The sequence below is a fragment of the Enhydra lutris genome, unplaced genomic scaffold (assembly GCF_002288905.1).
Source record: "Enhydra lutris kenyoni isolate GAN:26980312 unplaced genomic scaffold, ASM228890v2 scaffoldscaffold22, whole genome shotgun sequence".
Lineage (NCBI taxonomy): Eukaryota > Metazoa > Chordata > Mammalia > Carnivora > Mustelidae > Enhydra > Enhydra lutris.
Window position 1 is genome coordinate 16,749,887 of NW_019154106.1, and position 144,179 is coordinate 16,894,065.

A 144,179-nucleotide genomic window follows, 5' to 3' on the forward strand; every position below is an offset into this window, starting at 1 on the left:
CCCAGCCCTGCATTGCCATGCTACAGAAAGGCATCCAGGATCAAAAGCCTAAGTAAGTCGGTCTCAATATATAAGACCTAGTTTCTTTCTTTTTTTTTTTTTAAGATTTATTTATTTATTTATTTGAGAGAGAGAGAGAGAGAGAGAGAGAGAGCGCACATGAGTGGGGGGAGAGGCAGAGAGAGAGAATATTCAAGCAGACTCCCAGCTGAGTGCAGGGCCTGATGCAACCTTGATCTTACTACCCATGAGATCATGACCTGAGCCAAAACCAAGAGTTGGAAGCTTAACCAACTGAGCCACCCAAGTGCCCCAAGACCTAGTTTCTTTCTTTTTTTTTTTTTTTAAGATTTTTATTTATTTATTCTAGAGACAGAGATCACAAGCAGGCAGAGAGGTAAACAGAAGGGGCGGGGGGAAGCAGGCTCCCTGACAAGCAGAGAGCCCAATGCGGGGCTCCATCCCAGGACCCTGGGATCATGACCTGAGCAAAAGGCAGAGGCTTTAACCCACTGAGCCACCCAGGCGCCCCCGCAACCTAGTTTCTAATTCTTGTCCTACAGATGACTACTTGGGGCATTATGCAAGGTATTTAACCCTTCAATTTCATGTATTCATTACATCATGGGGAAGAAGGATCCTTTACTCCCCAGAACTACCTAGAAGCCTGATTAAGCATAAATAAAGACTCTTTATATAATGTTTAAATAAATGGATTTGGAGAATGAAATTACTGCTTCTCTTCTACTATTCTAAATTTTTACTCTGTCTTTCCAAAACAAAATGACCTAATAGAAAGCCTCACTAATGGATCTAGTTTAAGGAAATGTTCAGCTGAGGAGAAGAATCTAAATGATACTAGAGGGAGAAGGAAAGAAGTAAAAGAAACTTTACTTTCAATTTCATTTTCTTGAAATTATAAAAGCATGGAGATGATAGCAATCTTTTTAGGTCATCTAGCTTAATCCTTTTCTACATTAGAAGATCAACATGTTATTGAATTTTAAAACAGCACTAGAATACAGAATTCCTTTATCTTAAAATAGCAAGGATTTACATATCTCTGTGGTTCCTTCTTATCAGTGGATACACAGGTTTGTACTGGGGTTCCACTTTACCAAAATATTTCATTTCATATGCTTTTTCACATATATATGAAGTCTTCTTGGGAATTATTTAGTAATATAATAGTCTATTCATCTACTTCAATTTGCTTCTGGATTATTGCCAGTTTTTTCTTAAAGATAATGTGGCTATAAACATTTTTATACAAACAATTTCTTTTCTTTTTGAGTTACTTCCTTAGGATATATGGATATATTCCCAGAAGTAAGGCTTTAGGATCAAAAGATATTCTCAGTTTTGTTTTTTTTTTTAAGATTTTGTTTATTTATTTGACAGACAGAGATCACAAGTAGATGGAGAGGCAGGCAGAGAGAGAGAGGGGGAAGCAGGATCTCTGCTGAGCAGAGAACCCGATGCGGGGATCCATCCCAGGACCCTGAGATCATGACCTGAGCCGAAGGCAGAGGCTTAACCCACTGAGCCACCCAGGCGCCCAAGATGTTCTCAGTTTTATAACTCTTGTTATTCATTGCCAAATTGCTCTCCAGAAAGACGGTACCACCTTCAAAAAATAAAGACTGATTCCTTCACTGACATCTCAATATAACACCTTAATTTTAAACTAACTCAAAAGGGTCTTAATTTGCAAAGCTTAAATTATTGGTGAACCTGAATATTTAGTTAGGTTATCTTTCCTCTTATACAACTTTTTAAAATTTAATTGTAAAAGCAACACATGAATGTAATAGAATACAGAAGGGTATGAACCTCACAAACTTAGTATCAAATGGAGGAAGCCAGGCGCGAAAGACTGCATACTGTATGATTTATATACATCTCAAAAATAGATGCCAAAATGTATATCCACGTAATTTCTTACAAACTATGTAGCTAACAATGTGAAAAGCTTATTAGTTGATAATTGGGAGGACTGTGGAAGGAATAAATTTAGATTCACACCTCCTACCTATGGGTACAATGAATTCTAGTTGAATTAAGATGTTAAAATACTTTTATATCCAGGAGAAAATCAAGTGTACTTGTCCCTGAGATAATTTTATGACATAAACCAATAGCAGTATTTGAGAGCAGATGGATGTGTAGATAGAATTTGTTTTTTAAGTTTTCGTAGGATAAATAGCAAAGATAAAAGAGGAGTGACAAGATAGAGAAAAATCATGATGAATATAACAAAAAGTTAATATATGACATGTAAAGGAAATAAATGGTACAAATTTGTACTAAGTCCCTTCAGGATAAGTGACCAAAGGAAATTATTTAAGAGCTTCTTTATGTGCACTATTCTTTTTAAAATTGAAAAATTAGGGACGCCTGGGTGGCTCAGTTGGTTAAGCGGCTGCCTTCGGCTTGGGTCATGATCCCAGGGTCCTGGGATCGAGTCCCACATCAGGCTGCTTGCTCGGCAGGGAGCCTGCTTCTCCCTCAGCCTCTGCCTGCCTCTCTGTCTGCCTTTGCTCGCTCGCTCTCTCTCCCTCTGTCTCTGACAAATAAATAAATAAAATCTTTAAAAAATATAAAATAAAATAAAATAAAATAAAATTGAAAAATTAGAGACAATCTGCATGCCTATCAATAAGGCAATGGTTAATGAATTAATAGATAAAATAAATATTCTATAACAGACATTCCTATGCAGCCATTAAAAAATGAGTTACATTCATTAACAGGAAAAGATGTACATAGTTTTAAAAGTGAAAAAACAAGTTAGAATACAGTGTGATTACATTTCTGTAACGTGTTATGAACATTTGCGGGTATACGTATGATCACACACAGAAAAAGTTCTGGAAGGATGTATAACAATCTGTTAACAGTGAATACTCTGGGAAATTGAATTAAGAGAGTGCTTACAAGTAAGGAAGGCTTACTGTTTCCTTCATACACTTCTGTATCCTATTACATGCATGTGTTGCTTTTACAATAGAGCTGTGAGTAGTTGTTCATTAATCCTCATTTGTAGCATAAGAGCCCACTGTTGCATATACCATGACTTACTTATCAATTTTCTTATTGACTGCATTTTTTAAGTTTCCAGTTTGGGCCTAATATGAATGGTGTCACTCTGAGTGTTCTGGTATGAGTATTTATTAAACATATGTCTGCATTCAGTTGGTTCTGTGCCTGCGAGTAAATGACTGAGTCATAGGGTATGAATATGTTCAGTTTTAGTATAGACTGCCAAACAGTTTTCCAAAATATATCCATTTACACTCCCACAAGCATAAGTAAAAACTTTAACCATTTATAATTTGCTGTCCTATAGTCATCTTAAAAAAATACGTTCAGGTCTTAATATCCAATACTATAAGAAGTAACAGTGGTTTGGTGCGCCTGGCTGGCTCAGTCAGGACAGCATGTAATTCTTGATCTTGGGGTTGTAAGCTCAAGCCTCACATTAGGCAGAGAGCTAAAAATTTAAATAAATAAATAAATAAATAACAGTGGTCCTAGGAGGCATCTTTGTTTTGTTCTTGTCTTCAAGAAACATAAACCTAATTTTTCTCATAGTTTTAAATAAATACTTTGACAGAGGTTAGTAATACTCTATTTTTAGTTGTTTGGGAGTTTATCAAGGTTAGAAACTTCAAAAAAATCACATAATTAATTTTGAGTCTTAATATCTATTAATATGCTCTTAAGGATCATATACAGTAATTATATTTAATAAATATTTTAGAAATTAAATTAGTATTGCATTTCTGGGTTAGTCATATGTCACACTATTTGCTAGAAATTTACAGACCATTCACACTTTTGTTCATATCTTAAAATAGTTTACAGTATCCTCTTTCAGGATTATTTTTGCCAAGTTTGAGGATCAATCAACACACTATTGCCCCTTTAATTGAACCGAAAAAAATAATGTTAGCTAATATTTATGGAGCTCTTTCTATGTGCCAGGAACGGTTCTATGAGTTTTATTCATTTAATATTCATAATAGTCTTGGGGCACCTGGGTGGCTCAGGTGCTTAAAGCATCCAACTCTAGATTTTGGCTCAGGTGATGATCTCAGGGTCATGAGATTGAGCCCCGAGTTGGCTCTGCACTGGGCGTGGAGCCTGTTTAAGATTCTCTCTCTCTCTCTCCCTCTATCCCTCCACTGCCTTTCTCTCGCTCCCTCTCTAAAAAACAAAACAAAACAAAAAAACCTTCAGAAGTCTTACTACTATTCAATTTGCAAACTGGGAAACTAATAAAAAATAAAAATATAACAAAACAAAAACAAATTAGAAAACTGAGCATAGAGAGGACAAATAATTTGCCCACGTTGACATAACTATTAAGAAATATCAAATCATTAAAACAATTTTGAACAAGAACAACAAAATTGGAGGACTTCTTCTACCTGATTTCTCAAGACTTGTGATTAAGACTGTGGTATTAGCATAAAGATAAGTATATATACTGAAGAAATAGAAAAGCAAATCTAGAAATATGTACACACAAATATGGCCAATTCAGTTTCAACAAAGAAGACAAGGTAATTCAATAGAAAAAAAGATAAATAATCTTTTAAATAAATAGTAATGGAACAAGTGGATATTTATAGGCAAAAAACAAATAAATAAAAAAGAAGGGGAAAAAAAAAGATCCTTAACCCGTATCTCATATCATTTAAAAAAAAAAAAAATCAACTCAAGGGCCATAGACCTAAATGTAAGAATAGAACTAACTTGTAAGAGACAACACAGGAGATAATCTTTAATCTTAGTGATCGTGGCTTAGGCAAAAAATGTCCTAAATAAGGCATAAAATGTATAAAGTTATTAAAGAAAAAAATTATAAATTTGACTTTATCAAAATTAAAAATGTGTCCTTTCAAAAGACACAAATGCAAGGTACAGCCTGGGAGAAAATAACTGGAAATCATATATATAACAAAAAACAGGGACGCCTGGGTGGCTCAGTTGGTTGAGCGGCTGCCTTCGGCTCAGGTCATGATCCTAGCGTCCTGGGATCGAGTCCCACATCGGGCTCCTTGCTTGGCGGGGAGCCTGCTTCTCCCTCTGCCTCTGCCTGCCATTCTGTCTGCCTGTGCTCGCTCGCTCTCTCTCCCTCTCTGACAAATAAATAAAAAATCTAAAAAAAAAAAAAAAAAAACATACCCAGGGGCACCTGGGTGGCTCAGTGGGTTAAGCTTCTGCCTTCAGCTCAGGTCATGGTCCCAGGGACATGGGATCGAGCCCCGCATCGGGCTCTCTGCTCAGCAGGGAGCCTGCTTCCACCTCTCTCTCTCTGCCTGCCTCTCTGCCTACTTGTGATCTCTCTCTCTGTCAAATACATAAATAAAATCTTTAAAAATATATATATCCAGAATATATAATGAAATCTTACATTTCAATATCAACAAGAAAACTACTAATAAATAAATGGGTTGAGGCAGCACCTAAATGGCTGAGTTGGTTAAGCAGCAGCCATCAGCTCAGGTCATGATCCCAGGGTCCTGGGATCAAGCCCCACATCAGGCTCCCTGCTCAAAAGGGAGACTGCTTCTCCCTCTCCTATTCCCCCTGCTCATGCTCTCTCTCTGTGTCAAATAAATTTTAAAAATCTTTTTTTAAAAAAATGAGTAAAAGATTTGAACAGATACATCATCATACACACGACAAAAAAAAAAAAAAACATGAAAAGACACTCAACATCATTAATCACTAGGGAAATTCTTTTTTTTTTTAATTTTTATTTTTACTTGAAGGGCTTTTTTAAAGTTTTTATTTTAATTGCACATAGTTAAATACAGTGTTATTTTAGTTTCAGGTGTACAATATAGTAATTCAACACTCCCATATTTCACCCTGTGCTCGTTACAACAAGTGAAACCCTTAATCCCATCATCTGTTTAACCCAACTGCCTATCCATCTCTTCTCAGGTTAACAGTTTGTTCTCTATAGTTAAGAGTCTGTTTCTTGATTTGTTTCTCTCTCTCTCTTATTTTTTCCTTCTGTTGTTTGTTTTGATTCTTGAATTCCCCATAGGAGTGAAATCTTATGGTATTTTTCTTTCTCTGACTGACTTGTTTTGGTTAATGTTATACTCTCTAGCCCCATCCATGTCATCACAAATGTCAAGATTTCATTCTTCTTTATGGCTGAATAATATTCCGTGTGTGTGTGTGTATATACATACCACATCTTTTTTTTTTTTTTTTTTTTTAACGTAGGCTCCACATACAGCATGGGGCTTGAACACATGACCCTGAGATCTAGAGTCACATGCTCTACTGACTAAGCCGGCCAGGTGTCCCAATAACATGGCTTTTTTATTCATTCATCAATCAATGGACAGTTGGGCTGCTTCCGTATCTTGGCTATTGTAAATAATGCTGCTATAAATGTGGCAGAGGATGTGGAATTCTATTTTTAAAAGTGGGGTATCCACTATACACCAACTAGAATGGTTAAGATATAGAGCAATTATAATTCTCACCCATTGATGGGACATAAAAGTGGTTCAGTTACTATGAAAAACACTTTGGCAGTTTCTTATAAATTTAAGGATACATTTACTACACAACCCAGTCATTCTACTCCTTTGGTATTTATCCAAGAAAAATGAAAACTTAAGTCCATACAAAGATTTGTACGCAAATGTTTATAACAGATTTATTCATAATAGCCCAAAACTGGAAACAATCCAAATGTCTCTCAACTGGTAAATGAATAAATAAATTGTGGAACATTCATATAATATAATAATATCCAATAATAGAAACAGATTATTCCAGAAATATGCATATGCAACAATATGGATAAATCTTGAAAGTATTATGATAAGTGAAAGAAGCTAAACACTAAAGACTTCATAATGTATGATTTCATTTAGCACATCAGTAGCTGCCAGGGAGTTAGGGGACAGGTTTGGCTGCATAGGAATATATATTAGTCAGAGTTCACCAGAGAAACAGAACAAATAAGATATATGTGTATATATATATATATATATGTATAGGTGGGGAGGGGAAGAGATTTGAGAGGAAGAGATTTCGAAAGACAGAGATTTATTATGAGAAGATCCAGGAAAGCCAGTGGTATGGTTTCAGTCCAAGCCTGAAAGGTTGAGAACCAGGAGCACTGATGGTGCCAGTCCAAGGGCAGCAGAAGACTGAAGTGCTAGCTTATCAGTCAGGCTGAAAAGTTCCCAGATCTTTAAGTTCTGCTTCTGTTTTCTTAACAATTCTGTCTTCAATCCATTTCTCTCCTCTCCCATTTTAAGCATTCAGGAAGAATCAGGCCACTGCTTCAACACTTTGCTTAGAACTGTCTTCAGCCAAATAGCCAATCATCACTCACAAGTGCTACCTTCTACAAAACACTAGAACATGAACACACAATTCGGCCAAAGTCTTGGCCATTTTTCTTTTTAAAGTAGATTCCACGCCCAGTGTGGAGCCCAATGCAGGGCTTGAACTCACAACCCTGAGATCAAGACCTGAGCTGAGATCAAGAGCCAGACACTTGGGAAGCCTGGGTGGCTCAGTCAGTTAAGTGTCTGCCTTCAGCTCAGGTCATGATCCCAAGGTCCTGGAATGGAGCCCCGCATTGGGCTCCCTGCTCAGTGGGGAGTCTGCTGCTCTCTCTCCCCTACTCCCCTGCATGTGCAAGCAAGCTTGCATGCACTCTCGCTCTCTCTCTCTCTCTCAAAAACAAAAAATAAAAAAAAAAAAAAATAAAAGCCAGATACTTAACCGACTGAGCCACTCAGGCACCCCAATTCTTGGCCACTTTTAAAAGGGATCACCTTGCCTCCAGTTTCCAATAATATATTTCTCATTTTCATCTGAGACTTCATCAGAATTGCCTTTTACCACTCATATTTCTGTCAATATTTCCTATTTACTATCCAACATTCTCCACATGACCATGCATTCTCTAAGAAGATGGAGGCTTTCTCTCCATGTCTCTTTTCTTTCTGGATACTCACCACAACTGCCTTTACCAGTTCCTTCAGAGCGATACTGGTTTTCCCTAGCACGTATCTCAAAACTCTTCCAGTCTATACCCACTACCCAGTTGCAAACTTGCTTCCACATCATTAGGTGTTTGTTATAGCAGCACCTGACTCCTTGGTACCAATTCTGTCTTAATCAGCTTAAGCTACTTTAAAAAACATCATAGAGGGACACCTGGGTGGCTCAGCCAGTTAAACGTCTGCATTCAGCTCTAGTCATGATCCCAGGGTTTTAGGATCAAGTCTTGCATTGAGCTCCTTGCTCAGTGGGGAGTCTGCTTCTCCCTTTGTCTGCTGCTCTAATTTTATTGCCTAATATAGTAAAATAGTTTCTTCCTTTTATTTACTAAAAAATTCTTTGTATCTTGCCTATGATAAATATTTGCAAACTATATTTTTAATTCCCAAATATTCCCATTTAGTCCTTTTCCTAAACATTATTCCTAAACATTTATCAAAAAGAGATACTAATCATTCTTTCTTCATAGGTTAGTTAATTTAGTTAAGACAAATAAGATAATATACATGAATGTACTTTACAAACAATAAAGTACTACACAAGTATCAGCTGTTTATGTTTTGGTGAGAGTCTGATCCATTTTCTTAGAAGATTTGTTTATTTATTTGAGGGAGAGAGAGAGCCTGCACAAGTAGGGGGTGGGGCAGAGCAAGAGAATCACAAGCAGACTCCCTCCCAAGCATGGAGCAGTACATAGGGCTTGACCTCATGACCCATGAGATCATGACCTGAGCAGAAACCAAGAGACAGTCACTTAACCAACTGAGACCCAGATGTCCCTAGTCAAATCCATTTAAATGTACCATAAGACCTCTTTAGTTTAGGCCCATGCTTCATTTACTTATTCACTCATTCAAACTTTTTTTTTTTTTTTAGATTTTATTTATTTATTTTTCAGAGAGAGCGAGAGAGTGCACAAGCAGGGGGAGAAGCAGACTCCCCGCTGAGCAAGCAGCCCGATGTGGGGCTCGATCCCAGGACCCTGGGATTATGACCTGAGCTGAAGGCAGACCTTTAATCAGCTGAGCCTCCCAAGCGCCCCTACTACAAAGTTAGAGCAATCAAAACTGTGTGGTACTGGCACAGAGACAGAGGGGAAAAGAGAAAAAAAAAAAAAAAAGACCAATGGAATAGAATACAGAGCCAGAAATAAGCCACCAAGCATATGGGTCAAATGATTTTTGACAAGGTTGCCAACACTAAGACTAGGAAAAAGGACAGTCTTTTCAACAAATGGTGCTAGGAAAACTGGAAATCCACATGTAAAAGAATGAATCTGGACCCTTGCTTCAAACCATATACAAAAATTTTAACTCAAAATGGATCAAAGACCTAAATATAAAAGCTAAAACTATAAAATTCTTAGGATTAATTAAAAAAAAGGTATAAATCTTTGTAACCTTGGTTTAGGTAACAATTTCATGTAACACCTAAAGCATAAGCAATGAAAGGGAAAAAATAGATAAACTAGACTTTATAAAAATTTTAAATTTTTGTGTTCCAAAAGACACTATCAAGAAAGTAAAAAGACAACCCACAAAATGGGAGAAAATATTTGTAAATCATATATATGATAAGAGTCTAGTACCCAGAATATATAAAGAACTGTTACAATTCAGTAGTAAAATGACAACCCAATTAAAAATAGGCAATTCAGGGGCATCTGGGTGGCTTAGTCAGGTAAGCTTCTTCCTTTGCCTCAGGTCATGAACCTGGGGTCTTAGGATCAAGCCCCATATCAGACTCCCTGCTCAACGGAGAGTCTGTTTCTCCCTCTCCCTCCCCCTACTCATTGTCTGTCTCTCTCTCTGTCTCTCTCTCAAATAAATAAATAAAATTTTTTAAAAGGCAATTCATACAGACATTTCCCCAAAGAAGGTAAAGCAATGGCCAACAAACACATGCACAGATGCTAAATGTTGTTAGTAATCAGAGAAATCCAAACCAAAACCTCAGTGAAATTCTACTTCACAGGGTGCCTGTGTGGCTCAGTCAGTTGAGCATCCAACTCTTGGTTTTGGCTCAGGTCACACTCTTGGAGTCACGGGATCAAGCCCCGTGTAGGGCTCTGCACTCAGCTCAGAGTCCGCTTGAGATTCTTTTCCTCTTCTTCTGCCCCTTCCCTTGCACACATGTGTGCACACACTCTCTCTCTCTCTCAAATAAATAAATAAAATCTAAAAAAAAAAAAAAAAAAAGGAAGAAAGAAATACCACTCCAATCTGGTAGGATGACGATAATCAAAAAAGAAATGATATAGAGAAAATGGAATCTTCATACGTTACTGGTGGGTAAAATGGAGCAGAAGCTTTGGAAAACAGTTTGGCAGTTCTTCAAAAAGTTAAACACAAAGACCCAGCAACTCACTCCTATTATTCACCTTATAAAAGGGTGTTCATACAAATACTTCTACACAGCTGTTCATAGTGGTATCAGTCCCAATAGCCAAAAAGTAGAAATAATGCAAATGTCCATTAAGTGATGAATGAATAAACAAAATGGGGTTTCTACATACAATCAAATATTATTCCGCCATTAAAAGGAATCAAGTAGTGATACATATGACAGCATGGACGAACCATGAAAACATGCAAAGTGAAAGAAGCCAGACACGAAAGACTACTTACTGTATAATTCTCTTTATATGAAGTGTTCAGAATAGACAAATCAATAGACATAGACAGTAGATCAGGGCTTACCAGAAGATGGGGGAAATGGGGAAACAGGGAAATAAAGAGTGACTGCTAATTGCTATGGGGTTTCTTTTTTGAGATAATGAAAATGTTCTGCAATTAGACCGTGGTGGTAGTTGCACAATCTTGTGAACAGACTGAAAAACATTAAATTTGTATACTTTAAAAGTGTGAATTTTATGGTATGGCAATTATGTCTCAATAAAAGAAGACATGGCTTCGTAAAAACAATGAGTTGAAGACAAGAGCAGATAAGAAATGTTAAGAAAACTTTAGAAGATGAAAACTAGGGAAGCAAGTAATAACTATTGTAAGAGACTAAATGAAGCTAAAAATTAACTGGCTGTGTTAAGGAAAGGTGACAAGAAGCAGGCCTACCCTCTTAGAGAATACCAGAAAAGTTTAGGAACTGTAGGTACAAGTACCTATGAAGGCATGAATGTAAATATAGGTAAAAACCGAAGGTTAGTGTGATGGATTGAATGTCTGTATCCCCCAAATACATTTGTTGAAATTCTGATCCACAGCTGTGGCTGTAGTTGGAGTAAGGAAGTAATTAAGGTAAAAGGAGGTGGGAAAGGGAGGACCCTGATCCAATAAGATTATGAAGAAGCAACAGTAAATGGCTCCCCTCCACACGCATGTATACACTGTAGTACATAGCAACAAGTACATAGCAAAAAGAGTCATCACTAGAAACTAAACCCTGCTGGACCTTAATCTTAGATTTTGCAGCCTGCATGACCATGAGAAAATAAATATCTATTATTTAAGTCATGTAGCTCGTGATCTTTTGTTGTGCCATCCCAAGCTAACTAATATAGTTGGGTGAAAATTGTACATAAGAACCAGTTATATCCCACTCAGCGGGAGGCCTGCTTCTCCCTCTCCCTCTCCCACTTCCCCTGCTTTTGTTCCTTCTCTGTCAAATAAATAAGTAAAATCTTAAAAAAAAAAAAGAACCAGTTGTATTTCTACATCCTATCCCCAACCTTGTGTAGCAAAGTTACTACCGTTCTTCCACCCAGATATAACATTAAAGGTTTATTCTCTGTTAAGAGGCTGAATCATTAGGACTTTGAACATAGAAACACCAAGAACAGTTGAAAGTAGAGGGGCCCTACTAAAAACAGAATGATTACATTAAAGTCTACATCCTGATCTGTAAGACCCTCCCCTCCTTAGCACCTGAATAGAAATCCAAAAAGCTCAAAATCTCAAGGAAGTTTTCTTACATGAAAAACACATCAAAAATAACAAATAAGGGGTGCCTGGGTGGCGCAGTCCGGTTAGGCATCTGACTCTTTGTTTTGCCTCAGATGGTGACGTCAGGATCATGCGATCAAGCCCTACAGTCAGGCTCTGTGCTTGGCTTGGGATTTTCTCTCCCTTTCCCTCCACCCCTCTTGCTCATGCTCTCTCTCTAAAATAAATAAATACATCTTTTAAAAAAAATCACAAATAAAAAAAGAAACTCAGGAGAAGAAAAATGCAGGAGACACAGACACAAGCAAAACAAAATAAAAAATAAATAAATGCCACAATAGAAAGACAAGATAAAATCTTGTATTCGTGAATTCAGAAAATAAAAAGTAAGTAAAGAAATTTAAAATATAATAATAGACATTTTTGGAATTCAACAAGATTAGAAAGGCCGAAAATATTCACAGAAAGTACAAACAAGGAAAAAATGGAAAAGAAGAGAGAATGATAGGAAAATTAGAGCATGAATCCATAAGGTCCAATGCCTGAGTAACAACAGTTCCAGAGACAGACATGAGAAAATATCAAACACATAATTCAACAAAACTTCTCAGCCCCTGAGGCTAATAGTACATTATATGTTAATAAAAAAAATTTTTTTAAACAAAACAAAAAACTTCTCAGAACTGAAAGATATGAATTTCCACACTGAAAAGGTCTCAAGACAGTGAATAAGGAAAGATCTGTACCAGTAGACATCTTTATGAAATATCACAAATCAAAATATCATTAAATTTCTCAACAGTAATAGAAAAAGCTAGAAAGAGAGAAATGCTTTAAAAATTCTAAGGAGGGGCACCTGGGTGGCTCAGTGGGTTAAGCCTCTGCCATCGGCCCAGGTAATGACCCTAAGATCGAGCCCCCGCATCAGGCTCTCTGCTCCGCGGGGAGCCTGCTTCCTCCTCTCTCTCTCTGCCTGCCTCTCTGCCTACTTGTGATCTCTCTGTCAAATAAATAAATTAAATCTTTTTTTAAAATTCTAAGGAAAAATTATCTCCAACATAGAATTTTATACTCACACAAACTATCCATCAAATATAAGGGTAGTATAAAAACAGTTTCAGATCCCCCAAATGTTATTTTGCCTGTACCCTTTCTCAGAAAACTACTGGAGGATGCCACCTAACAAAATGAAGGAGCATTTAAGGAAAAGGAAAACAAAGGCTTCAGGAAATATGGAACATAACTTGAGAGGGACAAATAATATATATAATATGGATAAAGGATTTAGAGAGCAACCAGGCCAGATTGGAGTAAGAGGACTCCTACTTAGGTGAAGGAGTGCTCCAGGAGAGTTCTCTTGAAGAAAATAAACTGAAACTTAGAGAATACCTGATGTGTCTGCATAAACTGAGAGAAGACTGACATATTGGTTGGACTTTAGGGATAAATTAAAGACAAATTTATAGAAAACCAACCAAAAAAAAAAAAAAAAAAAAAACAAGGCAATTATTAACTCCAGGAAAAGGGGGGAAAAAAACTATGTAAAAAGGGGAAATGTAATCATAGTATACACTAAATGACATATATATATATATATATATATATATGCCATTTCCATAGTCATAATAAGTGCTGAATATTGACCAAAAATCATAATTTTATTAGAAGGCTAGGAGAAAGGGGAGTTTTAGGGGATATAAAAGCACTGAACCCATTACAGAAAGTTATTAGATCATATCTAAAACTGAAAAATCAAAAAGAGGAGCTTAAGCATGCTATTTAAAAATATACAGGAGGGGCACCTGGGTGGCTTAGTGGGTTAAAGCCTCTGCCTTCGGCTCAGGTCATGATCCCAGGGTCCTGGGATCGAGCCCCGCACCAGGCTTTCTGCTCAACGGGGAGCCTGCTTCTCCTTCTCCCTCTGCCTGCCTCTCTGCCTACTTGTGATCTCTGTCTGTCAAATAAGTAAATAAAATCTTAAAAAAAAAAAAAAAATATATATATATATATATATATACACACACATACACACACGGGGAAAAAAGCAAAAGAAACGGTGAAAAAAACTAAAAGTATTCTCTTCTGAGGAATGGGGCTCAGAGGTGAGAAGTTTGTGAGGTATGGTACTGCTGTGTTTTGTTAAAACTCTTTAGATCTATTTTACCAATAAAATTTTGTAGCTAATTAAAAAAAAACCATTAAGTTAAAAAAAAAATGTGCTCCTTAGATCTGCCCTCTCCTTGCCCATTATTTGTAACATACTGTTCTCCTAACATTTTTATCCTAGTTTTTTTCATTTGTTTCATCTACTTATTACTTTCCAATGCATTTTTATTTTTTCTTTCACCAATTTCCATAGCCAACTTTGTTCCTGTTAATGTGTTGTGTTGCTTCTTTTTTTCTCCAATAGATTATGTGCCCTTACTTCAAATGTCCTAATGCTGCCAGATTTCTTGTATTTGTACCTTCCTTCTTTCCCACTGCAACAAACTTTCTTTGCTCTCCGAAGTCTTTTACTTCTGTTTCTCTAACTCTAAGGACAAAACGCTGAAAACCTGACTTCAAAGGCAAAGAAGAGGTGGTCAGGTAAAGAATATCAACTCTATTTCTAAGCTTAATTCTTCATCTTCCTTACTTTCCAAATCTGTTGTTTAAATACATTTATTCATTGTGGAGTCAGATTTTTTTTTTCCCTTTTCTTTTTATTGAGATATAAGTGACATGTAACATAATAGTTTTAGGTATACAGCATAATGATTTGGTGTTTGTATATATTATGAAATAATCACTACAATAATTTTAGTTAACATACATCACCACACATAATTACAAATTTTCTTTCTTGTGATGACAACTTTTAAGCTCTTTCAGCAACTTTTAAATATACAATACAGTATTATTAACTACAGTCACCATGTTGTACATTACATCCCCAGGACTGACTTATTGTGTAACTGGAAGCATGTACCTTTTTCCCACCCTCACCATTTCATTCACGTTCTTCCCCCTCAGTTAAAAATAAGCTGAACCCAGTTTATTTTTAGATTCCACATATCAGGGGTGCCTGGGTGGCTCAGTTGTTAAGTGTCTGCCTTCAGTCTAGGTATAATCCCAGGGTCCTGGGATTGAGCTCTGCATCGGCCTCCCTGCTTAGCGGGAAGCCTGCTTCTCCCTCTCCCACTCCCCTTGCTTGTGTTCCCTCTCCAGTGGTGTCTCTCTCTGTCAAAAAAAAAAAAAAAAAAATCTTTAAAAAAAAGAGATTCCACATATTAGTGAGTTCATATAGTATTTGTCTTTCTCTGCCTTATTTTAGCATAATGTCCTCAAGGTCCAACCATGCTGTTGCAAATGACAGAATTTCCTTCCTTTTTATTGCTGAATAATCCTCGGAAAGTCATTTTAAGACCATCTTAATGATCTCAAGACCACTCCCACCCTGACTGGGAATTTCTGTAATTGTGAAAAATGTTACCTATAAATTGCCTTCAAATACACTAAAATGTTTGCCTATACTAATTAAAATAATGAGATTTTTATTATATTTTATAAATATATAATTAAATATTTATCCATAGTTGAAGATCAATAAATTTTTTTTACGACTCAAGTATTTTCAAAGATCTCAGAACAGTTTATTGATTAGGTATAATACCAATTATGCCTGATGGATAAATGTGGCTCCGTTTCCCACCTCCAAAATAACCTTGCATCTCTGCCCTTGATCCCCGCTTCTGAAAACAGATGCAGTAAATCATCCTTTCCTTCTCCTGGATCTTCCCTCTCTCCTTCTTTAATGGCTCCCTTTCCTTCAACCTATACACATATTCAAGTCTCTCCATCTAAAAAATTTAAAACAACAAACTCTACTCTTGCTATCAACCCCTCTCCTTTCCCTTTCCCAGTCAACCAGACTTCGGAGGGAGGGGAGGAATGCTGAGGCTACCCATTGTCTCAACTCCTTCACCCTTCCCATTTACTCCGCCATCCAGGAAAATCTGGCATCCTGTCACACTACTCCAGTGAAACTTCTCACCTAATGCCACTAACAACCTCCTTTGCAGCTCTTATCTTGTTTGACCTCTCTGAGGCAACTGATACCACTGAACACTCCCTCCATATTGAAACTCTCTCCACCCCCAGTTTCTGCAGCACCACCTTTTCCTTGTTCTCCCAAATCTTTTACCAATCACTCCCAGTCTCAGAAGATCAATATCTTTATTTATTGTAAAACTAGCTCTCTGGAGACAAGATTCAGGTTCCTACAATGGGTCTCTAAGTCCCAATCAAAAAAAAAAAAAAAATTGGCAGCGAAGTTACCACCAACACCCAGCAACCAACACAATTATAAAGAACTAAAACCCTATCGTTATATGAGTTCACTAAAGTATAGAAATGGACTATTCTGATTAGTTGGAAATGTTTACAAAGAGGGAGGTTATATAAGATAAATGACAAGAGACATGGAGCTAAGAGAAAAAAAAAAAAGAATGAGTAGAGAACAGGGATGGGAATGAAATACCTCTGCACTCTAATTTGGAAAGGTAGAGATAGGGGAGAAAAAGTTAAAACTTTTTCTCCAGGACATCCATGATTCTCCTATGAATAAGGGTAATTAGCTACCAAAAATACACCTCACTCATAGCGGGAGAGACATCTCCACTGTAAATACTAAGTATGCCAGATTATTGTTTGCATCCCCCAAAATCTGTGTTCCTATTCTTCTTGCACATGATTGTCTGGCTGAACTTTAATTCCTAGGCTCCTTTGCAATTAGCAGGGGCCTTATATTAATTTCTCATCTAGGAAATGTGAGCACAAGGTGTGTTTCTAACTTCTGCCTTACTTGCTTAAGAGGCGTTTATCCTGGAGCCCCTCCTCCCCTTAGCCTTTCTGTTGGCTGGAAATGGCTATAACTAAGGCATCCTAGGAAATCTTGTGTCTCCAATCTTATGAAAATACCAACAACAGAAGAAGAGATGTCAGTGATAACTTTGTTGTTAAAAAGTATAAATTCTTGGGGCGCCTGGGTGGCTCAGTGGTTGAGTGACTGCCTTTAGCTCAGGTCATGATCCTGGAGTCCCAGGATCAAGTCCCACATCTGGCTCCCTGCTCAACAGGGAGTCTGCTTCTCCCTCTGACCCCCACACCCTCCTCATGCTCTCTCTCTCTCTCGCAAATAAATAAAATCTTAAATATATATATGTGTGTGTTTGTGTATATATATACACATATATTTACATATATATATAAATTCCTGGGGTGCCTGGGTGGCATAGTTGCTTAAGCACCTGACTCTTAGTTTTGGCTCAGGTCTGATCTCAGAGTCATGGGATCAAACCCCACATCAGGATCCACTCTCAGCACAGAGTCTGCTTTCTCTCTCCCTCTCCCTCTCCCTCTGCCCCTCCCCCCATCTCCACTTTCCCTCTGCTTCTCTCTCTCAAATAAGTAAATAAATAAATACTTTAAAAAGATATAAATTCCTTTTTGGTGTCCCTTTTCTAAACATAACAATCAAAGCTGTTTTTATTACTCAGCTGAGTTTAAGAACTTTCCACTTAGAGAACCTGATGTCAGGTCCTTCAACAATAATTATTTTCTCTTAATTACTAGGAAATGTGATAAGAAAAAGTTCACAAGGTGAGAAAAATCAACCACTTCTTTTCCTTGTAAGTGTATGTCTCCTTTAGAAATATGAAATCACAAGCAAATATTTGCTGGAAAGGCAAAGGTCAAAACAGTCTGTATGTCCAGACACAGCAACAAAGATTAGCAAGACTCCATAGGCTATTCATAGGCATAACCTTGATGAGAAAAAAGGCAGGACCATTGTCCCTGAAGACCTAACCTATTTCCTTCTACTTAGAGATTGACAATGCTGTACCAAGCCAACCTTTGAAGACAAGGCAGAAGACCTACTATACATGTAGGACTTTGTAAGTCAATCATGCATCTAAATATCAGCTTTGGTGGCCTATAGACTATCAAAAAAAGACCACTTTAGATCTCATTAACTGTTTTAGGATACTTGATATATATTAATTAATTCATCCTCTTAGCCCCCTGTGAGGTAGGTTTTATCAACTCCATTTGTTGGGGAAATTTGATCAAGGAGAATAATAATAGTATTTTTCTATTTACAAAATACCTTCCTTATAAAGAGCTCCACATGTTTATCTTCTCAATCTTCTAACATTCCTGTGAGGTAGGTGGTAATATTACTTTTTCCTTTCTCATAGGGAAAATGCTATGTCCCAAGGAGCTTGATGACTTACGCACATGGTAGCCTGTATTTTATCCACTAACTAGAACATACTGCTTGGGATTGACACTAGACCATGGATTCAAGTTTGAACTGCACATAATTCAAAAGTGTCAAGCTTCTAGTTTTCTCTATAGCCATCTTTCAACACATCACATTCCAAAAAGGATTCGGGTCATGCTTGTTGTTTAAGCTCATGTGTATGCTGTTTATAAAGCTTATTATCATTTCTCTAAATTGAATTATTTAAGGTTTGTCTAAATGCCCGAAAGCTAAATTATTTTTTGTTTACTGTCTGTGCACTAGCATTGTAAATGATGTCATCAGGAATGTACAAAACTCTTAGACAAAGCTGCAGGGCCATTAAAAGCAACCTACTTTGGGAAAAGTGCATTTCTTCTTCTTCCTTTTTTTTTTTTTTTTTGAAGTAGGCATCACACAAAAAAGATGACTCATTAAGCCCAAAAGAGTTGACTCCACCATGTGAGGGCTTCTTATGCAGCCCTCTACAAAGAGACCTGAGTGGCAGCATGAGGCCTCCTCTTCTGTGCATTTTCCTCCAGGCAGAATGTGCATTTGTGTGGCTACATACACAATTATAATCTCCCCTGAAAGGCAATTCCTTCCATATGACAGGCTGAACAGTGGCCTGAGTGCTAGCCTCATGTTGCCTGTGCAGTTAACATGCTGAAATTCCAGACACATTTAATCTCTCCTTTCTGAGAAACTAAGATGGGACAGAAGAAGGGAAGCTGGAAAAAACTCCACACAGAGAGAAAGGAGGCCAGCCCAAGCGCCCAAACTCACTTTCTCATGGGCTGAGCTTCTTTGTGTGTTGTCTACTTACGTGTCAATTTGCAGGACTTTGGGGCATGAGAACCATGGAGCCGAGTGGTTCTGGCAGTCTCTCCATTTGACAAGCAAAGCCAAAGACATGTGGCCTTTGGTACATTTCACATTCAAAAGTGTTATTGTTTCAAACATGCCTATTTTAAAATACGTAATTTTCCCATTTAGCACGCGTTGTGTGTAAGTTGGTCACAGGAGGAGTTCTGCCACCCGATTAAAAAAAAAAAGGCAATAGCCTCAGTGCAGCCCTGTCCCTGCCAGATACCTCTGTTTACTGGGGGCCAGTGGGGCTATCCCAGGTGAGAGAAGTCTGAATTTAACAAACACCTGATATGAAGACCTGGGCACAAACAGATTTCTGTCTGAGATTACAGAAACTGAAGCTTGTGTTTTATCACAATTACCTGTAATCTCAGGGCCAGATAATAGTATTAACAAGACCTTGAGCTACACAATAGGACAGCTGGAAAAAGGCTCTTACTCTCCAAAGAATAGTGCTTTTAAAAAGCTAATTCAATGAAGAAAAAGAAAGAGCTCTGAAAGTGCCTTCTCAAACAATATTTACTTTTACTGGGTTCCTGCTAATCAAACAAAACTTAGTCAAAAGCTTTTATGAAAAATACATTTGATGATTTCAGCAGTAATTGCTTTGTTCAAAGAAAGGTGCTTAAGAGAAAACATAGCTAATGGGATCAGTAATTTGGTAAGTTCAGATGTGTTTGGGAAAATCCCTCCTCTCTTTGATAAATCATTAAAATTCTGCTCAGATAAATGTGTTTTGACTTGAAATTCCAATCATAGAATGAGCTATTTCCTAAGGCCCCTGGGGAAGTGGTACAAGGGCAATCCCAACTCAGAGAACCCAGAGATTAGTTTGCAAGGGTAATTCCAGTCTTAATCAAAGCATATTACCCTGTCCAACTATAGGACAGGATCTCCTGGAGATGCCCCAAAAGTGTACAAAATGTCCTTCCTTCTTAAAACACCACTTTTTAAAAATGGGTTAAATCTTATTGTTATGTAACCAAAAAAATTGAAACTATGGCATCAAGCAGGAAACTATCCTTAGGTATAATTAGAGTTTAAAATCAGAAGAATCCAGGGCAGATTTTAATCAGTGTTCCTCTTTTTTTTTCCCCATCCATGGAAGGAGGGGAAAAAAAAGTCTATCGTCTCTCCATAGCAGGAATTCAGTAATTATTTGTTGAAGTGGATTTTTCTCTCCCTTTCTAAGAAAAAAAATTATTCTGCTACTTAAAGCAGACCATTCATTTAACAACTGAGCACTTAATTTGAGCCAAACAGTGTGCTGGATTTTGGAAATACTGAGAGAATAGACCTGCCTTTGTGGCTTACTTTCTAGTAAGAAACAGACAGTAACGAAGGATACGAATAGATAAACAAGATAACTGTGATAAGTGCTAAGAAGGATATGAACAGGAAGACGACTAGCAATAAGCTAATGGATCATTAGTCTCTTCTGATCTACTATTATTATTTTTTAAAACTTTACCGACTCAGCCTCCTAACATTACTCACTTAGCAAACATGGTATTTGTGTGGATAAAAGTGAAGTCCAACTTTTGGACAGCAGTTGGAGGAAAAATTCTAATATTGCTTAAATACATAAAGGATGAAGTCATAAATCTACAGAACCATTTTAAAACTCTAGAATAATACAGAAATCATCTACAACTTAGTTACCTTGAAGAAATGGGAGTGGGTGAGGGTACAGAACAACATGCCGTAGAATTCACTTGCCCTCTTTTTTTCCCCAGTGAAAATATCACTTGCTCTTTTTCCCCCCCAATGAAAGTATATTTATTACATCTATTAAGTAGCTTACAGAATCCTTGGAAAGGTAGAGGAAACAGAGCCTAGGCTGAACTTCCAGGAACAACGCCCAAAGGCACATCCCAGAACTGGGCTGCCTAGGAAACTGCTGCCCTGCCATGCTGAGAAGCTGCCAGCCAAGCAGGGAAAGCACCAAGACTGCGGCACGCATCCGATTCACCTGCTCTATAATGACACTGCCTACACGGTCACTTTGTGTTACTGTCATTTGTGAATATATCCCATCTCCTCTGCGTGGCTTTAAGTTTCCCAGGGGAGACACTTTATATTCATGTCTGGCTATATAGAGGGTATTTAGGAAAGAAAGAACAATTCAGAAGAAAGGAAAAGAACGAGAAGTGGTGGAAGAAGAAATGCTCTTGTAAATATGCTCATTACTATTTTAAAGTGACCAGTTTTATATATTATAAACCTAGTTTCCAAAGATTCAGGAAATCAGTGTAACATCTATAATGTTTTATTTCATTTCTTTTCTGCAACAAACCAAGCACTTTAAAGTCCTAAGGGTATTTCTGCTAACTTATGGTAAATAGCAATGTTTCCTAGCATACGGTTGGGTTTGGAAGTTTCACTAATTATATTCAAACAAAAATAAGTTTTCTCATCGGGATTCATCCAAAAACAAATAAATAAATAGATAAATGATCTTAAAAGTGTCTGGCAGTAAGAGAAGTAAATATCATATGGTTTGATATCAGCAAATACAAAAAATAAGATTAGTAACACTTAAAAGTCGTCTTCATAGAAAAAGTCCTATGTCAGAAGCTCTGCCAAGGCTTGAAGAAATGATATTAACCTCAAGGCTGGAAGGGACTTTATCAGTGATTGTTGGATGTTGTTTTAGTCCAGTGACTCTGAGAAGCAGACACCAAGACAGGATCAGACATGCAAGAGATATATTTGGGGGGAAATCCCATGGGGCAACGGTTGGGGTGGGGGTAGCGGCAGGAGGCTGCGATTGCTGATAGACCACAATGCAGGGTTGACCCTTTAGAGAGAGAGAGAAAGAGAGAGAATTTAGACAGCAATGCAATGGGAGTCCTCAAGCCAAAGTCACCATCACAAGAATCAGTCATGTATCTTATAGAAGGGGGTCTGTCCTACTCAGCCATTGGCTGGAAGCAGGCTGTGGGAAGTGTGACCTCCGTGTGAACAAGGTGTTAGATTCAGAGCTGGAGTTGAACGTTAATTACCCTCCCTCCTATCCCCACAGCAGGACATCTGAGGGACACATTTTGATGGCTGCCACAGATGCATTATATACTTTTTTAAAAAGTTCTCCCTCTCCTTCTGTGCTCTTTCTCAAATAAATAAGTATCTTTAAGAAATGGGGAGGGGAAGGGAGCCTGGGGGGCTCAGTCATTAAGCCTTTGTTCAGCTCAGGTCATGATCTGTTCAGGGTCCAGGGATCCATCAGCCCTGGCATCAGGCTCTCTGCTCAACAGGAGTCTGCTTCTCCCTCTCACTCTCCCTCTGTGTTCTCTCTCTCTCTCTCAAATAAACAAACAAAATCTTTTAAAAAAAATTTAAAAGTATAGTTATAAAATTAATATTTATTGAGCACCTACCCCAGGTGCTCTAAAAGATACCTAACTCATCTTTGTACTCTCCTTTCACAATGTAGACACAATGCAGCTGTCAAGCATTGCTCTAAAAGTTTACATGTAGAATAAGTACTATTATTATCCACATTTTGTCCATAAGGAAACTAAAGCACAGAGAGGTTAAGTAACTTCTTCAAAATCACACAGCTACCCAAACTACATAGAGTACTGTCAATAAAACTCTCCCAAATGGTTTATTTTTGTAAGTTATGTTCTTCATTGCCTGCCACTGCAAGAGGAGTCCAGTAGCAAGAGGGAACTGGAATTTTACTATTCTCTGATCCATCCATCTTAGGATGCCCCCTCCTGGCAGAAATGTTAAATTAAGCCTTTGGACTCCCTTGAACTTTCTCCTGGATCCATGCATAGGTCTATGCGATAGGGAGCCTCAATTTTGGAGTTGCTCAAGGTATTGACAGCATGGAGTTTTACAGTATGGACTCTGTGGCGTCAGATTGCTGCATTAGAATTCTGCCTTCCTGATTACTAACTACTTTTTAAATATCTTTATGCTGCTGTTTCCTCATCTGTCAAATGGAGGTAACAGTTAAAATGGTTGGGGCGCCTTGGTGGCTCAGAAGGTTTTGCATCTAACTCTTGGTTTTGGCTCTAGTCATGATCTTGGTGTCATGGGATTGAGCCCAGCATCAGGCTTCCTGCTCAGCGGGAAGCCTGCTTCTCCCTCTCTCACTCCCCCTTCTTGTGTTCCCTCTCTTGCTGTCTCTCTCTGTCAAATAAATAAATAAAAATCTAAAAAAAAAATGTTACCATCATGTGCATTAATATATGTAAAACACTTAAAATGTTACCTGGTGGGGCGCCTGGGTGGCTCAGTGGGTTGAGCCTCTGCCTTCGGCTCAGGTCATGATCTCAGGGTCCTGGGATCGAGCCCCGCATTGGGCTCTCTGCTCAGCAGTGAGCCTGCTTCCCCCTCTCTCTGCCTGCCTCTCTGCCTACTTGTGATCTCTCTCTCTCTCTCTCTCTCTCTCTGTCAAATAAATAAATAAAATCTTTTAAAAAAAAATGTTACCTGGTACATAGTAAGAGCTTAATTCTTTTTTTTTTTTTTTTAGTGCCTAAATAAGTCTTAATTGTTACTGTTAGCTGCTCACATTTGGGGTACCTGTACCCTAAAATTAGATTATTCACATTTGATTTAACATATCTTTCTGTGTTAAGTGTGTCATTGTAAAAGGAAGGTATACAATGATAAGTAAAATACAATTCCTGTTCTCAGGAAACTTACTTGCAACTAATGAACAGTGTAAGAGCTCCATTTCTAATAAGGAAGCAAGGATCACTGCCCTTTGTGGGTAAATAAGCATTCCGGTCTGTCTATTTGTATCTTCTTGGTAGAGAGGGCAAAACAGGCTATGGTTTTGAATCCTGGCGTTGCTACACATCATCACCTATGTGACTTCGTACAAATTAATTAGCCTTTCTAAGCTTAATTTCCTTATTTGTAAAATGAGATGATATTAATAACTACCAAATGAGACTAACGATACCTACTTTGTGTAGCAGTTGTGAAGAACAAATCAGATAAGGCACAGTGCTAAGCATATATAAAATGCTTAAAAATTACAGCTTAAAAAAACTATCCAATTTACTGTAATTCCTCAAAGAGTGTAGCCTCCAAAGGAGAAAGACCATCTCTGATTTCCTAAAGTTATCTATTATGTCAACCTAATACCAAACTTAGTGAGAATAAGCAGTTTCCATGGAAACAGAAGAGGTAACTTGGAGCCTGAGTGAAAGCATGCACCTCACCAAATTAGGTGGAGTCAAAAATAAACCTCACACCCTCGTGCTTATACTCAGGTCAGCACGTAGGTGGTGTGTTTTGCAAACCTGGGACCAGAACAGGCTGCCCTTCGGCTCTAGAGAGCTTTCCACACCCAACCAGATACATAAACACACCTCAGCCTCTGGCAGAAGCTTCCAATAAGTAGATTTCATAAGGCTGGAAATCTTTCAAGGGTTCAATACTTATTTCATCTCCTTACCAGACTCTCCTCTCCCTATTCAGCCCTCGGCATTGACACAATTTCTATCATTACATTCTGATGACTGCAGGCATGAACATCACTGAGCTGACTCTGTAATGATGATCTGAAGATCCTAAGCCATTTCAGAGTATGATTACAGGTTCCTAATCCACAAAGTCGGGGGGCGGGGGGGGGGGTGGATCTGTTTACCCAATTGACAAAAGATTGTTTTCTTTACTAATAGTCAAAAAGTCAAATATAAGGCCTGGCTAGCAGACAGAAAGGGAAATCTATAGATATTCATCGAATAGATATTCCTATAATTTCTACCATAATACTAAAAAGAGGTCTTCTGACACACATACTAAGGGGGTACTTAGCTTTGGCTTTTCTGTTTCTGTTCCTGCAATTTTCTTTCCTCTATATGTATTTTCTTCTCTAGGCCTACACATGCAAGTGACTTTGTAATTTATAAAAGAAAAAAAAAGAAAAGATAAATCCTCTGAGGTGTTTAAATTTTGAAAACCAGGAAATATTTTCTTAAATTAATCTATAAAGAGTGGTTTTCAATGGTCCTTAGATTGAGGGTGAATACTTCAAAACAGCATCCCTGTAAAAATGACCAAACTGTAATGGATAGGGGTTGTTCTCAGCCAAAGACAAATGCATTTCCGCAGAGTTGTATGAGTTGATGAACCATGAGGAAGCCAGTGAGTAGTATGACCCTGTTTAGGGCACCATGACTGTCCAGATGCTGAATGGGACAAGGGCTTAAGAGACTTAAATGTGCAACAGAACCTGAAGAAGCACTTGCCCAGAGCTCAGATGTTAGGTGGATAGGTGGACATTGAAGCTTTTTGAATCAACTTGAGACTCCTATTTTCTTTGTAGATTCATGATCAGCATTGCCACTGAATTAGTCTTCCTTAAAAAGCCACTACGGAGGGACCACCAACTTCTATTACCAAAGCAGTAGTGTATTAAACATGCCAAGACTCTGAGGTACATTACTTAAACAACAAACACCCAAGAGACTGAACAATGGACTAGAATTTTCAAATATTTTATAGATTCACTGAGTAATGGAGTAAATAAAATCTTTTGCAAAGGTTGTTTGCTAGACATTGCTATTATTCATCTGATATGAAGTTATCTGTGATATAACTATGCCCTTTTGACTAATTAATGGATGTAGTCAATTAATCTCTCTCTACATATACATATGAGCACATATATATATACCCACATACATGTATATGCATATATGTGTGTATATATATATATCCACATATAGATCTCCACATATGTGTGTGTGTGTGTATATGTGGGTGTATATATATATATATCTTACCACATATATAGCTTTATTACTACATATATATATACCTCTTTCCATAGATATAGATTTAGAAAACCAAATAGCCCTTAAACTTGGTAAAAAGATGCTCAGTTGCACAAAAGAAATGTACTTTAAATCTAGCATGGGACTAATTGCCACTTAATAGGTTGAAATCACTCAAAAATTTGACATATTTTGTTGAAAAGACTATGGGGAGACACATTCTTACATTGCTGGTGGCAATGTAAAATGGTACAACCTCTACGGAGGGCAATTTGGTAATATCCAACAATATTTAAAAATGCATATTCCCCTGACCTACCAATTCTACTTTCTCAAATTTGTCTTTGCAGATATACTAGTAAAGGAATGAAATTGCATGTTATTCAGTGGGGTATTTTTAGTGATAGCAAAAGGCTAAAAATAACCTGTCTACCAATAGAGAATTGGTTAAATTATTTAAATACTATGTAGCTAAAAAAATTTTTTTAAAGAAGGAAGCTTTCTAAGACTGACATCTCACTCTAAGATCTATTAAATGAGAAAAGTGTGCACTATACTCTCCCTTATGTACATAATAAATGAATCTGGAAGGATACACAGGAAACCAGTAATAGTGGTTACTTCTGTAGTGCTAAGGGTGGAGAAAAACTGGCAGATGAGGGAAGGGAGGGGGAGGAGATTTCACCATAAACTTCTCTATATTTTTAATCCAATTTCCGTAGTACCCATTAAAAAATTTAAACTAGAATTGTTTTTCATTTTAAAAAAATGTTATAGTGGATCCAAACTATTAAATGTCATTCAGTGATAAAAAGAAATGGGCTATCAAGCCAGGAAAAGACATGGAGGGCCTGAAATGCATACTGCTAAGTAAACAAGCCAGTCTGAAAAGGCTACATCCTATATGACTCCAACTGTATGACATTCTGGAAAAGTAAAACTTCACAGACAGTAAAAAGGATCAGTGGATGCCAAGGGTTAGGGGGCAGGAGGAAGGATGAATGGGTAGAGCGCAGAGGATTTTTAGGGCAGTGAAGCTACTCTGCATGATACTATAATGGCAGGTACATGACATGGAGAATTCAAAACCCATAGAATTGTACAACACAAAGAGTGATCCCTAATGTAAAGCATGGACTTTGTTAATAACAATGTATCAATATTGATTCATCAGTTGTAAGAAATGTACTACCTTAATGGCAGGTGTTAATCATAGGGGAAACTGAGTGAGCGGTAGAGAGTAGATGGGAACAGCTCTATGATAGCTGCTCGATCTTATGTAAACTTAAAATTCCTCTAAAAAAATAAAGTCTGTGATTGTTTTTAAATGTATGTGCATAGTTGTACGTATATATATATATACACACACATATACATCCTCTCTTCACCCAGCAAAGGCCTTACACATCGAAGGTGCTCAATAAAGTACTACAGCTACTGCCTCAATGGTCAAGAACTCAAGCTCTGGAATGGGCAGGTTAGCTCCTGATTCCAGCTCTACCATTTTCTAGCTGTGTGGCCTTATTCATCCAAGTCACCTCTTCAGCCTCGGCTTCTCCGTCTTCAAAATGGACGAAAAACACATTATTTCCTCCTAGGGCTGTTGTGACGATCAATTTTTAAAGTGCACATAAAATGCTTGGCATTGTGCCTAATATAAAAGAAATGCTCAAACATGTTAGTGGCCGCTGTAAGGGGAAATGATGGTTCACAGAATGACTGATTTGGCACTTCGGGTTCCAAGGTTACTCCACCACCAGCATGATCTATAATATTCCAAAAGGGCCCCCAAATTCTCAGCTCCAACCTATCCCACTTCGAACACAATCCACATTGCCTGAGCCCGTACACCTCAGACGCCCTTTGACCCCCAACGCTGTTTTCCCCCAAGCTCGGCTTTGCACTTCTAGGCCCCGGAATGCCCGCCCCCCCTACCCCGCCCTTCCTGGCCCCTCCCTATTCCCCCTGAACCCCCGTTCCCACTCAGCCCCCTCCCCTCCTCCTCCCCAGACCCGGGCCTAATCGTCGGCACTTCTTTCCTTCTGCGAAACTGAAGGAACTCCTACCCAAATACTCGTAGTCCGGTAGGGCTAGGCGCTCGGGACTCAGCATCCTTGGACCAGGGTAGCTTCCACGCTCTAGCACTCGGGCTTCCGGAACCCAGGTCGCCGGCTCTCTTCCGTTGCCACGGCAACCACGCGGCGGGAGGAGGCCGGAGGTGGAGGGGGGTGTCACGCAAACAGTCTCCGTATCGCAACCCCAAGCTGGCCACACCGGTTCCGGCAGCTGTCGCTTCACGGCGGTTGAGGTTTCTGAGGACTGCCATTCTTGAGGAGTTGGTTTTAGAGGAATTTGAGGTGGAGCATTCTTTGGAATCTCTCACATTTCCCGGTGTCGAAAAATTACTGCGAGCCCTCCGCAGGCGCAATTTCTGAAGTTCATAACTACGATTCCTACTTTGTACAGCTGTTACCCTAACTCACAATAATAGCTCCCACCCTTAAATTCCCATAAACATTTAATGTCCCATGACCTATTTTTATCTCTTTATTATTTACTGTCTGAAATTGCTACCAAGTGCTTTTCACAGGCGTGTGTTTTGGCTGCTCTGTGAGGTCAGGGATGTGTCCTTTCTGCCCATGTCCAGGCTGGACATGCAGAAGGTGGTTATTAAATCCTCTACGAGTTCACTGACATTTCCTCTCAAATTCCTCTTTATCTTTAGTCCCTCCTTCTACCCCTATCCCTTACTATTTGATACCCTTCCCAAGTGTCTTTCTTTTTTCCCAACAAGACACTTCACTTCTTGAAGGGATGGGGAACACAAGCGAGGGCACTATTGGATTTTTTTTTTTTTTTCATATGCCTCATTGCTCACTTCTCTTTTAAGAAGGCAGGGTATTAATTGGTTTTTAACTTCCCAGATCTCCAGATTATTCTTTTTGTTTCTCCTCACTCCCCACAACAGGTTAGTGATCTGTAGTTCCTGTTACAGTTGAAACCTACTAGAAAAAGCCACTCTATCCTCTCTTGTTAAGTTAGTTTCCACAAAGTGAGATTTTTGTGAAAAGAACAAGAAAGAAGGAGGAAAAACAGGAAGGAAAAAAAGAAAGAAATGAAGGAAGGAAGAAAAGGAAAATCATGCTATCAGAGGAATGACTGTGAAACCAGTGGACCACCTACACTGGGAAGAAAGGGAAAGAGGAGCTTCTTCGCTTTGTGTCCATGATCTATTCTTAGTCTTCTCCGGTAGGAGCTTCTAACCTCCTAATTCTCCCTTTGCCTTAAAATTGTATATGTCTTATTTCTAGGCTCCCATGAGTCACTCTGAGTTTGGATGTGGTAAGGATAAAGGGACAGAGCCAAACTAGAAGCAGCATTTATCTTGAGGTAATGAATTTAATAATTTGATATTTAATGTCAAGTCCTGCAAATTGGATAAAAATATTTGCTTTCTCCCCCCGTTCTTCCTCCACTCTTGCCTCCCGCACCATCCCATTGCTGCCCTTGCCCCCGCCCCAGTGCTGCTTGAGGGTGTGGAAGTTTCATAACTTTCACACCCGTGGCTTATTACTATATTATTAATAAAATAATGGGATAGTAATTATTAAGGACTACAATTTCATTTTATTTCCAAGCAACCTGAAGCTATTTGCAGATCATTATATTTGTCCTCATAAAAACTTTCTAAGGCACTTCCTTTTTTTAAGCAGGGTAACTGAGGAACAGGTCAGGAAAATGACTTGTCTAGCATCATCCAGCCAATTGGTGGGTGAACTAGAACTGGATCTCAACTATCCCAGCCTCCAGGCTAGTGGTCTGACCACTAAACCACACAGCCTCTTTTTTTAGGATTTGTTGGCTTGGTTTTTATTTATTTATTTTTACTTTTGTTCCGCCCTGACAGCAACTAGAAGCTCCCAGATAAAAGAAGAGAATTTCAAGTCCAGGCTGGACATTTGACATCCTCTTATTTGTGGGGCATTATCCTGGGACTTGGAGGGTGCTGCTGCTGGGATCTGTGTGGTGGAGCTGGGAACCAGCCCCAAGAATATAGCTTTGTTTGGGCATTAACCCATTTGCGGTTATAATAATGATAAGTTTCAGCACCAGTGGCGCCCGACTGTTAATGACTCAAAGAAAGCTAAATAAGAACAAGATGTCATCTCTGGAGCAATTTGTAGCTTTTTCCTACAGCTCCATCCCTTCCATAAAAATCCTAAGGACCCATATATTTAAAGTCAGTCTTCCACTCTTAATGTCTTCAACAGTCTATTGAAGAAGAAAAGGGTAGGAAGTTGCTAGACTAAGGCTTCAAGAAAATTTGAGGTTGCACAGAAATAACAGGTAGCCTTACTGGGGTTAGAATTACTGACTGCTTGCATTTTTCTTCTTTATACTTTTACATATTCTCAAAATTTTCTATAATAAGTATGTATTAAAACTTGAAAACAAACAATAAATGACATGAAAGTCTTTATTTTTTTTTAAGATTTTTTGTTTGTTTGTTTATTCATTTGAGAGAGATACAGAGACAGAGAGAGCACAAGTAGTGGGAAAGGAAGAGGAAGAGGGAAAAAAAGACTCTCCGCTGAGCTGGGAGCCCGACGTGGGGCTCAATCCCAGGACCTGGAGATCATGACCCGAGCCAAAGGCAGATGCTCAACCACCTGAGCCACCCAGGCGCCCCTTGAAAGTCTTTAAAAAATACATATTTTTAAGTAGGCTCCATGGGCCCAGCCAGTATAGATCCCAACACAGGGTTTAAACTTATAATCCTGTGTTCAAGACCTGAGCTGAGATCAAGAGTTGGATGCTGTGGTGCCCGGGTGGCTCAGTTGGCTAAGCAGCTTCCTGCAGCTCAGGTCATGGCCCCAGGGTCCTGGGATAGAGTCCCATGTCCGGCTCACTGGTCAGCAGGAAGCCTGCTCCTCCTTCTCCCCTCCTTGTGCTCTCTCTCTCTCTATGAAGAAGTAAAATCTTAAAAAAAAAAAAAAAAAAAAAAAAAGAGTTGGATGCTTAACTGACAGAGTCACCCAGGGACTCCTCTTTAAAATATTTTTAAAGCAGAAGTGATGACCTTCCAGATAGTATTTGTTTTTCCCAAGAAGGAACAGCTACTTTTAGATTTCTCTTCTGCCACAGAGTACATGATAACAGATTTTCGCCACACCTCAGTGGCAGAGGAAACCTCTTTAGTGAAACATGGGTCTTAAGAAGAGTGGAAATAGGGGCGCCTAGGTGGCTCAGTGGGTTAAAGCCTCTGCCTTCGGCTCAGGTCATGATCACAGGGTTCTGGGATCGAGCCCCGCATCCAGCCCCGAATCAGGCTTTCTGCTAGGCAGGGAGCCCGCTTCCCTTCCTCTCTCTCTGCCTGCCTCTCTGCCTACTTGTGATCTCTGTCAGTCAAATAAGCAAATAAAATCTTAAAAAAAAAAAAGAGTAGAAATACACGAGCGATGTTAGAGACAGGTGTAATTGTGACCCCCTTGAATGTTAAGGAAAGAAAAAATTGTCAGCTTTCAATTTAGATAGGTTTTCAGATTCTCAAATTACTATAACATATTTCTGAAAATGTTTTCTAAGCAAATAATCATCCAGGTAAACAACTAAGTCGGAAGATAGCGCCACAATCCTGAATATAAACAATCCTGATATAAAATTGGTCAAAGCGTAGTGAAGGCGTGACATGTGAAAGTCATTACTACAACACAAGGAACAGAAACATCAAGCTCAAAGCAATCAGAAAAACACCCACAAGAGAGGATATGTGGAGACAGTAGTTTATTAGATTATAATTTCTAATTATAAGGAGAAAGTTAATAGACATTTCTAGCTTTGGAGAGGACCTATGAAGAGATTTTTAGGGAAGAAATTTCTCCCTGGAATTGAAAACTCCAGAAAAGCAAACATAAAGATACGAAATAGTTTTAAACTTCAAGGAAACAATAAGGAAAGAAAAAAATGCAGGCTGAATTATTGCTACAAAATAGGTTCAAGAAACTAGGACAAGCTTTTATCGACTCATCAAGCAGAAAAGATCCTAAGGGCAAAGTAGCTACTAAGAAATGCAGGTCATGAAATTCATGCTGAGCTCCTGGGCTCTTCTTAAAAGACTTATCTTCCATGAAAGCAAAGTAGAAACTAAGTGTGATGCCAGTGTATGGGATTAACATGTTTAAAGTAAAAAATGCTATTTACAGACAAGTCATTTTGAACTGCTACAAGCCAAAAATCCAGAGATCTGGGAGAATTTGCAAAGAAAAAAGAAAATGTTCACAAACTCTTAGACAGTTAAAAATAACTAAAGCATTACAAGAAAGTGGTTAGGAGGACATGGCTTAAATTGAACCAGAGCTCAAAGGTGATTATAGACTTGTACCTTCTTGTTATACTATATTTTCTAATGCTGTAGAAAGTGTTGGGAATTATACTTTCATATAGTTTGAAAGGGAAAAAGATTTTCTGATTCTTCTTGGTAGCCCACAAAAATTAGCTCTGCCTTCCTCTGTCCTCAAGTATGCACCTTGATAAACATTTATGTCATCAAAAAAATTCTTTGAACTCTCCTACTGGTTTGTGAGTTCCTTGAAGGCAGAGACAGTGTTCATTCTTCTTTAAATTTCTAGTGTCTAATAGAATAAAGGCCTGTTAAATAGATTTTTTTCCCCTCTAGATTAAAAGCCTAGAAAATGAAGGCCATCCAATCCATGGGATTTATGGTTGCCTCATAGGAACCAGTTCATGAAATAAATTCATTAAACCAAAAGGCCAGCAAAATGCGAGACTTAATTGAGAAGAGCATTAAAAATCAAATAGAGGGGTGCCTGGTTGGCTCAGTTGAAAGAACATGCGACTCTTGATCTTGGGGTCATGAGTTTGAGCCCCATGTTGGGTGGAGATTACTTAAATAAATAAACTTAAAAAAAAAAATCAAACAGAAAGCATTGGCATATCCTTCCTAGATCTAAATACTGTGTGTGAGAGATCACCATATATTAAGAAATGCCCAGGAAAAAAATCAACTAGCTCAAGAAAAGGCATACAGATTATGCTGCAACAGATTAGTTCAGGAGGATGAGAGGAAATATACTAGGAATCATTAAATAAACTTGGGATATGATTTAGAACTTCCCAAACTTTAGAATCTTAGGACTAAAAGCTTCAGTCTCTATGTCTATTCTTTTCCTTTGAGCCATCCCTAGATTGTTACAAGAGTGTATTGTTCTAAAACTCAAATCTGACCTCATTACTACCTTACTTTAAAAGCATTGCTGACTCACCATTACTAGGATGAAACAAAATTCCTAAACATGCAGACAATATACATCCCTTCACGATCTGATCCCAACCTACCTTTCCAGCCACCTTGCCATTCACTCTTCCCTACGTACTTAATACTCCAGCCATACTTTCCTACTCATTATCCCCAAACACACTGAACTCTTTCCCACCACCTTGCTTTGGTATAACTTCTTTCTGCCTAGAATGTACCTCTCCCACGTTTTCTGCCTAGTAAACTCTTACACATCCTATAAGACCTAAACTAAATGCCCTGACCCTGGGAAATCTTATCTAACTTCCTAAATAAAATAGGATAAAGGCCGTGAGGGAGAACAGGCAACTTTACGATGATAAGATGAGGTTTTGCTGAGGCTGGGATGCTGAGCTGAAACTAGCCTTGGAAGGGTCTGGGGAAACAGTATTTTAAGTTAAAAAAAAAGACAGCTCATGCAAAAATTGGAAGAAATGCTAGCATGTTGCAGAGCTTAAAGAAAGCCAGTGTGGCCAGAGCAGAATGAATAAGGGGAGAAGTGGTCAAAGTAGCAGGCAGATTCCAGGTCATGAAGGACCTCGAAGTCCACATGAGAAGCATGGATATTATTCCAAGTGCAATAGGAAATAATCAGAAGGTTTTAAGCCCAATAAAGACACGACCTGATTTATGTTTCTTAACAAGTCACTCTGGTTGCTGTACGTGTAGAGAATGAATTACAAAAGGGCAAGTGTGAAAACAAAGAGACCACTTGCGGGCTCCTGGGTGGCTCAGTTGGTTAAGCCACTGCCTTTGGCTCAGGTCATGATCCTGGAGTCCTGGGATTGAGTCCCGCATCGAGCTCCCAGCTCCATGGGGAGTCTGCTTCTCCCTCTGACCTACTCCCCTCTCATGCTCTCTCTCACTCTTTCTCTCTCTCTCAAATAAATAAATAAAATCTTCAAAAAAAAAAAAAAAGGAGAGAGAGACCACTTGCATAGTTGCTTGATTCATGTTTGTTATTAAATGTGTTTATTCATTGCTCCATTTGTGTATCCACCATTCTAAATTTATCTTTGCTGCTGAAATAAACAAGATATATTGAGATATTTGCTGCAAAGACTCTACTTATATATGCCAGATGTGTGACTATCAAGCTTTCAGGAGATAGAAATATGTGTAGAAAATCTTGCTTTCCAGGGTGTGCCCCAAATTAGGCCAGAGAACTGAATCAGCCATTGTACCCCAGCCCCTGATGTGAGAACCACTGCTGTACTGGAACATGAAAAGCAGTGGCACTAGAAATGGTGGTGTGAAGCATTTGTGATTAAAGAAAATGCCAATCAGACTCTTTCCTTATACTTTCATTTTTTCCCCCACTCCCCAGTAGTAGCCCCCTGGACTTAGATAACAGCATCCACTGCTAAAAGTTAATGATACTTTCCCATAAGTCCTCTGGACTCTTTCCTGGATCAGGGCCTTTGCAAATGCTGTTCCTTCTGCCTTCTGCCCCCACTCCCAGCCTGTGACTCTTGCTCAGCTTAGGTGTCAGTGCCTCAGACAGGCCTTCCTTGAGTCCCTAAATCTAAATCAAGTTTCTCCTTTCACAGATCTCAGTAATTTTCCTTGAATGTCCCTATCATTTATCACTTTAAATTCATTCGTGGGATCATTCTTTCAATGCCTCTGCATACCTGTATCTCCTTCCAACCCCAACCGTCAGACTGTAAGTTCCAGGAACCCAATATATCTGTTTACAACTGCCTCTACCTTGTCTGGAACATAATATGCCCTTGATAAATACTTACCAAGTGAACGAATACTGGAAATAGGCCTCCCTACGCAGAAGTGGCAGGTGTAGGACTTCTTTAGCTCCTTTAGCTGTGCTTTTTCTTGTTTTTCCTTCTACAGCTTTAAGAACTCTTTCCCTCCACTCATGCTGTGTTAACAAGAAGGTGATTCTGGAGAGTAGATGCAGCAATTCTTTGCAGACTCACATTAACCTTTTTTTTTTTTTAAAGATTTATTTATTTATGTGAGACTGAGAGAGCACAAGTGGGAGGGGCAGTGGAAGAGGGAAAGGAAATCTCAAGCAGACTTTGTGCTGAGCTTGGAGCCTGACATGGGGCTCCATCTCACAACCCTGAGGTCACGACCTGAACCAAAATCGAGAGTCAGATACTCAACTGTCTGAGCCACCCAGCCTCCCCTCATGTTCTTAATCTTTGAAAGCAGGGTCTCCCAACCTCAGCACTATTAAAATGTGGGGATGGATAATTCTTGGTTATATCATTCTTTGCGGGGAGGATGTCCTGCTCATGGGAGGTTGTTTCCCAGCGTCCCTGGAGTCTACCCGTTCATTGCCAATAGCACCCACTCCCAAAACCTCTCCTGGGATTGCCCCATGTCTGCGAAATCACTCCTGACTGAGAACCACTGTTTTAAAGTGTAAAACTTCAGGCCTTTTACTCTTTCAGATGGATTATATCTAGAAATTCAGGTTGCTGAATGATGCCTAGGTTATAAGAGAATTATTCCAATCCAGCTGGATCAAAATAGTGCCCATTTCTATCTGGTTTCTGTAGCACTCCCTGTGTTTCCTTTGAAAAGGCCATTAGTGATGGTCTAATTCAGGGCAATATTCTGATCTTGGAAACTCAGTTCCCTGGTCTGTCCTAGAAGGATGAAGGAAGGGGTGGTGTTTCTGAGGAAACTAATGCCTCTGGGACCCCTTTGGAATTGGCAAATTTTCTAGGGGCATGTCCCAAAGGACAATAAAAGGGAGACAAACAGCCCATTCTGGCATGCTTTTCAGGATCTCTCACTCCAAACAAGAAAGTCTGAGAGGCCTGGTAAAAATAAATATGGCTTAGCACTCCTGGCATAAGAGCAGTTTCTGACAGCCAAGACTTAACTCACCCTAGGGGGTGACCCAGGCAGGGACTATGCACGAAGTTCGTTTCTACCCATTGATATTCCCAATGACTCACAACAGCCAGGGATGGCTCTGTGCACCAGAACTGCACTGAACCACAGAGGAGGAGGCCTTGGGATGCACACACAAAATGCAGCCTCTTGAGCTTGAGTCAGACAGGGACAGCCAGCTTCCCCCTTTCTCCTCAATCCCAGAAAAACAACATAAATCATGCCTTCTGGAAGGAAACCTATCCTTCGCATACAGATGTTTATAAATTCTTAATCCCCTGACATTGAAAGTATGGTGACTGCGTGTCCTGGATTTTTTGGGACAAATGTATTCATTATACCACATGTCCTTAGTTTTCGTGTGGAAAAAAATGTGGTCTCCAGAATCGTAAGATCTTTCTCAACAGGTCAAAAAGCATAGACAGCATATATTGAAACCCTGAGACCAGCCAAGGCCACATCACAAACATTGTGGGGGGTGTGTGTGAGGGAAATGGGTGTTAGAATCAGCGTTTCTACTCTCCACTTCTTTCTCCTTGGATTTTAGGCTAATATGACCTAGGTCATCAAGGTCGACTGTCTTTCCTAGCAGTAGGATCCCGTAAAACTGACCTGACTCGACTGCCGCCTTCAGTCAGCAAGAAGAACTACACACAGAGAAAATGCCTCGGCATTAGTTACCGTGGTGATGCTGGTTCAACCACATTTCACCTGTGTAAAAATTTCAGGCCGAACAGTATAAAGAAGTACCAGCTAAAGGAGTTAACACTTCACTTGTTGTTGCTGCTGTTGCAAAGTTCACGTTAGCTTTGATCAAAGATGATGATTTGAAGGGAAAACCTTTGCAACATTGAAAACAAGCAAGGATGAAATGCCCACCTAGCCATTGGAGAAATCTCCTAATCTCCACTTTGCACGATACCACATTGCTTTTCCCTCGGCTGACATGGAGCATTTGGGTCTTCTGGACTCTATTTACTTGCAAGAGGAACGTGGTTTAATGAGACTGCGGAAGACCCAAAGCGTTGGCATACCAGCTTGGAGGGAAAACTGATAAGAAGATGCTAAGGAAGCTGGGGGCTTGGACAGAAGTAACAAGACAAGATTCAACCAAAAAAAAAAAAAAAAAACCCAGAATTAATTCATATTATTAATACACTCTGGAGAGAGCACGGGCCATGAAGCGAAGACAAGAGAGGAGTTTAAAACTTTCTGCAGTAAGGGGCAAGTTAAATGCTGCTGTAAGGCCCTACAGACGCAAGCCCAGAGGAGGCTCCAGTCTCTGGGAAAGTGCAAGTACAAGGAAAGACTTACTTCCTTACCCCCTTCCTTCCTTGCCAGGATCGGAAAGTCAAAGAAGGGGAAGAGGCTAACAACACTGATTTACAAAGACAGCGAGGAGGAACTATGTCTGGGTCAATTCTGGACGTCTGAGCTGGGGTGAGAGGACCCAGACAACCACCTCAGGAAATGAGTAAATGAAAAGGGGAGGTCGTGGAATTATTTAGCCCTAGAACAACGCTTCCTAGACCGGAGTGGGGGTGGAGCAAGACGAAAATCTCAGAAAAGGAATTTTGACAGTGAGAATGCTAGTTAAGATACAGCCCTCCAGGCCCCCTGATGTCCCTTGTTTGATGTTAATAAAGACCTAGGAGGATTATGCATTAGCAAGCCTTGCGTATTCTGAGACATCAATAAAGTCTGGACTTGGGGCTGGTAGGGGGGCCGGGGTCACGTCCAGGCGACTTGGGTCAGCCCGGGTGCTCCTCTCTGGCACAGAATAGAGTGAGAGGGATCGAGAGTTGCTGCTGGGATAATGTTTTAAGTCAGGGACATTTGAGCAGTAGTAGTGGGGACACGGAGGGGGGCTCTCTCGAAGACGAGGAATGTGGGGGCGGCCTGAAGAGGAGCCCGGCCAGCGCAGGAGGCGCTGGCGGGTGGGGGCCGGGGACCGGGGGGCGGGGGCCGAGGGCGGGAAGGGGCCGGCCCGGCGCTGGGGGCGGGACCAGGCGCGGTGGCGGTGGCGGGGGCTGCGGCGCGGGGGGCGGGGCGGCCTGGCCCGGGACACCCCCTCCCCGTCCCCTGGCGGGGCGGCTTCGGCTCCGGCAGCACTGGAGGCAGCAGCGGCCGGAGGGCGACTTGCGGGGCGCGCCCGCCCGCCGCGGACCGGGACGCTTCCCCCTCCGGGACCCTGTGCCGACTCCCTCCGCCGCGCTGTCCCGCGGGAGCCGGCGGGACCCCCGGCCGACAGGGAGCGCCGGCGGCGGCCGCGGCACCATGAGGCGGCCGTGGGGCGCGCTGCTGCTTGGCGCCCTGCTCTGCGCACACGGTAAGCGGCGCCGCCGTGCCCGCGCCTCCTGGCCCGCCGGGAAAGTTTGTCCGTGGGTCCGGCCGCTGCAGGACTCACCTCCCGCAAACCGGGCGGCGCGGGCTAGGGCCTGAGACCCCGCGCCCTCTCTCCAAGCAGCAGCCCTGAGCGTGCGTGCGGGGGAGAGGAGCAGGAGCTCCCCCAGCTCTTCCAGCCCGAGAGCGGCGGCCGTGGAGCCGCTCTGCGGCTCGGATCTGGGCCGGGCTCCGGGAAGATCCGAGGCTCCCGCTCGCCTTCCCTCGCTGCTCTTTGAAGAACTAGGGGCTGCTTCCCTTTCAGGTTAAGACAGAGTCTCTGCGTCCTTGGTGCGAATGAATGTGTGCGAAGAAAGGGAGGCGGGCAAGGATGGTCGCTAAACCATAAATTGTAAAAAGCCCTCTTTGCAGGGACCGGGGGTCTCGGGCGGATTTCGGAGCTGGGCTCCAGTAGAATCGGAATGCTTGGGTTCTGGGGATTCCTCTACTCGGGGAACAGTTAGTTCCTCGGTCTCCAGACCTTGCTCCCACCGAGGGTCTTTGGGTACTGCTTGCTCGCAGCATCTCCTCTTAGTGGTGTTTTGGGTTCCCTCTCCTGGCTGCGACCAATCAGCTTCCTGCCCTGGATCCTTCCCGGGGGGGAACCGGGTTGGAAAAGGGGCAGAGGAGGGACACAGGGGAAGAAACTGCTGGAAGTCTCCGGCAGAGCCGTCCTGGCCGGAGTAGTGGGGCGGGGGGCGGTTATCGCCGAACATCAGAAGGCAGGCTCCGGGTCCGCGCGGTGACCCTCGGGGGAGCTGGACGGATGGCAGCAGAACTGCTGCTTCATCTGCTCCTTATTAATAACTTGTTTAGTGCCCGGACGCAACTGCTGTGTGTGATTTGGGCTCCAGTGGAATCTAGTTCTCCGCAGCTGCCTAGCACCGAGGGTGTACCCCGTGATTTAGCAGCTCCCTCCAGTTTGTGCCCAAAGATCAAAGAACTTTGATCTTTGAACCCAACCCTATTCAGCTGGGGGAGATGCGAACCTTCTCATTTTCGCAGCCCCGATGAGGGGGTGGGGTTCGGAATGGAGGGGTCTCTCTAGACCCTGGTCCGGCTTGCACCGGGTCTTTCTTTAGCTTGCTCCGGGAGCTCGTGTGGAAGTTGTGCCGATTTCGGAACTTGCCTGGCAGGGCGTGGAGATGCCTGGACACTCGTTTTAAAGATTGGTTTACCTCCCAAATCCAAAACAGAGTTCTCGTGTCTGTTATTTAAACTACCCGTGGGTTTTAAACAACTTTTTCCATGCCCTCTCTAACGCCGACTGAGTTCTTCCTCTCCGCGTAGTAGCCGGGCCGAGCCACGTTCCTCCTCGCACTGTGCTCTCCCCCGCCCGGGCTCTCTCCTAGAAGGTTATTTGTAGCCTCTTTGGCGTGTCGGGACAGCGGCCCTACTGGGGTAGGAATGTAGCTGCTCTTCCCACCACATGGGCCCCTTAAAGGGACAGCTATGCTTTTTGGGGGGGTTTCCCCTTTCGGGCTGCAAGAGAAGGGGATGGAACTTTCCTCTCGGCCCCCTGGAGGAAGTTTTGAAAAAGATCAAGGGAAATGGCACGGCACTGGGAAAAAAGAAAAAAAGGGAAGGGAAAAAAAAAAAAAAGGCTAAAACGGATACCAACAAATCCAGAGAGGAGATTGTCGCCTTCTGCCCTAGGGAAAGGGGAGCTGGAAGGTTCTGGGCTGAGACTGTTCAAGAGAATTTTATTGCTCCAGAGCTGTCAAAAGTGCATACACTACATCTGCCCTGAGAATGGAGGTAGAAAATTGCGTATATTTAATGCTTCACAGAGAAAGGATGGGAGGGTTCTTGATAACTCTTTTGGGTTCTTTTTAAAGATAAAAATTTATTATTATTATTATTATTTATCCAAAGACAAGGACAAAAACTTTCATAGAAACTTCTGAGCACGGGAGACTTCCTATGCACATGTGTAAGGACACTTAGTGGCAGGAAGATCTAAACTTTGCCTAACTTGATACTGAACCATCCTTGGAGGTCTGGGGGAGGTAGAGGGTGGAGGAAGAAGACAGATTCATGGTTTACCAATGAGACCGAGCAGTTGCTCGACCAGAAATATCACCAAGAAGCTTCCTAATACTATGTTCCAGGGGCTCATGAAGAAGACAGTGTTTTATAGTATGGATGCAATACACTAAGGTTTGGGTGCCTGGGTGGCTCAGTGGGTTAAAGCCTCTGCCTTCGGCTCAGGTCATGATCCCAGGGTCCTGGGATGGAGTCCTACATCGGGCTCTCTGCTCAGCAGGGAGCCTGCTTCCCCCTCCCTCTGTCTCTGCCTGCCTCTCTGCCTACTTGTGATCTCTGTCAAATAAATAAATAAATAATCTTTTAAAATAAAATACATTAAGGTTTAAGGTGCTTACTTGGATGCTGCTAGTCCTATGGGCTTTTCCTAGAGCCTGTGTGTTTGGCCTGAACCTACATAACCCTCCAACCTTAAAAGTTTTGTTAAGAAACTTGATTGCTGGTGATAGCCCTGGCTGTCTTTCTCCTGAGGGTTGAGGTGAGGCCTCAGGCAGTATATCACGGTTGGAAGAGTAGAAACCATGTTTGTCTTGGAGCTCTCTTCCAGGTAAGCAAAAAGCTGAAAATTCTGCTCAGGTGCTTAGGTAGATAGAAGGCTATTTCTGAGGTGAGTGCAAAAACGTAGAGCTGAGAATGGTCTCCTTTCCATCTGATTGTTGTCATGGTGCTTGGTTGACCTTGTCCCTGATCTTGTTGGACTTGTGAAAGATGCTTGGCTTGTCACTGATTTTGGATTTCCTCTTCTGTCCCCTGTTGAATATCAGATAACATCTTTGGGACTGGCACAGGGTATTAAGAATGACAGGTGCAAGGGAACCAGTCTGGCTATGTCTGATACAGAACATGTTGGGTATGTCCATCTTCTGGGCCAGCAAAGAACATAGAAGGTCACAGAGGACAGAGTATTTTATAGGTCTTTGCTCACTCTTTCTACTGATTGGCTGCTACTCTTGATCCCTAAGAAGAGGAAAAATAGGAAGGATTGGCTATGTTGCTTCTCCTTTGAAGAGAAGATCAATACTACACACTTCCTGGATAGGGAATTTCAGGGACCACTTTAGGAATATTTGTCTTTTTTTTAATGATTGGGCACATCTCATAATTATGAGACAGTTCCATGCCCTTGGTTGAGTAAGTCTGTTAGAGCGTGTTCCCGCCACAATCTCTACATTCCTTGGTGAAGCCCAGCCACAAGTTTTGCCCACAGTTGCTTAGGCACGGGGCATCTGGACCCCAGATAGTGTCTGAATTAGCATCTCATCTTCAGCCAGAGAAGTCCTTCTCCCCTTCTCAGCATGGTGGGATTCCGCGTCCCAGGAAAGACTTCCCACTGACTGGTTGGCTGGCAGAGCCCGGGTTTGGCCCTATAAATAGCTCCAAAGAATGCCTGTGCTTATCACTCTCCATCTAGCTTAGAGCTGACAGGCTCAGGTTCTTTTTCCCAGATACACTCAGGAGCATTCCCTAAATTGGGCTCTGCACCCATTCATTTGTTCATTCATTCAGCAAACACACATTTGCCAAGCACTAATGTTAATCACCGCGTGCATAGCTCGGTGATTAAGCAGCAGAGGCATCCCGGGGTTTGAATCTTGACTTTGGTACTTCTTGGTGACCTTATGCAAAACACTCTCCCTGAACTTCAGAGTTCTTATACGTAAATGAGGGGAGAGCTGGGGTAGTAATAAATTATCACAGGAGACTATTGTAAAAATTAAATGAGATAATACCACTCAACACAGCCTACTCTGTTACTGCAGGCTTGGATAAATGTTAGCTGGTTTTTAGCATATTTGCATAAGTAGATTAGAGATGGTTCTTATCTTTGGACTATGGGAGCCAGGTAAACAGATCATTATACTGTAGTGTCGTGTGCTAAAATGGAAGGTCAGCCCTTCATTTCACCTGGTTTTTTGCTTTTCTCTTTTAAAGATCTTGCCCCTTCCTCCCACCCCACCTTGAAAACCTAATGAAACCTAAGCATAGTTCCCCTCCTGTGCATACTTCCAGAAAGGAGATCTGTGAAGCTCTCTCTACCATGGTCTAGGGAGCCCACGCCACCTTAGTTTTCCCGGGAGAGGTCCTAGGAGATGGGGTTTTCCTCTGGGAGCTTCCTTGTTAAAACTCTGGGATCAGGGATGAGGCCAGGCATCTCTCAGATTGCTGTGACCTGGGGTGAGAGGTGCTGGCTGAGGTCTCTTGGAGCTGGAACAGTTTAGAATTCCAAGCTCTTCCTCCCACTGGCCTGGGAAAGGAGTTAGGCCCCAGAGCTCATAAGGTAGTAATTGCCCCAATTTGGGGGCTGGGCCATTGCAGCACCGCCTTCCTTCATGACTACCGTCTTCAATCAGGAATCCTGTCAGTGTGCAGGGGTAATTGATGTGGGTCTCAAGCCCATGACTCGCCCCCACCCCCAACCCCCAGCTCCTCCACCCCAGAGTTTGACCCCTGTTGTCTCTTTGTTTCTTCCTTTTAAGTCGGTGCCAGTGATGTGATGTTTTTGGGGGCTGCGGAAAGTTGACCATAACCAAGAGCAGCCGGTAAGAAGAGCTGATTCACTGGCCTTCCTGGCGGTCTGTTGACTCCATTTTCTGTTCTGCATTTTTGATTTAGCAAGAAGCAAACATCTTAGGTGCCCTTGGGCACCTCTTTACGCCCTTCCAAGCAAACTTCATTCTTTCACCGCACTTAGGCATTCCTATAGCAAAGTGGACTGAGGGTAAGCGTCCCTAACACTCCTTCCCCTGCCCATTCGGGTCTGAGTGAGGCAGGGCAGGGCTCCGCCTGAGAGCCAACTGGGGAAAGCCTCGCTGGGACTTGCTGCAAGCCCTGACTTGGCCTAGAGGAGCTCCCCCCCTCACCTCTGCGCAGAGCCAAGGATTGGAGCAAAGCCGGAAACAAAAGACTGGGAGCAAACCTCCCATCTGGCTGGAAGGCAGCGACACAAAGGTGCTGCTGCATAATTTATCACCAGAGGTTTTCTGGAGCAGGGGGAGGCTCTGGGCTCAAGGCAGAGCTTTTTGGGGGGAGAGGAACCCTCCTCGTGTCTGGGTGTAGGCTCAGGCAAGTACTGAGTAGGATACGGGGAAGGACACCTGATCAGCGCGTGAAATAAAGCTTGGAGATCATAAGTGCCTCTCCTAGCCCAGCAGCTACATTTCAGGCCAGGCCTACAAGGCAGGGTTGGTGGGGGGCAGGGGGGAGGGAGGCCGTCCGAATGTTCCTTTGCTTGGCCCCAGCCTTGGGAGCCTGCCTACCACCCCCTTTTGGGCATGAATGAGGACAAGAGATAGTTTCTCTGTTGCGTCGACTACACCCTTCTGGTGACCAAATACAGGTGCGAGATTATAATATCCATGAGCCTAGCAAATAGGAAAGGGGGGTTCTGTCCTCCTCTTTCTACTCTCCCATTCCTCAGGCAGTTTAGACAAGAAGTTTCAACTACAGGTTCAGAGAGGGGGTAAAAGCAAATGGTTCTAAAATGCATCTCCCCGAAATGAGAATCTCTGCTCTTCTGGGAAGAATCAGGGGTAACCATTTTTTGCCTTGCAAACTGGGATATGTGGTCTAAATAATACAGAGGGACTCCTGGGGCAGTCAATAGTTTAAAATCTTAGGGCGCCTGGGTGGCTCAGTCCTTAAGCATCTACCTTTGGCTCACGTCATGATCCCAGGGTTCTGGGATTGAGCCCCACATCAGGCTCCCTGCTCAGCAGAGAGCCCACTTCTCCCTCTCCCACTCCCCCTGCTTGTGTTCCCTCTCTCGCTGTCTCCTTCCCCTCTTTATGTGAAATAAATAAATAAATTCCTTTTTTTTTTTTAATTTATTTGACAAACAGAGATCACAAGTAGGCAGAGAGGCAGGCAGAGAGAGAGAGAGAGAGAGGGAGAAGCAGGCTCCCTGCTGAGCAGAGAGCCCGATGCGGGGCTCGATCCCAGGATCCTGGGATCATGACGTGAGCCGAAGGCAGAGGCTTTAACCCTCTGAGCCACCGAGGCGCCCCAATAAATAAATTCTTTAAAAAATAAAAAAATAAAATAAAATCTTTTGCTGTCTCCCCATCACTGTGACATTTATGGTGCGTTACCACATTTCCCCCTCACAGTGTCCTGACAAGGTACATAATGTTAGGTTCCTGTCTTACAGATAGGAAACTAAGGCTCAGACACAGCTCGTGAGTAACTGGCCCAGGATTTGAACCCAGAGCCAAAGTTGTTAAGCCTTTAACCCATACAACCCGTTAGTATGGAATATTTTATATCCAAGCTATAACAAAAGAACTAGGTTGGAACTATCTATATTCTCTCTTAGATTGGCTTCCCCTCTCTGTTTTCAGTCTTCATCTTCTCATGGATTCTCAATGCATAAAGAATAACTTCTCCATGCTTTTGACGGAGGGAGGCTTTATTTATTTACTTAAAAGAGGTGGCAGAAGGAGAAGGAGAGACAGAAGCTTAAGCAGGATCCACACCTGGCGTGGAGCCTGACACCCAGCTCTATGTCACAACCCTGAGATCATGACCTAAGCTGAAATCGAGAGTCAGATGCCTCATCAACTGAGCCGCCCAGGCGCCCCAAAGGAGGCTTTAAAAGTCTCCCAGGGAGAGAGATGAGGTTTGCTGCTCTTGTGAAGCCATGTATTACCGTGTGGACCTTGTGTTTTGAGAGGTAGGGGGAGAGGAAAGCAGTATTTTGGGAGCAGCCCCTCACAGAGCACGGCCACATCCAAGCCATGTTGGATTTGTGAAATCTGTTGGCTGAGCTGCTAGGCAGGGTAAGTAGACTTTTGAGGACTTGGATGGAGACAGCCCAGTATCATAACTATGTTACTGGGTTGAGAGAGAGGACATATCTAGGTAAAGATGAAGGGATCAATAACTGTGTTATTAATCCTTACTGTGTACTTCATATGTATTATTTCATTTAACGTCCCAGCAAGCCTGTGAAGGAGGTCCTGTTATTGCCCCATTTGACAATAGAGGAAGCTAATCCAGTTCTGAATTGTTCTGTGATTTAGGTTCTGAGTGCTCTTTTCTATACTTGCCTCCTAGGAAGTGACTGATGATAAAGCAAAGATAAAGGATACTTATGAGCCTTGAGCTCCTCCGGAGAAAGGCATTGAGGAGGACTCTCGCCACAGTCCCCTTGTCCCCCTCTTCCTGTGGTCATTCATGCCACCAGCTTAACCCCTTGAGGGGGGCATTGCAGCTTGGCCCACAGAAGGATTTTTAGACACCTCGAGTCCTGAAATAGCGGGGCTTAATCATGGGGTGGCTGGATAAGACCGCTCTCGGTGAGTCAAATTCTATCATAGTAATAACAAGAGCTGTCGTTTACTGAGAGCCTAATATGTACCAAGCATTATGCTAAGTGCTGTTTATGAATTAACTAATTTAATTCTAATAATGTCCATGTGAGGTAGGGTATACGCTAATCCGGATTTTCCTGATGAGCAACTAAGGTATAAAGAGATTTAAATAACATGCCCAGGGGCAGATAGCCAGGAACTAGCTTAGTTTTGTTCCCATGCTCTTAGCATGAGGCTCCCCTGCTTGGAGGGCCCAGGATTTGAACCCAAGTAGGGCCTCCCCTACTTGGGAGGCTGACCATTGCAAACTTCTGTACCATGGTGAAGAGTGGCAAGAGAGGGACCAGTAATCATGTGTCTGAAGATGCCCTTTACTGAGGCATCCCACTGGGAAAAGACTTCACCCAGTCTTCTCACAGCAGGTGAGGCTGGCCTCTAGGGACTTAGGGACAGAAATAAGTAAAGGGGTGCCTGGGTGACTCAGTGGGTTAAAGCTTCTGCCTTCGGCTCAGGTTGTGATCCCAGGGTCCTGGGATCGAGCCCCACATCGGGCTCTCTGCTCGACAGGGAGCCTGCTTCCCTTCCTCTCTCTCTCTGCCTGCCTCTCTGCCTAGCTTGTGACCTGTCAAATAAATTAAATCTTAAAAAAAAAAAAAGTAGAATCATAACAGGTCCGTATCACAGCCTGCCAATCCAGTGGGCAAAAGGAGTTCTTCCAGGAGAAGAGAGTGATTTTGAACTGGGTAGGACCAGGACACCACCTGAAAAAGAAGATTCCTGTTTTCTTCAGTACAGATTAGGTAGGAAATAAGTACTTTTATTTCTGATATTCTGGGCCCCTCTTTTCCTTTGGCTCCAACTCACACAAGACCTTAGCTGAAGATCTCCTTCATTCCTTCATTTTACAAACTTGTATTGATTAATTACTACATACCAAGCATTGAGCCGTGCACTGTGACTACAAGGAGAAAACTCTGTCATACAGTTCCAACTGCCAGGAGGCTTGTGGTCTGGGAACAGTGATCCCACAGCGGGCTAAATGCTACCAAAAGAGGAGGCACAGGGGGCCTTTGGAGAACAGACGAGGGGCTTTCAGTTTATCTGGGGCCGCATGGGTCCAGGTCGGGCAGCATCAGGAAAGGGTGCACTTCCTGGCCTCCTACTGCCTGCCATTTACCTTTTTCGGTGTTGGTTCTGATGTTTTCTAAGCAAGCTCTGTCCTTTGAAACAGGGGCTGCTTACAGGTGCCCAGGGTTCTCCCGATTCCATATATCTTGTGGATGAGGCGAAATTCATTTCCAAGTGGCTCCTTGCTGCCACTCCTTTTAGTTATGTCAGTTTTGTCTCGCTCCATGGGCATCCCTTTCATTGAGACACACTGACTGTGTAGGCTGCCCAAGGAGCTGAAATCAGGGGATTGGTCCCTTGATTGGCCTGGAGGTAGTTTATTTCATTTCACATCATTTATCTTCATTAAATGAGGTTAATATCCTCACCACTGCCACCAGTGGGCAGGAAGAGAGGGGAGAACTTTGGTGTGTTACAAAAATCGTTGTCTGATGATAAGTGAGTGATGGTTCCACCCTTTCTGCTGTCCTCCCTTTCTTTCTGGTAGCTGTCCTATCCCGGCACTCACAGCATGCTCCTTAAGACTTCTTGTTCCTGGTTCAACTTGAAAACGCTGCTCAGTAGCTGTGTACAGTCACCGTCCACCGTGAGCCTCTAAATGACAGGTGTGGCGCCCCCTGCAGCTGAGTGTTCTATGGGATGGTGGAGGGCAGTGCCTCTCTAACCTCCAGGATGCATCAGTGGCCTCTGGGGAACTTGTTGCAAGTCCAGATCCTGAGGTCACATTAAGAGAAGAATACTGGTCTAGGGGTCAGAATGGGGCTGCCATTCTGGCTCTGCTACTTACCCCATGACCTTGGCAGAAGCAGATGACCTTACTTATTAAGTGGGGACTGCAGTCACTACTTAAGGTTATTTTAATGATTAAAGGTGAATGCAAGTAGGCATGCACATGTGCCTTGCAAACTCTGAAGAGTAACTGCAAAATAGTATTATTTGTTGTGAGAAACCCTGTTCGTTTCTGGACCAACACAACATGGAGGCCCTGGTTCAAAGCGCTGGGGCTCCAGACTGTCCCTGCTTCACTATTTTTAGGGCAAGAGACGTTGGTCTTCAGTCTGAGCAGTGACCAGAAGGAGAGGTGACTGCTTGAGATCCACAAACTCGCTGTGTATTTGCTAATCGAGAATGCGTAAAGGAGAGGGATCCCGAAGTCTCAGTGTCGGAAACTCCCCTTTTTGACCTCCGCCTTTTGGAAAGTCTCGTTTGTAATAGCGATACTACTTATTGGGAGGCAGTGAAATGAAGTGATTAAGAGCAGAGGCTCTGGGATTAATCTGCCTGGGTGTGAATGCTGGCTTCAGTCCTCCGTTAGTACCTGTGTGACCTCCCTGCAGACTTCACCTCTCTGTGTCTCAGCGTCTTTAAGTGTAAAGTGGTGACAATAATAGCAGTGTCACCTCCCAGGGGTGCTGAGAGCATTCAGTGATGGAACATAAGAAAAGCACTTAGAAAAGTATTTGAGGGACGCCCAGGTGACTCAGTCAATTAAGCGTCTGCCTTTGCCTCGGGTCATGATCTCAGGGTCCTGGGATAGAAGCAGGGAGCCTGCTTCTCCCTCTGCCCGCTGCCTCCCCTGCATGCTTTCCCCTCCTCCCCGGTCAAATAAATAAATAAAATCTGAAAGAAAGAGAGAAAGAAAGAAAGAAAGAATCTGAAGGGCATCTGGTAAGTACATACTCAGTAAAATATGATGGTTGTATTTTTATAAAGGTTTTGTCATTTGCCAGTCCTGTGGTAAGCAGTTTACATGGTGCCCATTTCATGGATGAGGAAACTGAGGCTCAGAGACCTTAATCAACTTGCTCAAAGTTGTAGAGCTGGTGGTAGAACCAGGACTTGAATTCCAGTCTCTCTGACTCCAAAATCTGTGTTCTTTACTACAACGTGCCACTACATGTGATATACCACCAAATGGATGTCGCCCTTCTTTCCTTCAGAACAAAGCTGTGAGAAATTGGTGAGGTGGCTGAGGCAAGGGAGGCAAGGTGTAAGTGGTGGGATTTTGGTTAACCTCCCAGGAAGACCCTGGGAGCCCATTCACATGTATTCCCAAAACCGGATGACTTGCCTATCAAGGGCAGGGAACACTTTGGGGAGAGATCTCTTCCATGGTTGAATTGCTTTAGGTCAAAAGACCCAAGCCCCTGGAGGCTGAAGGGAGTGTGGCTGGCCAATAGCTTTCAAGGCCAAGAGCACAGCTGAGTACTCCAACTTACCACTTTCCAAAGTGAAGACTAAGCGTGCCACCTACCCTTCTCTGTTTCCTTTCTTCACTCTTTTTGTTCAAAAGGGTTAAAAACTGTCCTTTCTGATCACAGCCAGGACTGGCGTGAAAAGGCAGCATTCCACCTCCAGGGATCCAAGAGGGGCAGCGGTTGTCCAGAGAGCTGGCTTTTTGAAGAGTAATGTGTCTGTGGAGAGCCCAAGCCCAGGGTTTGCCTGATGGTGGCTGCCTGACCTCCGCAGGCCAACGTTCCCATGCTGCTCTGCTGGGCAGGAAGTCGGGGCTCTTCAGTGCTGGCAGCTAACTGGATGCCCACCTGATGGAACGCTCTGTGCTTTGTTCCTGAAGTCCGAGGGTTATATCAGGACTTCTTTTATCATGCAGCCAAAGGCGGGGGTGGGGCCCTAAAAAAAAAAAATCCACCGAGAACTGAAGGCTCCTCTACTTTCGGTATCTTTTGTAACTTGCACGGGGCACCGGCACCACAATCCTGCTGTTCTTGCTCTCCTAATCCTGGTGCTTTGGGAAAAATTCAGCCCCTGCATCCACAACAGCCCACGCCCCCAGCCTGCATTTACTGAGCATCTCCGGTGTGCGCCAGTGCCCGAGGTCAGCTTCGTCCGTGTTTACCTTCTGGTCCAATCCATGTGGCTTTTCACAAACGAGGAAGCAGAGGCTCAGGGAGCGACTTGTGCAAGGTCACACAGCTGGTCAGGGGAGCCCAGTCTGTCTGCTCCAGTCCCGGGGACCTCCCCTGCTCCCCTCACCCTGCTTCTTCCTCTCTGGTGTTGTCACCCCTTCACCCGACGTGAATTCCACGTTGGTGTCACCCCCGCTCCCTGCTGTGTTCTCAACCTCTCTCGACATTTGGGACTGGACAATTTCTTTGTCGTGGGGCCTGCCCTGTGCACTGTAGGCTGTCCGGCGGCATCTCTGGCTTCTACCCATCAGATGTACCGCCAGTCACGACAACCCAAAATGTTGTCACACATTGCCAAATGTCCCCCTGGGGGAAAAAACCATCCCTGGCTGGGAACCACTGAGTCAGACTTATCTTCCCACTTCACCGTTCCTCCCAGTCAGGGGCATCTTCATGCTGGGAAGCCCACCGAATGGGAGTCCTTTGGAATATTTCGTCTTTGCTGTTCCAGACAGCCAGCGTTCCTTAAAGGAGTGCCCATAGCTGTGATGAGCTGGTCTCAAAAGTTGTTCCCGGTCTGAGTGAAAAAAGCCCCTTCCCTTCTCAGCGCTCTCAGAACGGGGCTGGGTCTCCAGTGCTTCCCTGGGGAAGAATCCTCCATCTTGCCCTTGCATAGAGACCTGGACAGACAGGAGCCCCGGGTTAGGAGTAAAGCCTTCCTCTGAAGTGTAGAGATGCTGCACCTCTCAAAACGATTCCTTTGACTTCCACAGGAAATCCAGCATCTTTTTTAGGGCAGCTGATTGCCTTAGCTTGTGGAGGGGGAAGGCAAGGTCTCGGTTGAGGATATGGTGAAATCTGTGTTCCTTTACTCCAGAAATGTACATTTCACCTGTAGTTTCAATGGTTCACTGATCCCAAATGCTGGCCATCTATCCATCCATCCATCCATCTGTCCATCTGCAGGGTAGGATAGGAATCCATGCCTTATGCTCACACTTACCTTTGGGGGTTCAATTGGAGAGGGACAGCTTCAGGGCTCTCTCCTTGCTTTTGGAGAGGATAGCAGTACACCCTTTCATTCTGGGCCCTAATTCCTTCTCTTTCCCACCCCAGCCTGAGGGCAGGGCCCTGCTAAGGGGAGGAAGGGGAGAAGAAAGCAAGGGAGAGAGATGAGCAATGAGCGGTGGCCCCCTTCTTTCCCAGCTGCAACAGCCCAGCGGGTTAGATGAATGCAGGGAGGGGGGGAGAGTGACCCTGGCAGAACCCTTTGTTCCAGCTGAGGCTGGAGCAGGGGCACTGAGCCATTCACACGCCATCCCAGGGCATCCTGCTGGGCACGCTGGGGAGGGGGCACAGCAGCCGGTCATGGGACTTGGCCAGGCAGATAGCTCCATGTTCAATAGGGAAGCCCAGCTGCCGTGCTGCTGAGCCTGGGGGAGGGGCAGCTTTTGCTATCCTTCCGCCGCCGGGCTGTGGCCTGTCCTACAGACTGGTCTCAATCACTCTGCCGAGGCAGGCTGGTCCCCCCGCCCTGGGGCTCTGCTTCTCCTGGTCACCCTCCCCAAAGGTGAGTTCTGACCTCTGCAGGAGACACGCAACATCTGTGCTGCTTCCTGCTCCCCTGTGTGGACTCCTTATTCCAAAAGGGGCCCCGGCATTTTAATTCCACTACTGGAATTCCTCCCTGGCCAACAACCAAGGGTCTGGTCCTGGCCCGAGACAGAACCATCCATATTTCCACCTAGCTTTGGAGGACAGGGTACTGAGTTTCTCTCTGCATCACCCTTTCTGCCCCCTTGCCCCTTTTCCCTAAGAGCACCGTCTCTCTGAGTGATATCATTTATCTCTGGGGTACTTGGGGGTATTGGGCAAAAAGCCTGGTCCTAGAGGGGGTACCTGGACTGCTTATGAATCCAGAGCCACAGATTATCTTCTGGACCATTTGTGCCTTGGAGGAAGGTGGAAGGCATGACGGCGTGATCTGTATCACTGTGGCTCCCTGGGTGACAGTGGCCCCAGACTAGGCTTGTCAGCTTTGCTCTCTAGAATGGGCTTTGGTTGGGTGGGAGCAGAGCCCTCACAGTTTCCTTTCCCCTCTGCCCAGGCCTCGCCAGCAGCCCCGAGTGTGCTTGTGGTCGTAGCCACTTCACGTGTGCGGTGAGTGCCCTCGGCGAGTGTACCTGCATCCCTGCGCAGTGGCAGTGTGACGGGGACAACGACTGCGGGGACCACAGCGATGAGGATGGCTGTAGTAAGCACCTCCCTCCCCCACCAGGCACCTCCAGCCTCCCTACACGCCCCCCCCACCCTGGGCAGTGGCAGGAAGCCATAGAAGAAGGACCCAGGGGTGAGGGTCTGAGGAAGTGTTCTGTGTACTGCCCGTGTCAGACTCAGCACGTTGGACTCCTGTGGAGGTGACAGATATTGACAGAAGGGTGGTTTCTTCACTGCATATATGGCTCCAATCCTCCTGTCTTTCCTATATTTCCACGCAGATATGACCAATAAACTGTGACAAGTGTGGAAGAAAACACCCTTGAAAACCGTAGGCAGTCTCTTTAAATAGATCTCTCTGTATTCGTGTGAATATGTATATTTGTACTGCGTATTTGTGAATTTTTAATGTGCATACTGCATGCGGATGCAGATCATTTCTGTTTCTCATGCTGGTATTCTGCATAATAGGAACTTTGCAGAAAATCTTACAGTCTCTTTAAACCTTCCTTTCCACCAGCGCGGTAACATACGCGCAACAGGCTTGGGCATCGTGCCCCGGCTCCCTGGACCTCTCGCTGCTGAGCCAGTTGTCTGGGTGCCACTGCAGCACCTATGTCTGCGGGTGGTTAATTAGTCTAATAGGATGGAAGCTGCAGCCTGGACCTTGTTAACCCCCACCGGTTCGGCTAATTGTAGTGATAAGTGGCTCACTGTCCTGTGCGTTATCTCAAAAGACCGCGGTGAGCCAAGTGTAATTACCCCCACTGTTACAGTCAGAGAACCTATGGCTCAGACAGGGTACCTGACTCACCCCGTGGGATAAGTACTGAGTTCTAGAACTGGAAGTTGAGCCCAGATGTGTTAATCTTCATTTAACAGGAGGAAAAGGAAAAGAAAAACAAAACACCTCTTTTTCTTGCTCATGTTTCTCTTACTGCTTTCCTAGTGGTTTGGGGTTCCTTGGGCCGCCCTGCCCTGGGAACCCCTCGTGGCCATTCCCTGCAAATATTGTGGCTTCTTAGTTGTGGTTTGTTCTTAGCTTCTCCATCAGCAGGGGGCAGGCATGGGAGTCTGTGAGGAAGGACTATAGGTCACGTTGGGAGACCCAGGGGAAGGGGTGTTGGCACAGGGTCTCCAGCCAGGTGAGGCTGTCTCGTTAAATATCCCAGACTCATTCTCTGTTGCCCTCTTTTCCCGGGACTCAGTGCTGCCCACCTGCTCTCCTCTTGACTTTCACTGTGACAATGGCAAGTGCATCCGCCGTTCCTGGGTGTGTGATGGGGACAACGACTGCGAGGACGACTCGGACGAGCAGGACTGTCGTGAGTGCCGGTGGCACCAGGCGGGCTCCGTCAGGCTCTGCTGGGAAGGGATTCTCAATCGGAAAATGATGCCCCAGGTCCACATCAGCTCTAGGGTCTTCAGCTCTTTGTCCCTCCTTTCACCTTCCCTCTTGGTTAGATGAGCCCAAGAGAGGCCCCCCTGCTTCAGTGTTGGGAGTGTGGGGAGTAGCCCGCCAGCCCTGTTCTTGGGGCTTCCTGTCGGGCTTGCAGCAGCCTGACAGCTCTGTGCCCACAGCCCCCCCGGGAGTGTGAGGAAGATGAGTTCCCCTGCCAGAATGGCTATTGCATCCGGAGCCTGTGGCACTGCGACGGGGACAATGACTGCGGTGACAACAGTGATGAGCAGTGTGGTGAGTGGAGCTCTGGGGGTGGGGGTGGGGAGGATGGCTGCAGTGGTCTGGCCTGGGGGAGAACAGGCAGCAGCGGCTCTAGCCCATCTGCACCATGAACTGCCTGGGGTATCTGGAGCACCTGGAGGAAGGCTGAGGGGTAGAACCATGCAGACCCCAGGAACCGCAGGACTGGAGCCCAAGGCCCAAGTCTCTCCAGGCCAGGGACAGAGCAGTGCAGACCCCCCGGAACCGTGGGACAGGAGCCCAAGTCCCAGTGTCTCCAGGCCAGGGACAGAGCCATGGGGATCCCCTGAGAACCCGGGAACAGGAGCCCAAGGCCCAGCCTCGCCAGGGCCACCGCTTCCCCCACCACAGTCTGCACCAAGTCTGTGATGTCTGGCAGGGACTGGGTCAGATCCGCAGGGGCAATAGGGTGGGCGTTGGGGATGATCAAAGGAGGGCGGCCTATAGGGCTCCTGCAGGATTGCTGTCCCCTTGCGTCCCCCAGACATGCGCAAGTGCTCTGACAAGGAATTCCGCTGCAGTGACGGAAGCTGCATCGCCGAGCACTGGTATTGCGACGGTGACACCGACTGCAAAGACGGCTCTGACGAGGAGAGCTGTCGTGAGTGGCCCCAGAACCCAGGCTGGTGGGCTGGGCTGGGCAGAGGGCGGCATCCCAGGGGCCGAAGGCCGGGGCAGCAGGGTGCATGCGCAGCGGCCCGGGAGGGCGGGCTCTTCAGAAACAGCACCTCGGGCGCTGAGCAAGGCTGGGAGCATCTTCCCTGGGTGCGGAGGGGAGGGCCCACTTTGGTCCACCAGCACACGGGAGTCCATTATGGCCATCCCAGATGGCACTCACTTTCCTTGCCTGAATGTCTTACCCCCTGGATGAGTCAGGGCCTCTCTCCTGTGTCCAGGCCTGAGTGTACGCCCCTCCCTACCCCTGCCTGCCTTCCAGCCTCAGCAGTGCCAGCGCCCCCCTGCAACCTGGAGGAGTTCCAGTGTGCCTACGGCCGCTGCATCCTCGACATCTACCACTGTGACGGGGATGATGACTGTGGAGACTGGTCAGACGAGTCCGACTGCTGTGAGTGATCTAGCCAGCAGTGCGGAGGAGGAGGGAGGGAGGCCAGGCCCAGAGGAACTCCTGGGGTGGTAAGGCACAGGTGCCAGCTGGGGCACAAGCTCCAGGGAGGAGTTTCCAGATTCCGGGCTCCCTGTTGGGCAGAGATGGAGGAGGCGGGTGCTGGGGCCAGGCTTTCTGGTCTGCCCTGGACCCTGTGTCAGGGACTGGCTAGAGACAGGAGTCTGTCCTATTTCCCCAGCCTCCCACCAGCCCTGCCGCTCGGGAGAGTTCATGTGTGACAGTGGCCTGTGCATTAACGCGGGCTGGCGCTGCGATGGCGATGCGGACTGTGATGACCAATCAGATGAGCGCAACTGCAGTGAGTGGGGGCAGTGCCAAAGGGCAGGGCTGAAAGTAGGGAAAGGGCTCTTGGAGCCAAAAAGGCCACCATCAATAAAGACAGATGGGGCAGGACTGTCGTGGACGGTGGTGTAGGTTGGGCACAGCACAGAGGTGTTCTGTTTGAAGGGATGCCAGTCACACAGTGGATGTACACATTCTGTAATTATATAGATTTGTATATTTGTCCCTGTAGTTTTCTCACGAGTGGCAGGAAGGCGTCTTGATGAAAGGTTACCTGTTTTCTAATTTGCGCAAAGACGCCATTGGGAACAACCGTGAAGGAGGACAGTGGCGTGGATGCTGACATGGGCTGCAGTTGGGGAGGCGGGGTGGGGCCTTGGACCACAGAGGGGCAGAGCCTCAGGCCACAGCGGGGCCAGCCTCTCATGAGGCCTTTGCTTTGCCCAGCCACCTCCATGTGTACGGCTGAACAGTTCCGCTGCCGCTCAGGCCGCTGTGTCCGCCTGTCCTGGCGCTGTGATGGAGAGGACGACTGTGCAGACAACAGTGATGAAGAGAACTGTGAGAACACAGGTGGAGTCTCCCAGGGTTCGCCCAGGCCCCTTGGTCCATGGTTGAGCTGGCGGACAGGGGTGGACTGAGGGTGTCACCACTGCCATTCCAGTGGGCTACAGAGATGCTTACATCACATCTTGCCCACGGCCTGGATTTTTCTTGCCCTTCTCAGTTACCAGTGTCAAATCCAGGTGCATCTGTTGCCTGCCCAGCTGTATGGCCCGGGACATATCAGCCACCTCTCACATTCCGACTCATACACAGCCAGCCCGCCTGTTGCTCTGGCCTTGTGAGCAGGCACTGTTCTCTGTGGCTGACGGCCCCCACTGGCCTGGCCATGCTGCCGGATGCGGGACACACGGATGCACTCTCTCCCTCTGTCCCACATCCCTCACCATCCCACTGTGGTGTTCCTGGGGAGCAAACGAATGCAGACATCCAGCCAGCCCTGTCTGAGCTGCTTCCTGCCCTGGACCCCAACCCTCCCACCTTGAGTCTGATCTGTCTCCAGTTCGCCCTAGAAAATGACAGGCTCCCGTCCTTTTGTTGACGTAAGCCCTGCCCTGCTGTGACCTGCCTCTCTCTCCCACCCTGCTCTGCTGCCTCCCTCTCTAGGAAGCCCCCAGTGTGCCTCGGACCAGTTCCTGTGCTGGAATGGGCGCTGCATCGGGCAGAGGAAACTGTGCAATGGGGTCAATGACTGTGGGGACAACAGTGACGAAAGCCCACAGCAGAACTGCCGTGAGTGTCCCCAGTGGGCGGGCACGGCCCCTGGTCTGTGGCTGAACCCCACCCATGTGGTTCAAAGAGAACCCTCCCCGGGGATTCGTGCAGCCTCGGGAGCTGTTCTTCGTGGTCCAGGTGGAATGCCAAGTTGGCTGTCTGGGGGAGGATTCTGGGCTCAACTCCCATCTCTGGCTTGGCTGGCACAGGGCCCCGGACGGGTGAGGAGAACTGCAATGTTAACAACGGTGGCTGCGCCCAGAAGTGCCAGATGGTGCGGGGGGTGGTGCAATGTACCTGCCACACGGGCTTCCGGCTCACCGAGGATGGGCACATGTGCCAGGGTGAGCTGGGGCCTGCTTTGGAGCTGGGCAGGGGCAGCGGACAGACAGCTGTGTTTCCCATGGGTCAGACATTTGACAGACGCAACCTCCTTTCATCATCCCCTTAGCAGGTGGCGATGGTCCTGTCTGTCTCACAGATGGGGAAACTGAGGCCCAGAGAGGTTAAGTAACTTACTAATGGCCACAGAGCCGGTGAGAGCAGAGTTGGGATTCCAGCCCAGGTCTCCATGACCTTGATGCCCTTACCACTTGTTGTATACCCTTCCCACTGGGCCTGGAGAGTAGATGGGTATGTGGGCAGGAAAGCGACTAGTCAGCCTGAGAGTTGGGGTGGGAGGGTGGCAGAATGGAGATCTGACCCCGCCCGGTCCTCCCAGATGTGAATGAATGCGCTGAGGAGGGGTACTGCAGTCAGGGCTGCACCAACAGCGAAGGGGCCTTCCAGTGCTGGTGTGAAGCAGGCTATGAGCTCCGACCTGACCGGCGCAGCTGCAAGGCTCTGGGTAAGAGCTGTTGGCATTCGGCTTGCTGGGCAGAGGGCTGAGCCTGGAGACATCCAGGGGCTCCAGTCCCTGGGGATTTGCTGACAGGTAGAAAGAGTTTTCATCTCAGGACAGTGGAGCTGTGAGTTGCGTTCTGAGCCCCAAGAAAAACTCTGCTGGGGTGGGGTGTGGGGGAGAGTATGCATTGGAGGCTCCCACTCTTCTAGTCCAGTCATCAGCAGATGTGGCCATGCCCTCAGCGGCAGGGGGCCACATTTGTCTGCTGAGGATTTGGGGGTGCATGCTGACACGTATCAGGGGCAGCTCTGGAGCCCAGTGGGGGCCCCATTTCTATGCCACGTCCCAGGGCCGGAGCCTGTGCTACTGTTCGCCAATCGCATCGACATCCGGCAGGTGCTACCGCACCGCTCCGAGTACACGTTGCTGCTCAACAACCTGGAGAACGCCATTGCCCTTGACTTCCACCACCGGCGCGAGCTTGTCTTCTGGTCGGACGTCACCCTGGACCGGATCCTCCGTGCCAACCTCAACGGCAGCAACGTGGAGGAGGTTGTGTCTACAGGGCTCGAGAGTCCAGGTAGGGAATGAGGCCCCGGGGGGGAGGGCAGGGCCACAGCATGTACAAAGCAATCGTGGAAGGAACAGGATAGTGGCTCACAAACATTGGTCAGCAGAACATCTTTCTCTTCCGGCGAAATCTTGGATGGAATTCTAGTAGCGAAAAACGTGAATTTTAACGGTTCAGGTTTATGACATTTGCTCATTATTGGACTCAATAGTAATGAGACGTTTTGATGAATATAATCATTTGAAATCAGAGATTTATGGGCAGCAGTTACAATTCGTTCTAAGTCTTTTTTTTTTTTAAGATTTTATTTATTTATTTGACAGAGAGAGACACAGCGAGAGAGGGAACACGAGCAGAGAGGGAGGGAGAAGCAGGCTTCCCACCAAGCAGAGAGCCTGATGCGGGGCTTGATCCCAGGACCCTGGAATCATGACCTGAGCCCAAGGCAGATGCTTAATGACTGAGCCGCCCAGGTGCCCCTACAATTCGCTCTAAGTCTTAGCATTTGGTTCAGTTCAGAATTTTGTTTTGGTTGCTTTGTATTAAGGATAGTCTCCTCAATCCAGAGAGATACATCCAAATGTCTACAGATTTAAAAAAACAAAAAAACAAAACAAAAAACGAGAGCTCACTCTATAATCTCAGCCCATTCTACAGCCCAGTGAAATGGATTAGATTCTGGCTCATAAGCCTATGGAACTTCCGAAACCCCTCTACAAAACTCTGAGCCACAGTTTGCAAACGCGTGAGCCAGAGCAGCAGGAGACTCTGAGCGTGGGTCAGGGAGCCAGGATTCAGGAAGCAGAATGTGTTTTGCTGTGAGGAGGAAGTGCTTGGCATTGGACAGTTCCTTGACTCCTCTGTGCCTCAACTCCTTCATCTTCACAGGAGTTCTAGTATCTAGTTCCCAGAGCTGTTGTGACAATCAAGTGAATTAATATACATAACTATGGTCAGAACGTGGTCAGAATATGGTCAGAACAGTGTCTGACCCAAAACCTTCATGTAAGATTTTGCTCTGTCATGTCGGCCCAGAGGAGTGTTGGCTGAGTCCCTGACCCATTCCTGCTGCCTCTTTCCATCAGGGGGCCTGGCTGTGGATTGGGTCCATGACAAACTCTATTGGACCGACTCAGGGACATCAAGGATTGAGGTGGCCAACCTGGACGGTGCCCATCGGAAGGTGCTGCTGTGGCAAAACCTTGAGAAGCCCCGGGCTATTGCCTTGCACCCCATGGAGGGGTGAGTGAGTTGAACCTCAAGCTTCCAATCCCTCCTGCAATATCTAGCAACAGTTTCTAGGCCGCCTGGGCCAGACCTTGCTGGGGGGGCCTCTTCACAATGTGGCATTAACAGCATTGGCTATGCACCCAGACACGCCTGGATTTGAGTCCTGGCTCTGCACTAAATGGCTGTGTGGCCTGGGTCAGTCTGTTTCTGCCTCCGCTCACTCACTTGCTAACTCACTTACAATTGGTGATTTTTAAAAAAAGCACACCTACTCCCAGCTGTGTGAAGATTAAAAGAGACTCATTTTTCAAACTGGAGATATAATTGACATATAACCATATATTAGTTTCAGATGTACAGGATAATGGTTCAATATTTGTGTATATCGCAAAATGATCACCGCAGTAAGTCTCGTTAACATCTGTCCACGTATGACAGTTACAACAACTTTTTCTCGTGATGAGAACTTTGAATTTCTACTCTCTTAGCAACTTTGAAATAATACAGTACAGTGTGATGACCTAGAGTCACCATGCCATAGGTTACATCCCCATGACTTACTTATTCTATAACTAGAAGTTTGTACCTTCTGACCCCCTTCACCCATTTCACCTACCCAAAATGAGATGCATTTTATTTTATTTTTTTAAAGATTTTTTAAAAGATTTTATTTATTTATTTGACAGATCACAAATAGGCAGAGAGGCAGGCAGAGAGAGTGGGGGAAGCAGGCTCCCCACTGAGCACAGAGCCCGATGTGGGGCTCGATCCCAGCACCCTGGGATCATGACCTGAGCTGAAGGCAGAGGCTTTAACCCACTGAGCCACCCAGGCATCCCAAGATTTTATTTTATTTGACAGACAGAGATCACAAGTAGGCAGAGAGGCAGTCAGAGAGAGAGGGGGAAGCAGGCTCCCCGCTGAGCAGAGAGCCTGATGTGGGGCTCCATCCCAGGACCCTGGGATCATGACCTGAGCTGAAGGCAGAGGCTTAACCCACTGAGCCACCCAGGCGACCCTTGAGATGTATTTTAAATGCCACACTACACATTAGATCATTGCAGGTGCTTAATATTTTTATTATTAGCTCATAGGGTTGATCTAATTAATAAAAAGTAGTAATAAATTTTGTTATTAGAAAAAAAAATCTCCCACAAGGGTTGGGATTTTTGTCTGTTCTGTTCACTGCTATACTCCTAATCCCTAAGAGACAGCCCTGCAGGTATTATTAAAAGAGAGAGAGAGAGAGATTTGTTAAATGAACGAACACCCTGCTAGAGACATTTAAACTCAGACATTTAGAAGACACTCTGTGGACTACACACAGATTGTGTCTCCTACTCGTTGGAATCCCCTGGGTTAAACAGATAAAAGGCCCCAGTCTGGCTATTATTCCTATTACTACCTGCTTTCCGCTGCCTGTCTCTCAATTTCCTTTTGTCTCTTCCTAGTACCATTTACTGGACAGACTGGGGCAACACCCCCCGCATTGAGGCCTCCAGCATGGATGGCTCTGGACGCCGCATCATCGCCGATACTCATCTCTTCTGGCCCAATGGCCTCACCATTGACTATGCGGGCCATCGTATGTACTGGGTGGATGCTAAGCATCATGTCATCGAGAGGGCCAATCTGGACGGGAGTCACCGCAAGGCTGTCATTAGCCAGGGTGAGGTCCTTTCTCCACTCTCCTTCGTCTCTCATCCTTCTGCCCCAGTCCCAGCCCCCAGGAGCCTTGGCAGAGGGTAAGATTTGCGCAGTTGCCAGGCCTGGGCCCAGAGCCCATGGCAGGCTCTGTCCGGGCTGAGGTCCTTCTGGACTTTCCCCAGGCCTCCCCCATCCCTTTGCCATCACCGTGTTTGAAGACAGCCTGTACTGGACAGATTGGCACACCAAGAGCATCAACAGTGCTAACAAATTCACTGGCAAGAACCAGGAGATCATTCGCAACAAGCTCCATTTCCCCATGGACATCCACACCCTGCACCCCCAGCGCCAGCCTGCAGGTAAGAAACGGCCCACCTGGTAAACCTCCTGTGCCTCTGGGAACCTTCCCTGCACCTGTCACAGCGGCCATTGTTTCTGGCCCGGAAGTCTGTGCTTGGCACGGATAGGGGCCAATTTCTCCCTCTGCTGGACATTCAGGGTACAACATCGAGACCCCAGAAAATGGGCTTCACTGTCCTGACCGGATTCATGCAAACCTTCATAGGCTATCTCTTCTGTCGGGGATTCACTGTGTTCGCAGCTGGGGCAGGTGGAAAAAATAACAAGCTATGGTTCCTCCTTCCAGGGAGCTCACACCCTGGTTAAACGACTGAACTGCCTTGGGGTGGACTCCACCAGCCTTTGGTGTTTCCTGACCCTCTTGCTCTGGACTCTTTGAACAGGGAAGAACCGCTGTGGGGACAACAATGGCGGCTGCACCCACCTGTGTCTGCCCAGTGGCCAGAACTACACCTGCGCCTGCCCCACAGGCTTCCGCAAGATCAGCGGCCACGCCTGTGCCCAGAGTAAGTGGGTCTGGTGCTCCTGCCTCAGTGGACATGCCTTGTGGAGGGGGTGTGGAAGGAACGGGAGATAGAAATCCAAGGGCTTGTGTGTCATGGGAGAGGAAGGACTTACGAGGCCAGTGGCTCCTACAGCAAAGCTGAAGCCCAAGGGCTCGGTGACAGCACCCAGCAGAGTATGGGTCCCCGCAGCCAGGCTGGTGGACCATTTCATCAGGTCAAATGCTTTATCCATAGGCAGTGAGACGGTTCCAGGCCCTTCTAGAAAGCCGGGGTTTCTGTCTCTTTACCTTTAGCCTCCCCCTGTTAAAGACGTCCTTTCAGGCCCTAAACCAAAGAGCCAAGATGAGGACCTTGGGTGATGTTCTGTACGTGGAGACCTTGGATAAATATGTGTCTGATGACTGGGAGAAAATGGGGTTCCCTGGTTGCTCCCGGATCTGCTATTTTGGCTTCCTTTGAGCTCCTGCAGGGTCATTGCCTTGAGAGGGCCGCCCTATCTAGCTCAGAGTGACAGGTGTTTTTTTTTCTTAAGACTAGTCCAGAGAGAGGGGTGATGCAGGAGTATGGCGTGACCAGCGAGGGGCTCGGGGTCATTCCTCACACATCAGCAGCTGCTCTTACTTTCTGCTGTGTTCCCACTGACCCTCTCGTCCTTTGTTAAAACCAAACTTCTCTTGGGATCTGGGTCCTTCCCAGAGATTGATATGAGGGGAACTATCCAGAGGAACATGGGCTATTCATTCAGCACACGTTGATTGAGAACCTACCTTCCTTGATTCTTGTAAGTGCCCTGGTTTGTCCCTCTTGTCTCAGTGAGGTACAACAGGTCTCCCCAGGACCTCCCCCATAAGGGTTTCTCAGAGCTTAAAAGGAGACACATGGTGAAGTGAGGCAAGGAGGGCCTTCCAGGCAGATATGTACACTGAGAAATATTCAGATAGGCCAGAATGGGGTAAGGGATGAAGAAGAGCCAGTGGGGAAGAAGCTGTGTATAGGGCGTTGGCCAGAGCGCCTTCTCCGGAGCCAGACCTGAGTTCAAGTCCCAGTTCTGGTGCTTTGTGGCTGAGGGAAGGTGGGTGAGCTCCTTGACCTGCTGTTAGCCTCAGGGTTGCTAATCCAGGAAATGAGAATAAGAATGATGTGAATCACAGAGTTGCCAGGAGAGTGAAGGAGACAAGGCAGGCGAGGAAAGGAGTAAGCTCATTAGGCATCGTTTGCTAACTTGTGAAGAGAAGGGGATGTAAGTGATGGAGTGGAGCTACAGCCCTGAGGCAGGCAGGGAAGGAAGGAAGTGAGGGCGGGTGGGAGTGGATGGCCAGCCAGCCAGTGCGGCCGGAGAGGCTGAGCAAAGAGGAGAGGAAAGGAGACGAAGCTGATGGATGCTTAAACAGGATACGCCTCTGGGCCCTGGGGAGAGTCTGTTTCCTCATCCATTAATCCTAAAGCCTGAGTCTGTCAGCATGGGCCGCCCAGTGCTCACAGGGGGCTGGAGGTGTGAAGAGTAGGGGACAAAGGGCACCAGCTCCCAGGAAGTGTGATTGAACCAGATGTCACAAAGGTGAGCGTCTGTGTCTGTCACTGTGATTGGATTTAGAGCATTAAAAGGAGACCCCTTTCGGCCTTTGATCAGGTCTTGACAAGTTCCTGCTTTTTGCCCGAAGGATGGACATCCGTCGGATCAGCTTTGACACAGAGGACCTGTCCGACGATGTCATCCCACTGGCTGACGTGCGCAGTGCTGTGGCCCTTGACTGGGACTCCCGGGATGACCACGTGTACTGGACAGATGTCAGCACTGACACCATCAGCAGGGCCAAGTGGGATGGAACAGGACAGGAGGTAGGGCCCATCGAGGGCCCAAGCCCTCGGGGAGGGCAGGGACGGAGGGGATGGAATCCACCCTGTCCCGGGACTAGGCTTCCCATACCTTTGCCAACCTGGAGAATTGGGACAGTTGGGCCCCAGAGATGAGGTACAAGTCCAGTTGGTGATCACAGCTTTGTTCTCTGTCTAGGTGGTAGTGGATACCAGTTTGGAGAGTCCAGCAGGCTTGGCCATTGATTGGGTCACCAACAAGCTCTACTGGACAGATGCGGGTATGTACAGGACAGCCATGGCCTGGCTCTGTGGGATTCTTCTTATTAAAATTCTAGCGTCAGGGAGAAGGGACCCACCCAGTGTCCCTCCCAGACCACTTGTCTTGGCCTTAGCTCTTGGTGGGTCAGAAGAGCTGAAGCTAGACGCTCATATCTGAGGATTTGACATTTGCCAATCAAATGTCAGCTTCTGCTGCTGTGTAGCTGGTGCTCAAAAATGTTTTGAGGCATTTCAGAGAAGGAAACAATGCTCTGTGGTTTTCCTTCCATCACTGTCTTAATAAAAATGGGCATTTTCTATGCGCCAGGTGAATCTGGGAGGCAAGAGGAATGCCTTACAGCAGAGCTTCTCAAAGTGTGGTCCTTGGACCTGCAGCATCATCTTCTCCAAATTCAATTCCCTCGATATCTGTCATGCATCTGTCGCAAAATATTTCTTGATCATCTCCTGCAGGCCAGGCTCTGTGCTGGGAGCAGAAGGTAGTAGGGTGAAGGACCAAGGATTGAGTTCATACCTTTGCCCCTTACTTCTTCGTTAGGTACAGACCGGATTGAAGTGGCCAACACAGATGGCAGCATGAGGACCGTTCTCATCTGGGAGAATCTTGATCGTCCCCGGGACATCGTGGTGGAACCCATGGGCGGGTGAGCACCTGTCCCTTTGGGACAAGCTCCACCCATCCCACAGCTCTGAGCACTAGAGGGGAGCCCGGAAGTTCGCGAGAGGGGCCAGATCTTATGGGCACACCTAGGCAGCCAGGGCAGTTAACAGACACCAGAGGGTACAGTGACAGCTCTGTCCCCACAGTGGACGAGGAAACCTTTTAAATTTTTTTATCTTTTTTTTTTTTTTTTTTGGTCTGCTAACCAAAGGAACTCATTGTAAATAAACCAACCAACCAACAAATAAGTAAATAAATCTGTGGTAAGTGCAGATTCCCTATAGTCTCACTCTACAGCAATGACCATTGCTAACGGTTAACCGTTTAGGGTATTTTTTCAGATTTTCTTTTACACATATATATCTGTTTGGTAGTGTTGATGGTGGTTTTGGTTTTATGCAATGGTATACTGTCTTGTAACTTGTTTTTTTTTCCCCCTTAACTATATATCCTGGATATCTTTCCACTTAATAATACAGAGCTCTCTTGCTCTTCTTCATGGTTACATAGAATTCTTTTAAATTTGTGTACCATAATTATTGAACCCATCTTGTCAAGGAAACTTTTTTTTTTAAGATTTTATTTATTTATTTGACACAGAGAGAGAAATCACAAGTAGACAGAGAGAAAGAGGGGGAAGCAGGCTCCCTGCTGAGCATAGAGCCCGATGTGGGGCTCCATCCCAGGACCCTGAGATCATGACCTGAGCTGAAGGCAGAGGCTTAACCCACTGAGCCACCCAGGTGCCCCAAGGAAACATTTCTTGCACCCCATTCTTACTTCCCCTCTTTCTTTATCCCTGAACAGGCCTCATTTGCCAAGCACTCCTTGAGCCATTGAGCTATGGCTTTATTAAAACCGTGGGGAACCTCTGGATAGTGATAGAATGTACGAGACCTTCAGAGACAGCTTTGAGCCAGGACCGGGCTGTGAGCTGAGACAGGAGGCTGAGGCAGCTAGTGCAGGCAGTTGGCACCCTAGGCACCCCGAGTCCCCCTAGGGGTTAACTAGAATGCTGTAAGACCTTCCTTGCCTGTGCCCAGGTACATGTATTGGACTGACTGGGGTGCAAGCCCCAAGATTGAACGAGCTGGCATGGATGCCTCCGGCCGCCAGGTCATCATCTCTTCCAATCTGACTTGGCCTAATGGATTAGCCATTGACTACGGGTCCCAGCGGCTTTACTGGGCAGATGCTGGCATGAAGACGATTGAATTTGCTGGTCTGGATGGCAGCAAGAGGAAGGTAAGTGTGATGTTAAGACATCATCCCACGACCCTGAAAGCCTCTGGGGCAGCTCCCCCTGGCCGGCAGCTTGGAGGACCCAGAATGAGCTGTGTGCTATTCCTTTGAGGCTGTGGCTGCCCTCCAGAGCTGAGGAGGGTGGGCGGGAGATTGTTGCCTGATGATGAAGGGAAGCTAGGGGATTTGTGTCATTTGTGGTGCACAGACCTTCCTCCTAACCATCACAATGGACACTATTTAATTGCCAAATGCCTGCTGGACCTGTGATTACTCTCTTTGTTTTTGCTGTTGTTCATTGGTATAATTTCAAACAAAAAAGTTGTGAGACTTGTCACATTGGTTTACCATTCTCTATACACACACGCACACACACGCATTATTATTTTTCTGGACCGTCTGAGAATAAATTGGAAACATCCTATCTGTGACCCCAAAATACTTCAATTTCCTAAGAACAAGGACATTGTCTCAAGTAACCACAGTGTGATGATCAAAACCAGGAAATTTAGCATTGATACAACACTACTGTCCATGTTTAGTCTCACCACCAATTGCCCCAATAATGTCCTTTGTAGCTTTTTTTTTTCTTTCTTCTTTCTTAGACCAGGATCCAATCCCAGATCACAACTGTGTTTAGTAATCAGGTCTCTTTAACCTCTACTTCCTCATCCTTATTGAACCCATCCAGTCAAGGAAATGAGTCCCTTCTGTGTCTTTCATGACCTTTGTATTTTTAAATATCAAATGCCAGTTATTTTGTAGAATGTCTCTGTCTGCTGTTCCCTTAGACTCAGATTATGTTTGGGACAGGAGTACTACATTGAATCAAGCCATGTCCAGTGTGTCTCACCAGCAGGCACAGATGTCAGCTTGTCCCTTTGCAGTGATACTAACTTGGCACAGTTAAGGTGGTTGGTTAAGGGAGTGTCTACTGTTTTTCCTTTTGTAATTAATAAATAATTTGTGCAGAGAGACTCTGAGGCTACCTAAATCATATGAGATCTTTTACAATCATCACACAACCCTTGGAGCCAGGCGCTGTCACGGTCCTATCACAGATTGGCAAACCAAAGCTCAGAGGGTTTTTTTGTTTTTTGTTTTAATCAGAGAGAGAGAGCGCGTGGATGCAGGCACGCACAAGCAGGGGGAGCGGCAGGCAGAGGGAGAAGCAGGCTCCCCGCTGAGCGAGGAGCCTGATGCGGGACTCTATCCCAGGACCTTAGCATCATAACCTGATCTGAAGGCAGCCGCCTAATTGTCTGAGCCACTCAGACACCTCTCAGAGAGATTTGAAAACCTGCTGTTGCTCAAGGTCGCCCAGCAGGTGGCAGTGGAGGAACTGCATCCTGACTGCACGTGTTGGGGGGGGGGTAGATCCATCTTGACCACCGCTCTGTGCTTCGCACCTTGCTGGGGAATGACATTGTGCTGCCCGCCCCGCCTGGCAGGTGCTGATTGGAAGCCAGCTCCCCCACCCCTTTGGGCTGACCCTGTACGGAGAGCGCATCTATTGGACTGACTGGCAGACGAAGAGTATACAGAGTGCAGACCGACTGACGGGGCTAGACCGGGAGACCCTGCAGGAGAATTTGGAGAACCTTATGGACATCCATGTCTTCCACCGCCGGCGGCCCCCAGGTGAGCAGCCTTTGGCCCGCCGTGGCTTCTCCTTGGCCTTCCTTTGCCGTAGACCTCCCCTTTGACCCCCCTTCACCTCCCCCTGCAGTGTCCACGCCATGCGCTAGGGAGAATGGAGGCTGCAGCCATCTGTGTCTTCGGTCCCCAAATCTGAGTGGCTTCAGCTGTACCTGCCCCACAGGCATCAACCTGATGCCTGATGGCAAGACCTGCTCACCAGGTAAGTTGGAGCATCACAAACCGGGATAGAGCCTCTCCAAGTAGGGCAGTGGCTCTCTTCCTTCCCTGTGGGTGGACTCCAGGGTGGGTTGAGAAACCATGAGAGCCATAGGGGAGAGCAAAAAGTTCTAGAGAGAAGGAAAAGTCCAGAAAGAGGCCCAAGGGACCAGGTAGACAGGATCATAGGCAGAGTCTAACTTGTTCTTATGGGGTCTCTATGCATATTAGAAAAAGATGCTCTTTTCCCAGATGCCCTGCTTTCATTGTTGGAAAATTGTCATAATACACTGATCAGGTTAGAACAAGTCACTTCAGTGTTATCTGCCCAGAGTTTATATAATGAATATTAAAACATATGATCTCTCCAATGTCATGGTACCTGCCTTGGAAGTACCACTTTGTGAGTGTACAACATAGGTGACAGCCTCAGCTGGAGGGTCCCGGGAACAGGGCCTGGCTGCCCAGCAGTTAGAAGTTGATGTTTCTCCCTAGGGGATGCTACATGACAGGCTGCATTTGAACCCTAACATCCTTGGGAGTTTGAATGAGAAAGGATCTGTGAATAGGCCCTCCATGATCTGTAGGGAAAGCCCTCTTTCACTTAACATAAAGTTTTTTAAACCAAATGGTAAAAGTTCTTGAAAAGTGTGTCACTTCTAGAATATTAACAAAGAGCTCTCATTTACAACTATATGTCAGGCCCAGTGCTAAGTGCTTTTCTGGGTACAGATCTCTTCTAGTCCTTACAGGATACCCTGCCCTTATCCCCATTCTACAGATGCTAAAGCTGAGGCTTGAACAATTTAAAGAACTTACCCAGGATCCACTAGAAACTAACAAGAGACTCCAGATCCTCTTACTGGCTGCACTAGGGTAACTGTCCTCTTTCCTTTTGTCCCCACCTGGGCAGGCATGAACAGTTTCCTCATCTTCGCCAGGAGAATAGACATACGCATGGTCTCCTTGGACATCCCTTATTTTGCTGACGTGGTGGTACCTATCAACATTACCATGAAGAATACCATTGCCATTGGAGTAGATCCCCAGGAAGGTCCGTGTGGCCCTCTGTCCCCAAGCTACTGCAGCTGCTGTTCTTTCTCTCCCGTTGCTTCCTGCCAAGAGCCTGGGGCTTCCTCTTCCCTCTGAAACAGCCCTGCCCCCATCTCTGTAGCTTCCTCTTGGGTAACGAGGGCATGGTTTGGGGCCTTGCTTCCATCCCTGCCAATAACTTTCCTCTTATGCTCATTCTTTATTTCCCTGGATTGCCTCTGCTCAGGGGTAGAGGCTCTCTCTGACACACCCTGGTGTCCCTGTGGGTGTCCCTTTGGGAGAGGCATGGGTTCACGCTGAGCCAAGCCTTCCCTTTCCAGGAAAGGTGTACTGGTCAGACAGTACCCTGCACAGCATCAGTCGTGCCAATCTGGATGGCTCTCAGCATGAGGACATCATCACCACAGGTGGGCCTTGCTTCCAGCCCAGGGACCCCCTGTCTGGCTCCAGAGCTGGGGAAACAGCCTGTCTGTTTTAAGGCAGGAGCCAGTGTGCGCTCTTGACTTCCTGCAGGGCTGCAGACCACAGATGGGCTTGCGGTGGATGCCATTGGCCGGAAAGTATACTGGACAGACACGGGAACCAACCGGATCGAAGTGGGCAACCTGGACGGGTCCATGAGGAAAGTGCTGGTGTGGCAGAACCTGGACAGCCCGCGGGCCATCGTGCTGTACCATGAGATGGGGTGAGACCCGGCTCTGTGGCTCCGGGCAGCGGGCTGGGCTAGGCCAGCTGGGGCTCCCACAGGGGTGCAGGAGAAGAAGTGAACGCAGGCGTGCCTCAGAGGAATGCAGAGACGGACCTCACCCCTTCTGACTTCTTTTGGGGCAGGTAGGGTAATGTAGCGGTAAACGGCACTAGCCTTGAAGTCAGAAATCCAGAATTCAACATTCTTTACCATGTGTTAGCTGCGTCTGTCACTCCAGGTCCTGTTTTTAACCTCTGATCCTCAGTTTCCTCACCAGTAAGTGGAGGTGATAGTGAAAATGTATACCTCATGCTCTTGGGAGGACTAAGTGAGAGAATCCATGGAAAATTCTTTTTTAAAGAAATTGTGGTTAAAAAAAAATAAAATTTACCATCTCAATGGTTTTTTAAGTGTACGGCTCAGTAAAGTCTATTCACATGATGGTGATACATCTTCAGAACGTTCTCGGCCTGCAAATCCGAAGCCCTAGACCCCCTGAGCGACAACTCCACTTTTTGCATGAAATACTTTTCACAGCGTTTGGCCTGTGGTCAGTACTTCCAGCATATAGGAGCTATGGACATAGCAGCGAGTATTTTTCCTGGCCCAGGTTCATGTACTGGACAGACTGGGGGGAGAACGCCAAGCTGGAGCGGTCTGGAATGGATGGCTCAGACCGGACTGTGCTCATCAGCAACAACCTAGGATGGCCCAACGGGCTGACTGTGGACAAGGCCAGCTCCCAACTGCTCTGGGCTGATGCCCACACTGAGGTGAGAGTCCTGCTCCTGTTGCTTTTCCCAGAAGCCCGGGGAGATGGGAGGGCAGCTGTTCAGGATCTCTACTCAGGGCTCCTCGCCTATGCATAACCACCCCCCACCGTCTCCTTCCTCCACAGCGAATTGAGGCTGCCGACCTGAACGGTGGCAGCCGGCACACGCTGGTGTCCCCTGTTCAGCACCCCTATGGCCTCACCCTGCTTGACTCCTATATCTACTGGACCGACTGGCAGACCCGGAGCATCCACCGTGCTGACAAGGGGACCGGCAGCAATGTCATCCTGGTGAGGTCCAATCTGCCGGGCCTCATGGACATCCAAGCTGTGGACCGGGCACAACCACTGGGTAAGAGTGGGCCAGAGCTGGCTTTCTGAGGGTAGCCCGATGTCTGAGATAAGTCGGGAACACAGAGATCCTTCTACGATCTCAGAGACAAGGACCTCCCTAAGCCCCCTTCCTCGATCAGGCTGTGCTCTGTCCGGGTGTGGCTCTGAGACTCTGACTGCTCTCACCTTCGGAAAACCTGAAGGGAGACACACCTGCTCCTCCTCCCTCATCTCTGCCAGGCACCAGATTCTGTCACAGGACAGCAGAGAACCAGGCATAAGAGACCAGGACCTTTGTAAGCTTTCTTCAGGAATCCAGGCTGGGTGTCACGGCTCATGCGTCTCGCCTCCCCAGGTTCTAACAAGTGTGGCTCTAGAAACGGCGGCTGCTCCCACCTCTGCTTGCCTCGACCCTCGGGCTTCTCCTGCGCCTGCCCCACTGGCATCCAGTTGAAGCGAGATGGGAAGACGTGCGATCCCTCCCCCGAGACCTACCTGCTCTTCTCCAGCCGAGGCTCCATCCGGCGTATCTCGCTGGATACCAGCGACCACACTGACGTGCACATCCCAGTTCCCGAGCTGAACAATGTCATCTCCCTGGACTATGACAGCGTGGACGGGAAGGTCTATTACACAGACGTGTTCCTGGATGTTATCAGGTATGAATGTCCCTGAAATCTCCAGAGGACACAGACCTGTGTCCCATCCCTGGTGGGGTGAGGTCATGTCCATATTGACCTCTAAGCAGACTGAGTGGTTCTAATCCTGACTTGTTCACTTGTCACTAACAATAGAGTTCAGGGGCACTGGGTTATTCAGTTGGTTAAGCATCTGCCTTTGTCTCAGGTCATGATCCCAGGGTCCTGGGATCAAGTCCCACATCGGGCTCCCTGCTCAGTGGGGAGTCTGCTTCTCCCTCTGCCTGCTGCTCCCCCTGCTTGTGTGCTCTCTCTTTCTGTCAAATAAGTAAAATCTTAAAAAAAAAAAAAAAGAATAGAGTTCAGATTTGGGGTTTTTTATTGTTGTTGTTTATTTCTAGATTAATAGAAGCCCGGTATATAAAACAATCAGGCTGAGGACCTGGAGCCTTTACCCCACTGCCCGGCCCTGTGGGAGCTCCTTGCGTCCCCTAAGACTCATTGATGAGTAGCTAAGCAGTGTATCTGTATTATAATACAGGAGCCCTGGCCAAATGCCAAGGCCTGGGGTTGTTCACAAGGTTGCGTTTTGCTGTTTTAAAAATATTTTTGTTTTGTTTATTTTACTTTTTATTTTTCTTTCCATTTTTTTTTTGTCCCATCATAGCTGAGGAATGTGATGGCCTGCCACTATTTTGAGGGGTTTATTACGGCAGAGATTCTCCTATAAACGAATAAGGGCGGGGCGCCTGGGTGGCTCAGTGGGTTAAAGCCTCTGCCTTCGGCTCAGGTCATGATCTCAGCGTCCTGGGATCGAGCCCCACATCGGGCTCTCTGCTCAGCAGGGAGCCTGCTTTCTCCTCTCTCTCTGCCTGCCTCTCTGCCTACTTGTGATCTCTGTCTGTCAAATAAATAAAATCTTAAAAAAAAAAAAAAAAAGAATAAGGGCATTCCCCTTGGTTCTCCCTGAGAGGCATATTAGAATCTCAAGCTGGGGTAGGGCAGTTGGGGGGTATTGGTGGTGGTGCCTGGGTGGCTCAGTCAATTAAGCATCAGCTTTCTGCTCAGGTCATGATCCCCGGGGTCCTGGGATTGAGCCCCACTTCAGGCTCCCTGCTCAGTGGGGAGCTTGCTTCTCCTTCTCCTGCTCCCCTCTGCTTGTGCTCTCTCTTTCTCTCTCTCACATAAATAAATAACATCTTAAAAAAAAAAAAAAAAGAATCTCATGCTGGGAGCAGGTGGGAATATGTAGTTTAGAGAAGTTCCTGAAGTGTTTGTGACATACCCCCATCCTGTGGTTGAATTCTGTGGTAGAGGACTAATGTAAAAATACACAGGGAGATTGGGCCAATGTGCCTTTCTTATAATTACCACTTATCAATCCTTATCTCTCTCCTAAGGTATATGGGGAATTACTGACCTGTCTTCTGTAAGACATGGGCCCAAACACCTCCTACTTAGAGCAGGAAACACTCTGTCCTCCCAAGGATTTGTCCATTAATTCTGCTAATATTTTGACCAACTCCTGTGGCTAGATGCTGAGGAATGTACTGATAGATAGGTAGTCTCTGTCCCTGTGGAGTTTATAATAGGGATCTAATTATAGGAACATGGATTAAAGGGGTTTCAGTCTAGGGGTAAGAGGCTGGCTTAGTTGGAAGAGCATGTGACTCTTGATCTTGGGGTCATAAGTTTCAGCCCCATGTCAGGTGTAGAAATTACTTTAATAAATATGCTTAAAAGTCTGTGGGGGTATCCAGTCTACCTCTGGTCAGTCGGGTCAGTCATCCAGCCCTGGGCTATTCCCTCAGGAGAGCAGATCTGAATGGCAGCAACATGGAAACAGTGATCGGGCGTGGGCTGAAGACCACTGACGGGCTGGCAGTAGACTGGGTAGCCAGGAATCTGTACTGGACGGACACGGGCCGAAATACCATTGAAGCGTCAAGGCTAGATGGTTCCTGCCGCAAAGTGCTGATCAACAACAGCCTGGACGAGCCTCGGGCCATTGCCGTTTTCCCCCGGAAGGGGTAAGTTCATGGCTGGCAAGAGACCCCCAGGGAGGAAGGGCCTGATGAAGAGTCCCTAGGAAAATGCCCATGTACTAATGGTGTCAGTGTGTCCCCCCTAATTCTCCAAGCCTCTGGTTGCCATCTTCCCTTGCCTTGGTGATGATGGTGGTATTGTATCTCAGGTACCTCTTCTGGACCGACTGGGGCCACATTGCCAAGATTGAGCGGGCAAACTTGGACGGCTCCGAGCGGAAGGTCCTCATCAACACAGACCTGGGTTGGCCCAATGGCCTTACCCTGGACTATGACACCCGCAGGTGGGAACCCTGTCCCAGGAGCTTCCTGGAAATTGAGTGGGTGGAGGAAAGGATGGTGGAGAGTCAGACAGTGAAAACAAAAAGATAGAAAGCTCCTCGGTAGGTAAGGAGGAAAAAAGCAAGAAGGATGAGGGGATGTATTCTTAGAGCAAGGGTTGCTGAATCCGGCCCTCAGTCCTCAGATGGATTTTGTTTGTGTGGTTTGCATGGTTTTGATTTGAGTGTCTTAAGCAGAGCCTGTCCTCTGGTTGGACCACAGATCCCATGACCCCCTACTCATTGGAGGCTGATTTTTTTTTTGCGTTTGTTACTCTTCTGATCCCTTCACTCATTAGAATTTGCAACTCCTCGTCTAGATCAAAATGCTAGAGGGTGAGAGAATAGGGTGAAAGCTGCTTCGAGGCAGCCAGCTTCCCTTTCTGCCCCCAGAAGAAGGGAAAGGAATCAAAGTCACCTGGAGAGTCAGGCTGGAGAAGAGGAATGCCTTCTCCCCTTAGCCTCAGTGAAGTCCTTGTACAGCAAGATCTCTTCTTTTTTTCTTTCTTAATTTGTGTGTGTGTGTGTGTGTGTGAGAGAGAGAGAGAGAGAGAGAGATCTCTTCTTGAAGAGTGAGTCTACGAATTTGGACTTTGATTCTTGGGATCAGATGAACCTGGAGGGTGGCTCCTCTGAGATCACAAGGCTCTCTACCCCACCCCAGACAGCTCTGGCCCCCTACTTGAGTTACCAACCTCCCTTCTTCAGCTTTGGGACTCGCAGTGACCTCTCTGATCAAGGGCACCTTTTGACGACTCACAGCCCCTGCTGAGTCAGCTCAGGTGGGGGCCAGATAGCTCCTTGTGGGGAAGGACTGGGCTTCTTGGCAAGCATTTGGGGCAGCCACCTTCTCTCTTGTCCTTCACAGGATCTATTGGGTAGATGCACATTTGGACCGGATCGAGAGTGCTGACCTCAATGGGAAGCTACGGCAGATCTTAGTCAGCCATGTCTCCCACCCCTTTGCTCTCACTCAGGTACTGGCTCAGGAGAGAGGTAACTAAACCTCCTTGATTGGGGGGGGGGTATTCCTTTGGGAACCCAAGTTGGTGGCCTCAACCCTAGTTGCTACGCGACAGACAGGCTATGGAAGCTCATTTCAGGGATGTTCCCTGCACACTGAAGCCTTGGCACCATGTGTCTCCTAGTCTCGTCCCACTACTCCACGTTCTAGTGTTTGAGGGAGGGACTCGGAAATGCAGATTCCTGGGCCCTGGGCGATAAAGACTCTGCTTCATGAGCATTGGGCTTAGGGAGGTGCATTCTAACAGGTTCCCTAGTTGATTCTAATGCCATGTTTCCATCAGCTGAGCCCAGGCAGCTGGCTTAGTGGCTGTAGGGTAGAGGGGCTATGAGCCCAAGTATTGAGGCAGCCAGCCAGTTGGTACGTTTATTGAGCTTCTATTCTGCCAGCTCAGTGGGTTCAAGCTCTGCCTGTTCATTGAACAAGTGCAACTTTAGAGAAGATACTGAACTTCTCTAAGCTTCACTTACCTAAAAAATAAGTAAGTTTAATAATGGTGTCCTCCGGGCACCTGGGTGGCTCAGTGAGTTAAAGCCTCTGCCTTCAGCTCAGGTCATGATCCCACGGTCCTGGGATTGAGCCCCACATCGGGCTCTCTGCTCAGCGGGGAACCTGCTTCCCTCTCTCTTTCTGCCTGCCTCTCTGCCTACTTGTGACCTCTGTCTGTCAAATAAATAAATAAAATCTTAAAAAAAATAATAATAATGGTGTCCTCCCAAAATACGTGCAAAGCATTAGCACACGTATCTGGAACTCAATCGTGTTATTTTTTATTATTTTAATTATCACTGGCTGACATTTTTGAGTTCTAACCCTGTATGATAATTCAGACGGAAAGGAGATCTACCAAGCTTGGGGCCGAAACAGGGATCCTCAGTCATTTAAAAATCTTTGTTCATTTTTTACCAATGTCCACTTATCTGTATTGTGCATCATATCCTACCAGCCAATAAGATTTGGGTCCTGCCTACTGATAGGCTCCCCCTACCCCATGCTCCAAATGTAAAACTATAGGATGATATTGAATATGGTTTTTCAATCTCTAAGTGTCCCCTGGGATTTCTGATACATACCTGGAAGCAGGAGGTGAACCACCTTCTCTGCGTTCCCCACCCCTGGCCAAGAATCTGAGGATCATTGCATTAGAAGGCAGCTTCCCCCAGAAGTAACCAGAAGATTTGGGCCAGGGCTCTAAGTGAAGGGCCCAGAAGAGCCAGGACCTTAGAAGGACCCCTTGCCCCCGAGTTCCTCCTATTTACTAGGTACAAGAAGTCATTATTCATTGAGCCATGCAGTCAACTGACTGAGAATTATATGTTAGTGCTAGAAATTGAGAGAGAAATGAAATTCATTTTTGTCCTTGAAGGACTTAGTCTTACATCACGGGCAGGTAAGCAGATGACCACAGAGTGTCAAGGCTCACTTGTAGAAGGCACAGAGCAGCATGGAGGAGGGAACTCTGTATGGACTGGGGGAGATGTCCCAGACAGTGCCGTACTGGGGGACACACGGAAGTTGGTGTGCTGGATAAGAGACAAAGAGGGCATTTCAGCAGAGGGAGTACACATGCTGAGGTGTACACTGAGGGAGTACACTGTCCTCTGCTGAGGACATACTGTTGAATAATATCTCTTCTTTATTGGGTTTTCCTGTTGAGTAGCAGGACAGATGGATCTATTGGACAGACTGGCAGACCAAGTCAATCCAGCGTGTGGACAAGTACTCAGGCCGGAGCAAGGAGACAGTGTTGGCCAATGTGGAAGGGCTTATGGATATCATTGTGGTTTCTCCTCAGCGACAGACAGGTGGGCTTCCTGGGTCCTGAGCCTGCTTCCTTGCCATCGGTGGGGTGGTGGGTCTCCCCAAGGACTCTAAATGACCGAGACATTTAGACTCACAGGAGATCCTTTTGGCTCCCATTTCAAGCCCCTAGGCCTTTTTCAGCCCCGTGTGGTTGTACCCCTTCTGCCCTACTGCCCCTGGGAATGAGGTGCCCCAGAGTTCCTCCTTACTGAGAAGTGCCAAACTGGGAGACCTGATTCTATCCCAGACCAGACACTCACCCGCTCTGCCTCTAGGGACGAATGCCTGTGGTGTGAACAATGGAGGCTGCACCCACCTGTGCTTTGCCAGAGCCTCGGACTTTGTATGTGCCTGTCCCGATGAGCCAGATGGCCGGCCCTGCTCCCTTGGTGAGTTGCACTGGAGGGGCCCCTGGACCAGCAGAGCCATTGGAGTGGTAGGACATCATCAGCGTCAGCTCTGTCCTTCTGGGTGGGATCCCCCGCAAGGGGTTTTATAGCAAAGTGACTGGGAGCAATGAGCTTGAACTTTGGAATAGCACAGACCTGGGTTTGCCTGGCTTCTGGCATTTACTAAAATGGAATTCAGGTCTCCTGGTTCCCTGACCCCTGCTGTGGCCCGTGTATTACTGTCTTTTCTGACCTTTGTGGACCAGCTAGCCATCCAGAACTACTAACATTGGAGCCCAAATCCGTTTTATTTACAGTATGAAGAGGCTTTAATGAGGGTGCCTAGGATAAGGACAGCTAGAAGATTGCTTTGTCAAGTGTCCCAGGTGTTACTCTTGGATCATATGTAGAGATCTGGGGTTCCAGGGGCTCACGCAGTCCTTTTTCTCTCCAGTACCTGGTCTGGTGCCCCCAGCTCCCAGGGCTACCAGCCTAAGTGAAAGGAGCCCAGTGCTACCCAACACACTCCCTACCACCTTGCGTTCCTCCACCACTCGGACCCGCACATCTTTGGAGGAGGTGGGAGGAAGGTAAGTGCATTCGGTATGGGATTCAGGGCTCTTTCTTCCAAATCACCATCCCTCTCCAGCAGAAGACCATGGCGTTAGCTTAGTCATTCTAGCACATGGGCAGTAGAGCACATCGTTAGCTACCAGGCCCTGCTTTGGACGCTGGAGAGGATATTTTGACTTGTAGACTGTTGCAAGCGATTGTCTTTTTAGCTCTGAGGGCAAGAAGCTTTAAATGCTTAGAAGATCTCTAAGGGAGAGGGAAATCACTCAGGAGGAGTTTCCTACATGGCGTTCCTTCTTCCTTTCTGTGATGTTTGTTCTCAGGTAACCTGTTTAGTATATTGTCTTGTCCTGCAGTTTACTTAGAAACCACAAAGTCATAGTGGTCTCAGGAATGTGGTTTTATGACTTGGGACATCCTCAGGACTGCGGTTGGCTTATAATGACCTCAAACACACACACACATGCGCGCACACACACCCTGTTATTAAATAAGCAAGCATAACCATGAACAGTTCTCAAATCAAGTATAAAATATTATATTTAATTAAGTTGATGGTACTATTAATTTAAGATGCATCCCGATTGAGAGTTTCAACTGAGAAAATGACCAACATCGATTGTGAGATGCCAGTGATTGTAAGACACATTCCTGTTCCAGAGATGTTAGACTATAGAACAATGCACATCTTAAAACTGACTTTTATGGCTGAATAATATTGCATTATATATTAGGACACCTGGGTGGCTCAGTTGGTTAAGCATCCGACTCTTGATTTTGGCTCAAGTCATAGTCTCAGGGTTGTGGAACTGAGTCCTACATCAGGCTCTGTGCTCAGCTCAGAGTCTGCTTGTCCCTCTCCCTCTGCTCCATCCCCCCACTCACGCTTTCTCTTTCTCTCAAATAAATAAGCAAATAAAATCTTCAAACAAAAAAGAAAGAAAGAAAGAAGGAAGGAAAAATTCCATCATATATATACACCACATCTTCTTTATTCATAGGTTGTTTCCGTGTCTTGGCTATTGTAAATAACACTGTCATGAATGTGGGGGTGTAGGTGTCTTTCTGAGATAGTGATTTAGTTTCCTATTGTTACTGTTTTATCTTGCCAGACATTTTTCTATTGAGACATTTTTCCCATTGTAATATACTGTCTCTTTAGTATCAACTTTAGCTTAAAAAGATAATTAACGACTTCAGTTCTGAAAAGCAGAAACATAATAATCTCAAATGAGAACTCTAGACTCATGTCTTTAAAATTATAAAATTTGCATAGTGCCTGGATGGCTCAGTAAGTAGAGCATGTGACTTTTGAGCTCAGGGTCATGAGTTCAAACGCCACAATGGCGTAGAGTTTACTTAAAAAATAAAAAAGAAGGGCGCCTGGGTGGCTTAGTCAGCTAAGCATCTGCTTTAGTCTCAGGTCATGAACCTGGAGTCCTGGAATTGAGCCCTGGGTCAGGCTCCCTGCTCAGTGGAGAGCCTGCTTCTCCCTCTCCCTCTTCCCCCCCTTCACCCCCCACTTGTGCCTGCTCGCACACTCGTGCACACTCTCTCTCTCTCCAATAAAATATTTAAAAAAATTAAAAATCAATAGTGTAAAAACTAGAATTGGAAGTATTAAAAAAATGAATGGAATAAAATCATAAAATTTACACAGGATCAAATTCATTCTGTTTGCCCCATTTTCTCTTTTTGGAAGTTTGTATAGAAAACCAAACATCGGGATATAAACATGTATCTTTTTCACTAACTTCTGAGTACTGGCAATCATGATTAATCAGATTTTCTTTAGGATAATTTAGAAAACTTTCGAACCCTACTCAGATAATTTTCTAACATTCAGAGTCTGTTTGAAGACTCCATGTATCTTGGTTTCAAATGCTCTTGCAAATAGCTTTTCTCTAGCCTTTTAGGAGATGCCTTTAATTGCCTGTTCATAATGTGCCACAAAGAAGTTACCTTCTTAGCATTTCAAGTTGGTTCTCTGAGCCCTCCCTCTGGATGTCTTGCATATTCCCTTGTGAAAGAATGGAGAGAAGAAAAACAATTTTTTTTCAAGGTCTATTTAGACCTTGTGCTACTCTGTATCCAATCAGAGGTTTGCTTGGCTGGTAGCTTCTTCCAACTCATCCTGGTAATTTAATAAATCCTACCCCTGGTATCCTAGTGTTCTGTCAGCAGACGTCCAGCTTACTTCCAAACTGCTTCTCCTTTTTAGAGGAATCTTTTTTAAAGAGTACATATTTAAAAACCCATTTAAACACAGGGCGCCTGTGTGGCCCAGTCATTTGAGCAGCTCGGGTCACGATCTCAGGGTGGTGAGATTGAGCCTGCCTGCAGCCCGCATCAGGCTCTGTGCTCAGCAGGGAATCTGCTTGGGATTCTCCCTCTCCCTCTGCCCCTACCCACTTGTTCTCTCTCTTTCTCTCTCTCAAATAAGTAAATAAATCTTTTTTTTTTTTTTTAACTATTTAAGGGGTGCCTGGGTGGCTCAGTGGGTTAAAGCCTCTGCTTTTGGCTCAGGTCATGATCCCAGGGTCCTGGGATTGAGCCCCACATCATGTTCTCTGCTTAGGAAGCCTGCTTCTTCCTCTCTCTCTCTCTTTGCCTGCCTCTCTGCCTACTTGTGATCTCTGTTTGTCAAATAAATAAATAAATAATCTTTAAAAAATAAAAAATAAAATAAAAAACTATTTAAACATGACTCATACTGATTTCTTTGTATTTCCTGGTCTGTGCTTCTGATGTCTCTCATTAGGTACAGTCAAATATCTGAAAACCTGACTCAAAAGCCTTTTTCCTGTCCTTCCCAGGACATTTTTTTTTTTTTTAATTTAAGAGCGAGAGATTGGGGATGGAGTGGGTAGTGGCAGAGCAGAGGGAGAGAAGGAATCTAAAGGAGGCTCCACACCCAGCACAGAACCTAATGTGGGGCTCGATTGCATGACCCTGAGATCATGACCTGAGCTGAAATTGAGAGTCAGATGCTTAACCGACTGAGGCTTCCACGCGCCGCCACCCCGCCAGGACTTCCCCTCTTTCCTGGAGGAAGGCAGGATCTTTATCAAATACAAGTAACCTTCACCTACAGTTTTCTCTGCCCCACAGATGCTCTGAAAAGGATGCCCAGCTGGGCCTCTGTGCACATTCCAACGAGGCTGTTCCTGCTGTTCCAGGTGAGCCCTGAGGGCCCAACTGTTCAAAGACGAAGAAGCTTTAAGGCACCAGAGCCTCCACTGATATCTTTCAGAACCTTCATGGGGACTCTTGGGGGTTGTTGAGCCCGTGTCTCAGAGTAAATCCATAGAAAAAATAACATTAGCTAGCTACCACTTACAGAGTGCTTTCCACGTGCCAGCCGTTTGTTAAGCTGTGTATGTGTGTGTGCACCTACACATGTGTGCATGTATGTACATGAATGTACACACTCAGCTTTCACTGCCACGAGGCTAGGAACAGTTTATTATTTACATTTAACTGATGAGAAAACACAGGCTTCAAGTCAAGCGTCGTGCCTTAAGTCTCATGGCTAGTAAGTAGTGGACCTGGGAATAGAGATGCTGGCAGGCTGATAGGTTTCTTCACAGCCCCCCACCCCTGTGGCCTCTTCCCTGGCTCTTCTCAGATGCTTTGCCATCCAGGCCCTACCACAGGAGCCTCCCAACTTCCCGCCCATCACACCAGCTGGCGGACTGTCCTTGGTCCCAGCTTAGCATGACTCTGTTCCTCCTAGGGGAAGGACTTCATGTCAGCTACGTCATCGGTGGGCTCCTCAGTATCCTGCTGATTTTGTTGGTGATTGCAGCTTTGATGCTGTACAGGTAACCTCAGCCTCGTCGCGGGGGGCACGTGACCATGGGTCCTCATTCGCATGGCAGTGATCTCGGGAGGCTCCACGTCTTGCTGATCCGGCCTCTGACCAGCCTCATGTCGAGATGGGTCCCTGGTCAGAGCCGCAGAGAGGACGGGTAGAACCTGAATCCTGAACTCTTCTTCACCATTCATGGCCTGAGCAGGTTCCTCACGTTACGACCCAGGGGCCCTCGGGACTTTCTTTATAGGCTAGGATGCTAAGCCTTACTGTGTGAGGCAAAGCTGGGACCGACGCAGGCATCTCTGCTTTGCCACTACCTCCTCTCAGACCCTGGAAGTTGGAAAAGCCTTTTCCTCACATAACCATGGCCTCTACTGCAATATTATTTAACCTATCATTGCTCAGTACGGATCATCCTGGGAAGGTGGAGTGTGTCATTTTCAGTTTAGAATCCTCTTTTTACAACCTCGTATGTATTTTCCCCAAATGCTTTAAACACCGCTTGCAGCAAAATTCCAGGATTTTGCTCTGCTGCTGTGGCTCCTGCTAATAGTAACCACAACAACAACAACAACAACACGCTAATAATAATAGTCATACATAGTGGATATGTATGAATGCCCTCAACAATGGTTGTAGTACAAGTATTATTATTCCTCACTTTACAGATGAGGATCAGAGGCTCACAAAGTTTAGATTATGTCCACCAAGATCCCAGCTAGTAAGTAACAGACGTGGATTGACACAGATCTGTCTTGACTCGGTATATCAGCTATCCATTGCTGGATAGCAAATTATTCTGAAACTTAGCAACTTAAAATGACAACCGTTTATTATCTCACAGTGTGTGGGGGTCAGAAATCTGGATTCAGTTTAGCTGTGTGCCTCTGCCTCATGGTTCTCTTACAGACTTCAGTCAGGGCTGTGGTCTTATCTTAAGGTTTGACTGGGGAGGGAGTCCCTTCCAAACACACTCATGTAGCTGTTGGCGGGATTCAGTTCCTCACAGGCTGTTGGACTGAGGGTGTTGGTTCCTTGCTGGCTGTTGGCTGGAAGTCTCCCTCATCACTTCCCTGCCTTGTGGGCCTTCCCAAAAAACACCCGACAACATGGCAGCTTGCTTCCCCAGAGCAAGCATAAGCGAGAATGAGGAAAGAAAAGCAACCTAAGATGGGAGCTACAAGTTTCTTTGGAACCTAATCTAGCATCCATGACTTTTGTAAATCCTGTTCCATCAGAAGTGAGTCACCAGGGCTGCCTGGCTGACTCAGTCAGTGGAGTGTGTGACTTTTGATCTCGGAGTTACAGGTTTGAGCCCCACGTTAGGTACAGAGATTACTTGAAAATAAACCATTAAAAATAAAGTAGAAGTGAGTCACCAGATGCAGCCCACACTCAAGGGGCAGGGATTCAGAAGGGGTAAAGACCAGGAGGCGGGGATCACTGGGGCCATCTTAGAGGCTGCCTACCACTTTCAGGTTACAGCTTCCCCAGATGTCATCCCCATAAACATATGAACTAATTTCTCATCACCTTTCTTCCTAAAGACACAAAAAATCGAAGTTAACTGATCCCGGAATGGGGAACTTGACCTACAGCAACCCCTCCTACCGAACTTCCACTCAGGAAGTGAAAATTGAAGCAATCCCCAAGCCAGCCATGTACAACCAACTGTGCTATAAGAAAGAGGTAAAAATTACAATTTATATTCAAGGTGGGATCTTGTTTTTGGAGAGGGGATGGATATGCTCCAGTTGCCTAAACGGATCAGTGAGGGATGCCGGGTGGTCCCACCTACCATTTTGGAAGTTATAGTGAACACAAGAACTGAATCTGATATGGGATTCTGGAGAGATCTAGACTCTCTGAGGGACCAGCTTGAGGGACCTTAGTGAGAGCAAGGTTAGTAAGCAGATTTCAGAAGGTCTAGGTCTGAAAGTGTACACCTCCCTGCCAGGAAATATTTTCCCCAGCTCATAGGTTTTCTCTCCTCTAGTGGTCATTCCCCTGCAATGAGGCTGCACCCCTCTGAAACACCCCAGATTCGTAGACAACACCCAAAAAACCTGAGAACTTCTGGACTCTCCTTTTTCTAACCTCTGATCCAAGCTCTTGGCACCTAGGGCTGGAAATGGTTGGGTTTCTTGCTATTCTTCCTCTTATCACAGAGTCAAGAGATTTCTGTAGAATTCTGAAGGTTTACATGCTTTTGCTCTCTTAGCTCCTTTGTTGCTTCAGTGAAAACGTATGTGCTGAATGTTTAGGCTTGAAAAATAGTCCCATTTCCACAAGGGACCAGTATCCCCTAATTTCAGATTTTCCTAGTCTGACACGACCCTTGCTTCTTCCAGAATCCTGTAACCTTTCATCAGAAGTTTTATCCCTTATGAAACCCTAATTGGTCTACTCGCCTGGCCTGTCTGGCACAGTCAACACTCACCCTTACCTCTCCAGGGCTCCCACGCATAATGAGTACATTTTACATAACAATCACATGCTTTCTGGATTCATACATTTCCATATTAAAAAAGCTTCCACGGGGAGCCAAAACACCACCTGCAGGGCTAGTGTGCAGTTTCAGGGATGGTAGAGCCCTCCTCAATTAGTATGTTTGAGAGAAAGACTCCTGAGTCTTAGGTTCCTAGAGTGTTTGATGCCCCCAGAGAAGAACCGTCATAAGGGTCCTAGGTTAGACCTGAAAAGTGTGTGACCTGTTTCTTCTGTTGTATGCTTTTCCTCAGCAGCTCTTTCATCCCTCTGACAGTCTTTCACCCTTTCTCTTCTGATTTCCTCCTGATTTCAGGTACCTGTTGCCATGTGTTTGGAGAGGAAAGAGTGTTCCCTTCCCCCTACCCCGATTGCCATTGCCATGTCCCCCATCTCTCCTAACCTACCCAGCTTGTCTCTGCGATGAAGACACTGCATGACTCGGTGTAATCTGATGCTAATTTCAGCTCAGAGGCTGTGATGCGGTGTGCTTGTGTGCTGTCTGTCTGTCTCTGCTCTGTGGACGGAGCTACCACTCCTAGAGGGCCGTCCTCAAAGTCTCCTTTTTAATGTAGGAGCTCAATCAGGAGAGTGTGTCACTCTTGATCTCAGGGTTGTGAGTTCAAGCCCTATGCTGGATATAGAGATGACTCAAAAATAAAATCTTTAAAAAAAAAACAAAAAACTATAGGGGCTCAGTTAGACATCTGTCGAGTTGAGTTGTTACTAAAACAGAGGAGCACTTGCAGAACTCTTGGCCAGAATGCCGTCCCAGGACAGAAACTATGGCATGGCCCATTTTCTCCTGGTACCAGTGGCATGTCGGTTGGTATCCCCCAGAAACCAGGAGTAAGCCTACCCTTTGAGAAATCCATCAAGGGAGAAGCCTGAGTAGAACTTAAGGCTGTCCTTGGAACAATCCCAGGTTGCTCAGGAATGGCCCAAGGCTCGTAGGAGCGGAGCCAAAGCGGCTTCCCCAAAAAGGTGATAAGTTACAGGACCCCAAAGGATTGACACTCAGAACCCAAATAACAAGATTTTCTGGATCCCTCCTGTCTGACCTCCCACAAGTTTTCTCCTTAACAAAATTAGAAAGAAGAGAATCGAGAATAGAAGAGCACAGAAGTAGTTTAAAATCCTGAATAAATGCACACTGAACTGCCTTTATCACTTGCTTTTGGCCATGTGTATCAGCATGATGTCCCACGAATAAGCCACAATAACGATATTGCAACAACTAACAGGATTTCGTGTGTCTTGTGCGTCAGGCACCTACTAACTGCATTCCATGTGTCTCCTCACTGACCCCTCACAGCGATTGGTTATGAGGTGTGAGTGTTGTTATTCTCCCTACACTGCGGATGTGGAGACTGAGTTTAGAGATGCTAAGTAATTTGCCCAAGGTGACGTAGCCAGTGAGTGGATGATGCAGGACCGGAAGCCTGTGGTTCTCCCTCCTCCCTGTCTGAGAATGGTAATAATCATCCTAGCAGCTATTCTTCGTTTAGGCTGATTCATCTCTTTGCTCTGACCAAGTCTCCCCATTTGCTTGTGGGATCTTTGTACTCTTCCCACCTCCTCTCACCCCATCCACTTCCTTTTCTGGTTCACCAGGAGATCCTCTCTAGAGAGCTAACTGTGACCCTGTGTCCCCACTCTCCACCCTAGGGCGGGCCTGACCATAACTACACCAAGGAGAAGATCAAGATCGTAGAGGGAATCTGCCTTCTCTCTGGGGACGATGCCGAGTGGGATGACCTCAAGCAACTGCGCAGCTCCCGGGGGGGCATTCTGCGGGATCACGTGTGCATGAAGACAGACACAGTGTCTATCCAGGCCAGCTCTGGCTCCCTGGATGACACGGAGACGGAGCAGCTGTTGCAGGAAGAGCAATCGGAGTGTAGCAGCGTCCATACTGCGGCCACTCCGGAAAGACGGGGCTCTCTGCCAGACACAGGCTGGAAACATGAACGCAAGCTCTCCTCAGAGAGCCAGGTCTAAAGGCCCATGGTCCCTCCTCTCCCTACCCGTTCCTTCTCCTCTATGGACATCCGGTCCTTGTGCTCACTTACACAACAGGCCCCCTTCCTATGTGCTTGTCCTTCTCCTCCACCTCCCACCCCGTAACTGCTCCCAAGCCCTCAACCGGGAGCTGTTTCCACCTGAGTTCGTAACTACCTGTGCGCAAGAAATGACGGTGCGTCCCGAAAATTTAGACCTGGATTTTACCACGAAGCTCACCTCTTGCGTTCCGTCCTGAGCGCCCCGAAACCAGGCTCGGTAATGATTCCTCATCAGTACAGAGCTCCACCTCCCCTTTCCCTGGTACCCTGCCCCACGAGAACTGATGACCCAACACTTCACTCTCCCCCAGCAGAGCCAGCCTGGCTGCTTCCCTGAGAGAACTTGCCCATCAGGGGCTGGGGCAGGGGTCAAGGGTAAAGAGAGAGATGAAGGAAAGAGGCTGAGAGAGGAAGGAGGAATAAGCCCCGCTGGTCCGGGTGTCTCGGAAGCCTCCAGCCTCAAGTGCATCGGTAATATGAGAAAGCTTTTAGGGGTGGTTGGGCTGCATCTACTGTCCATTGCTGGCAATGGATATTATTCTTGCCCTAAGAGCTACTGGTTTTTTTGTTTTTTGTTTTTTGTTTTTTGTTTTTTCAGCTGCCAATATTGGTAAGCTCTGGGTGTGACTCAAGCTGTTCTTCCTCCTGCTAGAGTGTCTGGAAGCTTCTACCTTCCGATGACAGGGTCTTTATTGCATGGCAGCTGGCTAATATGAATTCCCCCGCTGGTACCACCACTGGCCAGTACCCTTATGTCTTTGACTCTAAGTAACCAGGTTGTGAGCGGGGGTTTAAGTAATGTGGGGCCCTGAGCGCTGAGTCTCTGCAAGGTCCAACCAGCGCTGCTTAGACCAAAAGTAGCATATCACCTGAACCTTAACATCCTGCCACTCTCTCCCCACTCATTCTCTGGGATTCTAAGAGATCCTGAAACACCTTCCATAGAAGGGCCAGGAGTTTTTATAAACAGTCAGGAAGAGAGATTGGGTTTTAGACTTGGGGCACACAGGGCCTCAAGGGAAATATCCATGAGGTTGAACCTCCTGTGTTCTCTCTCAGGTGCTCAGGGATCTAAGTTAGTGGACAGAGAACCTGTGGCTCTAGGGGTGGTGATGTTCCCATTCCAACTCTCTTCCCTACTACGTGACGGACTTTCCAGGCTGTGATGCCATCACTTGGTTTGTGCTTGTTCACACAAAGAGTGTGTGTCTCCTGCTAGGATCAGCGGATTGGAGACATTTTGTCTGCCCCAGACCTTCTATAGACCCCTTCCTTTTTTTTTCCCCCCTCCCTGATTTGCTTTTTCTGACTTAGCCTTGTGGTGGTAAGGAGAAGCTTACATCAAAACACAGAGTAGGGGGCAAAGAGTAGAAAGGGAGAACAACCAATGAAGCCCTCTCAGCCTAGGGCAGATCCAGACCCTTCCACCCAGGAACTGGAAGCAACAGGAGAAGATGACGGGCTGAGAAGAGAGGCGAGGGCTTCTCGAGGAAGCTTCCCAACTGGAAACCTCTTCTGTGGTTATTGGTATTGAGAAATCAGCTGCCACACCTGAGTGAAAATGGAGAAGAGCAAGGCTTTTCTGGTCAGTTCTGAGGCTGCTAGAGACAGGTGCCAAGCCTTGAACCCTACTGGTAGTAGCCAGCGCAGGTCTGGGCCCACACACGACAACCTGGCCAGGCCAGCAAGGCTTTGCCAGTACACACACACAGTGGGAAAGGCGAGGTGCCACTCACGGGAGGAAAGGGAGATATTTCACACTTGACAGGGCGGGAAAAAAAGGAGCACTTTGGGTCCTCAGATTCATGATTGAGGATGGGGAGAAAGTAGGAAAGTGGCATTTTCTTGATTGGAAAAGGGGAAGGATCTTATTGCACTTGGGCTGTTCAGAATGTAGAAAAGACATATTTGAAGAAATATCTATTTGAGCACTGATTCACTATGTAAAAAGCAAAACTTCTCTGTCCTAAACTAATGGAAGTAATTCTCCCGCACTCATGTGTAATGGTTTTAACGTTACTCACTGGAGAGATTGGACTTTCTGGAGTTATTTAACCACTATGTTCAGTATTTTAGGACTTTATGATAATTTAATATAAATTTAGCTTTTCTTAATCACCGTGCCTGGCTTGGAGTCATGACTAATCACTGCACCCGCTCTGTCTGGCAGACCCATGCTTGCGAAAACCTTCTTGCGACATCACCTATAAGTCGCTCAGGGTTGTGAGAACAGTGAGGAACCATAAAAGATGTGAGGTTCCTGGCTGGAGGTTCAACTCATCTGGAGAAGACGGGTCAAGACCAGAGTTCATTGGCTTCTGAAATCCTTACTTCCTCTAGAACAGTGATGGCAGATGACGATTGAGTGCTAACTCTGACTGATTGATAGTGGTTGCCCAAGGTCCTGTTGAGATTCAACACGGAAGGTCTCGTGATTTTTAGTGACATCTCCTTCAGGCACTGGAAAGAAGGGTCATGGTTTATATACCGTGTATCTTCTATCTCCGTTCTAGGTCTACGAGGACCTCATTGTCCCAGAACTTGACTTTGCCTTGCCGTGATAATCACTGGCAGGACTGTCTGATGTAGTAGGAAAAGGACTGGGTACAAGGAAGGTTCATCACAGGCCAAGATCTGCTACTAGCTTTTTTTGATCTTAGTCAAGTTTCGTAATTACTCTGACAATGAATCAAATCAACATTGATTCCTTTTATTTATTTTTTATTTTTTTCCTTTTATTTTTAAAAAGCTGCCTTCTCATAATTTATACACCGCATCTCAAGGCTAGGGCAGGGAGCTGGGGATCCATTCTCTGGTTTTCTGGACATGACACCTCTTCAGTGACAACTGGGAATCATGGAAGTCTCCGTGCCAGATGTGGAATTGTGTGCCAAGTCTCAATAGTTGATTTTCTAAACCACAAGCCTTTTATAGAATAGTGTTTCCTTTCATTCCTTTATCTCTTGCTGGGGGCCAAGCCCTGCCCAAGCCTGACCCACAGAGCTTAAACTTGAGCAACAGCTTACAACCCTACTCTACACCCCCCAACAAAGAAAGAAAGACTGAAGTTTCTCGTATTTAAATAACAATTCTGAGGGTAATTTACAGTGCATAATTCTTCCAATGGTGGTGAGGGGTATGCTAGAACAGAAACAAGTGTTATAGCTCAAGGACAGCCATCCCCTTACACCACGATTTTTTTTTTTAATTCACACCAGAGAGGAAAAAGGAGGGCATTTAAAGCAATGAAATCCAGCCTAAAGCATAAGCCTATGTACTTATAGAAAGTACCCCCTCCTAAAGGCTCGGGGTGACAGGCCAGACCATGAACAGTGACCACCAGAGCTAGGGACTCAGGTAGAAATTTTCAAATGAGAAGAAAAATGAATGCATTGAGCACACACCATTTGCTCAAAAGACTGGGAGATGTTTCTGGAAGGACAAAGTTTGGTGAATGCATTTTGACACCTTGCGATCCCAAGGGCCAGTATAATCAGAGATTCAACACTGCCTGAGACTTAGAGATCTACCTAACCTGCGACCGTCCTGTCACTTTAGGGTTAGGAAATGGGAGAGGAAAAGGACGCTGGGCCCAATGGCCCAGGTCTTCATAAGAAATCTGGAGGTGGGGTAAGGCAGATGAAACTTTAGCAACAGTGTCAAGGACTTAGCACCCTGTTTTCAGGTAATGAACATGCTCTGGCTTTTACTTTCTTGATCAGTAAAATGAAAAGGTTGAGGCAGATGATTGCTAAGGTCATTGTTTTTATGTTCTTCCAAGAACTCTTGTGGATGAAACAAGAGTTGAGAATTCCTTGTCTGGTTCTCTGGCTATAAAACCTGATGAGTAGGGAGACAGTTGGCCAAATTGTAACAAACTGGACATATTTTTGCAAGGTAATTATATTCAAAATATAGTCTCTGCCCCTCTTTGTGTATTGCATGAACAAATGACGAAACCTAAGATTAAAAGGTATAGAGAGGTCTCCAAGGCATGAACTGAAGCTTTCACCAAACCTAGCCCTACAGAAAACAAGATGCTGCAGAGGAACTTAGAAAAAGCTTCTAAAGAGCTGAGGATGCACAAGGTTCTAAGTGTAAAGCACTGACCTTAAAGAACATAGAGTAAACTTCAGTTATTTCTACTTGTGGACATAATGAAAAATGTAGGTGAGCCCTTTCGGGCTAAGAAACAGTCTGAGAGTATGTCTTCTCTTCATACGTGAAGGTGACTCAACTGATCCGCTTAACAGGATGTGTGTCTGAGGGTGTTTCAGGCAGCCTTTGTTTTGTAACATTCCCTCACTTAGTGCCCATTTATTTTCTCTCTAGATCATTCTCCCATTAAGCAGCTGGCAGAGGCTAAGCAGAGCTCAGCATAGGGAACAGAGTTTTATTTCCACTCAAGGCTCCAGCTCACAATTTTGGACTCCTTAACAGGATGTTAAAACAGATACAGACAGCCTAATTAAGGGTCTGAGTTTAAACCCAAGGCTGGAGTTAGCCCCAAGCTATGCAATCTGCCTATGCCATTTTATAAGATACAAAGAGCCAAGAACTCTCACTTATCTTGTCCTTCTTGGTGGTTTTCCCTCCAGCCCCTAAAAGCTTGTTGACAGCCTGCTAATGAGGTCCCTATCTCTCCCTCTGCCTCCTTCCTCTGGTGGGGCCCCCGTGGTCAGAGTTCTTGGACAGCCTGCCGTTGGGAGGTTGTGGGGAAATGGGCCTTGAGGAAAGGGTTGTTCATTCCTTCATTCAATAACCTATTCAATGCAAACAGTGCAATCTGGGAGAGGCTTCAAGGCCAGTCAAGACACAAAAAGTCACAGCTGCTTGAGACCCATGTTAATGTCACCACTGCTATCTCACAGGGAATAATGCACGAGGCACATGCACTGAAAGCTGAAAGGGAGTGGATCACTGAAACTGCTCTTAGGCTGCAAATATGAATCCAGGTGCCCTGTTTCTCTCCCAGAATGCAGTTTGTGATTATGATGGGATGAGCACTGTCTCCACCCTAGCAGGCTTTTCAGAAATGCTCAGCACAGTTATTCAATAGCCCCAGTGCTGGCATTTGTTTACTGCTTCCGGTTGCAATAACACAATGGTCACCTCGATCTCTAATGCCTACAAAGGTTTCACTTTCCTCTGAATACCTTCCTTATGAAGAACTACTGGGAGGCCCCTGGGCTAAAGTAAGCAGGCGTCACATAGATAGAAGCTATTTGGTGATTACCCTGGACTGCAAAAGATGACTGGTCAAACATTTATTGAACACCTACCATGGAGCAAGGTATTATGTTAGATTTCCAAGACAAGACCCTATAGGATCTGCCACTCCCCGCCCTACATTATCTTTCAGACCTCATCTCCTTCTATCCTCCTACTGCCAACTACTCTGCTTCAGCTATATTGGTCCCTGTTTCTCTAACCCGAGAGGCATGGTCCCAACTTAGGGTCTTTGCAAATCTGTTCCCCTAGTTGGCACTTCCTTCCTGTAGAGAAAGAAACTCATGGCTAATTCCTTTGTCTTCAAGTCTTTGCTTAAAAGTAAGCTCCTTAGTGAAACCTACTCTGATCATGCTTTATAAAATTAATGTTTTTCTAACTCTACTTCCCTGTCCTTTTTACCGTGTTTTATTTTTTGTTTTTCCACTGCACATATTGTCTAATAACATACTATATAATTTATTAACGTGTTGAGCATCTATGCTTTTTCACTATAATGTGAGTACCATAAGAGAGGGGTTTGTGTATATGTGTGTTTGTGTGTGTGTATTTCATGCACTGGTTATCCCAAGCACCTAGAACAGTCCCTGCACATATTAGGTGCTCAATAAATATTTGTTGAATGAATGAACAACTACATGAATGGAATCAGACATCCAGTGCCCACCTTTTAGTAGGGCTACACATAAACCATATAAGACAAAAGGGATTTGCCATTTTGTTCTAAAGCTCTCCAGGATCCAGATTCCATACATCCTTTATTGAACAAATTCCACTTTAACATCATGCTCTCTTTATAAATGTAATTTTCAATTTATTTCCCGTAATATTTAAATAAAGTAAACATGCCAATGACCAATGATTAAAGAAAACTATTTCTGTATGTTCCTAACCTATTTCTCAAAGGTTACTGTGACCTTTTTGCTCTGCTTGGTTTCCCCTAACCTATGGATCTTTCCTCATGACCCATCTTTTCACTCTCTACTCCCCCTCTCTGTGGTCTCATCCATTGCTACAATTCCATCTTTTCTACACCTGTATCACTTGAGTCCTAATCTTTTCTTCAGTTCTCATCCTGAATTTCCTAGACCTACTTAGAGGTCTCATTGGTACCTAAAAGTAAACAGGGCTAAAACTAAATTTCTTGTCTTCCGCTTGAGAATGTCTTCTCCAGACTTTCTACTTCCATTTGGGCAATCACGGCCTCCCAATCCCTAGGCTCAGAGCCTGGCATGCTCTTTGACTCACCTCCCTAAATGGGCCCCACCCTCACCTTTGCAACAAGTTGGTTGCCAAATCCTTCACACTTTCTTGAATCTGTTCTCGGCATTTCCACTGCTATCACCTCATAGCAGACTCCTAACTGGGCTTCCAACTCTAACCCATTTTAGATAATCACGCTGATCAGTTTTCCTAAAGTGCAATTCTGATTTTGTCGCTCTCTGGTTCAGAAACCTTTCATAGCTCTCCATCACCTACTTAAAGTACAAATTCCTTACCTTGGTATTCAAGACCCTCCTAGAATGTTCTTTCTCTGGAAATCTTGTATCCCACTACTTCCCAACATGTGCCTAAAACCTAAAATCAAACTCGGGGCGCCTGGGTGGCTCAGTGGGTTAAGCCGCTGCCTTCGGCTCAGGTCATGATCTCAGAGTCCTGGGATCGAGCCCCGCATCGGGCTCTCTGCTCTCTAGGGGAGCCTGCTTCCTCCTCTCTCTCTCTGCCTGCCTCTCTGCCTGCTTGTGATCTCTCTGTCAAATAAATAAATAAAATCTTTAAAAAAAAAAAAAAACCTAAAATCAAACTCATATGTTCAATTCCCTACATATAATGTACTTTCTTGCTTCTGTGCCCTTGCTCCTACTTTTCTCACTACTAGACATTCTCCCTGCTACTATTTAAAAAAAATTAACATGTCAATGGCAAAGAATTCATTTCCCTCTCTACACACTCCCCTTGTTAAATAATTTCTTGAAATTCTAGGAATGTTCTAACCATTTTCAGGCATGCACACAAATACATATGCATTTATAACCATATACAATAAAATTATTGCATATATGCTTTTTTGCAACTTGCCTTTTTTTTAGTAAAATAAAATTTGCACACTTTTTCTACCCCAGCACATACAGATTAGCCACATTCTCTTTAACAGTTGGGTAGTGTTCTATTGAGTGGATATACTGTAATTATGTAACAAGTTACCTATGAATGGACATGTGATTTCCTTTAAAGATTTTTTTTTTTTTATTTGACAGACAAAGATCACAAGTAGGCAGAGAGGCAGGCGGGGGGTGGGGGGAGCAGGCTCCTTGCCGAGCAGGGAGCCCGATGCGGGGCTTGATCCCAGGACCCTGAGATCATGACCTGAGCCGAAGCCAGAGGCTATAACCACTGAGCCACCCAAGTGCCCCTGGACATGTGATTTCTAAGGTTTGGGGTTTTTTTGTTTGTGGGTTTTTTCCGTATCTTAAGAATTGCTGCAGTGAATATCTTTGGATAATTTTCTTTACATAATTACATAGACCTGTAGGACAAATTCCTAACAGTGGCATTATTGGGCCAGAAATCATACACATTTTTAAAAAGATTTTATTTTTGGGGCGCCTGGGTGGCTCAGTGGGTTAGGCCGCTGCCTTCGGCTCAGGTCATGATCCCAGGTCCTGGGTTCGAGCCCCGCATCGGGCTTTCTGCTCAGCAGGGAGCCTGCTTCCTCCTCTCTCTCTGCCTGCCTCTCTGCCTGCTTGTGATTTCTCTCTGTCAAATAAATAAATAAAATCTATAGAAAAAAAAAGATTTTATTTTTAAGTAATCACTATACCCAATGTGGGGCTCAAACTCACAGCTCAGAGATTAAGTGTTGTATGCTCTTCTAAGCCAACTACGTGTCTCACACTTTACATTTTAATAACTGGTAAATCATCCTGAAAATGTGCACCAATTACAATCTTACGAACAGTGAGTTTGAATGTCTGTTTCTCAAAAAATGTTGGCCATCCAACAGTTGTCAAACTTTTTCATCTTTGCTAATTTGATAGATTAAAAAATAATCGTTTTATTACTTTTACTCATCCCCTCACCATCTTTTAGTCTGTTGGTAATTATATATGGTTGAAATCCCAGATTACAATTCTATCCCTTTCACATATCTTCCCTTAGCAAATTTCTTTGTTTGCTAAGCGTCTAGTTTTTCTTTTACCTAATTCTCATTCTACTTTGAAAATTAGAATGTACAGATTAGACTGTATGTTTTCCTCTGACCACTGTAGTTTGTACATTCCTTGAAAGTAAGGACATGATCTTATTCATAGAAACATAGAATTTAGAGCTAAACAAGGCTTTTCTTTTTTAAGATTTTATTTTTAAATAATCACTACACCCAAGGTGGGGCTGGAACATACAACCCTGAGATCAAGAGGTGTAAACTCTGTTGACTGAGTCAGCCAGGCGCCACACAACAGCCCCTCCCCCACCCCCCCTTTTTTTAAAAAGATTTTATTTATTTGTCAGAAAGAGAAAGAAAGCACACAAACAGACAGAGAGGCAGGCAGAGGCGGAGAGAGAGGCAGGCTCCCCGCCGAGCAAGAAGCCCGACGCGGGACTCGATCCCAGGACCCCGGGATCATGACCTGAGCCAAAGGCAGCGGCCCAACCCACTGAGCCACCCAGGCGTCCCTCCCCGCCCCTTTTAAAAAAGATTTTATTTTTAGAGCTAAACAAGACTTAGAAATCATATTAAGCAAGCCTATCGTTTCTATAAATAACAGGAATATTAAGGCTTTTCCTCAGCATTAAATTAGTTATATTAAACCCTCACATTAAGCTTGTAAGAGAAACATTGTTACGCTGTTTTGTGGAAACTAAGCTACAAATGATCTACTGAGAAGACTGCACTTAGAAGGGGTCCAAGACCAGAATCCAGCATCCTGGCTCCATTCACTGCTCCTTCCACGATATCCCAGCTGCCTCTCATTTCCCTCACGCACTTAGCTGCACAATCAATATTTGGTGAATGAAACGACTTTTTAAAATTTTGCCAAGTGTTGACAGTAGCTTGAATAGCCAAAATTAAATAAAAGAAACATGCTGGTGGCCGAAGATGCACAGCTCTACACATCTTTCGCCCTTCTTTGGGAGAGAGGGGGCGGGGAGTGTAGTCGGCGGCTTCTGCTCCAGCGACCCTGTCCCCAACAGAGCAGGCAGCTCCGGGTCGGAAGGAAGCACGGCTGCGCGCGGCCCCTTTAAAGCCGCAGGCGGCGCGTGCCCACAGTCCTTTCAAATGGACCAATAAACGGGCGATGGGCGGTCCGTCGAGAACCAATAAACAACGAGGACACTGCGGGGTGTGCGGCGGCCCAAGCGGTTTCAAACGGCTTAGAGCAGGCCCCTCGGTTCTGACCCGGCGGAGGTGAGTGGCCGGTGGGCCCGACCCACCCACCGAGGCCCTCGGGTCCAGGCGTCGCGCGCGCGGGTGGGCCTTGAACCCCGGGCGGGGGGCCTCCGTGGACGCGCCCCTCCCTCGCCGCACGAACCCGGCGAGTCTGAGGCGGCTAAGCGGGGCGGAGGCCGGGGGACGCGCGGCTAGGAGGGCGGGGGGCGTGGGCGCTCGTGTGCGGCCGAGGCCGGGATCCGGGTGACCCTAGCGCGCCGCGGCGGGGTGCGGGCGGCAGCGTCGGGGAAATGCTGGCGGCGCAGGGCCGCGCCGGGCGGCTGTGGGTGTTCTGGGGCTGGGGCGGGGGCCCTGGGAGCCGGCCCTGCTGCGGTGCTCTCGCGTAATTGTCAAATGAATGAATGAGTGAATAAGAACCTAGGAGGGCTGTCGTGCTTGTGACGGGCCCGGTCGTCTCGAAGCGTGACAAGGACTGCGGTACCGGGGCCTGCCCGCGCACCTGTGTCCCTGCCGGCTTGCTGCGGTTTTAATAATTCCGATCATACCGCTCCGCCCTCACGCCTGGCTTTCTTTCTCAAAAGGTGTCAGTAGAGTTCAGGTATCTTTCCAGCTCTGAAGGTTTGGCGGACCTATACAATAGCCACCAGTGTAGGTTAACTTGCGCAGGCCTTGGTACTTTACGGTTCGGTATACTAGATTTTTACTTTTAAGCTCTTACCACTCTTAGGCTGTTGAGATAGCTACCCTTCAATCGTGGTAACTGTGAGGCAGGAATTTAAATGCATCCTGTTTTGTTTCTGGGATAGAAAATGGTGAAAGCGATGTTGCCAGAGTGGCTACTGTGTGTTAGAAAATATATTCTGTTGATGAATCCTAACAATGAGTTTTTCATTCAGCATCAATAGAGGGTAAAGTGGTTTTTGCAGAACTTGCCCCAAATTTATGCTTGGCTCTAATTCTCACAGGGAACGAAGGCATCAAATCTTGGCCCAGAAATGCTGCCTGTCTTATTTTATGCATAATTATAGTAATTGAAAACTCATTTTTAGAGAGGTGAACTTCTTTCTCCATTTTCATCACCCTGAAAAGTCCTTCTTTGACCTAAAGAGCCGATATATTAAGCTAACAGTCTTTTGAAACTTTTAAGAAGTCTAAAAGATTTGGGCTTTTCTTAAGGGACTGGACAGACTGTAATATTGTTTTTATAAAATTTAATGACATAGAGGTGAAATCAATTTATTTTGCCAGCATAAATTAAACTTAGTTGGTCAACTGTGAGGAAAAAATTTTACACAAGTTTTCTAAGTCTGTTCACTGGAGCACTTGCAAGCGAAGTATTCCATAACAATCAGTATGCCTTATACTTTATTACTTTCAATGTTTTGATCATCAGCTTTGAATTATGAACAATAGTATAGCCTACAACTGACAACTCAATTTTAGCAGCAGAACTTTTTCTTTTATTTTTTTTTTAATTAAAAAAAAAAGATTTTATTATTTATTTCAGAGAGAAAGAGAGAGCGTGAGCCAAGGGTAGGGACAGCAGGAGAGGGAGAAACAGGCTCCTTGCTGTGCAGCAGATAGTCTTATGTGGGGCTTGATCCCAAGACCCTGAGATGGTGACTGAGCCAAAGGCAGACACTTGACCGACTGAGCCACCCAGGCATCCTGCAGCAGTTTTTCAACTGCAATAAATTTGAGTACCTTAATATTATGAACACTGTTCTAGATTTTGGGGAGGCAATTAGAAATAATAAAAACATCTTTAACAAGGCCTTAGGATATTGTTTAAAATCTTGATGTGGAATGAAAACTTTTATTTGTTTTGAAGTAAAGCCAGGCTTTCTTATGCTCCTTTGACTTATTGGAGTCTCATTCATTCCTTCAACACATGCTGAGATTGATGCCCACTGTGTGTTAAACACTGTTCCAGATTCTGGGAATACACCAGTGAACCAGAAAAAGACAAAGCTCCTGACCTAAGGGAGTTTGACAGTTTTATCTCTCAAACAATTTGCTGTAGCAAATTGTATTTTCTATAATCCCTCTGGCCCAGCTCTGGTCCTTGAACAAAATAAATACTCAGATTCTTTTATTAGCAGTAGCTAACATTTATTGAATAGTCACTGGGTGACACATTTTATCTCTTAATCCTCACAGCTTTTTACAGATGAGGAAACTGAGTCTTCAAAAGGTTATGCCACTTATTCATGATCATTGCAACTAATAGAATCTGAATTTGAACCCAAGTTAGTCTGTCTCCAGGGTCTTTGCTTTTAACCTGTGGTTGTACTATATGAAGTAATGAGATCTGTTATGGAGAATTCAGGAGCACTTTCTTTCTTGGTAGAATACTCCCCCTCCCTTTTTTCTTAATACTTCTAGCAGAGCCAAGAGAAAATAGGAATGAGAGGCATGGTAGTTTTTAGAGGGAAGATGGGGCGGTTCAAAATACATTATTTAATGGACAGCTGTGACTTTGGGGGAGATTGTGGGGTAGCATAAAATTGAGATCTTGATCTAATTACCATTGATGGATTCCTGGTGAGCAATGTTGGAGTGGTTTGAGATCCTTAAATGACTTTTATGTTTCACTTTATCTCATTCCTATCTGGGTGGTTGCCCTGTTTACATGAGATACCTTGGGCATGTTAAACTTATTCTTTTTGACCTTTACATTTGCTGTTCTCTTTGTATACCAGCTCTGCTCAGGTCTCAACTCATATCTAATCTCCTTAAAGAGGCATTTTCTATGCTTCCAATTAAAATAGCTTTCTTGGGCACTTTGTGCCTCACTTTACTTTTTTATTCATTTCATAGCATTTATCACTATCTGATGGGTCATTTATTGTTTGGTTGTGTATTGTCTGATTTCCTCACAGAAAAAGAAAGCAGAGCACAGATTTTTTTTTTCTTCTACCTTTGAGATTACCTCAATGCTCAAACAATGCTTGGAACAAAAAAGGTAGTCAAAAAATATTTGTTGAACAAAATTGGTCAAAACTGTCATAGTCTTCTCTGTGTGATAAAGTGATAAAGACAGTAAGTATATAAAATAAAGCTGACTGTGTTACTGTGTCTTTGGATATGAGCCGTATCTCAACAGACTAATTTGGGAAGTCTTCAACTAAGAAAACTGGAAAAATGGTACCTTTGTGTCAACTGGGAGGGAAGGTAGATTTGGCTTCCCCACTCCTGCCTTTGTTGTTGTTGTTATTATTTATTTTTTAAGATTTTATTTTATTTTTGGGGGGCACCTGGGTGGCTCAGTGGGTTGAGCCTCTGACTTCGGTTCAAGTCATGGTCTCAGGGTCCTAAAATTGGGGCCCACATCGGGCTCTCTGCTCAGCGGGGAGCCTGCTTCCCCTCTCTCTCTGCCTACTTGTGTTCTTTCTCTGTCAAATAAATAAATAAAATCTTAAAAAAAAAAGATTTTATTTTATTTTTTAAATAGGCTCCATGCCCAACATGAGGCTCAAACTCACAACCATGAGATGAAGATTACATGCTCTACCGACTGAGCTAGCCAGGTGTGCGCCCCTGCCCCTTGCCATCATTATTTGTTTATTTATTTATTTGAGAGAAAAAGAGGGCAAATGTGTAAGCTCACATCAGAGTGGTGGGGGCAGAGAAAGAATCCTGAGCAGGCTCCCTTGGAGCCTGCTGGGGCCTGCCACAGGGCTGGATCTCGTGACCCTGAGATCAAGAGCTGAGCAGAAATCAAGAGCGGGATGCTTAACCAGCTAAGCCACCCAGATGCCTCTGTTGTTATTATTATTATTATTTTTAAAGATTTTATTTATTTATTTGACAGAGACAGAGATCACAAGTAGGCAGAGAGGCAGGCAGAGAGGAGCGGGGGAAGCAGGCTCCCCCTAAGCAGAGAGCCCGATGCTGGGCTGGATCCCAGGACTCTGGGATCATGACCTGAGCCGAAGGCAGAGGCTTTAACCCACTGAGCCACACAGGCCGCCCTGTTATTATTATTTTTTTAATTTAAAAAACTTTCTATGGAAGTTTTTAGGAGTATTGGTCAAGTATATTTTAGGGTGCCCCACTATTGGAATTTATCAGATATTTTTCTCATGATTACACTGGGATTATGGTTTTTAGGGAGGATGATGGCAGAAAGAAGGTACCATTTTCATCATCTCATATTGAGGATGCATACTATCGACATGATTTATGACTGTTGATACTGACTTTGATCACTTGGCTGAAGTATTGTCAGGTTTCTCCTTTATAAAGTTAATTCCCCCCCCCCCATTCCATACTGTCCTCTTTGGAAAAAAAGTAACTGTGCTGCCTACATTTAAGGAATGAAGAGTTATGCTCCCTATTCTTTGGGGTAGAGTATCTACATAACTTACTTGGAATTCTTCTGCATGGAAATTTGTCTCTTTCCTTGTGTGTTAATTTAGTCAAGTGTCTACTTATATCAGTATGGAATGAAGGATATCTATTTTATGCTTTGAGTTATATTCCAATATTTATTTTATTGCTCAGATTGTTCCAGCTTTGTCCATTGGGAGCTCTTTAAGTTGGTTCCTGTGCCCCTTTAACATACCGACATCAGTGTGTGTGTGTGTGTGTGTGTGTGTGTGTGTGTGTTTAATATAATTATTTTCTAACAATCCCTTACTTTCTGGCACTACAAGATGCTCCAGACTCATCTCGTGTATTTCTTGTCATGGTGCTAAAATCAGCTATTTCTCCAAGGATCTGTGCTTCCTTTTATTGGAGAACGGTATAAGAAACCCAAGATTTGGATACTAAGTATTCTCATTGCTGCTTTCTTTCTTTTCTTTTTTCTTTTTTTAAGATTTTATTTATTTATTTGAGAGAGAGAGAGGAGTGGGAGAGACCACATGCTGGGTGAAGGGCAGAGGGAGAAGCAGAATTCCTGCTGAGCTGGAAGCCCAATGCAGGACTTGATCCTGGGACTCCAATCCTGGGACTCTGGGATCCTGACCTGAGCTGAAGGCAGATGCTTAACCGATTCAGCCACCCAAGCACCCTCACTGCTGCTTTCTTTTAAGCCCTCTCAGCTAACCGAGCGAAGAGTTAGTTTTATACTAACGCTTATGTATAGACCTGTCTGTAAATACTTCTGGGTGTAATCATCTGTATAATTATGTTAAGTTAAACATGAGTTAATACTGATATCTCCAGTTCTAGTCCATTACCACATAGACTCTTCTAGCCTTCTTCCCTGGCTAATCTGTGAATTTACACATCAACAGTAGAAATCTGGCTTCCACCATCCATTTACTTAATTGTTCAATTCCAGTATACATGTATAGCAGCATCAGAGCTGTTAACCCATACTCTCATGGGAAACAACTTTATCCACAGAGTACGGTGCTTAGGTCCCATTCCTTGTGCAGTTGTTATGTCCCTCCTTTTGAGTTTATCTGATATTTTTTTCATTATTAGACAAGAGTTATGTGTTTTTGGAAAGAATGCCACAGAATACTGTCATTTTGTATCAGGGGATATATGACTTCAGCATGATATCACTGATAATGTTGATCTTGATCACTTGGTTAAGGTAGTGTTTACCATGTTAATATGTGAGGTTACTATTTTGGAAGTGAATCACCTAAGTCTAGCCCACCCTCAAAGTGGATGGAGGGCTTAAGTACCACTTAAGAGTATCCACATTTATTATTTGGAATTTTGGAAGGAAGAATTGTCTCTTCTCCCATTCATTTTTTTATTCAACCATTTACCAATATCAGTGTATCTATTTTGTATTATTAGTTATAATTTTGATCCTGGGTTACTTTTTTTTTTTTTTTTTTTTTTTCTTTTTTTTTTCTTCTTTGACCTTTGGGAGTTTTTTCTTTTTGGCTCCTGTGTCCCTTTGACATGTCTCCATCCTTTTTTTTTTTCTTTTTCAGCATTTCTTTACTTTCTAGTACCATAAGATGCCCCAGAGACATCTTATATTTTCCCTGGCCCAACCCTAGAATCAGCCATTTCTCCCAAGGAGCCGTGGTTCCTCCTCCTGGACAGTGATTTATAGAAACCAAGATTTGGGTGCTCATTGCTGGGCGTGTCATTATTTCTAGGCCCTCTCAGTGGACAGAGCTAAGTAATTTATGTATGTATGCTAAACCATGTATATGCATATACATACAATTGTTTCTGTATCTTTCTCTCTGTATTTTTTAAAAATTATTTTTCTTTCTGTCTGTATATTAAACTAAACGTGAATACATACAGTTCTCTCCAACTTTCAGAGGAAGCTTGGGTCCCAAACAGATGTCTTCTTTGTAGCTTGCTTTTTACTGAGATCTTTTTCCCCCAATTAACACTTTTTAAGTGCCACAGAAAGCATTGTTTTCCATGACCTGGTAACAGCAGTTGTTTGACCTGGAATGTGATCTTTGTTTAGATGCATTCAGAGCATAAATTCTGACTCAGCTGGAACAGTTCATATATTTTTGGCATAGATAGGGTGTCAGATAAGCCATGGTGACCTCATGTCTTGACCTTCTCTCTTCAAACATGATTTTTGCTTCTTTGATCTCTTAATTATATTTTTTAGAGATTTGTTATTAATTAAAGTGACTTTTAGATCCTGTGAAGATGAGAAAAAAAATTGCGTAGTTTCAAGAATTTCTTGAAATGAAATTCATTTGTTTAATGTGGATGCGTTTTTGTTTTTGTCTTTTCATTCTTCAATCATAAAACTTAAAATAGTATTTTATGTATCTGAAAGTCAACTACCAGGAAGTAAACCAAAAAAGGTGTTTCAGCAGCCTAAGTAGGTATCACAGATTTTATTGGCTTCCCTCAAGTAGATCCTGTTCTCTTTTAGACAGTTTCAGCTTGCTTGGTTCTTTAAATCAAGAGCTAAAACTTAAAAAAGCAGCACTGTTACAAGCTAACTAAAAGTGTTAGCTTGATCAAAAGGAAGGAAGAAAAGCTACAACATGTAAAACATTAAAATTCAAAAAAGCCATATTGGAAGCATTTAGATTTGGTGCAAGAGTCCCTCATACCTCTGTGATCATAGTAGATTATCCTGAAAAGTTTAAATGATTATCAGTATACTTTGTTTAAGAAGACTGGGAGGGTTAGGTATTTTCTTAGATTTATATGGGAAAAAAAGTTACATAAAATTGTTGTTCCGGGGCGCCTGGGTGGCTCAGTGGGTTAAGCCTCTGCCATCAGTTCAGGTCATGATCCCAGGGTCCTGGGATTGAGCCCCGCATCGGGCTCTCTGCCCCGCAGGGAGCCTGCCTCCACCTCTCTCTCTCTCTGCCTGCCTCTCTGCCTACTTGTGATCTCTGTCAAAAAAATAAATAAAACCTTTAAAAAAAAAAAATTGTTGTTCCAAGGATCAACCTCTCTCTCCTGTTTGGCCACTTTGGCTGTCTAGAACATCTTATTCCCTAATCATTTTTTTTTTTTTTAATCCACAGTGATTTTTTAAAATAACCATTTTATGTCTTTATCCACTTGTAGTATGAAGTCTCTCATTTGTAGATTTTAAGAATTTTTTTAGTACTATTATTCCACATTTTTCTTTTCTTTTTTTTTTAAGATCTTATTTATTTATTTGACAGATAGAGATCAGAAGTAGGCAGAGAAGCAGGCAGAGCGAGAGAGGAGGAAACAAGGCTCCCTGCTGAGCAGAGAGCCCGATGTGGGGCTCGCTCCCAGGACCCTGGGATCATGACCTGAGCTGAAGGCAGAGGCTTTAACCCACTGAGCCACCCAGGCGCCCCAATTCCACATTTTTCTTTTGGTCTTTTTTCTTTCAAATGTACATTTAAAAAAAAAAAAAAGCCTCATGAGGGGTGCCTGGGTGGCCCAGTCAGTTAAGCACCCGACTCTTGGTTTTGGCTCACATTGTAGTCTCAGGGTCCTGAGATTGAGCCCCATACTGGGCTCTGTACTCAGTGGGGAGTCTGCTTGGGATTCTCTCTCCTCTTCCTCTGCCCCTCCCCTCCTACTGATGCCCCCCCCCCCAAATAAATAAATGATTATTTTTTTCATTTTATTTTATTTCTTTTTAGTGTTCCAGAATTCATTGTTTATGCACCACACCCAGTGCTCCATGCAATACATGCCCTCCTTAATACCCACCACCAGGCTCACCCAACCCCCCACCTCCCCCTCCCCTCCAAAACCTTCAGTTTGTTTCTCAGAGTCCACAGTCTCTCATGGTTTGTCTTTGCCTCCAATTTCCCCCAACTCACTTATTTTCTCCATCTCCCAATGTCCTCCATGTTATTCCTGAGATTGAGCCCCACACTGGGCTCTGTGCTCAGTGGGAGGTCTGCTTGGGATTCTCCCTCTTCCTCTGCTCCTCCCCTCCCACTCATGTCCCCACGCTCTCTCTCAAAAATAAATCAATGATTCTTTAAAAAAAAAAAAAAAGTTTCATGAGGGGCGCCTGATTGGCTTAGCTGGTAGAGCCTATGCTCTTGATCATGGGATTGTGAGTTTGAGCCCCATGTTGGGTATGGAGATTACTTAAAAATAAAATATTTAAACAAACAAACAAAACCTCATGAAAGCCTCCTGGTCTAGAACTCGTATGAGTACTTCATTTGGGAGTAAAGACCAAATCTCGTATCAGAAATCTCCACGCAGTAAATAAAACCACTTTTTACGCTTCTGAGGACTACTTGCTTGTTTTGAGCAATGTTTAGTATGAGAGACTCCTCCAGACAAAATGTAGACAGCCCCTTGAGTATTACAAAATGGCATTTACTTTTTAATTAATAGTAAATCTGCTTTCTATAGGATACAAAGGAATAGATTATCTGTACTTCCAAAGAGGCAGTTGGTTTTAAACCAGAGGAGATCTGTCTTTCTTGGTCCTAAGAGCTCTGTGCTAACTTAGGCCTTCCTTGGACTAGAAGACTGAAATATGGGTTAAAGTCGGAACTGAATCTAAAAACCCTGATTGACTGGGATGGTGCTTATAACAACATAATAATGGCAGGTACCATTCTTGAGCGTTTGGCAGTTGCCAGGTAATCTGTAGTACTCCTTTCTTGCATAAAGTCACTGGGTTTGTATAATATGGGCCTTTTCAGCCCGTTTGGCCCCTTGAGTTACATTTCTGTTCTTTAATTTGCTTAGCTTTTGTGGGCTTTGACACACAAGCCTGTAACATTCTCTATTTTCCTCACTCATTATGCCTTTGCCTGGCTAATCCCTATTAATTTCCTTTCGTTCTCAGCCTTAATTATGGGCTTACCTTAGAGATACTGCAGATTCCGTTCCAGACCACTGAATAAAGCGAATATCACAATAAAGTGAGTCAAATAATTTTTTTTTGTTTCCTAGTGTATGTAAAAATTATGTTTACAGGACACTGTACTCTGTTAAGTGTGCAGTAACATTATGTCTAAAAAAACAATGTGCATACCTTAATTAAAGAATATCGTGGGGGGACACCTGTGTGGCTTAGTCAGTTGAGCATCTGCCTTCAGTTCAGGTCATGATCCCAGGGTCCTAGGATGGAGCCCTGTGTTGGGTTCTCTGCTCAGAGGGGAGATGCTTCTCCTTTTCCCTCTGCCACTCCTGCTTGTGCTCTCTCTCTGTCGAACAAATAAATAAAAATCATATATATATATGTGTGTTTGTATATATATATATATTTCAGTGTATGTAATCCTGGTGATAGAAGGTCTTGCCTTGGTGTTGATGGCTGCTAGCTGATCAGGCTGGTGGTTGCTGAAGGTGGAAGTAGCCGTAGCAATTTGTTAATATAAGACACCAGTGAAGTTTGCTGCATTGTTGGACTCTTCCTTTCACAATTTCTCTGTAGTATGTGATGCAGTTTGATAGCATTTACCCACGGTAGAACTTCTTTCAAAATTGGAGTCAGCCTCTCAAACCCTGATGCTGCCTTTTTTTTTTTTTTTCAAGATTTATTTATTTATTTATTTGTCAGAGAGAGAGAGAGAGAGAGAGAGAGCGCGCGAGAGAGAGCGCGCTCAAGCAGAGGGAGTGGCAGGCAGAGGGAGAAGCAGGCTGCACGCTGAGCAAGGAGCCTGATGCATAACTCTATCCCAGGACCCTGGGATCGTGACTTGAGCTGAAGGCAGACGCTTAATTGACTGAGCCACCCAGGTGCCCCCCATGCTGCTGCTTTATCTACATGATATTTCAAATCCTGTGTTCTCATTTCAGTAGTCTTCACAGCATCTTCACCAAGAGTAGATTCTATCTCAAGAAACCACTTTCTTTGCTCATCCATAAGAAATAACTCCTCATCCATTAAAATTTTATCAGAGATTACATCATTTCAGTCACATCTTCAGGCTCCACTTCAGATTCTAGTTCTCTTGCTGTTTCTACTACATCTGCAGTTACTTCCTCCACTGAAGTCTAGACCCTTCAAAGTCCTCCTCAAAAGCTGAAATCAACTTCTTCCAAACTCCTGTTAGTGTTGATATTTTGCTCTCTTCCCATGAATCATGAATATTCTTAATGGCATTTAGAGTGGCGAATCCTTTCCAGATGGTTTTCAGTTTACTTTGACCATGTCCATCAGAGGAGTCTCTATGGCAGTTATAGTCTTATGGAATGTAGTTTATAAGTAATATTTTAAAAGTCAGAGTTACTCCTTGGTCTGTGGGCTGCAGAATGGATATTGTGTTCGCAGGCATGAAAACAACATTAATCTTGTACATTTCCATCAGAGCTCTTGGGTGACTAGGTGTATTGTCAGTGAGCAGTAATATTTTGAAGATTTTATTTATCTGACAGAGAGATCATAAGTAAGCAGAGGGAGAGAATCAGGGCCCCCGCTAAGCAGAGAGCCTGATATGGGGCTCAATCCCAGGACCCTGGGATCATGACCAGAGCCAAAGGCAGATGCTTAACTGACTGAGCCACCCAGGCGCCCCTCGGCAGTAATATTTTGAAATAAATCTTTTTTGTTTTTTTCCCCCTGAGTAGTAGGTCTCAACAGTGGGCTTAAACTATTCAGTAAACTGTTAGAAACAGAAGTGCTATCATCCAGGCTTTGCTGTTCGGTTTGTAAAGCACAGGCAGAGTAGATTTAGTACAATTCTTAGTGGCCCTAGTATTTTCAGAATGGTAAATATACGTTGACTTTAAGTTAAAGTCACCCACCACATTAGCCCCTAACGGTAGAGTCAGCCTGTCCTTTGAAGCCAGGCATTGAGTTCTCCTCTCTAGCTATGAAAGCCATAGAAGGCAGGCTTCATTCTCATTGGAAATCGGTTGTTTAGTGAGGCCCCCTTCATTGGAACCTTAGCTGGATCTTTGGATAACTTGCTGCAGTTTCTCTATCAGCACTTGCTGCTTTGCTCTGCACTTAGATGTTAGGGAAGATTACTCTCCTTAAGCCTCATGAACCAGCCTCTGCTACCTTCATAATTTTCTGCAGCTTTACGTCTTTCCTTCTTCATAGAGTTAATTGAAGAGACTCAGGGCCTGGCTCTCAGTTAGGCTTTGGCTTAAGAGAATGTTGCAGCTGGTTTGATCTTCTCTCCAGACAACTAAAACTTTCTCTGTATCAGCAGTAAGGCTCTTCCCTTTCTTAGCATTTCTGCATTCACTAGAGTAGCATTTTAAATTTTTTCCAAGAATTTTTCCTTTGCACTCACAACTTGGCTAACTGGTATAAGAGGTCTAGCTTTTGGCTTATCTTGGCTTTGGACACTAAGCTTAATCATTTCTAGCTTTTGATTTAAAGTGAGAAACGTGGGACACCTGGCTGGCTCAGTCAGTAGAGCTTGCAGCTCTTGATCCCCGGGGTTGTGAATTTGAGCCCCACACTGGGCATAGAGCCTACTTAAGAAATAAATAAGTAAAATATTAAAGTGAGAAACATGCAAGTCTTTATTTCACTTAAACATTTAGAGGTCATTGTAGGGTGGTTAATTGGTCTAACTTGAGTATTGTTGTGTCTCAGAATAGGGAGGCATGAGGAGAGAGAGAGAATAGGGAGGCTTGAAAGGGCAGTTGGTGGGGCAGTCAGAACCCAACAACCTTTATCGATTAAGTTTGCCGTCTAGTATGGATATGGTTCATGGTGCCCCAAAACAATTACAAAAGTAGCATCAAAAATCACCAATCAAAAAAAGAAAAAAGATTAGTGATCACAGGTCACCATAACAAATAAAATAATAATGAAAAAAACTGAAGCACTGTAAGAATGTCCAAAATGTGACACGGACAAAGTGAGTAAATGCTATTGGGGAATTGGTGCCCATAGATTCGCTTGGTCCAGGGTTGCTACAAACCTTCAATTTGTAAAAACCACAATATCTGGAATAAAGTGAGGTATGCCTGTATCAGTTTCTCGGGGAGACCTTCCCTGGCTCCTGAGTCTAGATTAGGTGCCTCTGTTACACACTCATAGTAGCTGGCCCCTGGGCTACTATACGGTACAACCCATACTCAGCATGTAGCTGGGTGCCTAACTGAGTAACCTTACATGATTCGACAAGCCAGTGTACTTGTGGGGAAGGGGTGTAATGTGGATATTGGGATTCTTAACATGTATAAGGCAAAATCTCATTTAATTTTTACATTTAGTTGAATTACCTTAGGCAAGTTGCTTAATCTCTGTGCCTCGGTTTCCTTGTCTGTAAAATGGAGATGATAATATCACCAACTTCAGAGTTATAAGAATGTAAATGAGTCCGTACATGTGAAGTGCCTAAAATAGTGCCTGGCACACAGGGACTGCTCTAGCAGTGTGTATTAAATAGGGAACCACATGAAGATCGTACTGTTAGGACAGATGATGAAACTCAGCTAGTGTGTGACAAAGCAAGTTTTAGAGCTCAGATCTATCTCCAGAGCCCAACATGACTGGTGTAGATTGTATTTAATCTTGACTGGAGCTCTCTACAATCAGACTTATTGCAAACAACTGTTCTACTGCCATGGCTTTGCCAAGGTCAAAGACTCTGAAATTAAAATTACCCTCTCTCAATGGATTTTATAATAAAAAATGGGTAACAAGAAAACAGTGCAAAATTCTTTTTAAAATTTCAGAATCTATTGCTGAGTGATTTCTCACTTCGAAAAATGACTTACTTCAGAATTCTATTAAATATATTTTTCTGACATACTTGAAATACACATTCAACATACAAAATTTTATTTATAAATTACTCAAGGAACACATTTATTATATATTTAAGACTAATATGGTTTGATGAAATGGTGCTATCTTAGGAATTATGTTAGAGTTCGAAGCACTCTGCTAGATGCTGGAGTAATAAATAAGATTCAGTTCCTTCTTTCAGAGGCAATATGGTGGCCAAAAAATGTTCAGGGGGAGAAGTGAGGCTTAGCTTATGGGATGAGTATAAAAAGAACCAGCTTCAGGACTCCAAGCTGGAATTTTAAAGCTTTAAAGCTTTCAAAAGCATTGAAGCTTGTTTTGTTTTTTGTTTTAAAAAGGAATGGCTAAGAAGGCTCCTGGGGACTAAGTTGTTTAAGTGTCCAACTCCTGGGTTTGGCTCAGGTCATGATCTTGGGGTTGTAGGATCAAGCCCCACACTCAGCGTGGAGTCTGCTGTCCTTCTCCCTACCCCACTGCTCTGATCCCCACCCTCGCTTGCTTTTTCTTAAATAAATAAATAAATCTTAAAAGGAAAAAAAAAAAAGAATGGCTAGGTAGTAAAGTGAAAAAGTCAAAGTTCTTTAGCCAGCTCCTTAGACATACTACTTAGAAATATTTTCTGTGGATCCTTCCAGGAAATTTTATGTTATTTCAAATGTTTACAAAGTTGTACTCATTTTCTATGGCTTCTGTAACAAATTACCACAAATTTGGTGGCTTTAAACAACAGAAATTTGTTCTCTCTCAGTTCTGGAAGCCAGAAGTCTGACACAATTTAGGTCAGTCTAATGGGGGCTAAAACCAAGTCAGGGCCATGGTTCTCCAGAGGGTCACAGGGAGAATTCCTTCCTTGCCTCTTTTGGTAGCTGTTGGCATTCCTTAGTTTGTATCACGTCACTTCAGCCTCTTCTAATTTTGCTCTTTCTGCCTTTATGTGGCCTTCTCTGCGTGTGTTAAATTTCCCTCTCTTTCCCTGTTAGAAGGATGTATGTGATTGCGTTTAGGGCCCATTCAGATAACCCAGGATAATCTCCCCATCTCAAGATCCTTAATTTATTTTTTTTTATATTTTATTTATTTATTTGATAGAGAGAGAGATCACAACTAGGCAGAGAGGCAGGCAGAGAGAGAGGGAAGAAGCAGGCTCCCCGCCAAGCAGAGAGCCCAATGCGGGGCTCGATCCCAGGACCCTGAGATCATAACCTGAGCCAAAGGCAGAGGATTTAACCCACTGAGCCACCCGGGTGCCCCAACAGTGCTGCTTTAACATGGGTATATAAATCTTTTGAGGCCCAGCTTTTAATATTTTTGGATATGTATATATCTATGTACATATGTATACATAAAATCAGAAGTGGAATTGCTGGATCACATAGTTATGTGGTATTCTATTTTGAATTTTTTAAAAGATTTTATTTATTTATTTGACAGGCAAGAGAGCACAAGCATGAGGAGCAGCAGAGGGAGTGGGAGAAGCAGGCTCTCCACTGAGCAGGGAGCCTGATGCAGGGCTCCATACCAGGACCCTGGGATCATGATCTGAGCCAAAGGCAGACGCTTAACCAACTGAGCGACCCCGGCACCCTATTGTTAATTTTTTGGCCAACCGTATCATTATCCATAGCAGTTGAACCATTTTACAGTCCTGCAATGGTGTGCAAGGGTTCCTATTTCTCTACATTCTTGCTAATATTTATTTTAGTTTTTTTAATAAAATAATCATTTTAATGGGTATGAGTTGATAATCTCATTGTAGCTTTGATCTGTATTTTTCTTTCTTTCTTTCTTTCTTCTTCTTTTTTTTTTTTTTTTTTTAAGAGTGAGCACACAGGCTTTTGTAGGCGTAGGGGGCTCAGGCAGAGGGAGAGGAAGAGAGAATCTTAAGTAGGCTCCACACTGGGTGTGAGGCTTGATCTCATGATCATAAGATTATGACCTGAGCAGAAATCAAGAGTTGGATGCTTACCAGACTGAGCCACCCAGGCACCCCCCTTTTTTTTTTTAATTATTATTTATTTAGGGACGCCTGGGTGGCTCAGTTGGTTAAGCAGCTGCCTTCGGCTCAGGTCATGATCCCAGTGTCCTGGGATCGAGTCCCACATCGGGCTCCTTGCTCATCAGGGAGCCTGCTTCTCCCTCTGCCTCTGCCTGCCATTCTGTTTGCCTGTGCTTGCTCTCTCTCCCTCTCTCTCTCTCTCTGACAAATAAATAAATAAATAAATAATCTTTTTTAAAAAATTTATTTATTTATTTATTTATTTATTTATTTGGAGAGAGCGCATGTGGAAGTGGAGGAGGGGGGAGGGGCAAAGGGAGAGGGAGAGAGAAATCCTATGCAGTCTCCATGCCCAGTGTGGATCTGCAAGTGGGGTTTGAGCTTACAACCCTGAGACCATGACCTGAGGCAAAATCAAGTCGGATGCTTACCTGACTAAGCCAGCCAGGCACCCCTCGATTTGTAGTTTTCTGATGATTAGTGATGTTGAGCATCTTCATATGCTGTTGGCCATTTGTATATCAGACTTGGAGAACTGTCTCTTTAAGTCTTTTGCCCATTTTTTTAGGTGGGTTATTTGGGTTGTTGTACAAGTTTTTTATATCTTCTGGATAGTAACCCCTCATCAGATAGATGATTTGCAGGTATTTTCTTCCATTCTGTAGGTTGCTTTTTTTTTTTTTTTTTTTATAAAGTTGGCACTGTACTGGGCATGGAACCCAGTGCTGGGATTGAACTCATGACCTTGAGATCAAGAGTCAGTCTCTCAACTGACTGAGCCACCCAGGTGTCCTGGCTAAAACTTTCAATACTATATTGAATAGGAATGGCTAGAACAGCTATCCTTACTGTGTTGCTGATTTTAGAGGAAAAACTTGACATTCACCGTTGAGTATGATGTTAGCTATGGGCTTCTCATAATGGCCTTTAGAATGTTTAGATAGTTTTCTTACATTCCTACTTGGGGTGTTTTTATCATTGAGGGTGTTAAATCTTGGCATATGCTTTTTATTCTGTCAATTGAGATGATCATGCGGTTTTTTTGTTCTTTGTTCTTATGATGAGATATTGGTTACTTTGGTATGTTGAACCGTTCTTGCATTCCAGGAATAAATTCCACTTGGGCATGGTGTATAATCTTTTTAATGTGCTATTGGATTCAGTTTGCTAGTATTTTGAGGATTTTTCATCAGTATTTATCAGTGATATTGGTGTGTAGTTTTCTTACAGTGGCTTTGGCTTTCATATCAGGGTAATTCTGGCCTCTTAGAATGATTTGGAAGTGTTCTCTTCAATTTTTTGGAAGAGTTTCAGGAGAATTGGTGTTAATTCTTCTTTAAATGAATTCTCCAGTGAAGCTGTCTCTCCTGGACTTTTAATGTATCCTTTTAAATCCCCTCTAACTGATGGTTGGTAGTAGAATGTTCAGCTAGATGTGGTCCCCTGAGTAGAGGCCCTGGGAATGCCTACTCTGAACGTGATAGTGACTTCTTGGTGCCACAAATTGTGCTTAGATGTGACTAGATGACTCAGAAACTCTCCTTCACTGTACTGCGTTCATGGAGAAGGAAATACAGTTCATATTTCTGACTTCTTGAATCAGTGTTTTTACCTTTACCACATTACTTTCTTTGCCAGGCATAAGAGACTTATGATTGTGCTTTTTGAGTGGTTTTGTATGGATTCCTTCTTTTTGGCCTGGGGAGAAAATCTGTTCTACCAGGGTGAGAGTACCTGGAAAAGCTCTCTCCTCTCTTAAAAAACCCCACTCTCCTCCCCTTAAAAAAAACTAAAAAGGGAGTGCCTGGAAAGGAAAATGATGGTAGAACCAACATGCATGCAAACTGGGTTCAGATTATCACTACAGCTGATACCATTCCTTTGTAGTAATTTAAACAAGAGCTAAAGAGCATGAAATTTTCCCATTGAAGTAGAAGCATTTTCCAAACATTTAACATTAGCTGCAGATACTGTAGTACTGGAGAACTTGGAATTGCAAGCCTGCCATTTATCATATATAAATAGTAGTTGTGGAACAGTGTCTCATAAATTTCAGAGGTGGGAGAGCTGTTGATACAAACTCTTTGTTTTATGCATAACAACACTAAAGCCACCAAAGATTCAGTGACTTCCCTAAGGTTTCACAACTAGTTAATGATAGAACAGGGATTTGGAGATGTAAATTTTCTTCTTTCCAGCCCAGTGCTCCTCTCAGATTGGAGGGGGAAAAAAAAGTGCCTTCCAGCACTTCTGGCTGAACACTATAGTATGTAACTTTTTAAATTACAAAATCCTACTAGCAAGAGGCAGAGCTTTTTTTTTCTTTAGACTTTAAACTCATGGAATACTTAATATATTTTAAATATAATAAATTATTTATAAGTTTAATGTCTCCTTGTACTTTTCTTTTTTCCATTTTTAAGGGAGAGAGAGAATCTTAAACAGGCTCCACACCCAGCACAGCCCAACACAGGGCTCAATCTTACAACCTTGAAATCATGAACTTGGAAACCAAGAGTCAGCTACTTGATTGAGCACCCAGGTGCCTCTTGTACTTTTCTTTTAAATTTAACCACAAACATATATACTCCTAAATAATATATTGTTTGGGTTTATGTAATCATATTGTATATTCTTTAGTATTAGCTATTTTTCTCTCAGCATGATTGTGAAATTCATCTATATTTTTGCTAACAGATGCCTTCATTTGTTTTCACTTCTCTATAATATTTTTCTGTGAATATACCACAGCTTGTTTATCCATTCTCCTGTCAGTGGGTATTTTAATTGAAATATAATTCACATACCATAAAATTTATTCTTTAAACAGATACATACAATTCAATGGCTTTTTAGTATATTCACATATTGTGCAACCGTCGCCACTAATTCCAGAACATTTTTATCACTCCCAAAAGAGACTTCATACCGATTAGCAGTCATTCCTTATTCCCCCTTTCTCTTTCTACACAACCCAGGCCCTGGCAACCACTATTCTACTTTCTGTCCCTGTAGATTTGCCTGACCTGGGCATTTCATAGGGTCAGAATCATCCAACATATGGCTTTTTGTGCCTGGCTTCTTTAACTCAGCATGATGTATTCAGGATTAACCCATATTGTAGCATATATAGCTGTTTCAATCCTTTTTTATGGCTGAGTGTTATTCCATTGTTTACCCTTTCATCAATTGATGGATTTTGGGGTTGTTTCTCCTTTGGGGCTGTTAATGACTAATGTTGCTATTAACATTTATGTACCAGTTTTTGTGTGGACAGTATTTTCCAGATTAGATGTACCGGTTTCTTCATGCTCACCAACAGTGTATAAAAATTCCAGACACCCTTTTTAAAGCATTTTTTTGTAATAGTGGACAAAGTATTTATGATAAGTTTTCAGATACTTTCTTGAAGCTTCTTCTTGGTTCGTAATCAAGAGAATTATACTTTTGATAAAGATATTTAATATGATTTGTTATATAAAGAGATTGTTGATGCTTTGGATAAACTCATCTGAATGTTGGAAAACCAGTTCCACTGACAGATAGATAACACATGCTTTAGCTTGTTCTGTTTACTAGGAGTACTTTTTTGTTTAGTCTTGTAGCTTGTTGATCCCAATAAAATGACCAGTTTGGACTATTCTTAGATGGGATTTGAAAGCGTGAACAATGACTGGTTTGTAAATGGAAGAGTATGTTACAAACCATTAGCACTAAATTAGGGAAAGAACGGGCTTTCATTCATAGGTGTAAAAATACAGAGCCCTACTAGAAATTAGTACTAAGCAATAATCCAGTTACACTTGCATTCTCAGATATTGCTGATGGAGGAGCAATGCAAAATGGTTCATACAGCCACTTTGGAAAACAGTTTGGTAGTTACTTAGAAAATTAAACATATACTTACCTTACTCAGCATTCCCACTCCTGGTTATCTGCCTAATAGAAATGAAAACTTACATTCATACAACAATCTGTAGCAGTTTTTTTTCACAATCGTTAAAAGCTAGAAGCACCCCACATGTCCTTTAACTGGTAACATGGATGAACAAAATGTGTTAGATGATACAGTGGAATATTACTCAGCAATGAAGAGCAAAACACTGATTTGTGCAACAACATTGGCGATCTCGGTTGTATTATAAACGAAATAAGACTCCACACTCTATAATTTTTTTTTTTAATATGACATTGGAAAGGAAAGGAAAAAATTGTAGGAACAGCATGCTGATCAATCCTTGCCGGGGCTGGGGTGGGGTAGCGGGTAAAGGGGGTATTGACTACAAAGGAGCACCAGGGAAAATTTTGGACTGATGGAGATATTCTTAATTATGGTGATGGATTCTCTGTGTCTACCAAAATTATAGCACTATGTACTAAAAAGAGTGAATTTTATTGTATGTAAGTTATACCTTAATAAACCCTACTTAAAAGCTCTCCGCTTGGGGAATCTCTCCTCTTCTGTATATAATATTTTACTAAATCATTTCCTAAACAGTTTCCACATTGCCATGTTAAATAAACGACTACTAATTGGTAATTTGTTAAATGATGAAGGTTTTACATGTCCAATTTAGTCTCTTCATGGTATAGTAAAGAAAAAAGCAATAACCAAAATAAGATGGGCTTTTAGTGTTTAGACTGGTATTTGGTAAAATCTAAGAATTATTTAGGAATATTTATATAAAATGTGCATTTGGGACAAAAGATATAAATCCCTATAATAGTAATCTTGAGCTCTGATGTCTGAAACCGAGCTGTACAATCAGTCGATTTTTTTTTCTCTCCAAATTTTTAATTCACTAACAACCACAGCACTGGGTATTATTCATTTGTGTATATGCATGCACACACATACTCACTGTGCTATGCTTACTGATGGTTATCTAGACTCCTATATCAAAGAGAGTGTTGGTCCTAATTTTGTGGTAAATATTTATTATTAGTATTCATTTTGTATCATACTGGGAGAAAAGGATGATTAGGATACATTCTAGCTCTTGCCCTTGAGGTGCTCACAATCTAATGGGGAGGCTGATCTGCAAACCATTACCCTCAGAATAGTGTGATAATGCTTCCTGGGGATAAAGTGAAAGGTCTTAATTACCTAATTCAAAAGTATCATTCACAGTTAAATGCACTTTAAAATGAGATTTTTTTGGCAGTTCAGAATCACACTGTTTCTAATATGAATCCATTTCTCTTCCTGGCAGCCTGATCCTAGAATTCTGTAGGATCTTCTGAGATCCTCCATCTGTTCCCCAGTAAACAGAGCAGTCTTCATTCCTGTCCTTCAGAATCTGTATTTCCACTTGAACCCATGTTTAAGATGGAGGATGTTAAGGCACTTATAAAATAGCCTTTTGCTTCACTAAATGGATTCCCATACTTGTCTGGTAGTAGTTTAAGGCTTTAATAAGATGCATTTATTCATCTGGATTAGGTGGAAGAATATAGGCATAGTAAACACTTAAATCTCTTTCCTGATGGTATGAGACACAAAAAGCAGTCAAACCTTGTAAACTGAGATTGAGGGAAAATTCCTCTTATGAAAAGAAAATTAAAACTCATTGACAACCAATGGAGAGCTCACAGACTATTATTTAACTCCCTGAAGTAGTAAAACAGTTTCTACTACAGTTTTCTCAAGAACTCTTCATGTTAAATTGGATGGCTGCACATCACAACTGTATTTGCATGCATGATTTATCTACATACACATGTCATGAAATTTTAATTCTTTGCCAATTCTTGGCACATTTTGCTCACGAGAATGAGAATATTTTCCATTTCACTTCCTATTACCTTCTTACTCATCTTCTATCATTGTCTGGGATTTCTCAGGTTGTAGAGAAGGAAGGCAGTGAAAGGGTGGGGTGAAGCAATGCAGGCTGCCAGAATTCCTTTCTGGGCCTTTTCATTACCATTTGAAGAACGCTAACTGCTCAAATTAATGGAATAAGCATCTTACATGATGGGGGCTACATATTTACTCTATTGCCTGCAGCAATTTTTTTCATCCCTGGAGGAGGGATTAGGATTGTGATAGTAGGATAGATAGTAGATAGTAGGTCATCTCCTTTGTTTCTGGGACATTGCCTGTGTTGCCACCTAAGAAGAGGCCCACCCAGCCTGGTTGGATCCTTCCGAGCTGATCCTGGGTTTGCCTCATGCCTTGGAAACCTTGTGGGCTGGAAGCCACCCTGAGTCCTGAAGATTTATGGGCGAAGGTGCGGGCCCCTTTAAGCCTTCAGTGTGCGCCGGGAGGGGGCCGAGGTGGGGCGGGCACTCTGACAGCGAGCTGTGGGCCCCGCCCCCGGAGGAGGCGTTTCCCAGCGGCCCTCCGCACCAATGCCGCCGCGGCCCGCTGGGTATTCCTGCTGATTCTGCTCGGACGGTAGGGCCCCCAGACCTCTCCCTGCTCAGGGAGCGTAAGTGTCAAACTGCGGGCGAGGGCCAAGCATCCTGTGCCCATGCCGGAAGTCCTGGTGGACAGTGCAGGGGACTTTACTGGCCTATCAGAGGCTTACGCTGCGAAAGAGCGTAAACAATGACGGCTGCAGTGAGCTAAAGACTGGGGCATCTGCTCTACTTCTGGGTGATGACAGTAGCCCTAGGATGCTTGTTTGGAGATGCAGTGGTTGAGCGGTGTCCACGACCGGACTTTGCCCCTGCCTGGTTTCTACTTGGGGTGAGGAGAGGATTGCTTTTACCTGAGTATATAGAACCCCATTGAGCTTGATAGGTGGAGCTGGATCTTGTGTCCTGGGCCTTGGGTCCTTTGCCTGGGATTTGGAGACCTGGGTAGTTTAGGGATGAGTAAGCACCGGATTTTCAGCTACCGTGGTACATTTGAGCAGTAACTGGGGAAGTTGACCTAATTCACAGCCTGGTCTAGCTTTCCATCTCCCCAGAGGCCTGTGTTGGTGTGGGTCCCCCTTTGGGAGACATTAACAGTGGACCTTTTACTGGGGGGAATCTAGTTAATCTTCTGTCCTGATGATATGAATAGCAAGCAGGATGTGTAAGAGAGGGCTCAGAGACAGCTCTTTACCCTTCCCCTTCAGAAGGAGTTTATGAGAGGCCACCATCCCAGGACTAGGACCGCAAACACCCAAGTTTGCTGAGATAACCTGCTAGAGAATCAGTTCAGGTTTCTAGCCGCCTGATAATGCAGAATACTCCAGCAAGAGGTTAATACTTGTCCTTGTTAATGGGAATTACCTGGAGGCAATGAGGCTTTTTAAATTAAAGGGAAGGGCTTGTCATTTTGTTACTGGTTACTTAGAGATGAGCTTTTGTCTGGCTTGGCCAAGTAAGAACAATCTTAAGTTTTCTATGACAGTTACATAATTGTTATGCTTCTTTAGTCCATTTGTCCTTTCAATACAAGGTTTGAGTAAAGATTTTTGGACTTGTATGTGTATTGTGTTTTATCCCTGTATTATTAATTATTATTTTTGTTTTGAGTGAATCTGTTATCATACTTCATTGGTCATTCAAAGGGGTTGCTTTTTGAGTGGGCAGAAATTTTCCTCAAACTTCCTCACACTTATTCTGTGCTTCTGCGGTAGCATTTCCTTAGCCAGAAGTGAGAGTCCAAGAATGGTAATCAGATACAGATCTCTTGTATTGTGATAGTGAAGAGCTTTTGTAGGTCAAGAGCTTGGGAATTAGCCATAAAATAGTTTCACTGCCACAGCTTCTTCCCAAGTAGAAAGCTAAAACAGTCTGTCTAGTAGCTGTGTAATTATTCTTATAGACTGTCAAGTTACAGGAACTTGAAAGGACATTACACTTGGACCCGTGAGTGGTGCGGCAGAGTTGTGGACTGAGCGGAAGGAGATACAGACTGTAGGCCCAGCTCTAACATTACTCATGACTTAGTCTCTTGGTGTCTTACTTTTAGCTGGTTGATGAATGAGACGATGCATAGATATCTTGGGTGTATATGTTAAAATAATACATAATGTAATTTGTTACTTAATTGAATACTAACCTAAAAAATCAGTTTGAAATTTATTCTAAGTTCTGCCTTTATGTATGACCTTGGAAACATTTCTTAACCTCTGGTCTAAAAATAAACAATTACATCTAAATCTTTTTCAGCATTAGTGTGACTGTATGGTATTTTGAGCTATTTGGAAGTCGTTTTAGATACAGCAGTGGTATAAGATTATAATATTTTTGTAGAACAGATTTATTTTAGCTGGCTTCCTTACCTTTTCCTCTGTTTCAGCCAGGGTATAGTCTCTTGAGAGCTCTGAATAATTTGAAAGTATAAACATTTGTAGTATGGACTAGATTGAATGAACTATAGTAAGCATCCGGTATAGTTCAAATTAATTTTATTAATGCTTCTCTTTGTTGGCGATTTTCTTCACTCTTGAAGCATCAAACCTTGCTGTGTAATGACAGCTCGGTTTCCCATGTGTGTGTTTAAAAAATCCAGAATCCTCTGCCTAATCCTATGCTATATTTCCAGCCACTTAAAGATCATATTTCTCAAGTCTAAAACCAAACTCATCATATTCCTTACCTCTTCTCTACTCCCCAAAAATAAACAATCCAGAACTACTACTGATATTTTTATGTCATTAGCACTGCTGTTCTCCTAGTCACCTAGACTGGAGTCTCCTGCTAGACTCTTCCAACTCCCACATCCTTACTTGCTAAGGCTTACTGATTCTACCTCTTTAATTACCTTCCTTCAGTACCCCCTGCCCATCCTATCCATTCCTAAGACCCCCATGGCTCCTATTTATCTTCGTCCTAAAGTACTGCAATAATTTCCTATCAAGATTCCATTTTTCCTCTCCCTTTCAATCCATTCTACATAGATTTATCTTTCTGACACAGATCAGATCGTGTTATATTCTTGCTTCAGTCATCAGCATCTTCTGCTGTTTAGCTTAATATTCACGATTCGACATGATCTGACCCTAGTCTATCTCCTGTCTCAGACTATAGTAAATGGAGCCATTCGTTGTTCTCTGAACGTGCTCTGTACTTTCCTATCTCCAAGACTTTGCCTTTCTTTTTTCCTCAGCCTAGAATATCTCCTACTTTGGTGTCTTTGTCTGTTTTTTAAAAATCTCACCTGTCATTCATCACTGAGTTCAGATGCCATCCTTTCCGTAAGATTTTCAGTGACCATCCCTCACATGCTGGTGGTTAATCCTATTTTGAACTCCGTAACCCTGATTTATCCCTTGCTTAAGGCACTTTCTGCACATAATGTATTTTGTATTATGATTATTTGTTAAGACTTCTTATTTGTACTAATGTGAACTTAGATGCATCGTGGTTTGCCCATAGGGAAATTCAGTGAATGTGAATGCTTAAGGTAAGAGTGGAATAGACTAATTCCTCATTATTAGACATTGTTATGAGAAAGGACTCTAACCTGTGCAGCCAGCCTGCACATGTAAAATGATCAGTAGCTTGAACAAATCATTTTTATCTTTCTTATGTCCTAAGGACTTTTGTTAGTAAACTTTGGTTTTTTTTCTTTTAAAGCTTTTTTTCTTTTTTAGATTTTTATTTATTTATTTGAATGAGAGAGAGAGAGAGCATGAGCAGGGGGAACTACAGAGGGAGAGGGAGAAGCAGGCTTCATGCTGAGCAGGGAGCCTGATGCAGAGCTTGATCCCAGGACCTTGGGATCATAACCCGAGCCAAAGGCAGACATTTAACTGACTCAGCCACCCAGGCACCCCTAAAAAGCAGTTTTAATGAAATATAATTTATATACCACTCAACCATTTAAAGTGTACAATTCAGTGGCTTATCTAGATTTGTGCAATCATCACCACAGTCAATTTTGAAACATTTTCATTACCCCGAAAAGAAATCCCATACTCCTTAGCCTTTACCCTTTTAATTTCCCCAAACACCAGTCCTAGGCAAACACTGATCTATTTTCTGTCTCTAAGACTTGCCCATTCTGGACATTTCATATAAAAGGAATCATATAATCATGTAGTTATTTGTGACTAGTTTCTTCTAGGTATAATGTTTTCAAGGCTCATCCATGTTATAGCATTTATCAGTACTTCATTTCTTGTGTGTGTGTGTGTGTGTGTGTGTGTGTGTGTGTGTAGTAAAATACATACAACATAAAATTTACCATCTTAACCCTTTTTAAGTGTGCAGGTCACTGGTGTCAAATACATTTACTAAACTGTTAAGAACAGGTACTACACTTGATCTTAGCCAAAAGGCTGAGAAGTGATTCAGATACATTCATTATGTTATAGAAACATAACCATCATCCATCATCATAATTTTTTTCATTTTGGAAAACTGAAGCTTTATACTCCATTCCTCAATCCATCCATTCACTGGCAACAACCACTCTCCTTTATATCTCTGATTTTGACTGCCGCTTATGAGTGGAATCATACAGTATTTGTCTCTTTGTGCCTGTCTTATCACATTAGCATTGGCCTCAGGGCTCATCCAGGTTATAGCATATGTCAGAATTTATTTTTAAGGCTAAATAATATTCTCTTTTATGTGTATTCCACTTTTTAGTTATTTTGAATAATGTTGCTATGAAATGAACATGGGTATACAAATAGGTCTTTGAGACCCTGCTTTCAGTTCTTTGGAGCATATACCCAGAAGTGGAATTGCTGGGTCACATAGTAATTCTATTTTTTATTTTTTGAGAAACTGTCATATTGTTTTCCACAGCAACTGTACCATTTTACATTCTTTTTTTTTTTTAAGATTTTATTTATTTAGTTGAAAGAATGAGTGATTGAGAGCTAGGACAAGCAGCAGGGGGAAGAGCAGAGGGAAAAGGAGAAGCCTTAGCAGGGAGCCCATGTTGTCCTGGTCCCAGAACTCTGGGATCATGACCTGAGCCAAAGGCAGACGCTTAACCAACTGAGCCCCCCACCTCCCATTTTATATTCGTAACAGCAGGTGCAAGGGTTTCAATTTCCCCACATCCTTGTCAACACTTGTTTTGTTTTGTTTTGTTTTGATAATAGCCATCCTAATAGGTGTGAGGTGGTCTCTTAGAGTTTTGATATGCGTTTCCATAATGATTAATAATGATGAGCATCTTCTAATGTGCTTATTATAAGGCCATTTATAGATCTTCTTTGGCGAAGTGTCTAGCTAGTCAAGTCCTTTGCCCATTTTTTAATTGGGTTGTTTATTGTTGAGTTTTAAGAGTTGGGTTTTTTTTAGAGACCCCAAGATCCTGAGCTGAAATCAAGAATCGGGCACTTAACCAACTGAGTAACCCAGGCAACCCTTAGGAGTTCTTTATAGTACTTCATTTCTGTTTATTAGGAATAATATTTCACTGGTATGGACTTATTATATTTTTCTTATCTTGTTCATTGGTAGATGGACATTTGGGTGGTTCCCATTCTTTGGCTATTGTGAATGTTAGTTTGGTTTCAATTTCTGGGTGTATTGAAAACAGTACTGCATTCCTCTAAAGAAAACATTCCACCTTTAAATTACCTGAATTTTCAAGAAATTGTTATGTTTTATTCTATATGTATTCCATTTTATACTGATTCTGACGCTCCTCTCTATTACTTCCTGTATATATTCTGAATGTTCCCAAGGCCTTTACTTTCCTTTGTGATAATGGGTAGTTAAAATTTGCAGATAGAGACAAAGTTCAGCTTTCAAACAAGTAATGACTTTAATGATCCCTTCTCCAAATGTTCTGGAATTATAGTCAGAAATTTAGAATTTATATGAATTATAGCCATCATAGTCCACCATCCTTTTGTTTTTATTAATCTCAAGGACAGATTTTCTTTCTTTTTTTTTTTTAATTTTATTTATTTATCTGACAGATACAGATCACAAGTAGGCAGAGAGGCAGGCAGAGAGAGAGAGAGAGGAGGAAGCAGGCTCCCCGCTGAGCAGAGAGCCTGATGTGGGGCTTGATCCCAGAACCCTGGAATCATGGCCGGAGCCGAAGGCAGAGGCTTTAGCCCACTGAGCCGCCCAGGCTCCCCAAGGAAAGATTTTCTTGATCAGTTGGTAGAGCCATCTCAATGGAATGTAGGCTTTGGGGCAGGGTGGTAGTGAGGGGGTTGGATTGCATGAATAATTCCAAATTACAATTATAGTTAAAACTATAGTTATTCCCTTCTTATTCAAAGGCAGGTTAACAGTGTTTTAAGGCCCAGTTGGGGAGTTAGACTTGATTATTAGGCAGCAGCTGATAAGGGATGATATCCCTTTAAATTTTAAATTTATTTATTTATTTATTTTTTTAAGATTTTTATTTATTTATTTCACAGAGAGAGAGAGATCACAGATAGGCAGAGAGGCAAGTGGGGGTGGGGGGGAGAAGCAGGCTCCCCGCAGAGCAGAGAGCCCGATACGGGACTCCATTCCAGGACCCCGAGACCATGACGACTCCATTCCAGGACCCCGAGACCATGACCTGAGCCGAAGGCAGAGGCCCAACCCCACTGAGCCACCCAGGGGCCCCTAAATTTAAATATCTAAATTACATAAGTCCTTTTGGAGGCAAATGAACTTGTTTTTCATATTATGCTCATTTACTCTTTCTATTTTTTCTCTTTTTCTTTTTTTTAAAGATTTTATTTATTTGGCAGAGAGAGAGAGAGTACAAGCAGGGGGAGAGGGTGAGGGAAAAGTGGGCCGATTAGAGGCTGGATCCCAGGATCCTGAGATCATGACCCGAGCCAAAGGCAGACGTTTAACCAAGTGAGCCACCCAGACGCCTCTACTCTATATTTTCTTTCTTTTTTTTTTCTCTTTATATTTTAAGTGAATTAGGTAATCACGAAGATAAATATTATTATTTATAAAGTTTTAATAGTTTTCACTATAGATAACCTAGAAACCATATATAGATAATTTGTTTTTTTTTGTTTTGTTTTGTTTTTTTAAAGATTTTATTTATTTATTTGACAGACAGAGATCACAAGTAGGCAGAGAGACAGGCAGAGAGAGAGGGGGAAGCAGGCTCCCCACCGAGCAGAGAGCCCGATGTGGGGCTCTATCCCAGGACCCTGGGATCATGACCTTAGCCAAAGGCAGAGGCTTTAACCTGCTGAGCCACCCAGGCGCCCCTATATAGATAATTTGTAAGAATTTCACCAAACTAGGATTCAAGAAATCTCTCCTAGACCAGTCTTTCCTACTTAGATGACCTTAGGTAAGACACTGAACCTTTATTTCCCTATATGTAAAAAGAGGATAATTAGGGGCACCTGGTGGCTCAGTCGTTAAGCATCTGCCTTCAGCTCAGGTCATGATCCCAGGGTCCTAGGATCGAGCCCCATATCCAGCTCCCTGCTCAGCGGGAAGCCTGCTTCTCCCTTTCTCTCTGCAGCTCCCCCTGTTTGTGTTCCCTCTCTTGCTATGTCTCTCTGTGTCAAATAAATAAAATCTTAAAAAAAAAAAAAAAGAGGATAATTATATTTGCTTTATCCCATGTTTTTTGTGGGTTTTTTTGAGCATTGTGAGAATAGAGATTAATAAGACAAAAAAACGCCCTTGCTCAAGGGAATCTTAACAGTTTAGTAAGAACAAGCTGCATAACTAAGAATAATATAGAAATGAAAGAAAACTCAGGGACGTAATAAAACAGTGTGCTTGCACTTACATTGTGAAATACATAGAAGCAGTTAAATGTCTTCCTCACTGGAATCTCAAATAAAAAAAATTATAAATACTTGTAAAATATAAAGTACTATTGAGATATATGATTGATATGAGCTGTTTTAAGTAGGAACTTTGGGACTATTGTAAGTAGTGCCGTAAAGTATGTGAAGGAGCAGGAGATGCGTGGTCTTGCCTCCAAATGTTAATTAGACCAAGAAAGGTTTAAAAGAAAAAGCAAAAGCCCTAGTTTCAGTTCTTTATTTGGTCAATGTATACATAAAAGTAAAGAAGGTAAAGTGACTATAATAAAACTATAAAATGTCTGTATATTATGTGGGGGTGCCTGGGTGGCTCAGTTGGTTACATGTCCTCGGGTCTTGGTCTCATGGTCATGAGTTTGAGCCCCGTGTTGAGCTCCACGCCTAGCTTTAAAAAAAGGCCTATACACTATGTGTAATGTATTTTATTTTCTTTCTTTTTCTTAGATTTTGTTTGTAATGATTTGAGAGAGAGATCACAAGCAGGTGGGGATGGTAGAGGGAGAAGCAGACTCCCCCTGAGCAGGGAGCCTGACTTGGGACTTGATCCCGGGACCCTGAGATCAAGACCTGAGCTGAAGGCAGACGCTTAACAGACTGAGCCACTCTTCTACATTCACTCTGTAAAACCATTCTTTACACTCCTTATATCTCTAAAATTCATCTGTTTTCCTCTATCTGCATTGCTACTATCCTTAGGTTCCAGGCCCATCATCTTTCATTTAGACCACTGTATTCTAACTGATTTCCTTCCGTTGTTACTGCCTTCCAAACCATTCTTTATATTGCTTTTTACATATACAACATACAGTGTTCAAAAATGTAAGTTTGGGGGCACCTGGGTGACTCAGTGGGTTAAAGCCTCTACCTTCGGCTCAGGTCATGGTCCCAGGGTCCTGGGATCGAGCCCCGCATCGGGCTCCCTGCTCCACAGGGAGCCTGCTTCCTCCTCTCTCTCTCTCTGCCTGCCTCTCTGCCTACTTGTAATCTGTCAAACAAATTAAAATATATATATATATATATATATTTAAAAAAATGTAAGTTTGATGGCATATGTAGTATTTCCTATTTATAGTCCTTCAAAGTTTCATTTTACACCTGGGGTAAAGTCCGACTTCCTTAACACTGCTCACAGGTCTGTCCATGGTTTGATCTTGACTACTTTGCAGCCTGACTTTACACACCCTTGCTTTCTGTGTTGCATTTTATACTTTAACATTGCTGAACTTTTTCAGTTCCTCAAACCACCATAATAAAAGGAGTTAGAATAGGTGCTATGGCAGTTTCTAAACTCTTATCTCCATTTCTGTACTTGTCTCTCACATGTTTGTGAGCCAGCAAAAGCTTTTGGACCACATTTTGAGTAGCTTTGAACTATAGTATACACATGGATGAATTTTACAAATGAAATACTGAATGAAAAAAGGAAGTTATGGAAGACAACACAGATAATATTTTTCTAAAGCTCGGGGCACCTGGGTGGCTCAGTGGGTTAAAGCCTCTGCCTTCGGCTCAGGTCATGGTCCTAGCGTCCTGGGATCGAGCCCCACATCGGGCTCTGTGCTCTGCAGGGAGCCTGCTTCCACCTCTCTCTATCTGTCTGCTTCTCTGCCTACTTGTGATCTCTGTCTGTCAAATAAATAAATAAAATCTTTAAAAAAAAATATTTTTCTAAAGCTCACAAATAAACACAGTTAACTTTGTTGTTTAAGGATGTGTGACTGTAACTGTGGCATAGAACTAAATGGACTTCAGGGACGTACTTCTGTAGGAAGAAGGATGGGGTAGGAAAGAAATGTACAAGTGCAGTAATATTAATAGTAATAGTGTTCTAATTTTTCAACTGCTGGATGTTAGGTCATTGGGTCAATTTTATTGTAATGCTTTATAACTCATATTGTGTATATTTTCTTGCATATGTAAAAAACTAAATTCTAAAGTTAAAATTAAAACAATTATGGGAGAAATTTAGTGGATAAGTTTTTTTTTCTTAGTATATCAATCCTAGAAGAAGACAAACACAGAGCAAGAGTCCCCAGTGCCACATTTATAAATAATCACTGTATTCATTATTTCAGTGGCTGGGGAAGTTTTGGTATGAAGCAAGCCTTTCCTTTGATTAGAAAGAAGCAAAGCCTTAAATACCAATTTTTTTTTTTTTTTTAAGATTTTATTTATTTATTTGACAGAGAGAAATCACAAGTAGGCAGAGAGGCAGGCAGAGAGAGAGGAGGAAGCAGGCTCCCTGCTGAGCAGAAAGCCCGATGTGGGGCTTGACCCAGGACCTGGGATCATGACCTGAGCCGAAGGCAGTGGCTTAACCCACTGAGCCACCCAGGCACCCCTAAATACCAATTTTTTAAAACTCAGGCAATAAAGTAGTAAAAGCCATTTCAGAAAGCATAACATAATGGCATTTAAATTTTATATGAGACAGTTAGGCTGGATAACCTTTTACTTCATGTTTATAAAAGTGACCAACAAGGAAAAAAGAAGAAGTATTGCAGTGAACTTAAAGAATACTGACAGTCAAATACTGACAGTTCACATTCTCTTGGTTGGAAAATGTTTTGAAGGCTTTCATCAAGTGTTTGTCTTTAAAAAACAAAACCAAAAAAACAGATAAGAGATATTGCCTTTGCAGCTCAAACTTGTGCCAAGAAAGTAACTTTGGAGGTTTTCAACCCAGGCTGCACATTAGAATCACCTGAAAACTTAAAAAAAAAAAAAAAAAAAAAAAAAGAAGAAGAAGAAGAAGAAAAATCTATTGAGATGAAATTTACGCAACATAAAATTAACTCTTTTAAAGTGAAAATTCAGTTGCATTTTGTACAGGCACAGTGTTGTGCCAGCACCTCCTCTATCTAGTTTCAGAACATTTTCATCATACCACAGTGAAACTCCTTACCCACTAAGCAGTTACTTCTTATTTCCCAGTCTCTCCAACTACCGGCAACCCCCAGTCTGCATTCTATCTCCGAGGATTGATCTGTTCTGGACATTTCATATAAATGGAATCCTACAACATGGGACTTTTTTTGTGTTTGGCTTCTTTCACTTAACATGTTTATGAAGTTCAACCGTGTGGTAGCCTGTATCAGTACTTCATTCCCTTTTATGGCTGAATAATAGTCCATTGTAATTACACGTCAGAATTTATTCATCCATTGATGGAAATTTGGGCTATTTATTGCTTCAAGTGAATAGTGCCACTATGAATATGCATGTACTTGTTGGAGTACCTGTTTTCATTTTTTGGATTGCAGAGCCGTATGATAATTCCATGTTTAACTTTTTAAGGAACCACCAAATTGGTTTACATGATGGACGTACTATTTTCCATTCACTTGGGGAACTCCAAAAATACACAGAGCTAATAATGTTTATTGTATTTTACAGACATATTAGTGTACAGTTACTTGAAATTTTTAAAAAGATAGATCATGGGGTGCCTGGATGGCTCAGTTGGTTGAGCATCTGCCTTCGGCTCAGGTCATGATCCCAGGGTCCTGGAATTGAGCCCCATATTGGGCTCGCTGCTCCACAGGGAGCCTGCTTCTCCCTCTGCCTGCAGCTCCCCTTGCTTGTGTTCTCTCTCTGTCAAATAAATAAATAAAATCTTTAAAAAAAAAAAAAAGTTGGATCATTCACTATGTACCTCTCCAACTTGGGTAATGCTTTATACTTTATAAGCTGTTGTACTATTTAATAACAGTGTTAATACTATTAGTAGTAGTACTATTATTACCTTTTTACTATACTACTTTGTAAACTGCTGTACTATTTTATCTTCCACCATTGCTGCAGAATCTCTATTAAGGTTTGATTCATTCTCTAAAACACACAACTGTTGTTTTCAGGGTTCCAGGGCTTTTGGAGAGAAGTCTTAATGAAAATTCCACTTACTCTAATAAATGTAATTCTTCGACTATACAGTTTTCACTGGGATATTCCCTACATTTTGATGGGAGGGAACAGGATATAAAGAAAGAGGCATAGACTGAATCATAATGTGATTCCAGTTTTGTATTTCAGACAAGTTGCATAAATTTTATGAGCCTAGTGTGTAAAGTAGAGAGAATATCTTTCTTTGATATAGTTGCTGTTAGTACAAAGTGAATCATCAAGTTTAGAAAGTACACAGCACTCGATTCATAGTAGGCACCATCAAAGTACATATTCATTAAACAAATATTCATTGAAGGTTTATTTTATGTCGCATTGGGACTGGAAATGGAGAGATGAGCAGGATCCCTTCTATGTTATATATAATACTGAAAAATAGGAAACAATCTAAATGTCCAATGTTAAGATTGGTAATTTTGGTATATTTATAAAATGGAGTGCTATGTAACCTTTAAACATCATGTTCTCAAACATGGGAAAATGTTTGTGGCTATGTAAGAAAAATATTACAAGGGACGCCTGGGTGGCTCAGTTGGTTAAGCGGCTGCCTTCGGCTCAGGTCATGATCCCATCGTCCTGGGATTGAGTCCCGCATCGGGCTCCTTGCTCCACAGGAAGCCTGCTTCTCCCTCTGCCACTCTGTCTGCCTGTGCTCTCTCGATCTCTCTCTCTCTGACAAATAAATAAAATCTTTAAAAAAAAAAAAGATTACAAGAGGATTATCCCTGTCTCTTTCATATAATTTATACACTGCATGTTCATTGAAAAACCTCCAGGGGCACCTGGGTGGCACAGTTGGTTAAACCTTGAACTCTTGGTTTGGGCTCAGATCATGACCTCCTGTGCCAACCTCACCCCCTCCAAGTAAATAAATAAATATTTAAAGAAAAGACTCTGGAAGGATTCATACACTTCAGTGTTCATCATCGTTAATAATTGGTGGTAAAATTGTTTTAATACTGTACTTCTTTACATATTTTGTTTAACTTCCAGATTTTCTGCAGTTGACATACATTACTTTCATAATCAGAAAAGAAAGGTGTTATCTAAATGAATAGCATAAAATTGTTAAAGGAATGTTGACTATAAACCTAACTGAAAAATGATATAAAGTTTATAAAGGAATGGTTCATTTAGGGGTTTAATTTTTTATTAGTTTATGTAATCATACTGTCTAGAGTCATATTTACCAGAATTAGGTAGAGAGCTGGAAAACACTGAGATTTTTACATATTGATTATTTTCTAAAGGAATTTTAGGTTAACGTATGTATGACTTTCTTTGAAACTCTTTTCTTGCCCTGTTAAAGGCCAGGAAACTCAGCTCTTTTATCCTGGCTTTGTTATATACCTAGGAAGTTCCTATTTGGGAAAATATATAAGTATCTTGTCTTTTTTTTTTTTTAGGTTTTATTTATTTAAGTAATCTCTACACCCAGTGTAGGGCTTGAATTCACAGCCCTGAGATTAAGAGTCGCATGCTCTACAGACTAAGCCAGACAAGACGCCCCTCATTTAGATATTTTTTTATGTTAATTTCATGGGGTTTTTTTTTTTCTCTCTCTCTCTTTTTAGATTTTATTTATTTATTTGACAGATCACAAGTAGGCAGAGAGGCAGGCAGAGAGAGAAGGGGAATCAGGCTCCCTGCTGAGCAGAGAGCCTGTTTTGGGTCTCGATCCCAGAACCCTGGGATCATGACCTGAGCTGAAGGCAGAGGCTTTAACCCACTGAGCCACCCAGGCGCCCCATAGATTTTTTTCGTTAACTTTTTTCTTTCACTTTTTAAATGTTCGATTAATGGAATTAAATGGGCATTTGACCAAAGAAAGAGCTTTTTTACTCTTACTGGTATATGCATGTTAAAATAATAATCTCAGAAAAGTCATTTTGTCTTACAAGACTGTTTGATTGTAAACTTAACTAGGTACCGATTTCTCTCTGACCAGGAATTACTCTTAATTCTGAGGAGAAACTGGAAGCACAATGGGAGATGACAGTGAGTGGATGAAATTGCCGGTTGATCAGAAATGTGAACACAAGGTAAGACTTTCCTGAATTCAGATTTCAGTGTCATTGGCTTGTTTTTTTCAGCAGTTGACCCTCTGTGGTACAGTATAGAGCGCCTGATGATTACACGATACTGCTGAGAGGCAACATGCTTTGGAGACTGTTGCAGTAGGATGATTTCTCACTTTTTTTAAAGATTTTATTTGAGAGAGAAAGAGCTCACATGCTTGAGTGAGTGGGGTTGGGGGTAGAATCTCAAGCAGATTACGTGCTGATCTCAGAGCCTGACACGGGGCTCCACCTCACGAGGCTGAGATCATGACCTGAGCTGAAATCAGGAGTTGGGATGGTCGCTTAACTGCCTGAGGATCCTAAGCGCCCTTGATATCTCATTTTTAAATCATTACATCTTTAATTGTAATTTACGGATTACAAAAAAGGGAGAACTAATACTTGGATACAAAGTGAGATACGTTTATAGTGACCTGTTAAGAATTCTAGATGGCCTTGAAAGAATATTGCGAATTAAAAAAAAGTTTATAAACTAACCAAAAAAAGTTTATAAACTAATCTTCTTTGAAAACTCTGAATTTCTTAACCTTTTTTTGTTTCTAATCATGGGGTCCTTTATTCAAATTACCTGGTAGAGGGCAGTCATCCCACCCCACCCCCAATTAACAGTAGATAATAATATCATTAAATTGTGTTTTGTTTCAAAATTCTTTTCTTTTAGCTCTGGAAAGCAAGGTTAAGTGGGTATGAAGAGGCCCTGAAGATCTTCCAGAAAATAAAGGATGAAAAGAGCCCAGAATGGTCCAAATTTTTGGGACTGATCAAAAAATTTGTGACTGATTCCAACGCAGTGGTTCAGTTGAAAGGATTAGAAGCTGCACTTGTTTATGTTGAAAATGCCCATGTAGCAGGAAAGTAAGTTGTTTCTTTCCAGCTATTCTGGTAAAACCCTTGTCTGTTGCTGCATCAATTAATTTATGTATGTTTGTGGATCGTTGTCCTTAGTTATTAGCACTTTTAGAAGATATTAATTTTCTTACTTTCATAGCTCCTTGGTAGTTTTTCATTTGGTTCTTATCTACTCTTAAAAACCTAAATGGTACATGAGATCTCTAAAGAACAAATTAGAATTGAAATCTTGAAAACCATAGCTTAAGGTTTGATGAGCAAGTTTCCTTTTGAGTCTTCCGTATGGGAATTAACTTTAAACCAGAGGGAAAAATCTCTACTAAGTTTTAGAGGAAACTTCAGGGTGTTAGCAAAGGAATTAACAGAATTTCAGTGGAAAGCATTTGGGTAGTACAAAAATCTCTTTCTACAAGGCTTCCCAGCAAGGTGATCTGAGAAACATGTCTTTCTCTCTGTGGTGATTAGGCATTTTTACCTCTTAGGAGAGACGTTGCTAACTAAACAGCTTCTCTGACTCCTGGCCAGTTGGACTTCTGTTGCAAATGATCCAGGTTTCTAATCACCCACTCTCCCATACCTCAGAAACCTGGTTTTCTAATGCTAGTCTTAATGTCATTGAAAGGAACCCTCCATAAAAAAGGGGTGGGGGCTCAACTTAATTGCACGAGAAATATATACTTGACTTACTTCAAAGATTATACCAATAAAGACAATCATTAACCTGACAGTTTTGTTACCAGTATTACTGAGTTTCCCTTGCCATTAGTGAGAATGTTGCTTTTTTTTAAATTGCATTTTTCTTCTGATACCAGAAACTTTTTTGATGAATACATGTAGCCCCAACCCACTCAGTTCCTCTGAGTTCCAATGGTACAGGTTTTATTTAATTTAGAAGAAAGTCAAAGTAGTAAAGTTACTGTAAAATCTTGCCAAGGAATCAGGAGCAGCCCTTTGTTATTAAAGGTACATATCCATCTCCTCTGTGAAGACATTCTCTTGTTCTAAGAAATGTTTAAAATGACCTTTTAAAAATTTTTCAAAAAAGCAAGAACTCTGTAATCCTATTTTTTTGAAAAATATATCTGTATGTATATCTATCTGCTCTTGCATGTAGAGCGATAAATCTGGAAGGATGGGTACCAAATAGTTGAAAGTAGTTTTCTCAGAATAATGGAATGTCAAAGGATTTTTGCTTTCATATTTGAATTTTCTACATTTATAAAGAGAAGATAAGGTTCTGTGTCATTGCCTGGTGTGACTTAACTTAAACATGGTTTGTGTAGGATTGGTCTTAAACTTAAACATGGTTTGTGTAGGATTGTCTTTCATGTTCTTGAACATAAATGAAAAAAATTAGACACTCATTTACTTTATTTCTAAACATTTTAAAAAGTATTTGGTACCCCCCACCCATGACCTTTTCTAGTTCTTTCTACTAAAGTGTGTTTTTGAGTGTGGTGGTGTTTGTGCTCTATATTACAGAACCACAGGTGAAGTTGTGTCGGGTGTTGTAAGTAAAGTGTTCAACCAACCCAAAGCCAAAGCCAAGGAGCTAGGCATTGAGATTTGTCTAATGTTCATAGAGATTGAGAAAGGCGAGGCTGTGCAAGAGGAACTCCTAAAAGGCCTGGACAACAAGAACCCCAAGATAGTAGTGGCCTGCATAGAGACACTGAGGAAAGCCTTAAGGTAAGAATTGTTGCTTTAGTTCTCTGCCCTAGAATATCTCAACTGAGTTTGAGTTCCTGGCTTAAACAGAAATGAAAACTGCTGGACTTGACTTGGTGTACCACACCAACCCGGAAAATTGACCTGGGAAAGCTAAAGTCATTCCTCAAGTGTGGTGCTTTCTATTCAGTAATCTTAGCCTTCAAGTGGTGTTGCATAGTTATTTTGTCTAAATCCCCTTCTAATGAAGATGAACAGGGGAGATTTCTGACCTGTTTTCAAATTAGGAATTGGCCTTTTCATGGAAAAACACTCCTCAGGATATTTAAAGCTTGTTATCCTCAAGCATATTTACCAACTTTGAAATGTTGGCTAAAGATTATTTATTTGCTAAAGCAGACCTTTATTTGGATGCCTTTTTGTTTTGTTTTGATGCCTTTTTATTAAAGTGGAAGTAAATGCTCTGTGCCTTTAAATAGAACCACAGCAATAGCAAATAGAAAGTAATTTTTACTCTTATGCAATAAGTTATTTTCAACGCAAAAATTTCTTGTTGTTTGGCAGTGAAGTTTTTCATGAATGAAATCTCTTTCAGGAACAAGTGGCTGTAATTTGCTATGGAACTCTGACTTAGACAAACCACTGTTTTGTTCCAATTTGGCAGTCCTTCTAATCTGATACCCTGTCCCCATTACTATCCACATGAGAAACTTTAGAAAGCAGCTCTAGTGAAATCCTAAATGTGTGACCTATGAGAGTGAAGACCATCCCAGCTCAGCTCTCTTGCAATTTTGTGTGTGACCTACTTCTTGGAGAAAATGCTTGCTTTGGTTAGAAATACCAAAATTCCTAAATTTGTTAAATGATCCTGAAATTATAAGTTTTAAACTTTTACATTGTCTTTTGCTTGGTTCATAAAGTACTTTTATAAAATTTGACTTTCACTTAGATTGTTGTGTAATAAATATATCCTCATTTCAAGCCTAGTACAGTATAGTGGGTGTGGTTTTATGAGTAGTAAATAGTGTGTTCAATCTGTCATCTTAGAAATTTATTGAATTGACTTGGTTATCAAGACTATGCTTATCTCAGGGTGCCTGGCTGGCTCAGTTGGTGGAGCATATGACTCTTGATCTTGGGGTTTTGAGTTCAAGCCCCATGTTGGGTATAGCAATTACTTAAAAATAAAACCTAAAAATTTTTTAAAAACTGTGCTTATCTCCATAGATATGTTCTGTCCTTAGTAATGGATCTCTTAATAAAAATGTGTATTATGCTATAATCAGCCTTTAAAGATTTTATTTTTATTTGAGAGAGAGAACATGAGCAGGGGGTGGGGTAGAGGGAGAAGGAGAGGCAGACTCCCCACTGAGTAGGGAGCTCAGCATGGGGCTTAGTCCCAGGACCCTGAGATCGTGATCTGAGCCAAAAGGCAGAGGCAGATGCTAACTGACTGAGCCACCTAGGAACCCCTATAATCTGCCTTTAAACTAGAAGGTTTGTTTTTTTTTTTAAGACTTTATTTATTTATTTGACAGAGAGATCACAAGTTGGCAGAGAGGCAGGTAGAGAGAAAGGGGGAAGCAGGCTCTCTGCGGAGCAGAGAGCCCAATGCAGGGCTCGATCCCAGGACCCTGAGGTCATGACCTGAGCCGAAGGCAGAGGCTTAACCCACTGAGTCACCCAGGTGCCCCAAAACTAGAAGTTTCTAATTCAGAATGCTGTAAATTCTAATTATTTTACTTCTAAGCTGACTGGGAAAATAAGTATAGAAAAAGAGCAAGTTAGGTGTATCTTCTTCTGTCTTCCTTCAGATGTTGTAGTTTAGTTCCATCCCTGTGTGATTCTTTATTTGTCCTAAGGCATCTCAGAATCTATTGTAGAATTAGATAGCTTTCTGGGACCTTCAAGAACCTTGAGGCCAGGGGTGCCTGGGTGGCTCAGTCTGTTAGGCGTCTGCCTTCGGCTTAGGTCATGATCCCAGTGTCCTGGGATCAAGCCCTGCATCAGGCTCCCTGCTTAGTGGGAGGCCAGCTTCTCCCTCTCCCACTCCCCCTGCTTGTATTCCCTCTCTCACTGTGTCTCTGTCAAATAAATAAAATCTTAAAAAGAAAAGAACCTTGAGGCCAAACTGTTCAATCCTAGGTTCCAGATCTTCCTCAGAGTACTCAAACTACTTGTGTTTATGAGAGCTTCAGGAAATCAGAAATGTTCTGTGGCCCCTAAAGCAGGCTTCTAGAACCCATAGGTGGTTTTCTTTATTATTTTTTTTTTGTAAGATTTTATTTATTTGAGAGAGACCGAGAAAGAGAGAGAGAGAAAATGAGCTAGCACGAGCAGAGGGGGAAGGGCAGAGAGAAAGGGAGAAGCAGACTCCTTTGAGCAGGGAACCCTACTTGGGCCTTGTGATCCTAGGACCCCGAGATCATGACCTGAGCCAAAGGCAGATGCTTAACCACCTAAACCATCTAAGCGCTCCCATGGGTGGTTTTCTATAGTAATATATTTAGTAACCAGATTAAGTTTTGTTTAGTTATCTGTTTCCCATGTGGACCTCTTCTGTAGGTTTGTCTTCCATCTTTCACTAGGCCAGGATAGTGAAACAAAAAAATCTGATGAAACAAATCTGATAATTTAAAATTTTAAAGGAAGACTCCAAGATCCCTGATGTTAGGTTCTTCAGGCACAGTGTTGAGTGTCCTGTTTCATAACCCTAAGTTCTTATTTTTCCTTTAGTCTTAAAGGTCAACTGAGCCAAATTAAAATGTTCTTTTCTATTAAAGGGGATTTTAAAGGAAATCTTGGAGATCATCTTGTTTATTTTCATGTTATGATATCTATATTTAAACTATATAACCACATGTCTTTTTAAATATCATTTCTGAAGGAGAATATTTTCTGCCTCCTCTAGCCTTTTGGAGTATGTCAGTAGTTATTACTAAAATTTTTTGTTGCATTTGTGTACAGGAGATAAATTTATACACATTAGGTAAATAAATAATAATGTAGTAGATAAATAAGTTGACCCTTGAACACCACAGGGGTTGGGGTACTAACCCCCATGCAGTCAAAAATCTGTGTATAAATTTTGACATCCCTAAAACATAACTACTAATAGCCTACTGTTGACTGGAAGCCTTAGAGATAACCTGAACAATCAATTAACATATTCTGTATGTTATCTGTAGTATATACTGTATTCTTGTAATAAAGTAAGCTAGAGAGAAGAAAATGTTATTATAACATAAGGAAGAGAAAATACATTTACAGTACTGTACTGTAAAATGCCTATGTCTGAGTGGACCTGCACAGTTTGAACTTGTGATGTTCAAGGGTCAACTCTATGAGTTCTGCTACAGAATGTTGGTATTGTTTCATAACCGAATCCCTCTTGCTCCGAATTTGTTATGCAGAAATGTTAACAGTGACTCAGAAAGCTAAATTTGGCCAGTTAGGAACTTAAAAATATAAAATGTAACAAATATATAAGGTTAAATGTACTACCTCTTTAAAAGAAGTCAGAATGCAACTGTTTTCCCCATGAAAAACTGAAGCAAAGAGAGATGTAGGTTGCCTGGAGTTACAGGTGGTAAGCTTCGAAGTCAAGAGTGAAGCACATGCTGCCAGGATTAGTGATCTGTCAAGTTGAATGAACCACCTTAATCGTAAGAACTATTAAACATTTACTACAAGGGGCGACTGGGTGGCTCAGGTCATGATCCCAGCGTCCTGGGATTGATCCCTGCATTGGGCTTCGTAGAAAGCCTGCTTCTCCCTCTCCCATTCCCCCTACTTGTGTTCCCTCTGTGTCTCTCTCTGTGCCAAAGAAACGAATAAAATCTTTACAAACAAAACAAAAAAAACTTACTGCAATTAAATTTCACTCATCTAAATATTTAGATTTCAGTCATCTAAATAAACTGATTTATGTTTTTAATCTTCTATATGTATATACATGTATATTTAAGATGTTATACAGGTTTGGTCCTTTATAGATTTGAATTATCCCTAACCTGATTACCTAGGTTAGTTTTAAGATTTTTATATTCTGGACCCTAGGCATTAAATAACACTCTTAGAAGAGTGATATCTAAACATAGATGTTAGGAATTCCTTTTTTTCCCCCTGCCTTAAAAAAGCTCAACTATTACTATATAATAAGTACAGAACTATGTTTGAGTGAATGAAAGCTAACACTGCCCAAATATGTTGCATGTTGACGAGTTTGGTTTTTTTCCCCCCAATGTTTTATTTCTAGTGAATTTGGTTCCAAAATCATCTTGCTTAAGCCAATTATCAAAGTGTTGCCAAAACTCTTTGAGTCTCGAGAAAAAGCTGTTCGAGATGAAGCAAAACTAATTGCTGTGGAGATTTACAGATGGATTCGGGATGCTCTGAGACCCCCGTTACAAAATATAAACTCTGTCCAGGTGAGGCACAAAGTTTTTTGGTTGTCTTTGCATAAGACTAATATGACGGTGTTTCCTTCCTGTTGTTGATATTCTGTCCTTACAAATAACTATTTTTCATTCTTAATTTTGAAATCAGTTTTTTTTTTTTTTTTTTTTTTCTGAGCATAGCTGTCTCTGGTTTTATTTTGTCCTCTCAAGTTAAATACCATGCATTCAGTGATTCCTGCACATCAGTGTTGAGTCTGTAGCAATTTAAAAGATCCCTTGTAATGCTCTTGGGTGGCAGGACTTAATATCTGTTTGGACAACATGCATTTTACCTGTTTTTTATTACAATTGGTTTTAGAGACATTATCTGATATAAATATATCTGAAGTCATGAACTAATTAGTGTCCTAAAAAGTGGATTTTATTTTTTTTCTAACTGCTTAGACATACATCTTCAGTAGTAATATGTCAGTTTGATTTATGTTACCAAGGTATAATTTTTTAAATTTAAATTCAGTTAATTAACATATATATTATTTGTTTCAGGGATACAGGTCTATGGTTCATCAGTCTTATATAATACCCAGTGCTCATTACAACACATACCCTCCCCAGTGTCCATAACCCCAGTTACCCTACCCATCCACTCCCCTCCCCTCCAGCAACCTTCAGATTGTTTCCTAAGATTGAGAGTCTCTTATGGTTTGTCTTCCTCTCTGGTTTCTTGTTTCATTTTTTCCAAATATATACACTTTAAACGTGTCCTTCCTTTTTGGCCTGTTAGAACCACATAAATAAGAAATTAGGTTCTGATGTTAGTAAATATAAATGTTAAGTATGTTCTCTAAAGGTGAGGATGTAGGTATGTTTTAAAAAATATTTTATGGTATTTGTAGTTGAAAGAACTAGAAGAAGAATGGGTCAAATTGCCAACAGGTACTCCTAAACCAAGTCGATTCCTGCGTTCCCAGCAAGAACTGGAAGCTAAATTGGAACAGCAACAGTCAGCTGGTGGCGATGCTGAGGGAGGTAAGCCAGTTTTAAACACCGGTTTCTGTGAAAATTAGCAAGAATACCCCTACCTCAAGAACCTATGTTTACTAGACACATTTTATAGGACTGCCATTTAACAAAATATCAATCATTTATAGCATTAATAACTGATTCCTTCTATATCAAGATTTCATCAGGGTGTGACAGGAGTGATAACTATTAGCTAAGTAAAAACCTTCCATCCATTTTTAAGGTTTGTTTTGTTTTTCCCCTGGAAGGTGGTGATGATGGTGATGAGGTGCCACAGATAGATGCTTATGAGCTTTTGGAAGCAGTAGAAATTCTTTCCAAACTTCCCAAAGACTTTTATGACAAAATTGTAAGTAATGGTAACCTTCTTTCATTTATTTCATTTAAAATAATTCCTTGATTATAATTAGATTGTTCTGCTGAGTCCTTTTCCTGGCACACCGCTTTGCACCCCATATCTTCCCTAGTAGTGTCAGTCAGTCCCCATACTACTGTGTATGTATACCTACTATAGCACTTTCTTTTAACACATCCTGCCAAAACCTGGATCATTATTCTTGCCTTCTCCTTTTTCCTCATTGTCTCTCTGGTTTTATCTTTAAATATCTGTTAAATTCATCTTCTTTACTCCATCCCACTGCCACTACTTTACACCAGGGTTCCTTGATCTTGGCACTGTTGATATTTTTTGCCAGATAATTCTTGGTTTGGGGGGGCTTTTCTGTGCGCTAGAGGATGTTTAGTAATATCTCTGCCGTTTACCCACCAGATATCAGTAATACCATTCCTCAAGTCTGACAACCAAAAATGTCTCCAGACTATGCTAAATATACCCCAAGAGACACAATTATCCCCAACTAAGAAACAGTCTTATCCCAACCACCATCATCTCTTGCCCTACGTGCCATGGTAGTCTTCTTGTAAGACTCCCTGTCTCTGCTTTTGTCTCTTTCCCATCATATTTCCCAGTGTAATCAAAGCTGTTGTTTTTGAAAATAAAAATCTTCCCATATCATTGCTTCACTGAAATCCTTCCAGTGGCTTCCATGAGATTAATATGATGTCTGAAGTTATCCTATAGCCATCGAGGCCATCTAAGGCACCTTTGAGGTCCCTGCTTACCTTGCCAGCCTTACCTTCTCTAATTCCTCTCACTCCATGCTCCTGTCATCCTGCACTTCTGCCAAAATCACGTGTGCCACACTCAACACCCCCCAAACTCTGGACTCTAATATATGCTGTTTCTTTTGTCTGTAACATTCTCCTGAGTCACCCCATAATACTTCTTCATCCTCTAGATCTCACCTTAAGGATCACTTTCAGGGAAGATCCTAGCTGGCAGCCTAAAGTAGGTTGAGTCCTCTTGCTATAATACCAAAGCAGCTTGAACTTCTCTTTTCATGGTGGTCATGACCTAGTAGTTATTTACTACAGATCTTCCTAGCTCTGCTGGCAAGTTCCTTCAGTCCCCCATTAACTTCTGATTAACAAATACTTGATAAATTAAACCGCACTGTCATCTTCTCCAGAGTGGCAAGTTTGTCACCTTTGTTGTATCCCCAGTTCTTTCAGATAGTGGGTATGCAAAATTACCGAATGATTGCTTGATCTCTACTGGAGTATTTTCTACTTTGTGGCCATAAAACAAAACAATTAGCATTGTACCACCAACATATAAGATCACCAGGATTAGAGCAATTTTGTTTGTTGGTCATATGATTGTCTTTTTCTGATCTTTTTAATGTTGTCAGTATGGAAGTTCCTTTCTCCTGTAGTTGTGCCACTATGAGATATGCTAGAAACACTTTCTAGCAATGTTTCCTGTTTAAGACTTGCTTACTAACATTTGCCTAGAAAATGAGAAGGAAGTCTATGGCATCCCATTCTTTAGCTTATAGAACCTTACTTAGGGTTATGAAATGTTACGAAAATACTTAACATGTATGGACAAAATTTTATATATATGAGCAAAATATTCTGATGGGCTGCCCAGATTTGCAGTTTTGTTTTTTAACCAGTTTTAGAAAAAACTTTCTGAAAACAAAAAATAATGACATATCTTTGAATTAGGAGCATGCAAGAAATAGACTTATATTTTCTTATTTTGCCTCCTAATTACTGTTCCACGAGTAACTCATTCTGTGTATTGCAGGAGGCAAAAAAATGGCAAGAGAGGAAAGAAGCTCTGGAGGCTGTGGAAGTACTAGTGAAAAACCCCAAACTGGAAGCAGGCGATTATGCAGATTTAGTCAAAGCATTAAAGAAGGTAAGTGAGGGGACGCCTGGGTGGCTCAGTCCGTTAAGCCTCTGCCTTCAGCTCAGGTCATGATCCCAGGGTCTTGGGATCGAGTTCTGAATCAGGCTCCTTGCTCAACAGGGAGCCTGCTTCCCTCTCCGCCTTTGCCTGCCACTCTGCCTATGTGTGCGTGCATGCCCTCTCTCTCTCTCTCTCTCTGACACATAAATAAATAAATAACATCTTAAAAAGTGTCAACACTGGTAACCTGATAACAGACCAGGCCTTTGAGTTTCTCCCCATCAGTCATCTTTTTTTTTATCACAACTACATTTCCATTTAAGGAACACTATCAGTGGTTTTCTAATTATAGGCTTACCCTTGTAAAGGATTGTTTAAAATGCCTGCCCTAGGTTAGTTTGGAGGGATTGATTTTCAGTCTTTATTTATTATCATTTTGCTTTATACTGTCTAGTAGCATATACGAATCTCAAGAAAAAGATGGTCTTGGTGATGTAGAACCAAATATTCCAATTTTATAGTTCTGTAGGGTGAACTATTTAAATTGGCTCTATTTAATGGGACAGATGTTAAATATGAAGAACATTTTCCCATTAGATAACACATGATCCCACATTGTATATCTGCATGTAAAGTGAAGGATGTGTGGTCATTATAAAGCAGACAAGTGCTGGGGTGCCTGGGTGGCTCAGTGGGTTAAAGCCTCTGCCTTCAGATCAGTTTGTGGTCCCAGGGTCCTGCTCTCTGCTCTGTGGTCTGGGCTCTCTGCCCGGCAGGGTGCTTGCTTCCCTTCCCCTCTCTCTGCCTGCCTCTCTGCCTGCTTGTGATCTCTGTCTGTCAAATAAATAAATAAAATCTTAAAAAAAAAAAAAAAAGGCAGGCAAGTGCTAAATAAGAAAGAAATGCTTTTAGGAAATACTTCTTTGTTTTTGCTGCTGGTTGGTAAATTTGTATATAGTGGCTTTTCATAAAATCTCAAAGTATAGATCAAATACTGCTGGTATAGTTATAGAGTTTAAGAACAAACTCTAAAGATAGATTCTTGAATAGAGAAAACTTTGTTTAATTTGCTTCTTCGGCCTAAAATTACAGAGGATTAGAATGGTGTGGGGAGTTAATCTCTAGTTGTATGCCCATGTATGTACAGTAATTCTCATTATTCATAGTAGCCATGTTCTTTAAAGTCACCACAACACTGAATTAGTGAATGCGGACCCAATTGCTGCTAAGGAAACACAGGGCTAGAGCTCTTGAACTCTTTGGTCTCAACATTTTCATCCATCAGTCAATTCGTAACTTGTTTTATTCTCTTTGAAGAGGTCTCACTTAATATATATTATTGATCCATTAACACTGAATTCGTGGCCAACAGCACCATAACTCATGCTTGAACAAAGCTTATCTAACACAAGTAATTTCTGTGTCAGGCCTTTTTGCGCTTAAGAACACTTCGGCACGACACTTGGGCCATTTCAAACAGTGACAGCGCCAAGAAAAATTACAAAAATGGAAAAAAAAAAAAAGAAAGAAAAATAAATGTGCACTAAACAGACCATGAAAAAGATACTTGTTTACAGTATGAGAGCTGAAATAAGAAGGCAGTGTTACTTGGTTCATACTCATTTAAGAATGTGCACACCAGGCAACTCAGATTTTTCACAGCTCTGTGCTTGTCCATGAATGACTAGGAGAGTGCTTCGAGTATTGATTCAGGGGGTGATGATGTTAACAAGTAGGTGAATTTGCAAATATGAAATCCGTGAGTAATGAGGATGGGCTGTGTTTTCTTATAGTCCGCTTCCCATGCTTCCCTCCAAGTGAGACGTGGAGGCAGAGATACGATTTTTTCCCAATCTTGTTTAGTCTTCAGTCTTCTAATCTTGAAGAGCCCCAAACCCAGGCAAGATTAATTAGAAGGTAGTTGTGTAGAGGGAGAAGATTTCACCAACCTGCAGCATGGGAGGAAAGATAAAAGGTAGAAAGGCACTAAGAGAGGGAAGTGAGATTCTAGTGGCATTGAGAACTTAAGATTCTCTCTATAAATTTCAGCGTATAATTTTTTTTAAAGATTTTATTTATTTATTTGACAGGCAGAGATCACAAGTAAGCAGAAAGGCAGGCAGAGAGAGAGAGGGGGAAGCAGGCTCCCTGCTGAGCAGAGAGCCTGATGCGGGGCTCGATCCCAGGACCCTGAGACCATGACCTGAGCTGAAAGCGGAAGCTTTAACCTACTGAGCCACCCAGGCGCCCCCGGCGTATAATTTTTATCTGTAGTCTTATTACTTGTCCCTGAATTCTCAGTGCCTCAGATTAAAGCTTTTATTTTTTTCTTATCTAATGATACAAATCTTAATTGATGTTCTCCACATGCATTTTGTTAGGACATTAGCTGTTCAGATAAATACTGTTTTGTGATTTCTCTTGGCACTTGAATATAAATATACTCTTGCTATATTCTTTACAGAGAGGATATGGATTTTATATTTGAGTAGTCATAAACAATGGATTTCTGTGATAAACTTCTCCCTCTTCCCATGGTGGAGTGGGAGGTGATTAAAGGCTTACAAACAAGTAAAGAGAAATTTAATTTTGTGGCTAAAATATTTAAAACAATGAAAAGTTAACCTCAGTTGTATAAATAAACCAGGAACAAGGCATTTTAAAAATTTTTATGCGATTTTACTTGGATGTTAACACAAACTTCATCTCCATATTATGGTGACTTAACAGAGACTTGTCAAAAATGGGGAAATGAGGAAATGGAAGAGAATGAGACTGAATAGGCTACAGATGGATCCCTTATCCATCCATAAATGGTCTCTTCGCTCTGTTGTCTATATCAAGTAATCCCACTAAGCTCCCAATTTTTTGCCTTTAATACAAGTAATGCAGAACTACTCATTTTGAAATTCCTTTTGGTATTCCGGAAATTATTTCTATTTTTTCTTTATTCATTATTTTTATTAACATATAATTTATTATTTGCCCCAGGGGTACAGGTCATTGAATCATCAGGTTTGCACACTTCACAGCACTCACCATTTCACATACCCTCCCCAATGCCCATAACCCAACCACCATCTCCATATCCCCCCCTGGAAATTATTTCTTAAACTGTCTTCTTTCAAGTTGTCACATGGCTTAGCATATTCTGTGGGCTTTCCTGTTTTCACAGGCTATAGTTCTTTCATTTATAAGATACTTTCTCCCCTACCCCTTATGCTACCTTCCCCCCAGTACCTTCTTTGACTTGGCCATTTACCTGGGGATGCTGGTAGATATTTTAAATCTTTAAGGTTTGGGTCTTCAAGGTATTTTATTGTAAATGCTTGCTAGCTTTTTTTGTGGTATTAACCTTTTTTTCACTTGGGCTTTCTACATTTACCACCCCCTTCCTGTTTATATTCATTGTAGTTTTCTAAACATGGTTTAGAAACATGGTGGATTTCATTGATTTCTGACTTTGTCATTGAGTGTTTTGTTTTAGTTACTATTAACTAGTGGCTTACATTACTAGTTGAAAATAAATACAAATTGATAATTACAGCTGACCCTTGAACAACACAGGTTTAGACTGCATGGGTCAATTTACATATGGATTTTTTTCATTGAATACAGAACAGTACTATAAATGTAATTTCCTTGTGATTTTCTTAATAACATTTTATTTTCTCCAGCTTTATCAAAAGAATATAGAATATAATACATATAACATACAAAACATGTGCTCATCAACTGTTTATGTTATCAGAAAGACTTCTGTAGTAGTAATTAAGTTTTGGGGGAGTCAATATTATATGTGGATTTTTGACTGTAGGGGGGCGGTCACTGCTGCTAACCCTTAACATTGTTCAAGGATCAACTGTGCTTAAAATCATTTTGTAGGCCTAGATTTATGGGAGAAGTCCCATCACTTTTCTTTTTTTTTTTTAAGATTTTATTTATTTATTTGACAGAGAGATTACAAGCAGGCAGAGAGGCAGAGAGGGGGAAGAAGGCTCCCCGCTGAGCAGAGAGCCCTATGTGGGGCTCGATCCCAGGACCCTGAGATCATGACCTGAGCCAAAGGCAGAGACTTAACCCACTGAGCCACCCAGGCGCCCCCCAGCACTTTTAATTATAGAATATTTCCCATTATTTTGGTTAAATTAACTGTGAGCTATAGCTTCCTTTTCCTAGTCTAGAACAGAGTTGTGGAGATTTTCAGATCTGGATTGAGTCCTCCCCCACCGCACCATGTATATGCTGTTTTTCTTA

General features: G+C 43.2%; 3 protein-coding genes across 5 annotated transcripts in view; 2 read left to right on the forward strand and 1 right to left on the reverse strand.

Annotated features, from left to right (window-relative positions):
- Positions 1–28,179, reverse strand: part of LOC111149449 (chromosome unknown C11orf49 homolog) — a 190,880-nt gene extending 162,701 nt beyond the window's left edge. The window contains exon 1 of the mRNA XM_022506537.1: positions 27,920–28,179. Within this exon, the coding sequence (XP_022362245.1) occupies positions 27,920–28,179 (260 nt within the window). The remainder of the gene's footprint in view (positions 1–27,919) is intronic.
- An 11,786-nt stretch (positions 28,180–39,965) lies between these two features.
- LOC111149667 (LDL receptor related protein 4) lies at positions 39,966–85,584 on the forward strand. Its single transcript, XM_022506875.1, is given in 40 exon segments — positions 39,966–39,992; positions 39,995–40,153; positions 40,155–40,173; positions 51,873–52,019; positions 53,191–53,307; positions 53,550–53,678; positions 54,169–54,285; positions 54,622–54,750; positions 54,989–55,108; positions 55,540–55,665; positions 56,263–56,388; positions 56,580–56,714; positions 57,092–57,217; positions 57,564–57,794; positions 58,871–59,027; positions 60,467–60,684; positions 60,845–61,021; positions 61,406–61,528; positions 63,159–63,367; positions 63,543–63,624; positions 64,164–64,269; positions 65,330–65,531; positions 66,980–67,169; positions 67,258–67,389; positions 68,299–68,439; positions 68,759–68,845; positions 68,952–69,123; positions 69,737–69,899; positions 70,025–70,250; positions 70,587–70,890; positions 72,681–72,899; positions 73,064–73,198; positions 74,103–74,211; positions 75,919–76,063; positions 76,337–76,450; positions 76,905–77,040; positions 80,135–80,202; positions 80,760–80,847; positions 82,388–82,529; positions 84,996–85,584. Coding segments are annotated over 40 exon segments (5,886 nt in total). The 3' UTR covers positions 85,329–85,584.
- Positions 85,585–129,600: 44,016 nt separating this feature from the next.
- Positions 129,601–144,179, forward strand: part of LOC111149599 (cytoskeleton associated protein 5) — a 69,422-nt gene continuing 54,843 nt past the window's right edge. For 2 of the 3 annotated variants that reach the window (XM_022506739.1, XM_022506740.1), the window contains exons 1-7: positions 129,601–129,686; positions 130,387–130,580; positions 132,057–132,263; positions 136,501–136,672; positions 137,539–137,671; positions 137,914–138,014; positions 139,818–139,931. In XM_022506739.1, coding sequence (XP_022362447.1) covers positions 129,630–129,686; positions 130,387–130,580; positions 132,057–132,263; positions 136,501–136,672; positions 137,539–137,671; positions 137,914–138,014; positions 139,818–139,931 — 978 coding nt within the window. In that variant the 5' untranslated portion in view covers positions 129,601–129,629. Of the gene's footprint in view, positions 129,687–130,386; positions 130,581–132,056; positions 132,264–136,500; positions 136,673–137,538; positions 137,676–137,913; positions 138,015–139,817; positions 139,932–144,179 lie in introns of those variants that run through there. The other variant, XM_022506741.1, reaches the window with a different exon arrangement.